At 41.6% G+C, this 139113-nt stretch overlaps 10 protein-coding genes and 1 long non-coding RNA gene across 30 annotated transcripts; 5 read left to right on the forward strand and 6 right to left on the reverse strand.

The window, feature by feature from the left end:
* Positions 1-816: 816 nt before the first annotated feature.
* On the forward strand, positions 817-37811 carry LOC146963448 (DNA (cytosine-5)-methyltransferase 3A-like). Of its 6 annotated transcripts, none has more exons than XM_085767355.1 (23): positions 817-1024; positions 2292-2513; positions 6628-6735; positions 10359-10719; positions 16171-16217; positions 17851-17997; positions 24927-25358; positions 26207-26365; positions 26613-26720; positions 27492-27648; positions 27819-27965; positions 29060-29104; positions 29468-29547; positions 29773-29885; positions 32093-32276; positions 32372-32456; positions 33481-33626; positions 34899-34989; positions 35158-35306; positions 35686-35786; positions 36181-36250; positions 36683-36801; positions 36936-37811. In XM_085767355.1, the coding sequence occupies exons 2-23, from the start codon at positions 2433-2435 to the stop codon at positions 37075-37077; spliced, it is 3072 nt and encodes a 1023-aa protein (XP_085623481.1). In that variant the 5' UTR covers positions 817-1024; positions 2292-2432; the 3' UTR covers positions 37078-37811. The 6 variants fall into 6 exon arrangements, with proteins under 6 accessions (XP_085623481.1, XP_085623483.1, XP_085623485.1 ...); XM_085767357.1 differs by having other exon boundaries at positions 35686-35771; XM_085767356.1 differs by having other exon boundaries at positions 876-997.
* Positions 37812-42881: 5070 nt separating this feature from the next.
* On the forward strand, positions 42882-54450 carry dpysl5a (dihydropyrimidinase like 5a). Of its 2 annotated transcripts, none has more exons than XM_085767363.1 (13): positions 42882-42900; positions 45709-45979; positions 47883-48041; positions 48329-48508; positions 48633-48701; positions 48830-48874; positions 49476-49551; positions 49829-49985; positions 50077-50218; positions 50440-50582; positions 50729-50936; positions 51442-51610; positions 52641-54450. In XM_085767363.1, exons 2-13 carry the CDS (start codon positions 45719-45721, stop codon positions 52724-52726), a joined length of 1695 nt encoding a protein of 564 aa, XP_085623489.1. In that variant the 5' UTR covers positions 42882-42900; positions 45709-45718; the 3' UTR covers positions 52727-54450. The 2 variants fall into 2 exon arrangements, with proteins under 2 accessions (XP_085623489.1, XP_085623488.1); XM_085767362.1 differs by lacking the exon at positions 42882-42900 and adding an exon at positions 45342-45492.
* An 857-nt stretch (positions 54451-55307) lies between these two features.
* Positions 55308-62547, forward strand: mapre3a (microtubule-associated protein, RP/EB family, member 3a). Of its 2 annotated transcripts, none has more exons than XM_085767364.1 (7): positions 55308-55501; positions 57408-57535; positions 57642-57787; positions 57902-58097; positions 59070-59212; positions 59765-59917; positions 61111-62547. In XM_085767364.1, the coding sequence occupies exons 2-7, from the start codon at positions 57415-57417 to the stop codon at positions 61177-61179; spliced, it is 828 nt and encodes a 275-aa protein (XP_085623490.1). In that variant the 5' UTR covers positions 55308-55501; positions 57408-57414; the 3' UTR covers positions 61180-62547. The 2 variants fall into 2 exon arrangements, with proteins under 2 accessions (XP_085623490.1, XP_085623491.1); XM_085767365.1 differs by having other exon boundaries at positions 57902-58058.
* A 4220-nt stretch (positions 62548-66767) lies between these two features.
* Positions 66768-82747, reverse strand: LOC146963451 (otoferlin-like). The gene is made up of 42 exons (XM_085767366.1): positions 82313-82747; positions 81243-81313; positions 80807-80927; positions 80656-80710; positions 80407-80538; positions 80237-80299; positions 80052-80136; positions 79798-79957; positions 79442-79628; positions 79153-79339; positions 78780-79003; positions 78285-78393; positions 77930-78107; positions 77684-77804; positions 77488-77588; positions 77320-77410; positions 77114-77230; positions 76863-77015; positions 76125-76314; positions 75832-75956; positions 75599-75733; positions 74505-74666; positions 74296-74415; positions 74013-74174; positions 73776-73938; positions 73573-73646; positions 73353-73379; positions 73139-73264; positions 72940-73012; positions 71936-72048; positions 71492-71629; positions 71122-71253; positions 70855-70982; positions 70562-70732; positions 70117-70277; positions 69825-69967; positions 69623-69711; positions 69330-69428; positions 68926-69167; positions 68669-68850; positions 68213-68313; positions 66768-67256 (listed from the first exon to the last, which is right to left on the reverse strand). The coding sequence occupies exons 2-42, from the start codon at positions 81286-81288 to the stop codon at positions 67076-67078; spliced, it is 5367 nt and encodes a 1788-aa protein (XP_085623492.1). The 5' UTR covers positions 81289-81313; positions 82313-82747; the 3' UTR covers positions 66768-67075.
* Positions 82748-82989: 242 nt separating this feature from the next.
* Positions 82990-84862, reverse strand: LOC146963452 (uncharacterized). The gene is made up of 3 exons (XR_015034741.1): positions 84575-84862; positions 84208-84307; positions 82990-84060 (listed from the first exon to the last, which is right to left on the reverse strand). It is a non-coding gene; the product is annotated as an uncharacterized LOC146963452 (long non-coding RNA).
* Positions 84863-87003: 2141 nt separating this feature from the next.
* Positions 87004-93240, forward strand: map7a (microtubule-associated protein 7a). Of its 4 annotated transcripts, none has more exons than XM_085767379.1 (15): positions 87004-87365; positions 87952-88082; positions 88227-88275; positions 88393-88556; positions 88648-88747; positions 88921-89037; positions 89319-89479; positions 89611-89747; positions 89841-90079; positions 90167-90344; positions 90427-90595; positions 90735-90839; positions 91703-91753; positions 91907-92135; positions 92599-92838. In XM_085767379.1, exons 1-15 carry the CDS (start codon positions 87200-87202, stop codon positions 92607-92609), a joined length of 2007 nt encoding a protein of 668 aa, XP_085623505.1. In that variant the 5' UTR covers positions 87004-87199; the 3' UTR covers positions 92610-92838. The 4 variants fall into 4 exon arrangements, with proteins under 4 accessions (XP_085623505.1, XP_085623506.1, XP_085623504.1 ...); XM_085767380.1 differs by having other exon boundaries at positions 87006-87365; positions 87952-88056; positions 88198-88275; positions 89343-89479; positions 92599-93240; XM_085767378.1 differs by having other exon boundaries at positions 87006-87365; positions 87952-88056; positions 88198-88275.
* Positions 93241-93389: 149 nt separating this feature from the next.
* Positions 93390-97650, reverse strand: LOC146963454 (uncharacterized). Its single transcript, XM_085767383.1, has 13 exons — positions 97380-97650; positions 96941-97060; positions 96191-96310; positions 95966-96085; positions 95456-95575; positions 95161-95369; positions 95010-95055; positions 94798-94931; positions 94450-94581; positions 94206-94320; positions 93942-94076; positions 93719-93844; positions 93390-93597 (listed from the first exon to the last, which is right to left on the reverse strand). Exons 1-13 carry the CDS (start codon positions 97579-97581, stop codon positions 93464-93466), a joined length of 1713 nt encoding a protein of 570 aa, XP_085623509.1. The 5' UTR covers positions 97582-97650; the 3' UTR covers positions 93390-93463.
* A 745-nt stretch (positions 97651-98395) lies between these two features.
* ahi1 (Abelson helper integration site 1) lies at positions 98396-108030 on the forward strand. Of its 3 annotated transcripts, none has more exons than XM_085767068.1 (26): positions 98396-98499; positions 98916-98995; positions 99413-99534; positions 99735-100303; positions 100426-100514; positions 100631-100817; positions 101070-101262; positions 101349-101444; positions 101536-101721; positions 101866-102018; positions 102342-102474; positions 102624-102747; positions 103069-103298; positions 103729-103835; positions 103922-104040; positions 104704-104834; positions 104934-105074; positions 105192-105385; positions 105493-105576; positions 105856-105973; positions 106301-106359; positions 106478-106543; positions 106626-106788; positions 106875-106945; positions 107535-107623; positions 107796-108030. In XM_085767068.1, the coding sequence occupies exons 2-26, from the start codon at positions 98986-98988 to the stop codon at positions 107974-107976; spliced, it is 3615 nt and encodes a 1204-aa protein (XP_085623194.1). In that variant the 5' UTR covers positions 98396-98499; positions 98916-98985; the 3' UTR covers positions 107977-108030. The 3 variants fall into 3 exon arrangements, with proteins under 3 accessions (XP_085623194.1, XP_085623196.1, XP_085623195.1); XM_085767070.1 differs by having other exon boundaries at positions 99413-99531; XM_085767069.1 differs by lacking the exon at positions 98396-98499 and adding an exon at positions 98688-98711.
* A 46-nt stretch (positions 108031-108076) lies between these two features.
* Positions 108077-116600, reverse strand: slc18b1 (solute carrier family 18 member B1). Its single transcript, XM_085767072.1, has 14 exons — positions 116296-116600; positions 115961-116100; positions 114659-114754; positions 114486-114559; positions 113464-113611; positions 113103-113259; positions 112875-113011; positions 111817-111918; positions 111613-111704; positions 110208-110303; positions 110024-110098; positions 109797-109890; positions 109369-109418; positions 108077-109256 (listed from the first exon to the last, which is right to left on the reverse strand). Exons 1-14 carry the CDS (start codon positions 116324-116326, stop codon positions 109172-109174), a joined length of 1377 nt encoding a protein of 458 aa, XP_085623198.1. The 5' UTR covers positions 116327-116600; the 3' UTR covers positions 108077-109171.
* Positions 116601-117922: 1322 nt separating this feature from the next.
* Positions 117923-133073, reverse strand: tulp4b (TUB like protein 4b). Of its 8 annotated transcripts, XM_085766619.1 has the most exons (17): positions 132982-133073; positions 131923-132215; positions 130355-130450; positions 129971-130240; positions 129092-129220; positions 128789-128950; positions 128418-128598; positions 128209-128316; positions 127937-128103; positions 126445-126669; positions 126051-126285; positions 125032-125155; positions 124743-124887; positions 123973-124066; positions 123734-123877; positions 120158-123606; positions 117923-119922 (listed from the first exon to the last, which is right to left on the reverse strand). In XM_085766619.1, the coding sequence occupies exons 4-17, from the start codon at positions 130220-130222 to the stop codon at positions 119806-119808; spliced, it is 5532 nt and encodes a 1843-aa protein (XP_085622745.1). In that variant the 5' UTR covers positions 130223-130240; positions 130355-130450; positions 131923-132215; positions 132982-133073; the 3' UTR covers positions 117923-119805. The 8 variants fall into 8 exon arrangements, with proteins under 8 accessions (XP_085622745.1, XP_085622743.1, XP_085622746.1 ...); XM_085766617.1 differs by lacking the exon at positions 130355-130450; XM_085766620.1 differs by lacking the exon at positions 132982-133073 and having other exon boundaries at positions 130355-130441; positions 131923-132130.
* Positions 133074-133917: 844 nt separating this feature from the next.
* myct1b (myc target 1b) lies at positions 133918-135989 on the reverse strand. The gene is made up of 2 exons (XM_085766625.1): positions 135772-135989; positions 133918-134690 (listed from the first exon to the last, which is right to left on the reverse strand). Exons 1-2 carry the CDS (start codon positions 135824-135826, stop codon positions 134188-134190), a joined length of 558 nt encoding a protein of 185 aa, XP_085622751.1. The 5' UTR covers positions 135827-135989; the 3' UTR covers positions 133918-134187.
* Positions 135990-139113: the final 3124 nt, after the last annotated feature.

A 139113-nucleotide genomic window follows, 5' to 3' on the forward strand; every position in this document is an offset into this window, starting at 1 on the left:
CAGTGGCTCCTTAGCTATTAAATCAACATAAACAAAATAATTGCACGAGGGTCCATGCAGGGATGCACACACAGACTCAAAATAAATGTAAATTAGACATGGACACCCCCCTTAGCAGAGGGGCACATTTAGGTTAATTAGGAGACATTAAATTGTTCAGTGTGTTAATGATGCATAGGAGTGTCAAAACAGGGTGCAGATTTTTTTTTAAGTGTTTAAATTAAAGCAGAAGTAAGCGATCCGGTCGTTTTGGCTAACTTCTTGTCAGCCGATGCAGTTAGCAGTCCCCGCCCTCGTCCCTACGTCACCACATTCACGCGCATCCCTTGGCTGCACACACAGAGAGGACCGCCCCTTTATACCGTTCTCTCTCCTCATTGGATAAAGGTTGTAGGATACAAGGAAAGTTTTCTCCTCGGCTTACTACAGAGCAGAGTGACCGACAGACCCGTGTTTCAGACCAAACACTCTATATTAAGTGATTGCGGTCGGAAGATATAACTATTTAAGACTTATAATATTAACACAAATATTCCGCTTACTTCTGCTTTAAATAAAGGTTTAGGGCCTAGTAGTAGTGGTGGTTGTTGCATGCCTGCTCACTTTGCTGCCTCCTGTGTTGAATATTATAATCTAAAAAATCAATAGCTAAATGAACAGGTTTCCAGATAAAGACAGATAAATAAAGATTTGCTGAATATAGCTGAGTGTATTTTAGTGTGTGTGTGGCGGTGGTGGAGGGCGCTTGATAATGAGTTATTAATCTGACAAAACCTTCACCAGCCTCGCCTCCCTCCCTCCCTGTCTGTCTGCACACTGCACACTCGCCATGCAGGCTGTAGAGCCGACCGGCTTTAGGACCCAGCGGCGGCCAGCGTCTCCGTCGACAGGCCCCTGCAGTGAGAGCGCCGCATCTGGCGGAGAGCTGGCCGGCCGGGGAGGTGGAGGACGGGGAGAGAAGAGGAAAGAGGCTCCGGGAGCAAGCGAGACAAAAAGGGTCAGGCCTGGGACTTGGGAAAATCGGGTAACGATACACACGGCGACTCACGCATTTAAATCCGTTTAACCCGGCACCAGTAACCGCGCAGGAAGGGTAACCTTTTATGCGAACAAAAAAACGTGAAAGCCCCGAGTAGAGAGCGGAAGGCGCTCGATGGAAATAGGGAAATAGCGATTTGGCTTCTTTTTCTTTTTTTTCTTTTTTTGCAGATGTGCTGATTGGACATAGCGATGTGTACTTGAGCTTGACCGAATTTAAAGCACAGAATCGCGGCACCTTGAAACACTGGCCTCATTAAAATAATCAAAAATAATAATAATAAAAAAGAAATGAACAATATCGGGAGGGGGGTGCTATCCATCAGTGGCCGTGGCCTGTCTAAAGCTACAGCCACAGTCCCCTGGGTCATTTTTGCAGACTTCCCCTGCTGCAAAAAAAAAAGACCACTAAAACTTTGCAATTTGAACGCAGAGCCAATTGAATCATAAATGCCAAGTGAAGTCTGTGGCAGCGATGATGGCAGCGTTTGCACTGGTTGTAGTTTAGCGTGCATGGAAATGCTCTGACTTTAAACGCATGTGTGGCCTTATATTAATTTTTTTCCTTCTTCTTCACGATAACGCGTTCAAGCTGTCGCCTGCAATTATTTTTCAGGAGCTAGGGCTTAATCCCAGCAGCCCATTAGACCCTCTAAATAAATCACAAGCGATTGTCATTAGTCTTGATTTAACCCCTTCGTGGAAACGTCCTGTATGATTGTAGATACATATGGGCCTATGATTTTTTTCTTCTTTTTTTTGGAGCACATTTCCACGAGTTCCACCATGTAAGTGTGGCTCCGCTGTGTGCGCATAGCTGACTGCTGGAGTAACTTTAACCCACAGTCTTGAGGTGGAAATGAAATATTAATCATATCTCTATAAACCTTTAGGATAAACCTATGTTTTCTGCAGCGTTATCTCAGCTCTGTTACGCCATTTAATCTCAAGTAGACCTACTACTGTATCCATTTGCTGTAAGAAGTGGCTCAGGCCCTATAGGCGAGAGCCGGCATACAGTGTCCTATAGGCTGTCTCAGCATGGGAGCTTCCTATATGAGCCACAAAGAGAAAAGCTTGATGCTCAGAAAGCGCCTCTTTTATGGCAGAAAATAGGATTTCACTCAACTGATTTGAAGAAATATGCACTGCATGAAACTATGGTCACTTCTGAATTGAAGCATCACAGCACTGATGCACAGCTAAAGTGTGTGAGAGGCTGATTTTGTTTCCTGTTCTTCCTTATCTTCCAGGTGCACGGAGAGAAGAGGGATCATCTCTCATTTCTTTATTTTATGTTTTTTTTTTCTCCACCCCTTTGAGTTCATCCTCACCCGAAACCTCCCCCTCATCTACATCAGACATTACCCATAATCCCACAAGACCCTCCAACGATGCCGTCCAACACTGTCACCAACACCAACACCACTGCGTTCAAAAGCTCAGACTTCTCAGATTCACCTGGAAACAGAATGGTAAGAAACACGTGGTGTGAAATATTAAAAGTGCGCCTCAGGAGTCTGGCGTAAGGAATTTCGGAGACTCCTCTGAAGCTTGGCATGTCAGTGAATGGCTCGGGATCTCTCAGCTTCGTAGCCCGTGGGTTTAAAGAGTTCATTCAGTCAATGTTGTGAGTTTTTTTCTTTTTTTTTTTTTTGAATGACGTGAGCAAAGCAGTTGTTTAATTGGGATTTGACAGCCTCGCACTCAGCAGACGTGATCTAAGAGGAGATAATTCACTCCAGTGCTGCTGTGGCTTTCAGCATTTTTCAACATGCATCTATAAAAGATCATGTGTGTGCGACACATGTGACAGTTTTAATATAGCTGTTGCTGTGATGGATAAACAGGAGGCAGAATGTGGTTCGTGCAGTTACCTCATGTCAACGCCAATTTAAAATTATCCCACTATTATCAATGGAGTTAACAGTCAGTTAACTAATTCCCCCATTGATTTCTGTAATCCAAAGACTTTGTTGTATTGATTTGTATCGATGGTGTCGTGTATGTGTGCTTTTTTCTTTTTTCCTTGAAGAATCCACCATCATGAGGCGTGCCGTGTCACTCCTCATGATGCAGACAGACTCATTATCACGGTCCTTGTGTGTAACTGCAGCATCACTGATGCTCCACAGCAGCAGCAGCAGCAGCAGCAGCAGCAGCAGCAGCATCACAGAGGGGGCTGGTACCAACATGCAGCTGTATTATGTGACATTTGCTTGTTGTAATGGTGGCTGGTGACGTGGGCGTTGGCTGGTGTAGGTTGAGCTGGAGCTGGAGCTGGAGCTGGAGCTGGAATGGCTCTACGGCTCTTTTTACTGGGGGGGAATCTGTCCTCTCTTCCTCTACGTTCCCATTAGACAGTACTGCCCTTAGTCTTGTTGCCTGGCAACAGACATTGCCTTAAATAACCGGCTACCAGACGGAAATAGTGCAGCGATATTGACAATGTGGTAGGGTTCACTCCAGGCTACAACAAATCATATTTCTTTCACTGTTTTTGAGGAAATATTAGGGTGAAGCTGTGTGTGAAAATGGCGAGTTGTTGTTTTTTTTTTAGCCAGTGTGTCTCCTCCGCTCTCAGGTTGTGGATTGGATGAGCCGTGTTGTGTAGGCTGCTCCTGCAGAGATAGCCAGGCACCACCGAAATGTGTCATCTATGTAAGTGGTTCCCAAATGAGGCTGCACACCAGGCTGCACTCAAAACGTGCTATTATCTATGCAAATTCTGCCGCCTCAGTAAGAGAAAAAAAAAAAAAAAAAACAAAGCACCAGGCTCTGTATTAGTAATCATCACACAATGAACCAGCACCATCTGCAAAACAACACAAAGGCATTGATATCTACATTTAAAATAACCCTTTAAAGGCTCGTTAGCAACCTCTGTGTTGGTAACCAGACGTTCATTGATAAATATTCTATGATGGCGATTTTTCCATTTTCTATCAGTTATAACCGTGCGCTCATTAATCACAGCAGCATGAGCGACTCTGATCACATCCATCTCTTTATGCAAATCCGTTTATCACACTGGGACACTAATGGTTGATGGATTTATTCCACATTAAGAGCAAACACTCCCAGGAAGTAACATGGCCTGACCTTTGAAATTCATGCCTATGTTTATTAACATCCTCCACCTCTTACGTTATTTAACAAATAGAGTCTGTTGGAATCTGTGCATGCTCCAAAACATTAAAAACAATAATATATGCCTCTATTGGTTTGACAGTAGAAAGTATAGAAAGAGTGAGACCTGATATATGTGCAAATACTAACTCCAGGATCTACACAGGTCGCATTTTGGTTTCCACAGGTGTTCATTTCACAGTATAAGATCATAAATTTTGATGGGAGTGATGCATCTCTCCAGCCTGTCGATATTTGAGGAGCTTAATCAATGTGTTTTCACATTATTGACCCATGTTCAGTTTTTTTCTTTTTTTTTCTGCAGCCTCTTAAGGACTCAGTGTCCATGGAGACCTAAAAATGTCAGGGTTCAGAGTTTATTCTCGACCAGCAGCTGAGAAAACATCCTCACCACAAGGCCCATTCAGTAGCTGCTCCACAGCTACTGGTGTCACATGAGTTTGCCAAAGGGTTTTAAATCTAACATGCATAAGATGAGTCCTTTACAACTACAACGTGATGAAGATCATGTGATGGGACCACTTACTAAATGGACCTTGTCGTGTCTTGTGAAGTCAGGATGGCAAAACTAACAAATACGATAGACACTTAGGGAATATGCCTGAAGAAAAAAAGCACAATTATTCACAATTTCCACTTGATATCAGGTAGTTGATGTGATAGTTTTGAAACTTCATGATCCTTCATTACTGTACTTCTATTAGGACACATTGAAGATGCTACACCCGTCTCCGCCTCTGCTCTCCCTGGCTTTTCTCCTGTAATTCAGTCACTTTCTGTGTTTAACTCCATCTATCACACATAGGGTTGTACGGTATACCGGTACTAGAGTGGTACCGGGGTACTGAGGCATTTAAAACGGTACCATACTGCACTTAGATGGGACCGGTACTTTCATTTTGCGCCGCCGGCAGCGGTGACGTCGCCGCGTGAAGTCGCCGCATTGTAATTTGAGCCGCAGCGAGCGAGTCACAAACGAAGCAAGGTGCCTCTTTTTCTTACCGTTACAGCGCGACCTGACCATGTGCCTGTGTTTGTGTGTGTATCTGTGTGTGTGCGCCAGCGCGCGCGTGAGAGAGACGGGCCGCCACAGACTCGTTAATTAATGCAAACACTGCTGGTGGATACGTTTCGTTTCTACCGCGCACCACCACTGGCATGCTCGCTCTCTCTCTCTCTCTCTCTCTCTCTCTCTCTCTCTCTCTCTCTCTCTCTCTCTGTGAGTGAGTGAACACAGCGAAGCAGCTCTACGCAGAGAGGAGGGGGGGGGGGGCAGAATCAATTTGGTCTGGGGAAACAATAGGTGTGTGTTTGAGTAACATGAACGTTTGTGTTTCATTCTATAAACTACTGATAACAATTTCTCCCAAATATTACAACTGGTCAAAATAACAAAAAAGATGCAGTGTTTTCAGACCTCAAATAATGCAATAATAATAATAAAGCCAATAATGACATTTTTTGTGTTCTCTTTTTATTTGGAAAAGTACCGAAAAGTATCGAAAAGTATCGAAAAACATGTTGGTACCGATACCGGTACCAAAATGTTGGTATCGTGACAACACTAATCACACAAAGACAAAGTCATGTAGTATCAGCACAGTAATCTTCTCTCATGTTATTCCAAGTACTTCACAACAAGTCAGCAGAGGGTCCCTGCAGCAGGAGCAGTGCCGACAGCCCATTTATCTTTGAGGGAATCTTTGCATTCAGCACTGAAGGAATTTAATAAGGACCAGACCCCCCCCAACCCCCCACCCCCCATCCCCTCTACCCTGCTGCAGCTGTCAGGAATGGTCTTGCAATCTTATTTGCATTCAGACCTGGTGCTGGTGGTCCTATTCAGTCAATATTGACACTCAAAGCATCTACATTAGGATCATCTTTTCTCCCAGGAGCACTTGGTGCTGGCGGACTTGGGGGCTTTGTTCGTAGGGTTAGATAGTTTTATTAATCAAAAAGAAATTGCAGCGAGGGGAAGGTGGGGGCCGGTCGACGTCTTTGTAACGGTGTCAAGAGGGGATTGTCTGTGGAAGGTCAGCGCTGCGTCCGCAATTCTTTCACTTCAGCCTAGTTCAAAGGAATGTGTCATTCAATTTCTATCTGTCTCATTGTCCACTCAGCCAGAGACACTCAAGGACCCGCTGCAGCCCCCACCTTCCCCTTCCCTAAATGTTCAAGTGTTTTAGCGAGGTGCAGCTCTGTGTATTTCCTGCAGATGTAATATCACTCCTGCTTCATCCCCGGCTGAGGTGAAACTTCCACTTAGTTTACCTGATGCACGAATACAATCTGTCTTAACCTGGACAGATGTAGAGTAGTGTCCTGCGTGCATCAAGGTCTTAAACTCGACATTCCCATAGACACTGCACTGCACTGTTGCTTCAATTATTGCAGGATACTTGTGTTTAATCATGGTGTTGCTCTTTCTGTTCACAGGGTGAGAGCACAATACTGGACATGGACCTGAGGACAGAAGAGAAGTTGGCTAAAAATAGTGCCTCTTGTAAAATTGGCAAGCCTGGAAGAAAGCGCAAGCAGTTTCCAGTGAGTATCCGACACACACACGTTAGAAACTTTACACCTACTCCTATTAATACTTGTTTTTAGAGACTTTCTCTCAACTCAAGATTAAAGATTAGTGAAGATTAGATATCAACTGGAGGGCGGCACAGTGGTGGTGGTGAGCACTGGCGCCTCCCAGCAAGAAGATTTGGGATTTTATTCCTTTGCCTTTTTGGGTGGAAATCGCAAGTTGTGTGTGTGGGTTCTCTCCAGGTACTCAGACTTCCTCCCACAGTCCAAAAAACATTAGCGACTCTAAATTGCTCGTAGTGTGTGAATGTGAGTGTGAGTGTGTTGTTCATCTCTAAATGTTGCCCTTGGATACACTGGAGACCTGTCCAGGGTGATTGGCTCCAGCCTCCCTTCAACCCTATACGGATAAACAGTCTATAGACGATGGATGAATAAATGGATGGATATCAAAAGAAAAAAATCTATAAAACTACATCTTTAAACATGGGCACGAACTGTGTGTGATGTTTAAAAGAAATTTGGAATAACATATTGTTATCACATATGTTATTGTGTACATTGACAGGTATATGACAGTCTAAAAATCCTAGTTGTGAGGCTTTGAATAGTAAAATGTTTGAGTAAAAAAGATATTAGACCAAGGCTGCTGAATCAGCCCTCAGAAACCTGTTTACCTGTTTAGACACCACATGTACCTGTTTGTACTCATGAATAAACATCGCACACAATCTCCACCATGTTTCTAAGATGCATGCAGACCCAACACTAGCACCATTTGTAATCTGTTTGTGATGCCTTTTGTTGTTAAAAGCTCTGATTTAATAATGACTCTTGGGCCGGCATGTATCTGGGTGTTATGTTTTTTTTCTCCCTGAGATGTTATCATTTGCATAAGACTCTGTTTAAAATCATGTTAATTAATTCTCACAGGGTGATTAGACAAACCAAAAAGGGGATTAGAAAAATATTTACACATAATATATGTTGGGGAGATGCCTCAGGGTTTGTGTCACATGAATTGAGAGCAGCCTAGTGGTGGTGCCTAAACAATAATATAACTAAATAAAAATGATAATAAAGTATATCTATAGGTGTATCACTGTTATTGTTCTCACTCAGATATGCACTACTATATTAAAATAAGGTAAAACAGCGCTAGTTATTGAATCTTAGGTAAAAAGAGAGGGTAAAGCTGTTAATGGTTGATAAAGGTGGCGCATCACTAACCTCGAGCTGAGCCTTCTAGAAAAATGCAAAACCTGACAAAGTATTAACTCATTCACCTCATCTCCCAGGGTCTTACATTTTAAACATTAACTCTTGTTAACTGCTCTTCACTATCAGGGGTCCTGTGGCTGTAATAGTCACTGCTGTCGGCTAGTCTGAAGGAGATAACAAGCTGCTCAGCCAGACACATTGTTCAGTCATTGACTGGAAATTCCTAATATAATATAATATTTATATTCTTTGGGATCAGTGAGTGCTTATCTCATCCAAGGCAATGTGGCTGCATGTTGCCATAATTCCTGGTGTATCTATCTAAGAGGAAAGGGAAATTTATTTAATATGAAGCCGTATTAATAGTTTTAATTTGTTCTTATTTTAGCTCTGATTTTGGTCTCCACCAACCTTTGAGGAAAATATCTGGGCTTTTAGCCGCTAAATGCAAAGGTTTTTCACTACAATCAATGCCGTTCTACTTAAACATCTTCTCCAGATCAACTGTTAATGTGATAACAGTGATAAGTGCTAATTCACTGAATTCACTGGGGCAGTAAACACGTTGTGTGCCGCTACATGTTGGTGTGTGAGCTGTAATGCTAGAAGGTGGATTAGTGGATGTCTTGTTTTGACCTCTGTCTGTCTGTCTCATCTGTCTGATTTACTGACTGTGAACTCTGACCTCTGGCAGAGGCCTCATGTAGTTCACTGGGTCACTAATCTGTTGCGTAATTCTATCAGCGACAGTTGTGTGTGCTGTTTGTGTGTGTGTGTGTGTGTGTGTGTGTGAGCGTGTGAGCGTGTGAGCATATTGCCTGAGTTTGTGCATCTGTTTGTTTCCCTGTCTGTCTGCTTTTGCGTGTGTGTGTGTTGGCCTGAACCCACTCACACTCTGTAACCTTTTTCTTGTTATGAATTGATTCAGAATATTAATACTGTTTGAGTTGTGGGTTGTTGTTTTCATTCGTTCTGTCAAATAGATTTACCGGAGTGCCGCTCCAGTGCAAATGTTCAACATTTACAGTTAATTTGTTCTCGGTTGCTACAATGATGAAGTCATTTAGAGTCTTGCGGCCTGCGAGGAATGCTTAAAAACCAACTTTGGCTCCATGTATCTTTGTTTTTACGATACTGTACGACTTTCACTGAAGTTTATTTTGTGCCCTTGTTCCGCATAATTTGAATTGCATTTATTACACAGACGTTTTATAGGTCTCTGGGTCACATTAAAGCGAGTTTACATTGTTTGCCTCTTCAGTCTTTGGGAATCAGATTACGTTTGACCTTTTAGCTTCCAGCGCAGGCTCTGGTGTTTGCTAAATATCTTCTGCTGACAGACAGATGCCTCCCGAGGCGTCGCCGTCGCCTGGCTTCAATGCAAACTGCTGCACCTACATCTACAGGAGTTGAAAGCCTCAGCGCAGCTCTCATCACTGTTGACAGTCTGATCTCACAAGACGTGCTCCACTTTCTGCTCCCGGTGACCCAGTAATGGGATTGTCTGAGAAAGTGTGTTTTTTTTATGGCTATTTTTAGGTGGCAGCAGAGACACTATCACATTTACATAGATTTGAAACAAATCTTTTTCTAGGTCCTCTAAGACAGCCGGCGTGTTTTTAGTCGTAAGATCTGGAATGTGAGCAGCTTCAGATGGGTCAGCTCTCTTTGAATTTACTCCTCTGCATAGAATGAAATAGTTTCACTGGGCGTTGCAAACTGGACGGAGAGGAAAAAAAACCCTCTGCGTTTTCAAACAGCCAACATTTCTCACATATTTCCATGCTGCTGTAATGATGAATGCATGACTACAGGAAGCTCAGTAGTGTACCTGATGAACTGTAAAGTAATCCCTTCCTCTCTTTCCAAGTTAATGGCCGTACAGCAGATTTACTGGCACGGCTTTGAAGTTTACAACTCCAGTTTTACAGAGCTAAATGGGAAATGCCATAATTCACTGACTAATAAGTGTAAAAGTTGGGCTCCATGTTTGATTCTGTGCAGATAGGACCGTAGAGGCATAAGGGATGAAATTAAGCTTATCTAATGTGAAATGGGTGAATGCTTTAATTTCTTTCAAATAGCCCGTTTAGCCAACAAAGACTGAAGAGTGCTTATCGTCACTCTGATAATGCCAGCTGTTTCATTGGTGCTCAGATGACCTTTTTTTTTTTTTATTATTCCTTTTCAACCATTCTGGATGATTTGTTGTAAATGCTCAAGGGTTTTGTTTATTGCGCAGACAGCTGCAGTATTATATCCAGCTTTATGTCATAACTGTTGACAGGCACAACACTGCCACACACCTTCAGAACATCAAACTGTAACGTGCCGCCGCCGCAATAACAGTCTATAAAGCTGATAAACTGCCAGGATGTTAAAGTTTCGCGCCTTCTCTTCCTCTCTGCCTGCAGGTTGAGTGCTTTGGCTCCCTCAAAGATGGTGTGGGTGTGGGCAACAGCTACACTGGGGTGGGTAGGCCGTCCATGGCACAGGTCCACAATGGAGACGTGGGCGGGCACAGAGACAGGACGTCCGACGCCGGCTGCTTCCCCAAACAGGAGAAGAGGGAGGTGGAGAACGGGATCCCGAGAGACCCTTCCTCCTGCCGGGCAGAGGACAGCTCCCATGGTCAGATCCTGAGCCCTTCCCAGGAGAACGGATTCCTGCCCAGCCGGGAAGAGCCGGACTCTGAGAAAGAGAAGGAAGGAGAAGACAGCCTGACGTCGCCGCGCAAGAAAAGAGGGAGGCGGAAACTGGAGCGCCCAACGAAATGTGAGTTTTTTCGGCCCTCTGCTTTGCTCAGCCTCGCTATCTTTTGATCTGCTCTCTGCTCGCAGATCCAGCAGGAAAAAGTCACAGGCACATGACTCGTACAAGAGGTTGAGTAATGAACAGTAAATCAGATTGAGAGGGGTCTGAGCAGCTCCACACACAGCACACAGCATGGCACTGACACTGCCAGGATGAGTAACACAGAGGCTTAAAGTGCTGCAGTCAGGCAGCTGCACAGTGCTGGAGAGAAAGGCACTCGTAAATATTAGCTCTGCAGAGTCCACCAGACATAATTATAATGCTTATACTGTTACTAATTATATCACACTCATTGTACTCGATGCATGAATGCTGTATTTCGCTTCTGCACATTCGTTGTGAATGTTTGAAGATGTGGTTTGCCAAATGCTTTCACTATGCACCACAAGTAGACATTTGAATGTGCAGCGTGCATCATGTGACCAAGACAAAAGCTAAGATGGAGAGACGGAGTGAAAGAGAGACAACAACCCTACAGTAAATGACCCATCTCAACATTGTGAGTCGACCTCCAGTCTGTCTAAATGTCACAGACATGCTAATTCATGACTCAGAGCAGGAAAAAACCTATATGCACCGTTTGCGTCTGGATTGTTGCTGTACATGAACGTATCGAGGTAGTTTTGTGTAGATCTAAAAACACATTCACTAATATTACAACTGTGTAAGTCATTCTTTAAGCAACAATATCAGACGTTATCTGGTTTAAGCCTCTTGAATGTGAATATTTGCCGTTCCTCTTTGTCCTGGGTCAAAGTGAAATTAGTATTCATGGGGTTTGGAGAAAAAAAAAGTAATGAGACAATGTCACCAGGGGATGATATGATGATGGGATTTTTTCCCACAATTTTCTTAATTTTACCAGAAAATGATGAATCAAGACAATAAAAATCAGATAAATCAATTAGGAGAATGATTATTAGTTGGTCTAATGATGTGAGTTTTATTAATAAAGCCAGTAAAGGCAGTAGCATAAAGGTGACATCACCTGTTCTGATGCAATATGCAGCAACATGTTTTTCCTAGTATGATTCTCATATCTAAAATGACTAGTGAGTGAGACTGTACTATTATGTAAAATATAATAACTATCGTCAATGCAAACTGTCCTCATTTTCACTATAATAAACTATTTTATATTGAATTTTCTGTCTGCACCAGCCACAGAGCAGAGGGGCATAAAATTAGCATATAGAGATGATGTAAATCAGGGGGGGGGGGCATTGTTAGGAAAGATTGGTGCTGACAGGTAGTTTTTAGTCTAAGATGGAGATTAACTATATCACTTAGCTCCCCCCCCCCACATACACACTGCTGCTTTCCATTCCTATCTCTCTCTCTGCAGCCACGTGTCTCTGTCGCTCCTCTCTCGGCCGCAGAGACACCGGCTCTGACCTTGATGAGGAGTGCAGCAGTAAATAAAGCCAGGGGAGGAGCGACCCGTCTCCTGGCAACGAGCCTCTGTTGGGAGCTGCTGGCAGGTCTCTGTTGCGGCCGCCTCCCCGTCGGGGGCCCTGCCAGGTGGATGGCGTCGTGCCCAGAACTCTTTACAAACTCGGGTCTGCACTCTGTATTCACCTGGTCTGCGCTACTAGGATCTGTTACTCCCAAACAGAATCCAGGGACCGCCTCTGGGAGCTGGATCCAGATCCTGCTCAGCCTCACAGTGGTCAGCATGATGACAAAATCTATGTACTATATCTCAAATCTACATAATTTATAATTCATCTGTGTAAACTCACACGTTGCACAGTTGTTTAGTTTGGAATGAGGATGCACAATTAAAGCAAAGTGAGGAGGGAGGATGTGTCAGGAGTCAGGACGGCGTTTTAATCTGAACGGTCACTCCTCCACTAATAATGAGAATCACTCAGCCTGTAAAAACATTAATAAAGTCTTGTTTTTTTTAACCCAAGTCAAAGTAAATAACCTTGACGACATCATCAGGCTTTACTAAGCAAAAAGTCAGCTTCATCTCTCCCTCTGGTGCTTCAGTTTTTTCAGTTTTCAGCTGCCTAACTCGATGAAAGTGCGGCATTAGATCACCATCATCAGCATCTATCAACATGTTGATGTTCAGACCCACGAGTACTCAGCAGTCATCACTACTCACTAGTCGGACAAGACTCATATTTGAACCTGACACCACTAGATCTTTCACGGTCGTGAGGCTACCGCGGTGACAAAATCTGTCCACAGACTTCAGCAGCTGCCAGAGGATTTAAACCCACCTCTGTAGTCGTTCCTGCCAGTGCTGGTGACTCCAGGACCACATTTTGCCGTGATGGCACGCACACACATACACACACACAGACTTGCAAGGTGAAATCTATACAGGCCACACATAGTCACAGCCGGTTACAAGTGTCAGATCTCAACAGACAGACAACAGGCAGCAGACTGAAGACAACCGAAAGAGGAACCGAGCAGTCAGCAGGAACAGTGTGAGCCACAAAGTCAAAGAAAAGACTTCCACCTATACAAATATTCAGAGTAGAGGTCTGCACAGACTCCACAGACACTCGAGACATGCAGCAGATGTTAGTGACACTCTTTTTTTTTCTACTCAAAGCGGCAGGCGGGCATCGGCATTCATACCGTCATGTGTGAACCTGTTTTTTTTTTTGTTTGCAGGCTGCTGCATTCACATTGGCCCGCGTTTGTGTTTTGTATTTGATGCCTATAATAGCACATTGAAGGATAGTAAAAAGGTAAACTGTGCAGACTGTGGGTTAGTGGGAAGGTTTGGTATAAAGGACAGTTAGAGGAGGCAACTGCGGCGCAAAAAAAAAAGCAGCACGAGTCTGCACATGCACGGCCACACAGACTTTCTAATTCAGATTACATCAGCAAAAAAGCGCCCACAGTACCCAGTGCCCAGAATTTAATGGCTAAGTGCTGCACCTGCATGATGTATAGATTCCTCTCAGTGTGAGGTAGTAAACATCGAACCAGACTGGGACTGAACTAAGATATACTGCACTGAACAGGCACGGAGGAATCAATGCCATAACTGGACAAGTTTGGATAAAGGGCGGGTGCTGATGTACATAAATGTTAGAGAAGGAAAGTCCTTGGTGGGGGGCAGTGCGGTGGATCGATAGTCAGCTAAACAGGGTTTCTGTTATCCATCTGGAGGGCACAGGAAGGATTTGAGCTCCGGCTGGAGTGGAACTGAGCTCCAGCAATACGAGAGCTGGAACCCGCTCAAACTGGCAAGGTATACTCTCTGTGGGCAACATTAGCCAGCTCCACTCACAAACCCAATGACCTTGGCAGTCCGCGCCGCCTCGCCGATTTGTTATATAGTCACTTATTCCTGATGAGGACGACTAGACCAGGAGAGAGTGATGGAAAAAAAGAGCAAAGAGTTGGGGGAGGGAGGGAACAAGGGGGCTCAGCTACACATGGAACCAACTTGAAGAGGCTGCTAAGAGAGCAGACTATTGTTTGGACAGGTCTGTAGGGTACTTCACCGACAAGCCGGTGTTGACCGTGCAGAAAACATGCCATCAAAAGTTGTCCCGAGCCTCTCAGGGCTCAAGTGTTATGATAGTGTTTGGGCTTCGACTGAGCAGATAGCCATGTTTACTCAGGCTCTGCCATCATGCTAATTTAGGGCACAGCTGCTTGAGTGATGTGTGTGTACTCCCCTGGTGTCAGATCGCCGCCTCGTCTGGGCACTTTTAGAAACACTTGCTTGAATTCAAATTCATCATTGTTAAATTCATACCAGAGGTGTTGGTTTGAGCTTCTGTGATGAAGCTGACTTTGGCTTCCTTGTCTGCTTTTCAGCTGCTGCGGGTGAAAAAGTTTTCATGAATCATGCTGCAGTTGGGTGATATCCATATGCTCTCTGGCTAACCCCTCACTGCTCCGCTGAACACAGGCAAACAATGCTGTTTAAGAATGAATAACATGCCCTTGTTGTTGCAGACCTCCAGATCTTAAATCACAGTCAAGTTAATGGGAAATCCCAACTGCAGCTTTTATTCTGTTTAAGACATTTTTATTAGGCTGTGGTTTCAGAGCACGTTTCACCAAATGTTTGCTGTGCTATTTTCAATCATCTGTGCCCTGCTGCAGCACCTCTCTGTTCTGGTTTTGCAACTTCCTCTCTCTCTCTCTGTGTATGGGCATTTTCTCTCCAGTGTAACTGTTAAACACTCCTTTCTAAGAATCGTGCCAATAGTTTGATTGTCATAAATCAGTGGTGGTTGAAGCCTGCAGATATTTTATGTAATTAAAAGATACATGACAGGTAATTGAACACAAAAGAGTAAACGGTAAAACATCTGCCTGCAACATTATGTCTAATTTAAAATACAAAAGCATAGCAAGGTATCAAAAGTGAAAGTTCATCTCTCGTCATTTGTTTCCTGGAAATTAAGTGTTAACTCATGTTAGGTACAAGTAGCTGACGAAACACGCAAAGAAAAGTTCTGGAGCTTTCTTTCACATCGCATGATCTTCATCAGCAGATGGTGTTTTCTTAGCTGTCACACTTGTGTTAAGGACTTCTTGCCCATGTTTTAAAGTGCTTCAGATGTCTGGGCGAATGCCATCTGTTGATGAAGATCATGCAATGTGATCAAAACACTAAACAGACTTTGAGGTGAGATCGTTTTGTCACGATTAAAACTGAAAAAAAGTGCAATTATTTGCTTAAGCAGTAACTTTTCAACACTATACCCCAAAGATAGGACAGTTGTGTAGTAGTGGTTCAACGTAGCAGCTTTTGAAATGGGCTCTACCACCCTTTTTTCTGTTCAAAATAAGCCAGACAAATAGCAGCTTCACCGCGGCCCACCTCTGCATAACTCCACAGCAGCAGGAGAGACTCATGTCTCGATGCAGCCGGGGCTTTGGAGATTGGCAAGGAGGTTATATACGGCCCCAGAGTCGCAGAAGTGAAGCATTACGTTGTTGCCTTCACGGCTCAGTGTCAGCGGTGTGGGAGGGGTCATGCTAATAGCAACCAGCTGCGTGTCTCATTTAGAGGGGATATAAGGTCAGAAGTGTGACACTTGCCAAAATAAACATGGCCCCTCTCCACACTCATCACAACCTGGGCAGCCAATCCAAACCCTCTGGGTTGCATCAAACCTTCTTATGGCACCTGAGTGCACAAGCTGCGGTGATCCCAGAACCACTCCGAGCATGCATAAGGAGTTTTCCAGAGCCACTATATCTCAGCAGATTTATTCATTTCACTTGACAAATATAGAGTTAATGGGACGATATGGAGGGCAAGTTTAACAATCTGGATTAATAAATGTGTCACATGGGTTATTGATGAATGAAAAGCCACTTAAGTTTAACACAGATGCAGCAGAGATAACCGATGTGGCCAATTTCCACTCTTCCTGTGAATGATTCAGGCCATCCATTGTGTCGCTGTCCTCTTTCTAGATGTGGAGCACAAGGAGGAGGATGGGGGTGATGCAGTCAAGACCGAGGTAAGATTTCTGCTCTGTTTGTGTCTTTGTTCTCTGGCTGATGTAACTCATGAGGTGTCTTTCACACTTGCCAGGGCTGTAGCTTCCTTTTCTGGCGCTGAGTTATCTTTCCTGTCACAAACTGTGAATCCTCTACTTGGCAACGTGATAGACGGTGGTTGGTGCAGGTTGAGCAAAAGTGCTATGATGAGTTTGTGGAGCAGAAATACTATCACTATACTGGTATGTTGTCCAAATGTCAGTCCATCCAGTGTTGTTATAGTAATGTCCTTTTGTTTTATTACTTATTCTGTATTACAGGATGTTGGATTAGTGGAGGTTTGCATGTTGTTTTGCATGACTGAAGCTGAGTAGGTATTGTTTAATATTTTTGGGAAAATTCACTTATTTATTTTCTTGTTAAGAGTTAGATCAGTAAATATGAAGCTACAGCTAATAGTCAGTTATCTTAGCACAAAGACTGGACACAGCTAACCTGGCTTTGTCAAAACATAGTCTAGTTCCCTCAATGAAAAGTTGACATATTTGGAAACTCTGTGATATTATTGGTTTGTTGCAGAGAGTTAAATGAGATGACTGATACCAGTGTCATATCTGTCTGTTAAATATTAAGTTGGAGTCTGTTAGAGTCTGTTAGCTTAGTTAATTAATGAACTTTAAAGGTGCTGGTAGATGGATTTTGCGACCTTAGGTCAGAGCCAGGATAACCTTTGTTCTCACAGTCTTTATGCTAAGCTAGGCTAACTGGCTGCAGGTTCCTGTTAATTACATTACGAATTGATTACGTTTTTTGTCCTCTACCTTTCCGCAAGAAAGCTTGTTTTTAAACTTTGGTTTTGGTCGATGAAAGAAATAAGATATAGTGTTTTAATTAGTGAGATTTAGGTGTAGCGCATTATCTTAAGACAGAGCCAGGCTATCTGTTTGTCACAATTTCCAGCCTTTGTGCTAAGCTAACCAGATCAACTGCTGGCTTCAGGATAATATGCATTAGACAGATATGAGAGTGGTATTGATCTTTTCATCTAACTCTTGGCAAGAAAGTGAATCGATGTCTTAACGTTTCACTTTATTTCTGTGTATCATTAAATCTTTTGCCTCTCCTGCTCTTTCCACAAATGTATGGCGATACCCCTGCACTAGAAGTAAACTGTTCCTGCACCATTGACAGACTAAGAAGATCAGTGTAGCCGCCAATATCCAAGGTCCAGAAAAACAGATTAGTTCTCTTGCCTTTGGACTTGTGAAAGAAATGGTACCTAATGGTGTATAGATCTGAAATATCAAATACACTTGGGGAGCTCCTTGTTTTAGTCGGTGCTGGTGACCTTGAGACTTGTTGCCAGGGAGTTGTGATTAGACACTGTGGCCTCACTTGTTGCTTCCTGACCAATCACAAGCTGATCGCACACAAACAGTGTGAGTCACCATCTTTTCAGAAATTAGACAATCCCATTGCTTCAACTACAAATTACTCACTTGTTAAGTAGAGTCTGTTTCACAGGCTCTAGTGACGGATTGGATGCACAGATTTACAAAAAAGAAAAGAAAAAAAAGAATGAAAATCTGGATGAGTGAAATCAAAAACAAGTAGCTAACTTTTTTTTTTTTTTTTTTTGAACACCTTAAACAGGGAGGTCGAGGCAGGCTGCGAGGGGGAGTTGGTTGGGAGATCAGCCTTCGTCAGAGGCCCATGCCCAGAATAACCTTCCAGGCTGGTGACCCTTATTACATTAGCAAGCGGACCAGAGAGGAGTGGCTGGCCAAGTGGAAGATGGAGGTGAGTACCCCAGCCACCATAGTGAGCAAGGGCGAGTGACAGGCGTGGACTAAAGCTGCCAGGGTCCAAGATGGGGCCTCGTGGTGCATTTAAGGCCAAGTGTATTTGATGGGTCATTTGATATCTCATGACGGTACCATTTATTTCAGTGGATTTCCAGGGCTCCTGCGTATCCTGGCTTTGTTCTGGTCTATTGTATTAGCCGAGGGAGAATCACATGCAGCTGCGGCGAACACATGTGTTTGATGCCTTGACATGATTCATGCTTCCTGGTTGTCGTAAATTTAGATTTTCATAATTCTGAGCGCTTTTGATGTTTTGAAGCTGAGCTGAAATGATTCTACATTAAAGGGTCAGTTCAACAAAATAGAAAAAAAATATATATATTTTTGATATTTGAAGCACAGGCAGAGTGGGGTATGACAGGCAACAAGCGTCGTCAAACTGGGGACATTGCGTTTATATGACATGTGCCTTATTCACTAGGCCACCAGGGGTGTGTCATCATTTCCCTTCTGTTCACAAAAAGAAATGTTATTAATGCAAAGTTTTAGAGAGTTAAACATTTTAAAAATGTAACAGGAACTTTTCTTTCCAAAAAAATCTGGTCCTAATTTACCACAACAACCACTCATGCATTTAAAGTAATTAAGTAAGTTGAAGTTATTTGTTCTCGTTCTCTGGTTCGAAACAAAACGCGATCATAAATTTAAGAGGGATAATTTTACAACTTACAAAATGTATAATTGGCTGCAGTGATTTTGACTTTAATCGTGGTAATTATGATAATTACACCATTCAGATTATGGGTAAGGATTAGTAGTAAGTAATCAATAAGGAATGCATTATAACAAAAGTTAGATCGGGTTAAACTTTTGTTGGATTATTTCTTTGATGGAAAATGAGGCTTTACTTGTAAATGTAAAGCAATAACAAACAGTTAAATCCTGGGAGTTCACAAAATAATCCCACCACAAGCTCTGTTTTGCAGCTGTCTAGAGGCTTTTGATCATTTCACATGGGCTTCCTCAGCAGATGGAGATTGTTTGGAAGTTGCCTACAGAGTTGTAGATGTTATGATTTCCTCCTCTCTGAGCGCTCGTTGATGAGATGTTAATAACGGAGATTGTAAATGTCTCGTTGATCTTGGAAAGGGCAGTTGACAAAACAATCTCATCACTACAAAGGCCTGATGGTTTTTGGAGCCTTTGGGTTGTATCACATGATCAAATGTTGTGGTGAGATTGGTTTCCTGGTAATACACAGGTATTTTTACTGCATCCAGTCAGATCACACAGCGCTCCATCTGTAGAAAACTCATCCAAGCTCCGGTTTCTTTTGCGAAACATTAATTCTGCACTGATTTAATCTCCATGAATGTAAAGTTCCCCATATTGCTCATTATTTAGTCACGTTAAATATGACTTCTGGTCGTAATGTGATGTAGTGCAACTTCATCTGTTACATAATGAGGAGTCTCCGTAGTATCAACATGGGGTCTTCCATTTCTTCAGCCTCCCCGCCCCCCTCTGCTCTCCTCTCGGGGAGCGGCCATAAAAACGTCTCCAGGGAGGAAATATTGCCAAATTAGCGGGACATGCCGGAGTCCCGCAAGTGAAATGTCGTAAAATACGAGGCAAGTAGGCAGTTTACATTTTCCAAACAGAGGTGGATTTTCTTTAACAAGTGGCTCCACTGGGCTAAGATTTAAGGGGATTTGCAAGATGCAAATTGTGACTGTGCCTGTGTTTTCCCCCTTTTTCTCATCTGGTGCACTGCAAGCTTTGATCTAATTTGCACAAAGACTTTCTCTTGGCATCAAAGTGCTTTTTCCTGAGGAGTAATGTGATGCATAGCCTTCAGTTTTGCCTCTGCTCTCCCGCCACAGAGCAGTTTTCTGTTGCTTGCTCCTGCAACAGGGAGGACATGGTGGCTGAAAGGGTTACTGCCATCTTGCACTTTCTCCAGGATTTCTCTCTCTCTTTTTTTTTCATGTGCCTTGTGTTACAGTGGACTTCTCCGTCTCTCCCTCTCCGTTTCCCTCCCCTATTCTTCTCCTGACCCCTCCCCCAGCTATGGAAATGAACTCTGTGCTATGGATATGAGGGTGAAGATGAGGTTTGCAGCAAATTTCCAGCCCTGCTTGCAAGACAGCCTCTTGGCTCGCTGCCAACATTTTGCAAGTCCTCTCTATCCAACCAGAATTCCTGTCGGCAATCACCTGACCCTGAATTCCCAGACAAAGAAATGTTCATGCTTTCTTTTTTTAAGCGATCTCTTCTACCCCGAGAGTGGGGGTGAAAAAAACTGAAGCCCCACACTGGATTATGAGGGTTGCGCGCTGGCGTGTATGGGTATGTGCACTGCATTGTTTGTTTGATAACACAGGGGGATAGTGTGCATGTCTGATTAGCCTGCTTATAGCGAGGGGAATATGCTGACTTCAGGTATTTCCACGAGAGTTGTTGTGGACCATCTGCTCTGCACAGCTTAAAGGGAAACCGTCTCTTTAAAAAAAGGAAGAGTGAGCAGGCTTTAGCCGTGTTTGGGAAAAAAGTTGCTTGCATGAAAAAAGTTTTTCCCGTGGGGTGAATATGCGCTGAAACTATTTCCTGTTCATAGCAGTGCCTAGAAATGTCAGATTAACATCACTCTTTTAGGTCAAACACATGTACTTTAAAACTGTTGCTTGTGTTTTTTCAGAGCCTGCATGAGTTTTTAACCTTACATAACATAGAACTGGGAAAAAGGTGAAGTTGTTGTGTAGGCCTCAGAGCCGTTTCCTTCCTATCATCATGCACTTTGTTCTGTTTGACTCACGACATAGATTTACTACGAGAACAATAATTTGATAAAAGTGTTTGAAGAGCTTTGGAGTAAAGCGAGCAGCCTCCTTAGGGGGTGGGGAAGTGGAGAAGGGGGGGGGGCTTTTTTTTTTTTTTTCCTTTTTTTTCCCTTTTTTTTTTTTACAACTCCACTTGTGGATTCATGGGGAATTCTGTTTATGTATTCATAGCTGACTCTGTAATATTACTAATTATCTCTCAAAAGGACGCAATACAATGAGAACCAGATGGCCTCTTTTGGTGTGACCCCCCCCACACACACCCCACCACTCCCCCCCCAAGGCCACTCGTGAAATAAACTGCCTTTGTAGGGATCTGTGCTAAGAAGAAAAAAAAAATCTGGCTAATGAATGCAGTAGCCACATTGCTGCACAGCACAACCTGCCACTTGTGCGTTTACAAACATTATTTCACTTTAGAAAAAATCAACCTTGGCTTCTTTTTTTTTAGTTTTGTTTTTTTCCTCTCTTGATCTGGAGCAGCTCGAGTTAACTACACCTGTCGTTGCTTAAGGAAGTTTTTACAGTTTGTGCACAGTCCTGCTCAGCAGATAAGCGCAGGAGGTCGGTGCACTGAAGACATATCTCACTGTATAATCCATCAAACAATTACAAAAAGCAGACCCTGCTGTGTCTCTCCTGCCTGTTGCGCATGAGAGACGACTGCATTCAAAGGTCAAACTCTTTTGTGTTGCTTCAAAGGCTCGCTGTCACGTCGTGTGAGGAAGTAATGTACAGTGACAGTTTGTTTCATCTAACTTTGTACCTTTAATCAGTATTTGCACCATGCATGTTTGTGTTGTTTTGGTGACATCTTCTCCTCTGATATGTTTTTTTTTTCAAGCTTTCAGAGCCTTTACAACGGTGTTTCATCTCAACTGCTACACTTTTGACTCCATGACCTCTTAAAACTAAGACGTTTTCCCTGTTAAGTTAACAACCTTATAATAGACAGTTGTTGTCTTACAAATACGCTGTGAACGTGACCTTTTTGTTAACAAGTACAGCCCAGATTGGATCCTAAAAGTATGATCCGCACACCCCGGAGACCAATATCTCTTCTCTTTTTTTCTGCCTCCCAGTGCACTCTGTCACCCCTTGAGCCCTCAGGGTATCATGCTGCACGGCCTCTAAGTCAGATTATCCCTTATTGTGCACCCAACATGTCTCCACACTCTGCCGGCAGCCTGTAGAGTTTCTGGTTTCACTATGTCCATGACAAAGTCCACAATTACTGTAAGTACAGTAACCCAAGTTTGCTTTTCCATGGAATTCACATATAACCTATTTTTTTTCCAAGAGGGGAAAAAAAGAGTTGATGTTTTTCACTGTGAGGTTGTTTAAACACACTTCCTCTCCCGTGTTTATACATCTACAGTATGTCTGCTGTCATTTTTGGCATTTGTCTTCAGCACGGCGTGACAGCGGATATAAGTGGTGGTATTTCTGAGCTGTCAGTGACGGGCAGGCGTGCGTAAATGATAAAGACCGCATTGTGTCTCTGCTACCTCCTTTCCTATTTTCCCCTTTAGACTCAGAGGGCCTGTCTTGCTGGTGGAGCTGCACACACACTGTGAGGCCCCCAAAAGGGGGCATTTACAACTGGGAAGAAGTCCAGAGACAAATATCTGGTTCTTATAGCCACTGTACTTTCTCTCCTCCCCCCACTGGCATTTTCAGCGTCACTTTCTCATTGGCTCTGAGGAGGAGAAGGAGCCCTGGAGACAGTCCGACCCTAAACACAGCAACAAAAAAAAGTGAGCACAGCGACAGTAGCTCAGCTGCTTTATTGGCATTTGCAGATTTCCCAGTATACCTGTGATTCCTGCTCACCAGAGATGAAGAAGCTAGAATGAATTCATAAAAAACACAACAATTCACTCGTTTATTTCCGACTGCACCAGTGACTACTCTCCTCACTTGCCAATATGATCACAGATTGATTCTCCCAGTGCACATTCAGCACTTTAATTGACATTTGTTAGTTTTTGTAGTTTACCATCTGGAACCACACATCCAAGCAGCCTGTCGAACACTAACTCCAGTGTGCTTGTGCCGGAGCCAAGAGGCCTAACGCATATGGCCAAGGGCTTTGAACCATCCATCCAGCACTACAGTACAGATATTTATAAACCACAGCAGAGCCTCTTGATTGAGGAGCACATGTTTCTACTCTTCTGCGCAGATACCCCTCCCCACGCCATCTAGGCACCACCTCCCCTTAAAGGCGCTATTGTTTACGAGTCACACTGGGAGAGAGGACGGAGGATTGTGCTATACACTCGCTCAGTCTCTCTCCCCTACTTCCCTTTTTTTCTCCTCTTCCCACACGCTCGGGTCCAGCTCTGGACATTTACAGTGTGTGTGAGACCTGAGAACCTGAGAAAACGACTCGAGGAAAGTAAGCACAGCTGTGCAGCACTGCTCTCACGTGGAGCCTATAGTATGACTAACACGTGTTTACATATGGGACTGCAGATATATATTCTGTGTGTGTGTGTGTGTGTGTGTGAGTAAAAGAGACAGAGAGCGAGAGAAGAAAGTTAGCATGTGAGTCCTACCGTGTGTGTGTTTGAGAGAAAGAGATCAGAATGAGTGCAGCTGTTGGGGATTTACTGTGAGAGGCTTAAGTCCCGGCTGCGTCTCGTCCTCTCTGATCGACCTAGCGGTTCAGTGTCAGGTACCACAAACCCAGTGAACTCTCCGCTGCAGCTAAGGACACTATAGAGTTACTGTATACACTGCTGCTGATGAATGGACCTTGCAGGCGGAGATAAAGACGTGTTTACAAAGGCGCCCAGGCTCCCACAGTCATGATTCTGCACGTTCACAGCAGAGGTGAAGTGCACCACTTGTTTTGTTCAGCTAAACGGCTAAAAACACTCTCCTTCTAGCTGTAGCTGCCAGTTGTAAAACTTTATTGACACCCCTGCATGGATGTTACCGTACCATTGCAGGATAAATGAAACTTAGTCACTGGCGTATTTGTCTTTTTCTAAGATAAATTACGAGTGGTTTTTTTTTTTGACAGTAGAGAGGCAGACAGGAAACATGGGGGAGAGAAAAGGGGTGTGACAGGCAGCTAATGTCCCCGGCCTCAATCAATGCACGGACGTTGCGGTTATCTGGTGGGCGTTGTAACCATTCAGCTACCAAGGCAGCAGGACATATGTTTACTTAAAGCTGAAGTTGTCAGTATTTTTCTGTAAATAGTGGGTCAGGGTGACTGTGTGGTGGGTGAAACCAGGTTGTAAGAAGTGAAGAAGTCACAGATTTATTAACAGGCTCTGCTGAAAACCTCTGATCTAGCACCTTTCAGCTCCTTGTTTTGGTTCAGCCTCACTGCTCTCATGAGTTTTTTTTCCAGCTGCAACAGTTTTACTTTATCTTTAACCAGATAGTAAATAATATACTGGAGCATTTAGTGGCTAAAGAACACGGGTTTCCTTCAGGGGTTGGTGTAAAGGAAAGAAAAACTAAAAGTGAGTATTGGACATGAGTTTGCCAGGCGGCTAGAGACACAGCAGCTCCAAACAAATGCTAATGTTGCCCCTGTGTCTGTTCAGGGTGTCAATGAGTAACTGTTTGTGAACAGATTTGTGCCAGAACAACTTGATGATGTGATAATTTGTGAGTGTGGTTCCTCTTCCCCACGAAAAGTGGCCCAAAAAATAAATACATGAAAAAAAAAAGAAAAAGTAGCAGCGTGACAATTTGTAAAATACACTTGTTTATTGTCTTTCCACCAGTCACATGAGAGGCTGGGATCAGTTTAATCTCTTTGTGTCCTCTACAAATAAACCTCAGGACGTGTTTAGCCTAGCGAACGGATGCTTGAAGGGCTGGTTAACAAACCTCAACATGTTTGAGGACCAAGTTGCGTCCATAGCACGGAGTAGCAAGCATTCAGTCTGCAGTGCACCCATCTGTTTGTAAGCTTCTTTCTCTCTTATTTCTCTGATGTACTTCCACGGGTATTTTCTTCAACAGTGTCTTCATATGTATTAGGTAGAGAATCATATCCACGTGGATCAAAACTGCAAAGCCCTGTCTTTATCTCCGCTGTCACTGCACTGTGTTTCAGGCAGAGAAAAAGGCCAAACTGATGTCAGCGATGAATGCGATGAAGGATCACGAGGAGAATGAAACAGAGGCCGAGACAGAAGAGGTCTCAATAATAAAGCACCCGCAGCCTTCAAAGCAGCAGCAGCAGCAGCAACAGCAGCCGCCGCCTCCACAGCCTCACTCGCACACTCAGTGTCAGTCTCAGCCTCAGTATCAACAGCAATCACAGCCGTCGCTGCCACAACAACAGCTACAACAACAACAACAACAGCAGCAGCAACATCTGCCACCACCTCAGCAGCAGCAGCAGCAGCAGCAGCCACAGCAGCAGCAGCAGCAGCAGCAGCCCACTGACCCAGCTTCGCCCACTGTGGCCACCACCCCTGAGCCTGGAGCCCCTGGTGGAGACAAGGCGTGCCCCAAGTCTGCAGACACTGAGCCCGAGTACGAGGTAAGATCATCTCGAAACCTCACTCACACTGATTGATATCTGGTTGCGGACTCTTGAGGATTTTACAACAGAGATCTCAGATCTCAGTTCAAAGCCAGGGTGATCCTCGTGGAGCCAGGTAGCTGTTCATGTTTTGAGAAATGATTCCGCTGGGGTCTTATACAGCTGTCAGAGTGTCTAAAGATGCCAAATAGGATGCAGAGTACAGAGTGGAGCTGCTGTAATTTGTTGTAATACAGCAGCATAAAAACCAGGTGGCCTATAGTTGGTTTGTGTACTGTGTGAACGATTATACAGTTTACACCAAATATGGTATACAGTATTCAATTCTATAATTCTAACAATTATAGAGATTCATGGCTCTAAATATGTAAAGGCATGGTCTCTTGGGTAAATTTAAAGTCTTAAATTGTCTCATTCACTGAGTTTGAGATTTTCCTGAAACAATTAGTTGATTAATTACAGGAAATTGATGTGCAATTAACGATTTTCAGCAGTGAGCATGTGCAGCGTTTCTTTATCTTATGTGATAATAAGAGTTGACTGCTGTGTTCTGGGGCTGTTGCTGGACGTTTTACAGACGTAAATGGTTAAGTGATTAATCAAGAAAATAATTGGGTGATTAATAGATGATGAAAATAATTGTTAGGTGCAGCAGCACACATTCATATTATAGGTAATCACCTTTAATTATTGTTATAATATTTCATTTCATGTTGTATGTATGTTTATGCAAGACTTTTAATCAGTGATAAAAAAAACTGAGACAGACGGTGTTTAAAACAGTTTCCCAACTATGGCCAGAAGTGAATACAGAGCGGATGGTTCGTCTTTTATTTTGGCTGCAGGACGGTCGTGGTTTTGGCATCGGCGAGCTGGTTTGGGGGAAGCTGCGAGGGTTCTCATGGTGGCCAGGCCGCATCGTATCCTGGTGGATGACGGGACGGAGCAGAGCTGCTGAGGGAACCAGATGGGTCATGTGGTTTGGAGATGGAAAATTCTCAGTGGTGAGTGTTTAAAGCCAACATTAATATTACTGTGAGGTGATTTTTTTTTTTTTCACGAGGAATTAAGCAAAACAGACTTCCATTTATAGTGACAACCACACACTTCATAATAATCTTTTTTTTTATTGTTTTATTTGCTCAGCCAATTGCTCTTTTCCATCTTTTCATCTTTTGACACATTTTACTCAACAACAATATTAATGACTATACATTTTTGTGTGTGTGTGTGTGTGTGTCTGTGTTTCAGGTCTGTGTAGAGAAACTCATGCCTTTAAGTTCCTTTCACAATGCCTTTCACCAACCAACTTACAACAAGCAGCCCATGTACAAGAAAGCCATCTATGAAGTGCTACAGGTCAGTGCTGGAGCAGTGGAATTTTAAAATGCTTGTTTTCAGTTTGAATTTATTTCCTGGTGCATTTCATCATGAAAATGAGACGTGTATTAAATTCACTCAAGTAATTTTAGTGCGCCCTTGTAATAGGAAATTCTATAGACGCAGTTTTTTCTTACTGTCAGAGGACATTTGGCCGATTAGTGTTGCACAGTTGTTTCCACTGAGACCACTCTAATGTTTGTGCATTAGAAATAAAGCCAGAGCCAACAGACATTTAGTTTAACTTAGCTTGAAGGCTGGAAGCCGGGGGAAACAGCTCACCTAGCTCTCTCCAAAATTCAAGATATGCCTGCCAACAGTATGTCTGAAACTCACTACTTAATATGTTTTACTGTTATACTGCATGTGCAACCCATAAACAGCAATAACAAGAGGTTTTTATTTCTGTTTGTGGATTAATTTCTTTTTAATTCATCCTCCAATTCCAAAGGAATAATGTTGTATATTTCCCAAGTTCCTTCCCTGAACGATCTGGGGGCCTCTCATCAACATGGTACAAACTTTCCTGCAATTAGTATAATTAGCAGAAGACATTCGCTTCATGCACAATACAGCACAGGGAGGCAGAAACAAAATGGGGTTCCTGAAGCGCTGTCCAATGTTTAACAAGGAATAAAAAAATATGTGCAGTAGCTGTGTCCTTGATGAAACACTAAACGAGTAGATGATCGTCTCCACAGGTCAACTGAGGATCAACCCAGAGTCATTAATGTTTTAATGTATTCATAGGTGGCAAGCAGCCGGGCAGGCAAAGCCTTCATGGCCTGCCCCGACAGTGATGAGACAGAAACCTCCAAATCAGTGGAAATGCTGAACAAGCAGATGATTGACTGGGCAATGTCAGGATTTCAACCCACTGGACCCAAGGCCTTAGAGCCACCAGAGGGTAAGAGGAAGTCAATATCATGGAGCTCTAACTCTTGACGTTGTGTCTAACTTTGACAGCCGCTGGGAGTGTGAAAACTTCCAACGTGTCTCTAGATAAACACGTCATTTAATAATTGATCGCGCTTGCCTGCCTGTTATATTAATTGTCTGATGTGATGTGCACCACAGAGGAGCGCAACCCTTACAAAGAGGTCTACCCCGAGATGTGGGTGGAGCCAGAAGCTGCAGCCTACACGCCTCCTCCAGCCAAAAAGCCTCGCAAAAGCACAGCAGAGAAACCCAAGGTCAAGGACATCATTGATGAGAGGACACGAGGTAAGGCGCCTCGTTTATTAGGTTAAACAGGAGTCGTGAACTCTATATTCCCTCCCTTGGGGAGTTGTATATCAGAGTAAGTGGTCGGAGAGAAGTTGTGTATGAACAAAAGCTCCATTAGAGTGACAGGTTTAAGATGAAAGTGAATGATGTGACCGGACAAAAAGACTCAGACTGTTGTTCAACAGGCAATGAATAGATGTTTGTCAAGGTTTATCCCCAGATGTGCTTCATCAGTGTCCTGTAAGATGTTTTGTTCCTGAGTTATTTGTCAGTGCTGAGCGTTACCTGAGAAATAATCCCTAATACAGTAACTGACAGTGTTAGTTTAGCCCATAATTAGATTATCTTAAATGTAATACTTAGAAGCTTCTGTAGTTCTGTTTACAATCTCTGTCATATTCGTAGACATCTGATTATTTAACCAGAACAATTTCACACAATCATTTAGCTGGAAATGTTCTTTATGTGTTTTCTCTCATAATATTAGCTCCTCCTAGAACTAAGTGTTCCACAGAGTTCACTTTTAGGGCCTGTGATTTATTTATATTTTTTTCAAATTTGCATAAATAATCTGTCAAATGTTTGTAAATTGACATCACATTTCATGATTACATGAGTACCTTTTATTGTCACTGAAACATTTAGCCACACACTTTACTCTTCTTCTGACAATCAGTTTTTCTGTTAGTGCTAAATATTAGTTCGATAGTTCTCAAGAACATAATGCACACCGCAAATAACCAATTTTCACCATCTTAGAATCTATAATTTAGTTGTGCATTCACATTTAAAATAATCTATTTGCAGTCTAAAGTCATACATAAACACAAAGTCAAAGACCCTTTACAATGGTACTTAAGTAGGTTTTGGGTGTACGATGAAAATGGCATCACAATTACTTGTCATTACATTGTTTCCGAGATGACCTTGTGATTTTTTAAACTCCTTTATAGGAGTACATACGAATAAAAGCTAAAATTGTCAGTTCAAAGGAAACAGACTTTGAACTGTTGACCTGACAAATATAATATTACATATAGATTGTGTTAACCTACATTTCTCATGACTCCCACTTTGTTTCCTGTTTTCAGAGCGGCTCGTTCATGAAGTGAGACAAAAGTGCCGCAGCATAGAGGGTAAGTGATGTGTCCTCTGTGAGCTGTGGCTGGCAGCAGCCCTGGGGGGCGTCTCAGGGGAAAAACACCTTGGTGCTTTACACTTGGCCTTGTTGTTGACAAGCAAAGCAGCAGAAATGATGCGTCTGTGTTAATAAAACGATAAAAGGTGCTACAAAAGGAGAAATAACATTTCCATGATTTTTGCTGCCTTGCTGGCTCCCTTGTGTGTTCTCTCCAAACATACCAGCTAAGCTCATTAGATCTAGACCTGCGTCACAGCTGTTCAAATAAGTCATTGAAGTTTGTAGCAGCAGAGTGTTCACACATCTCTGACCTGCGCCTGCTAAACACTGACATACGGCACTTGCACTCTTTCTGCAGACATCTGTATCTCCTGTGGAAGTCTGAATGTTAGCCGTGAGCACCCGCTGTTTGCAGGAGGAATGTGCCAGAGCTGTAAGGTAAGCTGTGATTGAGGTCATAAAAAAGTCTTGAGATTCAACTCCCACTACTCGGTCATAAAATAAATAAATACATAAATAAATAAAATCAGAGCTCCTTTCAACGCTAATAATAAACTGAATATATTCCGAGCAGCGCCTGATGTGGCCCTGTAAGATGTAGTTTTCTTTTAAATGTCAAGCCGCTCGCTGAGTTTCCAACACTTTTTTTATTTTTCCTCACAGAACTGCTTCCTAGAATGTGCATATCAATATGACGACGACGGCTACCAGTCATACTGCACTATCTGCTGCGGAGGACGAGAGGTGCTCATGTGTGGAAACAACAACTGCTGTCGGTGAGGTTTCTGCTGCGTTATGGGGGCTAATGGAAATCATGACGGTCTGTTGTTACAGTGAAGTTATAATGTATGTTTTTTCAGAAATTACAGTGGTTAAAAAAAACAATTAGCTGTATAGGAACACAAAAGATGGATAGGACCGGAGGTAGGCCCACTTTATGTAGTTGATTAATGTTTCTATTCACCCCAAATTATCAAAGTGAATGTGTTCATCCTTTGTTTCAGTCGTCGTTGCTGTTATATTTTCCATACAGTCCACATCCCAGAGTCTTTGTTTCCATTGGTCCAGGGTAGGAGGGAGTGGTGTAAGCCAGTTCATTGTAATCACTTTATGGACTATAAACAGAAGAGCCTTTTGTTTTAACCACTCTAAAGCCATATTTCCCAGAGTTACCCACATTGGCTGTAATGGTCTATCAGTCCCAGAAGATGTGAGAAGAGTGCCCAATTAGCTGACATCCCTTCCAGCAGAGGGGGCAAGACTTCCTGTCATGCTTAACAAGACGTCATGGGACAGTAGAAATAAAGAACTGGTTCCGTTTGGCACTTAAATAAATTGCCCTTTCAGAGTTTCTCTTTGAGGAGTTTTTAAGAGTTGTATGATGCTGTTTTAATGTTTCCAGAAACTCCTCTTAGCCTTTAGACCAAATCTTTCCATTGAATCTCCAAATGACATAAATCTACCATCTTTGTGTATATCAGTGGTTGCTCTGTCATTGATAGCAGGATTGTGCACATCGTTGCACAAACTATACGCACAATAGAGGCTTTGTCGCGATGTCACATATCTCATAGCTGCGATGTCAGCCGCCACCGCAGGACGGCCACAGCGGCAGCGGCTGATCACAAATATTGTATAAAGTGTGGTTGTGTGTCGGTTGAATGGAACAGCTATAAAAGAAAATAACCCTCACACATTCAGACTGATATTGAAGAATAGAAAATACCACTGAGAACAGATCCAGCCTTGTCAGATACATGTTGGACCGATCGGTAAACAATGGTTTTCTGTGTGATGGCATTTGACATTTGGATGACATTTTGACAATAACTCACGGCCTCTCAAAACTCCCAAAACTCATTTAACACCATTGGAAAAAAAGGTCCTGTAGGTATAAAACAAAGGCCGACTGACCTCTGATTGATGTGGAAACTAAATTAAGCAGAAGAGAACTGTCAGTCATTTATTAGTCAGCATACATTAAAGTAAAGGGCCGTCAAGAGACAAAAGCACACAGCGCAACAAAGTAGAGTCTTTAAAAAAAAATAAAAATGTATATACGTATATGTATGTGTGTGTGTGTGTGTATATATATATATATATATATATATATATATATATAAACCGGTAACAATTTTAGCACAGTAAATTTAGTGCATTAGTTTGTAACTATTTTAAGATGCGAATGGAGACACATTTGTTGTGCGAGTGAGTATTTCTAGCAGCAAGGTGGTGTCAGGTCAGCTCAAAATAAACACTGATGTGAAACAACAGTAACACACTAACTACACACTGTTAAGCATTAGGCATGATCTAATTCATCATTTATAGACATTTTTCATACATTGATACTAGCAAGTATGTAATCTATAAAGTTATAAATGTTTAAATCTGGATTGATTAACTCATCTATAATGTGTTTGATGATTGTTTTTTCATACTTAATAAATGATGGATTCAGCATTTATAATTCAAGTATAAAATCAATTAGGAGACGTCAGTGGTTCATGAGATTAAGTGGAAGGAAACGATTAACAAATCAGATGTACATTTATGTACGATTTAGACATGTGAGTGTGTAATTTATTAACACGGATTAATTCAGGTAGTTACTACTTCTTAGTTATGTACTTCATAAAACTTCTATTAAAACAATTAAGTCAGTGTAATGCTTTACAGATGATGAATTACGTATCTACAAACACTGGATGTGTGTAGTTATGTGTTTTCAGTCAGATCACTGCACCACTGTTTTTAGTATTAGTAGTACAAGGAAAAAATGCAGCATCACCCAACAAGTATTTATTAACAGGTGTCAAACTAATTCATTCACAGTGTTGCCAGATCAGAGTGAGTGACGCAAAAGGCTTTTATAAGGTAGAACAGAGGTAGATTTGAAACTTCAGTTAGATTATTGTGACTGTACAAACACTAAACCACAGCTTCTAATGAGATTCAACTCTTCTCTTCGTCCCGTGTTCAGGTGTTTCTGTGTAGAATGCGTCGACCTCCTCGTCGGTCAGGGAGCGGCCCACGCTGCCATCAAAGAGGACCCGTGGAACTGCTACATGTGCGGTCAAAAGGGGGCGTTTGGTCTGTTGGAGCGTCGCTCTGACTGGCCGAGCCGTCTGCAGCACTTCTTTGCAAATAATCACGACCAAGATTTCGTGAGTATAACGAGATAAATCCCAACTGAGTGTCTCACTGAGGACGTCTCCTGTGTCTCTCACCTCTGATCTCTGATCTCTGTGTCCCATCTCAGGAGCCACCAAAGGTTTACGCCCCAGTCATGGTGGAGAAGAGGAAGCCCATTCGTGTCCTGTCGCTATTCGACGGCATAGCAACAGGTTAGACAAGAAACCGCATGCTCTAAATAGTGTGTCAGTTTTCACCATATTAGTAATTAATGTAAGAATGATCTGAATCAGCTGATTAAAATGCTCACAAGGCCAATTAAACAAAAACTGTATGAGACACCAGAGTTTGTAGTAAATGTAGCTGTGGAGCTAAATAGTGACACTTCAATGTTTGCTGCTACTCTGCACAATAGTGATATTAATAATACATTTTATTTATAACGTGCTTTTACAAGTGCTCAAAGGCGCTTACAGAACACAATAAAATATAGAACAATGTGGAGTAACAGATACACAAACAATGTGTAAATGTTAAAGAAAAGACATAAAATGAAAAGAGGGTAAAAGAACAGTTTGCAGATTAAAAGCCAGTTTTAAAAGGTGTGTTTTTAGGAGTGATTTGAAGGTGTGGGGGTCTGTACAGTCTCTGATGGGTTGGGGGGAGTGAATATTGCTAATTTTTTTTTTTTTTTTGTGGAGTTTTTGTTTTCTCTTAGTCGCATTAAAACTTCATTTATTTTCAATTTCCTTTCAAGTTTACATGTCGACATTTTAGTTTGCAGTTTTTAATTTAAAATAAGTGCACTGCAGATATTGGCTTTACATATCGGTCACCCTGTTCTCTATATAACGGTACTGGCCATGTAAAAACCCATATTGGTTGATCATAACACCATAGGTCCCTTTTTCTATATCGCATTTACTTTCATGTCATGATCTTAGCCTTCAAATCAAACATCACTTAAATGCAGCAGTGCTATTGCAACACCGTTATAGTCATTGTAAGAATTTCATTCGTCAATTCATGACTGGTATCAAATTATATCACATTGGTAGGGAGAGTGATATAAGCATGTGTGTTTGAGTGGTCATTTTCAGTATTGTTCAACGTTTCTCTTTTAGTCAGAAACGGCTTCAGAGCTTCCTCTATCGTGGGTTTGTTGGTTTTGATTTTGTCCTTGTGGTGTTTTCCCTGTTCTAACCCTTTCACCTCTGTCCTCCGTCCTGTTTTTAGGGCTTCTGGTTCTGAGGGAACTTGGCATCCAAGTGGATCGTTACGTAGCTTCTGAAGTGTGTGAAGACTCCATCACTGTGGGGATTGTCCGGCATCAGGGTCGCATCATGTATGTTGGCGATGTGAGGAACGTCACGCGCAAACATGTGAGTCTAATGTCTTATATAACAGCCGTTTGGTCAGTAAAGCAGGGGTGGTGGGGGTGTCAAACCTGACGAGGCGCTGACACTGACAAAGACCAGTCAAGCTGCACAGAACAGAAATGGATTTTTGAGTCTTAAACGTGGAGGTTGAACACATGTTGAACAACTGAGCAGATTATAGAGACCGAGTGCATCGAGAGGAACACACTGGGTGGTGGTTTGCTATGATTACAGATGTGTCACTGGGCAACCGAAGAAATACTACAAAAACATGAACTCCTCCTGTCCCAGAAAAACAGATCCATCACAAGGAGTTTGCCTTGTTAAGTCTGTCTACATGGATTCTGGAAAATGATAAGCAGGGAGGTTTCTCACATTGAAACCACTTCTAGTGTGTTTTAACAACACCAAAGACTCAATTTCTCTGCCCTAGTAGGAATCTTATACACAAACTTGCTCAGTTAGGTCAGAGACATGGTTCAGTTCGCCTAAAAACTTGAATAGAAGTTCATCTTTGTTGTTACACATTAGTTATGAAGCTACTCTAAGGTCACACTGTCTGCACTGGTTAGCTCCTATCATATCGAACATTATTTCCACAGGTCTATACCGTAGAATCCATTATAAATCTTGGATGCAGCTACTCACATGAAATATTCATTTATCATTTATGGAAAAGGAAATGTCCAGTTGATGCTAATAACTGTGAGAGGAACATAAGTTGAAGTACAGTAGGGGGAAAAAAATCCTGCGACTGAAAGGTTCAAACCAGACTGTTGAGCAGATTATGAATATGAATCTAATGTGCCCTTGAGTGAGCAAGTAGCTATTATTTTATTATCCACTTCAGTTTTAAGGTCAGAGCCGCAGCTCCACTGAAGCTGACCTCACTCTGATGAAGCTCTCTCATCCAGAGGGTTTACAGTTACCGTTTCCACTCCCATCGCACTATAAACCTGATGAGGACGTTATATCTTAAAATTTTCGATTTAATATACAGATGTTTCTGCTCTCAAACAGCAGTGGGTCTCCTTTTTCTAACACTAGTGAACCAGAGAGAACTGGAGCCTCCGTCCAACATAATATCTGTCGTCACTGAAAATCAAGATCTAAATCTGCTGCTAGTTTGCTTCATAGCCAAAGTGCATGGACTCTGCAATGGTAGAAAGAGAAAAGAGACAATAAAGACCTTGAAGTTGGAGGAGCGTTGTGCTGTGTCATTATCTATATAGTCTATATTGTCTTTATCTGACTCTGTCTCTTATCTGTATGCAGATACACGAGTGGGGTCCTTTTGACCTAGTTATTGGTGGAAGCCCATGCAACGACCTCTCTATAGTGAATCCTGCAAGGAAAGGTCTTCACGGTAGGTCCAGATATGTTCACTTTACTTTAATTTTGCAGCATTCATTCAATTCATTGGGGGTGAAATCAAAGGAAGCTCATTATTTGACTCAGGAAATCACTAGAACGTCATTAATTTGTGTCCTTCGCTGTGCCTCATCGTGGTTTAATGGCCGCGTCTGTCCTACAGAGGGCACCGGCCGCCTGTTCTTTGAGTTTTACAGGCTGCTCCACGAGGCTCGGCCGAAGGACGGGGAGGATCGGCCTTTCTTCTGGCTCTTTGAAAACGTGGTCGCCATGGGCGTCAGCGATAAGAGGGACATCTCTCGCTTTTTAGAGGTCAGCCTCCTCACTGGTAGCAGCAGTGGGATGGATCATGAATGCCCCCTTGTGGTACTGACTGACAGACTGATTGATTTGGAAACTGAAGGGAACGTCAACCCCCCTAATCCTGATGTAACACTGTATACTACTGTCTTCTCCCAGAGTGTTGCACTTTATTATCCTAAAGAGACGTCGTCAGCTATTGGTTTGAAAATATTACAGATATATAAATATATTATAATAATTATAAATATTAATATTACATTTGACTGATTGGACACTGTGAAAATGTAATATGGAGGTTCTCGGCTGAAGGATAGAGTTAGGGTTACTTTTCTAATATATATTAGCCATCCTTCATTGTTTTGTCTGATTGATGTGTGTTTTTCCTCAGTGTAACCCGGTGATGATCGATGCTAAGGAGGTGTCTGCCGCCCACCGTGCCCGCTACTTCTGGGGTAACCTTCCTGGCATGAACAGGTTGGTGGGTCAATGGTGAGGGAAGCAGCAGACTTTGACATACACAGTGGGGAAAAACAAGCTGCCCGACAACAGGGGCAAACAATTATTAGAAATACTCTCAACATTATTGTCGATGAAACTGTGATTATTGCAGCTACATACCAACTAAATTAATAAGTTATTTCCTATTTTCACATTGTTGTTTTTTCTCAGTTTTTTCATATACAACAGACATGTCTTATAATTTTGTTTTTCTAAAAGGAAAAAGAAAACACTAGAAAATAAATGATGATACTCCAGCAGTCCCAAATATTAAAGTTATTTGTTATAGATGCAAAATTCAGCATGATCCTACAACTGCAATATCTACTCAAAAGTCCAAAGTTGTAAAGTCTGACCTGTGACTCCTGTTGTTTCTCCTTTTCAGGCCTCTGAGTGCGATGTGCAATGACAGACTGGACCTCCAGGAATGTTTAGAACATGGAAGGACAGCTAAGGTACTTAATGTGATAGTTAAACTAAATGAATCACAGTGAACTTTAACAGGAGTGCATGCGTCACTTGGTTGAGAAACCTTCATGTGGCGTCTGAAACTTAAGATTTGTGTTGCTTTACTTGAAAGAAAAAACAGTGTTGTAGTTTGACTGCTGTGATCAGAGAAATACTAATATTTTCTGCACTATATCTGTGACAGTGGATGCAGTTGTGTTTGATGTATTCAAAAACACAATACCTGATATTAAATGGATATACTGTACACAATTTGCACACTAGTGGCTCCCAGTGGCAGCAAGAAGTCACAGCCAGCACATGAGATCATCAACCGTTATATTTGACCTGTAATTTAGTGATGACCGAGGCAAATGTTTCTGCACCTTCGATGTGCATCAAGACTCATTAAATATCTCTCATTCCCTTTGCTCTTTCAGTTTGAAAAGGTGAGGACCATCACCACCAGGTCTAACTCCATCAAGCAGGGCAAGGACCAGCACTTCCCCGTCTTCATGAACGAGAAGGAGGACATCCTCTGGTGCACTGAGATGGAGAGGTATGTAAACGTTTGAGATCACGCCCTTTTTACATAACGTTTCACAGAGAGATCAGAAATCTCAAGATTATCTCCCTGTGTCTTCCTCCCTGTTTGTCCTCTACCCTGTGGTCTGTCTGGTCGCCCTGTGCCAGAATCTTTGGCTTTCCAGTCCACTATACGGACGTGTCCAACATGAGCCGACTGGCGAGGCAGAGGCTCCTGGGCAGATCATGGAGCGTTCCTGTTATCCGCCACCTGTTTGCACCACTCAAAGATTACTTTGCCTGTGTTTGAGCAGCAAGAAGAACTCGCTCTGAACCATTTAGAAACTACAACTGTATGTTGTTACTAGAAATAAGAGCCTTGATCCTCAAATTATACTCTGGTATAATTTGCAAGCAAAACGTTGACGTAGATTTCACATTATTTCTTGTATTTGAATTGTAATTCTTATTCTATTTAATTTTGATACGTCATTTTACCTTTTAGCAGTGTTATCAAGTATTGTTGATTTGTTTGTGCAAGCTATACTTGAGACTATGCTTTCTTCTCAAGACACTGAGAGAGAAAAGTGCTACATATGTATTTTAAAAGAGACGGGAACGCGACGGGGAAACATCCGAAATTGAGAGAGTGGTTTTGAATTATGTGAAATGTTTCTGCTGTGTGAGCGTACTGCGAGATTCCCACCTGCAGTGCAGCCATGCTTCCAGCTACTGAGCCTCACAGAGATGTGAAGAGAAAGGCGATTTTCTTCAGTGTCAGGAGAGCTGTGTCTCTGAGAATCCAAAACACCAAATCACATATACCTCTTTGTTTACAGTTTCTATACACAACTGAAGGTAATAAAAGGTACTACTGTAATATGGTTACAATACCATGGTGCTCCAAAATGATGAGAAACATCATAGCCCATGTGGCACTACAACTTTAGACAATACGGAGCTCTTTAACCTGTTGCTGGAAAAAAACAAAAACGCAAAAAAAAAAAAAAAACTTGTTTAATGTTTTTACACTTAATGGAAAAATGTTCTGTGCCGTTTTGTTCACTCCAGGAAACATAGGAGTGACAAACAGTAGACTGCAAAATGGAGCGTGTCCGCTTTTCTGCATTTTACAGCTTTTATACAGTTTTTACTGGTGCTCATTTAATCTCTCAGCCTTGTTGCACTCAGGCTCATCGCCTGGACCTGCACAAACAGAAAGTGAAGCTAGCCACATGGGAAATGATGTTTTCTGTCATTCAAAAAAAAAAAAAAAACCTTAAGATCAAAGTCTGTGGTGAGCTACTTTTTACTAGTTTCATCCTGACCAATGACATTACTGTACAACTGTTAGTAAGCGTGGAGGCTGGAGGAAGAGGGGGCGGGTGGGCTGGGTAACAAAAGTTACAAATGTAACTACAGTTCTGTGAATCCTGAATGACCGCCACAGGTGGTGCTTCAAACACTGGATCTTCTGTCTGGGTTGAGGTGTTATTAGGGTGAAGGTACCTTGGGTAGAAACTCTGGAGCTTGTTGACACTTGTGCCGTTCATGGACGTGCTTGGCTCATGTGATGGCGGAGAGAAACGCCGTCTTAACGTATGCCCACCTCAGCTCTGCAAAGAGCATCCAACACTAGGAGCAGGTCCCAGTCTGGAGTCCTTGAGGCACTTGAGGGACATCGTTGTTGGGCTTGTGACAGGACAGGAAGTGCGGTCTGGTTCCTCTGCCCACATCAGCAGGTTCTGGGAGACCCTCAGTAACCATGTTGATGTGGTGTTGTTGTTGTATTACATGATTGTGGTGCTAACTCTTTGACCAAATAAGCACATGCGTGCACAGATCCACCATCCCATCAGACCAGCTACAGTGTGACTGCAATCACATACCTGGTACCTGGTAAAAGCCTATTGGGAGAGAGGGAGAGGGAGACTAAATGAATGAAATGTAAAAACTACCTGTGTTTAGACGCAATGGGGGCATGTCCTTCAAGTTGATGGATGTAAAACAAGTCGCCTGGGGCAACAGATTGCAGCATGTCTGTTTGGTTTCACCATCACTTGTTGAGCCCCCTGTTGAGTCAAAGTCAGACTGAAACCTAACTTGTCTTCCTCAATAGAAAATAAGATGAGTCAATCTACCAGTTCTACTTTGGCTAGAAGGGTTGATAGCTGCTGGTTCAGGGCTTCAGAGCCTTTTAGGTGATCAGACATATACAATACCCTCCACCGGATCACGGGTGGCATTGTTGGTATTAAATACTCAACCTGCAAATTTGTAAGACAGAAGATCCAGTGACAGGCGGTCATGAAGGCGTAAACAGAAAACCTCCTCCTCAACCTCCACCTCTCAAACTGAAAAACTGTCAGGTGCAAATCCTCAACAATATGGTGCGGCTTCACAAAGTTCTTCTACCTTTTTATAGCAATTTTGTGCTGTTTTATCAACATTATAAAGCACTTTTATATGTATACTTTCTTTTTTTCTTGATATTTTTTTAAAAGAAATTGGTTCTTGTGAATTGTTTTTGTTTTGTTTTATGATGTGAACTGATCTACCCTCGTGTAATACTTTTTGTATACAGTAGGGCTGTGCCAATAGAAGTGAAAGAATGGATTTTAATGTGTGAAACCCATGTTATTTGACTCAGTGTACAGTAGATGGATCGACATTTGTAACCCCAGATCCCCTTCCCTTTCTCCCATCATCTATATTGTTTTCCTGTTTTAAAGCAGCGATACAGTATGTTACTACCCAGAGTCAAAGAATGTCTACTTCTATTAAGATTGTACAATGTAAGACAGAGTTAAAAAAAGACTATGTCATGCGCTTTGTGTAATATTTTGTCCCATATGAAGGACAGTTATTGGCCTCTGCCATTTCCCTGATAACTCGTAGTCGTCATGTTGACAGATTTAAGTGCTGATCCAAATTTGGATTACGTTCACATGAACTAAATTCTCTGGATTGTAACCTGTTAAGCTAAACATGGAGGATTTAGGCTGCAGTTTGTCAAAACGAAAAACTGACACAGTGTTTGACGAAGACGTCGGCACTCAAAGAATAAAGAGGATAATAAAAACAGATGCTATCACTTATCTATATCATATTTAAGATTCTAAATTTGAAATTTAATTTCTTAATGTAATTAATTTCTTAAGTGACCTTATTGCTATAATTTTTTTGTCCATGCACACAGGGCTCAAAATGAACTCAAAATGTGTGTTGTGATATTTTAACCAGATGTTATCCCCCCACTCCTTCTATAATACTTAACATCCCCTCATGTTTGTACATTTTGTACATAGTTTTTCCGGTTGCTGTTTTCAACAAAATTTCTCATCTTTTTTTTGGTTTGTTTTTTTATTTTTACGATTGAGATGTACAAATATAATTCTTTGCTAATATATATCATCAAATTAGAAAAAAAACGATTCTTAGGTTAAAAATTAAAATCAAGTGACAAATTTGATTCAAAACTTTGCTTTGAGCATTAGCTATAGGGAGACTCCAAGTCGGCGTTTTTTCGTACTGATCTTGTTTGTGTCAAGTGAATCCAGATTTAATGTCATGTGATCAATGGACAGCTTTAAGATGAACGGTCTCCACTTCACTGCACAGCCCTACATGGTGGTGTTTTATGCTTCGGTTTCTTTTGTAAGGATTAAAAAAAAGAGGGATTGTAGGTGTTTCCGATGGTGCTAAACATTTTATCTAATCAAGAAAAATATATTTGATTGGAAGAGAAATAAACATGTCTTGACAATGACTGTTTTTAAGTTCCTTGTAGTAATGGAAAAGAACTATTATTTCACTCATATAAATATATTAACAAAGGCATTTTAACTTTGTACTTGAAAAAATAAGGATAACAAATAATGAAAGGTTTCCTATATTGTTTTAGACTAGAGATTGCTGTAGTTGGTGCTTATCTGTGGGAAAATCGTGTGAGAAAAAAAAAAACGGTAATAACTTTTACTGTAGCATAATGTACGCTTAATACGCATTGCTTCTTAATCCTACATTCCATGCCGTAATACTCCATGTCTGTTTTCAAGATGTTTTGAATTGATGCTTATTTGTTTTGTTTTTGTTTTTTTTCGTTGGTTTTTGTTTTTGTTTTTAAAAAATCAGAAAAGTTTAATTTTTACTGTTCAAAGCAGGTCAATAAGTCTATATTCAGTGATACTGTTGACACTCTGTGTGACTTTCTTTCTGTCATAACTGTTTTATGGCTTCTGCGCTTTTTCCTCAAGACCAGTTCGTACAGCAAATGTAGCAGTCATTCTCCACTTTGAACCCCCCCATACTTATGTTTAGTGTCCAGAGAGAAGATAAAGGCTCCGTATGCTGGAGAACACTTGAATAAATGTATTGTCTTTGTGCAGAAATCTGCAACCTCCTGTCCTTTTTTTTTTTTTTTTTTTTAATCTATTTAATTTGTTAAAATAATTTGAATTATAGTCCCTGAAAATGTGGTTTTAAAATCTAAAGCATAAATATTCAGAATTACATGTTTTTTGTTAATTAAAAATTAAACTCTCTAAAACTGAAGATATTCTGCTTCATCGGGAATTGTGGGTTGAGTACAATCCAATTTGATTGACAGTGGCCTGGACATACAGTATAAGCAAATATTCCCACAACTCAGTGGATTATGATTCAAATATTAGTAAATTCTGATTGGTGATATACTTTACTTTTCTATCTCAGCCCCACCCAGAAGAGCATGGGATGAAAAAACAAAAAAAAAACACACTGATTCTTAAGTTACATCAAGGTTAAATACAATAGCAGGTATTTTGTAGACTTTTGATTAAAAATACTCCTCCACTGAATGTTGTTCAAGTAAAAAATGTCATCTACATTTTTATTTAAAAATTAATTATCTCCTGAAAATGTGATTTGATCCCTGATTTGATCATTCATCAATAATGAGCTGTAAAGGAAAGCACAGTTTAGATGATACATGTGCAACATTGTTTCACTGAGTATTAGATTTCTATGAAAGAAAAACTGAACGTATGGTCAGTTGACGATGCTTCATTTATCAACAGCATGGAAAGCTTTAATATTAAATTTTATCTTGCAGCAGATAATATTCCTATGCCTCCAGTTCTAAACAACCATTATCTTAATTGTGTCCTCATTGTAGTTCTGAAATCAAACCTATGCCTGTGGTATAGCCTACAGTTTCCATAAACCATATGATTATGATTGCCTACCACATAATTATACAAGGATTAGCTATAATTATGATGAACTATGCTTAATAATGAAATTTTGTAGTGGACAGACACAAAATACTCAAATTCCAATCACACTTTGGCTTTTTGATAAAGTCCCATAATAATAATTTCTGCCCTCATGACTCTGTTGTAGCTTCTAATTATCTGGAGGTTGATAGAGGAGATGTGGAGATTGATTTTCAGCTCCTGTTTCTATGCCATCATGGCCTCCAGGAGGGGATTGTGTGTGTGTGTCTGTCTGTGGGTGTGTGTCTGTCTGTGGGTGTGTGTGTCTCGACACCTGGGTCCTCGCCACCCTCTGTGTGTAAATCTAAAATAAGGGAGTTGCCCTGCAGCTCCTGTTTGATCAGACTTTAACATGTTGCCACTCTAAAACCTTTCATTCAACCATTAGAGTTTATGGGCCTGCACTCACATACCTGCCATATGTTCATAAATATATAATTTATCTTGTTTCATGTTGATTTCTTTCCTTCAGTTACGAACACTTAAGATGTATCCTGGGTCCTTTAAGGTAACGACATAATAGATCATACGCTGCAAATACATGATTAAAGCTCATAGTGACATTTAATCTATTAAATGCAATAAAAATGCTAATAGGGCTGCTGATAATCATTACAATAGTCCATTATGCAGCCCCATTCCTCTGATATTTCCATGCCACCCTCTGCCTCTGATAGTGGTACAGCCTCCTCGTGGTGGACACGCCCTAAGCCCAAAGTAATTGGTTGTTTAGGCGACCAAGCCTTCACTCACCGTCGCTGATTGGAGCGTCGCACCGTCGCACGGCCTGGATGCTGAGAGCCGCGTCAAGTCACCGGCAGACTGGCAGGACGGAACCGGAACAAAGGGGATTTAACTACAAAATAAAAGCACATTTGGTGAGTGAAAATGGAGCACTTCCAAGACTTTTCAGAGATGCGTGATATTTGTATTTATTCAAAGTTTAGCAGTGTCAGCGCAACCTGTAGGCTACATGAAACACTAGGCTATGCGAATAAAATCATAATATACATTAGCATACATACTTTTTGCAACATTTGCAACAGTCTATCTTTCTTACCTTTTATAGATGTTTGTTAGTTAGCCTAATTAATATCAAAGTGTTGATTTTACAAAAAACAAAAAAAAACAAACCATAAATGTAATCTTATAGGTAAACAGATTGCATTATGTGGCAGTGGTTGAACCCTTTTCTAACCCTATGCAACCTTAGGCCACACAAGGTTATTTCCTTATGGGACTGTTGATAAAAACTGTCATAGTTTACATGCACTGTGAAAAAAAAAACAAAAGAACAATAAACTAACATTTTGGTTCCTCCATGAATTAAACGGTTGTCTAAAAAGTGCATGAAAAAGTGTCAATAAAATAGGAACTGTAATGTTGGCTTTTATTTTGAAAGCAAAAAACCGGAACACTCACTTGCATCTCCGTGCTGACTCGACGGTGGTGATGATGCTGCGGTCTGCTGGTCCCGGACCGGCTAGGAAGGCATCCATCTGGTGTGTGTGAGTGTGTATGTGAATGTGTATGTGTGTGTATCTCCTTGGGAAGTGCCATCCACGGATTGTGTTGCATTTTTCTGGTTCCTGTCAGAAAGTGTCCACACAGAGCCGAGTGGAGCAGAGCAGCAGCAGCAGCAGCAGCAGCAGCAGCAGCATCGGGCCTGTAGAGAGGAGGTACGTGGTGCACATCATCAGCTTTATTCTTCTGAGAGGTGGTGGAGGAAAATCCTCTCCTGGAGCCTGGAGACTTTTGTTTCCATGCCCCCCTGGCTTACAACACGTCTGGGTGTCTGCCTGCCCTGGCTGCTCCTCTGCTCTTCCTGTCATCCACCCACCCTCCCTGGACTTAAAACACACACCCTGAGGTGCAGCCACGCCGCTCCACCTGGCAGCAGGGGGGCTCTACTACCTACTATCACACCGCTAAAGCCACTTTGCGCTGTTTATTTAAAGCGAGCAGGTCGCTGTGCAGCAGGCAGCAGGCAGCAGGGCAGAGGAGGGACTATACGGGGACGGACCGGGAGCCGGGAGGCGGTTTCTAGGTCGATAATGAAACGCTGTGCAGCCGCTCGCTCACGCCGGATCTAGACCGGTTTCTTTGTGTCAAGTCGCACAAGTAGAAGTGTCATCTCATTGCGTTTACACTCCACCGGCAGAATCACTGGATTTACCGGCCTGATGGCTGTATGGCTGCTGGTAATTTACCTATATAGGGTATTGCATGGGTTATTAATATTTATGGGCAAATAAAAAAATATAAATATAAAGACATTTCTGCAGGTATTGGGGCCTGCAGTGTAATAATTGCAATTGAAAACACCTGATTTAACTGTAGGCCTACCTTATGCACAGTGGCTTTATTATCGATCTCATAGGATATCTGATCCAGTGAAGCACAGATTTATTTTGTAAGTGTGTAACCAGGTAATAAGAGCTCACCTGTTTATTATTTACTACCCGGCCTCAACTTCTATAGTGGTTACTGAGCTATAGGGCCTGTAATGTAACAGCAACTTTATCACAGCCTGTAGCTTGCTTCCTTGTTGTTATGGTGGGGTAATGTGTCCGCCCTCCGACTTGACTTGCAGCCCGTTTGTATTAATGCATGATCACCATCATCATCATCAGCCTCCCTGCACATTATCATCCATCAGATCTGGATGTGTGAAGGAGTCCATGCCATGCAGTAAAGTTGCCGCACCCTCATACGTACGCACCCTGCACGCACACTTTACACGCAAGCACGCAGGGTGGACACACATAGACACACACACACACACACACACACACACACACACACACTCACACACACAATACATCACATCATTAATAGACTTGTGTAAAAGGGAAGGGAGGAGGCAGATCTTGGAGATTGTGTCTTTGTTGTTGAAGAATAGTTCACTGATTTGGTGTTTTTCGTTTTATCCTGCAGAGGTTAAACTGCCTGGCATGTACAAAGGAACATGAGAGAGTGGGAAATTAGTATGAGATAAGATTTTGTGTATTATGACTTATTTTATTATTATTATTTCTTACCTCAGTAATGCTCTGGAGTTCCCTCTTGCGTCCCGGTTGAGAATCTCTAGAGTACATTAGAGCTTCTTTGCATTTACGTCATGCAAGAGAAACCCACCTCAACTCACTTCATTTCTATTTCTCACTCAGTCACTATGAGTCTTTTGTATTTGGCTTCATGCTGAGTGAACATCATTGTATAGTGGTTTTATGCTGCTTCAGGCTTTTCAAAAATAATGGTCTTATTGACCCTTGTTTGCCTTATTGTGATCCACAACTGGACTCACCACTACATCACGGTCCGCTGGGACGTCAGGCCACAGGCGGTGACTGACACAGCCTCCTCAGTGCTGTAGCTGATGTCAGACACTGCCTGACAGACCAGTCTCAGAGCAGCATCACTGACTCTTATCTCTCGCCTCCAGTCTTTCTACACTGTGTCAAGATGAGGTAAAATGTTGATTTTCTCGAGTTTAGTGTAGAAATGTAAATATTTGTGGATTACAGCGTTGGACTGGAGAACCAAAGAGTTAAAAAGTTGTGTTTGCTGTAACTTTTCTTGCTCTTTTATTGTAGTTTTTTTTGCACAGTCTATCAGATTACAGCTATTATAGGAGCTGCAACTGATGTCTGACAAAAAGTGTTCCATGTATTTTTCTCCTCCAGAGCCATAGCCATGTCTTCCAGCGCAGCGATGGTGAGGATCCTGATAAAGGGTGGCAAGGTGGTGAACGACGACTGCACCCAGGAGGCCGACGTCTACATTGAGAACGGCATCATACAGCAGGTGGGGAAGGAGCTGATGATCCCAGGTGGGGCCAAAGTGATCGACGCCTCGGGCAAACTGGTCATCCCCGGGGGCATCGACACCAGCGTCCACCTGGAGGAGAGCTTCATGAACGCCACCACGGCAGACGACTTCTACAGCGGCACCAAGGTAACGTCCTGCTGGAAAAGGAGAGCAAGTGACACTGTCCTAAAACAACATTTATTCAGGACAGTTTTTCTTTCTAATAACATTGTTCCATTGATGTTAATTTTACCCAAGATGTCAGTGATGCTTGTTGTGTGCGATGAGACTGCTTTCTTGATATTTTGGGATCAAACATGGCAGTTATTTTAGACAGATTTACTTTTCTTCAGACAGTAAGATGCCAAAATAAGAAACAGGATGTTAGAATTTGATTAAAACTAAACTAAAATTACAAATAAAACGTTTAAATACAATGAAAACTGTGTATTAAAACTAAACTAGGCAGCTTGTGGTGACAATTTGAATATTACTGCTGCTCAGACATATGGTCAGCTATTAAGTCATTACATACTTTGCATGATCCTACTCCGATGGCATCTGTCTTGGAAGATGATCCTTCTAAGATGATCCTTGATTAATTGATTAGTCTGTGGACAGAAAATGTGTCTGATCGATTCTCAAACAACCTCATTAACATCCGAAGACGTCAGTTTAGACTCTGGATTTCAAGTGACTGTCCACTGCTTTGTTTAATCCAGAGCGATAGATATAACTGTTATATCTATCGCTCTGGTTTAATCATGTGTGAACCAATGTGAACCACATAAACAATGGACACGTGTGAAATAGCAAAGAGACATTTCAAATTTTAAGAACAAGGTGCGACCTTAAACAAGCAGGCCACCAAGTGCAAGCCAGATGCACCGTGTAAACACAGGGATGATTTGGCATTTTGCTGTTGGCACTGTAGCTCAGTCCAGACTACAAGCTGCCAGAAATACTGAGATGGAGTCATCGAGGTTGCTGTTAGGACTGGGATATCCCGCCTTGCTTCAGGCCACCATGATGACTCATCAACAGTCTGGAGCTCTTTGGGATGATAGGATGGGATGGGATGGGAGCTGAGAAATGACGGGACGCTGGGATTCAGATGTTTCGTGACTGGGCAGACCGGTAGACACTGGTGACAGACACTATTCTCCACTGTTCCCCCTCTCTCTCTCTCTCTCCTCTCTCTCTCCTCGCGGCCCCTCCCAAACCCTCTTCGCTCGCTGCTGCCGTGCTCCCTGAATAATTCCAGAAACAAATGCAGATGAGCATCTGTTTCCATGGTGACCACGGGGCTGCTGCAAAGACTGCCGCAAAGCCTTTTCACTCACGCTATTGTGCTTGGAGACAATGGTTCTCAGACCCACACCCCCCTGGTTTTTCCCTCCCACTGCACACTCCTCCACTCTCCCGGGTCAGCTGACAGATGCTCGGTGAAGCAGGCACTTATACACAAAACACACTGTGTCCTCTCTCTTGTTTGGATTATTAAGGTTTACACTAGTTTAAAACGTAAATCTGTTACTGGAGGATAAAAATTAAAAAGTGCTGATATAGTAGATGATGAATGCCTCTTGATTATACTGTGAGAGGGATCCAATCCCTGGATTTTAACTGCTCTGGATTTATATTTCCCCTCAGCAGTAGTCTGCATATAACCATAAAGATAAGCATTAATGGCAAATGAGGCTTTTACTTTTATGCTCACAGTGAGAGATGCGCTGGTTAGTGGATTATGGTCTCTTTAGTATTTACGGACTTAATGAATCAATATCTCCTGCGTCAGTGTCACTTAATGGCCTGGTTTATTCTTCATCCCAGTTAATTTAAAGGTCTGCTTATCAGTCAACCTCAGGTCACATTGGTTTAACACTGCCTATGAATAAAAACACGGGTGAAATCAGGACAACAGAGCACAAAATGTCATTCTCTCACCAAATGACAGAAGCAATACAACGCAATTACTTCTGGTAATAAGTGACAGAATTACATCTTGCATCTAAGTGATTGGTTGGGTGTTTTTCTGCGTCTCTTCCAGGCAGCTCTGGCTGGTGGTACAACAATGGTGATTGGACACGTCCTGCCTGAGAAGAATGAGTCTTTGCTGGAAGCCTACGATCAGTGCCGCAGCTCGGCCGACTCCAAAGCCTGCTGTGACTACGCTCTGCACGTGGGAGTTACTTGGTGGGGGCCCAAGGTACGGAGCCCACAAGATGGAGCCTTTATTCCTTCATCTTTATGTTTCAAGATAAAATTCATATTCGGTTTCTGTCTAAACTGTTAAACATCAGTCCTACTCAGGAGACAGTTGGTTCCTCTTGTACCTCTGTTAGTGATCTCCTACTAACGCTAACTCGAACAAATAAACCTCAACAAAATCGCACAGACAAGAATTAACTGTGCTCATTTGTTTTGTACAAGGAAACTCCAGGATAAAATTTAAAAAAAAATGCTAGAGCTCATTTACACCCTCTCCTCCTGCAGGTACGAGCTGAGATGGAGAAGCTGGTGAAAGAGCATGGAGTGAACTCCTTTCAGATGTTCATGGCCTACAAGGACATGTTCATGCTGAGGGACAGTGAGCTCTTCCAGGCGCTGCAGCAGTGTAAGGACATCGGAGCTATCGCAAGAGTCCACGCTGAGAACGGGGAGCTGGTGGCAGAGGTGAGGGGAATCATTTCGTTGTACTTTTCCTACAATTTACAAATCTATTTCCAAATGTATCTTGTACTAATGTGTTCTATATGAGCATGATCTGATCCACGGCGTCTCTTTTGTCTCTGTTCAGGGTGCAAAGGAAGCACTGGACCTAGGCATCAGTGGCCCTGAGGGCATTGAAATCAGCAGACCTGAGGAGGTATGATATCCATGCATCCACTTTGTGTCTCTGTTAAACTAAATTAAATAAGTCTATTTAAATAAACCCAGTGTCTCTCTCATGATGATTTCTCATGGGTGTGTGTGTGTGTGTGTGTGTTTTTACAGTTGGAGGCAGAGGCGACCCACAGGGCAATTACCATCGCCAACAGGGTGAGTGAGATCACAAGGCCATTCTAATAGTACGGCTATGGGGATGTCAATGTGCTGGTTGGTCTGTTTTTTTTTTGGATCGGACTGAAATAATTGAACAACTATGGCTTGTGCTGAGTGTTTGGAAAGACGTTCATAGTTCATGTTGACTCTCATTCCCTCACCACCACCATCAAATCGAGGTTTTCGCTTATAAAATAAGCGAAAACCTAAAAGATGTCGCAAAATGTTCATGGTTCTCAGAGGTTGATCTTTTGACTTGAGGTTCATATTTGTGATCCGTTTCCACAACTATTGGATGGATTGAGATGATATTTGTATCAGACGTTCACCTCTCCAGCTGGACTTTTATGAGCCAAACATAACTTGATTTTGATTTTGTCCCATAAAGTGGTCAAAATAAAATGTGTCTAATAAAATGGTTATGACCAAATACTGAAAATTAATGACTTTCCCGTCACCAGACTCAGCTGCACTTTGTGTTGGTTGTAATTTGCATATGCTAGCATGCTAAGATGTCAAACTGCATATGGCCTTGTTTAAAATGATTACATATGTATCTAAAACCTGTGTGTGTGTGTGTGTGTGTGTTTTCTTGTAGGCCCACTGCCCGATCTATCTTGTGAATGTGTCCAGTATGTCTGCAGGAGATGTTGTGGCTACAGCCAAGATGCAAGGTGGGGCCTATTTACATTTTACTAATCAATACTGTATTATTAATCAGTTTTATACACACCTACATCTTACTAAATTTGAAAATAATATCTAAAATGAAATTATAGGACATTCACGTTCATGTTTACTTGGTCAGAGGCATATTTTCCTGAGCATTTTGGAGTCATGGTGGTTAATCTTTTAATCTCTTGATTGTTTAATCCGTGCCCTTTTTCTTGCAGCTCTCCTCTCACTGACGTTTAATCCAGTCTGTGTTAATATTGTGCTGTTTAACTACAGGTAAAGTGGTCCACGGAGAGACCACCACGGCTCACGCTGTGCTGAACGGTATGCAGTACTATCACCAGGACTGGGCCCACGCTGCCGCCCATGTTGTCGTACCGCCTCTCCGCCTCGACCCCAATACTCCAAATTTCCTAATGAGCCTGCTGGGAAAGTAAGTGCTATAAATTTGACTCGTCCTGTTTGTTTCCACTTCTTCACCAAACCTGTGTGTGACCTTCTTTTTAACTCTGTTCCGCCCGCAGCGACTCTCTGAACGTTTTGGCGTCTGACCACCGTCCATTCACCATCAAACAGAGAGCTATGGGCAAGGATGATTTCACAAAGATCCCTCATGGGCTCCCTGGCATTCAGGACCGCATGAGCGTCATCTGGGAGAAAGGAGTGGTATGTGTAGCTCTTTTGTTCTCATCTTGCAGTGGAGAACCTCCACAATCAGGATATCTGTTTTGGTTTTGGGAGGATATTGATTTGAACTTTAAAAAAAAAATACTATATAGACTGGCCGAAGAGGCACAAAGAGCATCTCCTACTTTTAGTGCATCGGCATAAATTCATCACTCAGATTACAAACATATTTTAATCTTTGTGTTTGTCATAATTCACAGATTGGAGGTAAAATGGATGAGAATCGCTTTGTTGCCGTCACAAGCTCAAATGCTGCCAAGATCTACAACCTCTACCCCAGGAAAGGCAGGATCATCGCAGGAGCAGATGCTGATGTGGTTGTCTGGGACCCAGAGGGATCCAAGTATGAAACTGGATACATCCATTCATCGACCAGATTGTCTCACTACGCCTCTCATCCCATAACTCAGAGGCTGATTAGGTTGTTGTTGTTTTGTTTTTTTTGCCTGGTTTAAATGGGTCATTTCTTTCTCTCACCTCCATCTGCAGGACCATTTCTGTGGACAACCAGGTCCAGGGAGGAGATGTAAACCTGTACGAAGGCCTTCGCTGTCATGGTGTTCCCCTGGTCACCGTCAGCCGTGGCCGCCTGGTCTACGAAAACGGGATGTTCACATGCGCCGAAGGCTCTGGAAAGTTCTGCCCCCTGAGAACCTTCCCAGATTATCTTTACAAGAAGATGGTTCAGAGGGAAAAGGTATCGGACACACCAGGATTCATGTATCGGCAGAGTGGAGTGGATTTCCATTAATTAACAGGCCATTTATTAAACATAGTCCTTCATTGATTTCCATGAAAACAACTTAGATATACCGCACAGTTTAAGATGTAATTATATTTTTTGTGCATTTGGTATAAGGAACACTACAATTAATCACTATATCGGTAGAAACATGTTCTCCATCTACTACTAACTGTCCACATTTTTAAAACTGACTATGCTGCATAGTTTTAAACTGTTGCCTGTGTGAATGATGTGATGTGTGAAGTGATATGTATTATTTATTGCATTTTGTATTGTGTATTGTTTGAACGTATCAGCACTTTAAAGGGGCAGCTCTCCTATTTCGTTGTACAGTTATGCATAACGACAAGTAAAGGCTATTCTATTCTATTCTAATGCTGCTATTATTATTGAATTATTATTTTCTAAGTTAACATGTTCATTAATCAGTTTGTTCATGTGTCTCTGATCCTACCAGTGCCAGGCTGTGAAAGCTGTGGAGCGGGAGCCGTACACAGGTGAAGTGGTCGCCGTGGTCAACTCAGGAAAGAGGGACTTTGGGGCTTCAGATCTGGACACTCCGACACGCCCCTGCACCCGGCACGGCAACATGAGGGACCTCCATGAGTCCAGCTTCAGCCTGTCTGGTGAGGACTAACACATTCACACAGGGATATGATGTTATTTGTTTTTCATTTCATGTGTGCATGAAATGATGTATGTGTAAGAGAAAGTGATTTTCAAGCTGTGTCTGTTTATAAACTGAAAACACTGACAGGTGGTGTATGTTTGGTACTGTACAGTCTTGTTTGCTGCATTTTGGCTCTGCTGCTCTGGTCTTAAAAGAAATCTGAATATTGGCCTGGTGAGGGAGCTGTAGTTTAAGTAACTCAGAAAGCTACAGTGACAGTGCATCTTATCAGCCACACACAGGCTGTGCTTGGTCCAGACTGTTACAGCTCCTCAGCTGTGGGACTGACACCTGTATACGGGATTTTAAGCATTTATTATGACAGATTTGTAATTTCATCACACGTTACTTTGCTAAATTAAAAAAGGTATAACAAACTTAAACCGTCCTGTGTTTTAGCTCCATTTTTCACATTTATGTATACTGAGTTTGAAGAGATACCCCAGTACTCTTTTTAATTTTTTGGAGAGTGTTTTAGCTTTAGAAAGACGTGAAACAAAACTCTTTGACCGAACTTGAACCAGGGATGTTGTGGTTTACTGTGGGTGCCTTAAGCCTTAAGGTGGACCTCTGGGGAACAGTAGTGTACTCTTACGTCATTGAAGAATCGTTTTACATAATCTGTACAGTATCTTGGTGCCTGAGGATTAATTTTGCTTAGAATAATAACACAGTTTTCAGAACACAGTTTGAGAAACAGCATTATCCAGACTTATTCTATTCAGATTATACTTAAATAATAACAATAACTTGGCAGTAACAATAAATGGTTTGAGCAGCATCTTAAATGGCATGAGAGGAATTGTTTTGATCTTTTAAAGTATGTTGCAATCCTTAAATCTGATTGGATCTGCTCTGGTTGATTATAAGCCGTTTACAGAACCCTATGCAAGACCATAAGAAAATATGGTTGAGCTGCTCTTAAGTCCTATTAGTAAAATCCAGCTTCTCCACTGTGTAACCTCTGTGCGATCCGGTGTTTGCAGGTGCCCAGATCGATGACAACATTCCAAAGAGATCCTCGGCCAGGATCCTGGCTCCTCCTGGAGGCAGATCCAGCGGGATCTGGTAACTAATCAGGCGGCCGTCACATGAAGCGGAAGAAAGATACCTGAGGGAGACATAATGGCCAAGCAAAGATCACTTGTTTTTCTTTCTGGAAGCTTAGAATACATGTGGGGTAATGGAGTCATGTTGTCATTTTGAACTCAGCACAGTAATTTAGGATTGTAAACTATTAAACCTTATGACATTGCCGTTATAATATTGGAACATGGATCAAAAAAACTTAAAATTAAAAAAAAAAAACTTGTTAAGTGATTATAGCTACCAAATTTCAGTCAAGTGATAACCAAAAACACTCAGCAAATAAAAAATAAAAAATGTTGCCAGTGAATTATTTTGGCTATTGGATCACGTTAGGGGAAAATAGTTTTAGGAATGTGAAGGTGAGTCTTGGTTTTTATGATGCGATTGTTTTACCTCACTGTAAAGTACGATTTTGCACTTGTATCATGTACTATTTAGATGCCTTTCTACATGATTTAATGTCACAAATGTCACAAATGTCTTTTAACTGCGACTCATGGTGAATGCAATGTAATAAATTATTACAAGGGTGTCGGCATGACATTAATATGTCAGCTATTGAAATTAAATGAAAAAAAAATGAAAAAAAGTTGCAATTGACCAAGTGATGAAAAACAAGCTAATGTAAACTGACCTTTTACATGTATTTGTTTGTTTATTTATTTTTTATATTGCGTTATTTGAGCTATTTTCCCTTTGATGCTACTGCACTCGAGTTATTTCCTGATAAAGAATGAGGTCTTTGTTCAGTAGTTCATCATTGTCAGATTAGCATTTCAGATCATGTTTACAGCCTTATAGCAGAATAGACTTCTGTTTCCACCCCTACCAAATGTGAATGATCTATGCTGTGTGTACTGTGCATGGTAGCATAGTTAGAACTACTGTAGTGAGCACTAATATTTCAGCATTCATTGTGAGCATATTCATTTAACCACAGAGAGCAAAAAGTCTCACCCAAACTGCCTTTTTCTCACCCGAGAACACTGACACCCTCAAACACACCCTCCCATACTGACGCTACAGGTCGTGACCTCTGACATGTTGACTACTGTTGTTTGTTTCTTCTTTTTTTTTTTATTAATATGTTCTGGTTTGAACCCATTCCTCCGACTGACACGTCCAATGTAACACAGCACTGTGAAGCTTAGAGAAGGTGAAGTGATCCCCCGCAGCGTTCACGCTGAAGTTTTAACTCAACAGCAGAGATATTAGTGAATGAATGTTATTTCTTCAGGGGATCAAAGCCGTCACATGCCAGTGAAAGCTCGGCTTCATAACTGGAAGGCATGCTTGTTTAGCAACTACAGAAAAGCACTGATACTTTGTCGAATTCTCAACTACTGTATTTTTATCGTTTGTTTTTAGTTACAGTATTTTTCCTTGTGAATAAATGTCTTAGATTATGATTCTGCATCTGTATTTTTTGCAGTGTAAGCAGGGATGCACACAAGATTTAGCTCATGTTTAGACCCAGCTTTGTTCAGAAGGTCATGGTGCTACAGTCAAAGATAGTTTTTTGGACAGATTTCACCTTTGATCTTTCAGAAGCTACAGCAGATCTTGTTGTGTCCTTCTCCTCCCAAATGTACACTGGTGCTGAACAATGTGTTGTCACATTGAATTCCTTTTCATCTCTTCTTTTTTTTTGTCTTGCAGCTCTTTATCACATGATTTGAGTGCAAATAAACCACAATGAATCTACTTCATCGGAGTCTGGTCTCTCATTACTACATTAACTCAAGTACAACTTTAAGATACTTTTGCTTCATTTGGAGTACATACAATTAATTCTACTTTACACATCTACATTCAGGAGAAGATACAGGACCTTTTCACTCCACTATTTTTACTCAGCAGTGGTTACTAATTATTTTTAAACCAGTGGTTTTCAGCCTTTTTGGCTTGTGACCTCTAACAAAACACTTCTCAGATAATTTCGCAGAAAATAACCATTTAAATACCAAAGAGGCACGACTCTCCAGTGTTTCACACACACGATACAAAACAAAATTGTAGCAGAAGCGAGTTGTTCCCTTCAGATTTATCTTGTGACCTGTTGGAGGGAGCCTGATCCCAAGGTGGGGAATCACTGCATGTGGTTAAATCTAGCTCCACCTCCAACAATAACATAGTGTTTTTTTTTTAATCAGAATTAACAATCTAATGATGCATTCAAGTCATTTTAAAAGCAGATTTTTTTACTTGTTATGAAGGGTTTTTGCATAGTCGGCAAAACTACAATGAATTACTTTACACTAAATATCATTGTGTTTTGATCATTTTGTCCACTGTTTCCTCACATTTTGTAAGGTTAATCAGTTAATCCAGGAAGCAGATTAATTGATAATGAAACTAATTGTTTGAATCAGCTCTGGTTGTTGTATTAACACTTGTGTAAGTGAAGTAAAGGATGTAATTACTACATTTCTTATCCAGCAGCAGATGAAACAGCAATATAAGGCATTTTTTTGTGTGGCTTGACCTCACTAAAACCTTAGTCACTAGCAGGCCCTAAAATCCAACCAGACACATCATGTGTCTCTTAGCTGGAACAGGCCAAAGTCCTATTTATAATGAACCTTTAGCAGCATGGAGTCGGGCGCATGCGCAGTGGGAGCTGGATTGTTGCAGCCCCAGACAGGGCGGCCCGTTACCAAGCACTGCACCGCGCAGGGTCTGACAACGACGACAGCAACGGGCATTGACATAAGGAAAGACTGCCAGCGTGATAACAACACAGACACTCCTGAATACAGTGAGTATTTCAACGCACGACGGATCCGCTGAGCCGCTTCGTCCCCGCTCGGTTCTGGGTTTTGTGCGTGTTTTGCGGGGGAGGGGGTGAAGCGGTGTTTTATTCCCAGGCACTGAGGATATTTCCCGTGCACTGACAGTCCTGAGGTATTCGGGGAGGCCTGTAGAGGGGGCCGCTGGAAGACCAGCGTTGCGGGTTTTTCAACCAGGAGGCACCAGGCGAACGGGCTCATTTATTGTTCTCAGCTCAGGCTTGAAATGTCAGACCCCCGCCCATTTCTCCGGGCTCACACTGGAGGGTCTTTGCACTCTGGGTTGCTTTCTGTCTTTTTTTTTGCTGCAGTCATTACCGGAGCTTTCGCTGAGGCCCGGCTCTTTTTTGGGGGGGGAGAGAGAATAGATTGACTTCCCTTTCGTGCGCCACCCTCGATGCAATAGTTCATATTTACTAGGAATTACAGCCATGCAGAAAGGTCTGCGCCTGTTAACGTGGCACAACCTGCGTGTTTTTTGGTCATATAAACGGATTTATTGTTGCCTGTACGGTCGAAGGTTAGAATCATGCAATTGTAGGCTGGCCAAGCCCCATGGGAGAAATGCTGGTGTAATGTGCGCTGCTGAAGGTGCATTCACAGGAGCCAGCAGTGTTATCACTACAAAACCACTGCCGTGCAATTTGCAACTAAGCGTGATTCAGTTGTTGTGAGTGTGAATGTGAGAGACGTGCTGTCAGCTGCAGACACACAGCGACGTGTGACCTTACAGCCATCATTTTTAAAGCCCCTGTCTCGTCTGCGTTGATGTGCATCTCTTTCCTTTTCTCCTATAGCTACTGCAGGGAAAGTCAAGGTGTCACTTTCCTCATTTCTGACACTGGTGATGAACAATCAAAGTGAGCATAGAGGAGGCCGGAGCTGTCAGATGTGTAAAGCAGCTCACAAACATCGGGATATTTCTGTTTAATCTAGGGGGGATTATGCTCACAACACATCTGTAGATTAAAGCTAAAGATGCCTCTCAGTGTGGTCTCTGTGTTTACACTGAGAAATGAAGTGCATGTCCCACAGGCCCATATCACTGGTCTCAGAGGTGTCTGGCCTAGTAGTCTAATAGGAAAAGTCCCCCTTAGGACATATAGGGAAATATATAACCTCTGGGAAGTCATTGTAAACAGAGACCCCCACCATGTCATATTAGAAAAATGTGCGCTCCAACATATTGACAGATTATGGGGTTTAATACTAATGCAGTATGTTCTGTATGAGTCCAGGATGATAAGACCAAGCAGTGGAATCCAACGAAAGTCGGTCAATATATGACTGAAGTCTGGAGCTGAAACAGCTGTAAAGACTAATCATTAATAAGAAGTTGTGTTGATAATCAATGAACTTGAGTCATTCAAAAGCAAACACACCAAACATCTCCTAGATCCAGCTTCTCGGGTGTGTTTTTATTCATCTTATGTGATGCTGGTTAAGTTTTGGGTTTCTGAAGTTATTTGAAAGATTAGTAACAAAGTTTTCCATAGCAGAGGATTGATCAAGAGGATAATAATTAGATGCAGTATCAGGTTTGCATTCTTCTGCCTTCAAGATGTTTGGTAGGTTGGTTAAAGGTTATGGGAAAGATCAGTGGAGGAGGTAGGAGGCAGTCTGGCTGAGGAGGATGGACAGCTCGAAAGTTGGACGAGACTAAGTCTTCAAACACCCCACCTTAACTTGATTATATGATAACAGTCATCAGTTAACTTTAGTTTACATACAGTTGTTGTTAATCAATGACAGGGAAATCAATCAGTTTGAAATGTTTAATGACGACTTTGTTGGTGAATGTCTTTTCTGTTCTTCAGCTCTTTTGAGATCCAGATTCAGTACCTGTCTTCCTTGTCTCTGTCTTGTGTGTTCCAGGTAGGGGATGGCAGTGAATGTGTACGCCACATCTGTGTCTATTGACAACCTCAGCCGACATGACATGCTGGCATGGGTCAACGATTCTTTGCATCTCACCTACACCAAGATCGAACAGCTATGTTCAGGTGAGGCCCGCCGCCCGAGGGGTTTGCGGTGCGTTTGCGGAGGATTTTTTGATTGAACGCTCTTCAAGATAAGAAATTAAATGTCTGTGTCTTCTGTGTTTTCCAGGAGCTGCGTACTGCCAGTTCATGGACATGTTGTTTCCAGGTTGCATCCTTCTGAAGAAGGTCAAATTTCAAGCCAAGCTGGAGCATGAATTTATACACAACTTCAAAGTTCTTCAGGCAGCATTTAAAAGGATGAGTGTTGACAAAGTCAGAGTCCCCTTCATATTTTTCCGTTTTTTACTCTATCACCCCTTGCACTTGCCTTAGATACATGCTGTATCACATGGAGCTATTCAAGCATTTCCTGTTTCCATCCTCCAGATAATTCCTGTAGAGAAGCTTGTAAAAGGGAAGTTCCAGGACAACTTTGAATTCGTGCAGTGGTTCAAGAAGTTCTTCGATGCCAACTATGACGGGAAGGAATATGACCCTTTACTAGCCAGACAGGGGCAGGACGTGGCCCCTGCCCCCAACCCAGGTGATCACTTTATCCACCACAAACCAAAGAGAAACCCAGGTAAACCAAACAGTTTTGCCTTCGCTTGCACGGTCTTGCTGAGCTTTTGGATGGCTCAAGGGCGCTCCCCCCCTGCAAGCAAGTGGTGTGAGCAGCACGATTCACAGAATGACTGCTGTCTTCTTTAGATCCATCTCACTGCCCAGCATTCACAAGCAACATGACACTGTAGGTATGAGTGAGTCACTGGTGGGATTGCACCAGGCGGGCGCCACAGTGAGTAGTGGGATGCAGCAGTTGGTGGGGTTGCAAAATTCACATCACGCAACTTCAGTTTCAACTCGCACCTCCCAATTCTAATTGATCTCGATCGGCAGCACCAGAGGACCTGCAGAAATATCACATGTAATGATTATCTCCAGTGTTGTGCATTACGCCGGTGATGCAGCGCTGTTGCAGCTTCATTTCTCTCAAAGTTGGACTGAAACAAGAAAGTGTCTCATTTTACTAACCTGAGTTAACGTCAGCCTGACCAGCCTTGCTCTGTCTCTGTCAAAGCTTTTTGCTTGAAAATCATGGCGAACAACCTGATTTGATTTTTAGCGTGTCATAAGCCTGCTTTGTGACTTTCTCACTGGCAAGCAGCGTGAGCAGAATGACTGCATTTATTTCAAAACTGTAATAATGCGTGTCGGCATGGTTTGACTTTGAGTTTCTTTAATACACTTCTGCTGAAGCACTTATAGAGGTTTGGCAGATTCTTTTTTTAGTTTTATCTCAAAATTTGGCTTTATATGTTTGGCAACCAAATTTGTATCTTTTACTGTATATCAGCTCTGTTTGTAAAACTTTTTGAAATCCATTCATAAAAATGCCATATCAAAAGACACTAAATTATGATACAAGCTGATAAAATCAGCTCTCTATAATGTGCTACATCCATCGCCACAGTTGCTACAAGGCCAAAATAAATGCAGAGATTCTGTGTGTACTCAAACGCTCAACATCTCTCACCATCTCTGACCAATCCAGGACCACAGAGGACATCTCCAACAGTTCCCAAAAACATGCCAACACCGCAGCGGGTCCAACACAACACTCCAGCCTTGAGGAAGAACCCGTCTTTGTCTAGAAATGGAGGCAGTGATGCTGAGATCATGGAGCTAAATCAACAGGTAGAGTTGCACAGAGAGGAGGGAGAGCTGTGGTCTGAGATCACGTCATCTTTTTTTTTGTCTCATGTATATGGAAGTAGTGTGCTGAATTAATTGGACTCTTACAGAGCAATAATATGACATGTTACAGAAGGACATGAATAAATAATGGAATTAATGAAAACAATGGTTAAATCCATTTAGCTACTTTGGTGTAGGTGGTGTACTTTGCTGCTGTGAGGCTAGCATCACACTGTTGTAGCTTTAGAGTTATAGACACTTGTGCTTTTTCTCTCTATGATGAGTCATATTTTTTCTGATTATTTATTGCTTTCAATGCTTGGGAAATTGTTTGACTTTCCCTACAATTAATATTTTATGTTGTAATCTACACCAGATTTATTATTTACCAAATGCAAAGGCAGTCAATTGTTGTTTACACCTATGAATAGATTTAAAGTGAAAAAGACAGGAGACAGTTTCGCCTGATACCTTTTATTTACAGTGGTTTACAAATACTTTTTTTTTCTGAGACTGCCCGCATCAACATGACGTTTCTTTTTCCGTCCTAAGTTGATGGAGTTGAAGTTGACCGTAGACGGACTAGAGAAGGAGAGAGACTTCTACTTCAGCAAATTACGGGACATCGAGCTGATCTGCCAGGAGCACGAGAGCGAAAACAACCCCATCCTCAGCAAGATAATCGACATTCTCTACGCAACAGAGGTACAGTATCTTTGCATTAACAGCATCAAATCTGCAATGCACCATTGCAATCTGTGTGTTTGTTTCTCACAGTTCATTACTAGAGAGGAGTGAAGTGACTTTGACATTTTTAATAATGACTAAAAGTCCCGCTTTAGACTATCATGATACTCAACAATGCAGAGATGTTGTTCCTACAGTATAGTACTTCTGTTTTCAGTATGTTTCCCATTAAGTGAGTTAAGTGACCTTGGTTCTAAGTTTTTTGACAGCGCAAAAGTTAAGTGGGAGCATCTGATAAATATCAGTGCATTGAAACCAGGCACAGAAACCAGTTTGAATGTCCAAACATAATCCAGTTTAAAAAGAAGTACAAAGAAATAATTTTATATATACAAGAATGAGGGTGTTTGACAAATCACAAGGTGCTTATTATTTATTTAATTATTTGGGTATTTATTTACCTCTTTATTATTTGTTGCTCTCTTGGTGTTACCTTCAGTTTGTCCTTGTATATGTATGTGCCTATATATGGGGATACGTGAGATAAAGTTTATTGATAATATATTTAGAATAAATCCAGCTAAATTAACTTATTGTATAGATTATAATGACAAGAAAGCAAGATAGTTAATTTATGAATAAGGGGGAGTAGGGAGTGGGAGTGGGAGTAGATAAGTTTCACTTCTTCCCGCTCCTTTTCAGATATGAAAAAATCCAATCATTATGTATTATTTTCATTTTTTCATGTGTTGTCTTTTGGAAAGTATTTACTTTTTATGTCTGTCCACTGTATTACAGTATCACTTTCTTATTTCTTTTTTATATGTGCGGAATAAACTGCTAAGGCTATGAAGAAGACATGTTATCTGCATTGGCGCAGTAATAACTTTTCCTTGGAACATTAGTTTCACAGAATTATAAATAGGCTACTTGAATTAATCCCCAATGGAAAATTGTTATGTTAAACAGTTATGTTACAGTCCATTTCACAAATATAAGAATAATATATAATATATACCACTGCCAATAATAAAAAAATAAATGCCATTCACATGCTAACAAATTAACTGCTGTTTAAAGGATTTCAATGCTGTGATGGATTTGTATACGGAAAGTAAACAAACAGGAAGAATGTAATGAGTTGTTGAAGATGGTGAAACAGAGACTTCACATCTCTAATTTGAATATCTTCTCTCTCTTGTGCATCTCAGGAAGGCTTTGCGCCTCCAGAGGATGAAGAACTCGATGAACAAGCTCACCTGGACCAGGATGAATACTGAACCCCTCATCTCCCTCCCCCATAACATCTCCATCCTCCCTTTAGTTTTCTTTTTGCCCTCATTTGTTTTCTACTCTCTCTGCACGCGCTCTATAAATACATTATCCCTACTCTCTGTCCGTCTTTTCCTTTCTTTCTCATATGAATATCTGTTCGTAACCTCCCCCCATCCACCCTCTGGCCATCTACATACTATACACAACTACTCCGCATCATCATTTGCTGCTCCTCTCTGCCTCCACTTTACACAGTAACAATAACAGTAATGTACAACATATCCCAGTTATTTCAGCATGAGAAACACAGAAAATCGAGCCGAGCCTGGCATGGAGGTTGTTATGGCAAACAGTGAATTTAACTCTGTAAATATTACTGACATTTTTTGATTTCTGAGAGAACAATGTATTTGCTCATTATGGAGTTATTTATTTGCCTTTGGTGCGCTGTTAACACTACTATTAGAGCACAGAACAACGCTGCTCCGATGTGCCATCAGGACACTCCCAGAGCTACTAAAAACTGTAACAGAAGTGACTTTTTAATAACAATTTCTTATTTATTTAACTTATATTTCAGTTAGGATAACTCTCTGTAGCAAAATTGGTGCAAATCTACTGTATATGAACTGACAGCTGAAGGCCCTGTGTGTCGTTTGAGAATAAGGATTGCGCTCGAGTCTGCATCAAGCTTTTGTTTTCTGTTACGGCGGTGGGGTCATGGCATGTGGAGACGCTGAAGGAAATTCTTTGGTGCAATGACTCAAGGCATTTGATCAGTGCTATGCGATAACTCATTATTGATCAGCAACATATCTGAGCATGAGAATGTTACACATTGACTGTGAATGAGTGATATTTTGTAAATGTATTTTGTGTGAAGATTTTTGTCTGATGTCGCACGATCCTGGTTAATTGCCATTGTATCTTTTAGGCGGACATGCAGTAGCCTTTGAGTTCAAGGTTTAGCAGTGGAGAGCCACCTACAGACGGACAACATGGTTATAGATTGTAGCAATTCTAATGTCTTACTGTAAACAAGGGAGCCTGACACTGAATTAATACAGACACATATGAACATGACAACCTTTGTCGTGTTTTTACTGCTAATCACATTGTGTTTAAACTTTTGATTTGCTTTTGAGTTGCCCAGGGTGTGCGAGTTGTAGTTTGGAAGAAAGTCAGTATTAAGTGACCAGTTGACTGGTCATAATTAGCATCCAGTTTAACCAAGGAAGTCTCCTAGTCCTTCCCCAGCTATTTTTATTTGCAAACTGGCTGTCGTCTGCTCTGGAACCTGCATTCATCGACCATGTAAACATCTACAGAACACTCATCTTTTGAGTTTTGAATAAATAAACAGTTGTGAAATACATTATGTGTGGTGTATTTTATGCAAAGATAGAAATAATCTGTAATTGTGCGTTTACCCCCTATATTTTTTTTCTGTTGATCCCAGCATCATGTGCTTTTCAGAGTATAGAGATGGGACTAGTATGTGTAACCAGAGTGAATTTGAAGTGTGACTCTTCTATTCCCTTCACAAATAATTAAATCAGGAGACAGTACGCCCCCTTGCGTTTGTTTGCGATATTGAGGCGCGCTCCCGCGAGGGGATGTTTTTGTGTAGAAGTACGTTTTGGCACTTTTTGTATGTGTAACCAGAGTGAATTTCATGCATGTGGCACTTTCCTGGTAAAAGTTAACTGGGGGGGTGCACATACTGGGTCTGCCAACAGCATAGTCAGCGTTGGATATATTTATTATATTTCAAATTAATTATTAAGCAGCGTGAAAAAAAATGTCATATTTTAAACCTTTAATAACACACAGAGGTTATGACTTGTCTAGGCATAATGCACTTTAAATTCTTTCACCGTAGACCACATTACATTTTCATTATAGGTGATTCTGGATCAATATTATTTTCGACCTAAATGAGTAATTTCTAGGCTACACAGGTTAACCCAATTAAAAAACAACCTACTTTTCAACCTATGAATTGCAAGAATAAATAGGATTTAGCCTTGTGAAAAGCCACGCCAAATACATTAAACTTAAAATCAGTTTAATTTTATAGCTGGGGTAGGCCTACATCACACAACATGGCATACAGAAAGGTTTTGGGATTTTGAGTTGAGAAAAACATAGGTTGTTTACACTCTTCAGAAGAGTTTTAAAGAGTATGAGTACCTGTTCTTCTATTCTATTCTATAATGAAATCATGAAACAGTACGCCCCCCCGCGTTTGTGTGAGGGACATATGCGCGCTCCCGCGGGGGGGGGGGGATGCTTTTCATGTAGAAGTAAGATGTGTCACAACCCCCACACGCAGCGCGGGGGATTAGCTCAGATGGTAGAGCGCTCGCTGGACGGTGAAATAGGCTACTTCAAACTTGTCACATTTTTGTTCACATAGATAAGACTACGAACAAACTCGTAACGTCAAAATAGTCAAGTTTCAGCATTTTCAACGTCTTGTTCAACCTGCTCTGACCGTAAATGTATCATAAAACGTATTGTCAACATGTCACTTCACTTCATGAGCAGCAGCAGCAGCAGCAGCGTGTTAAACGCACCGAGGACCAGCAGGTGGCAGCAGAGCATCATACATGTGAGTGGATAAAATTGTTTTTGAAGTAAATTTATCCATAGAGCACTGAAGATGCTGCATTCTGGGAAATTCAAAATGGATAAACCGCTTAAATTATGAGGGGGGTTTGTTCAGATGGTGATAAACTCTCACATTCTCCAATACAAACTTTAAAAACTTTTTTTTACATAATGAGATCCCGAAACCACTCACTTGACATTTGTAGTAGGCTAAGGACGACAGTGGCCACACAAGATCTCACAGAAACTCGGGTGATTAATTGACTTCAGAAGGAAAACGAACCTGGTCAGATGGCTGTGGCTGTCCTGACTTTGTATGCAGCGAAAAACAAATCCGAGAAAAAGTTTGGTTGAAATTCTGACATAGTGGATGAAACACGGTAAATACGTAACATCCGGTTAATGACGTTTCCTTTTCTGCTCGCTCTCATTGGCTATGGCTCGATAGGTAACAGTGGGATAATCAACATACTTCAGTATCATCTGGACAATCATTTTTGCGTCAAATCCGAAAAAAAAAAAAAAAAAACTTTGCTAAAATAATTTTTCCTTTTTATTTTTGTTGTCAATAAAACAAACTATGGAGGAAATACATGAAAGTAGTTGGTGCAGCATAATAAGACAAGAAATGTTTGTTAGTGTCACTTTATTCACAAATTCAAAAGTAAAACAGATGTGCTCAGACTATTCTACCTAATTAGCAAAACACAAATATGACAAGCTTACAACAGCAGCAGCTACAGCAAGTAGAATATAAATACAAATATTAATAGTGATTCAACAAACTAAATAAAACTACTACTAGTGGAAATAAAAAACACTTCTGCACAGTAATGGATTGTAGCAGTTACACTTCACTGAGACCAAGCTAGACTAATTGCATACTGTAGCTACAGTAAACTAATGCAATCATCTTGTTTGACTTGATGGTTAGTTAGTTAGTTAGTTTATTGTCATATACAATATGTTTGTTTCTTGTCAAATTGAATAACACGTTTTCAAGAACAGAAAGGAAACTTACAAATGAAGTGATCTCTTTACAGTGTAAAATAGTGAATTTAATCAGATCTTTCAAACTCCTAACATTTTCTTCACCATGTACCCGGGCGTGCTGTACAGGAAGAGAGCTAGGATGGCCAGCAGCAGGAGAACGGTGAGGATCTTGATGGTCAACCACCTGTACTGGTCACACACCAGGTGTTTCACAGCTTTGAATGGGATGAGGAACCAGAGGAGGGCAATGTCTGGACGGCTGGTGGAGTGGAGATTTAAATACTGAGTTACATACTGTAGAACTATTAGTGAGATCTGACAACCTGAATTTATAACTCTAGTGTATAATTTTGATAATATACTAAAAGACATTCTGACTGCTTTCAGTACATTTTTGATGAAATTGTCTACCTTGTTACTTTGAGCTGGTTGGATAAATGTACATTCATATGGATACAAGGAATGTGTAAGTTTTCCAAATGGTAATTTTATTACATAGGCTGAAATGTATACCATAGACCATGCTCTATAATCATCCCTGTGTAATGTGCTTTTTCCGAATACATACAGCACCAACAAGGGCATAAACACAGAAGACAGGACCAGCAGGAAACTGAATGTTGGAGATCAATTTAATCATAAATTCGAAATATCGTACATAGACATATAATCATATAATCAACATGACAAACATTGTTTAAGCAAGAAAATCTGAACACAAACCAACTATGCTAAAATTCTCACAGTTTTATCAATTTTACCTTTAATATCCAATTAACTGTCATGATCTGTTACCAGCTGTCGACACTGGGTGGATTTAATGGAAATAAAGACAAACACTTTCCAAGAAACAAGGAAAACTGCAGTGATCACACCAACAGGAGCAACAGGCTGAGATTTGTACATGTTAGACTACATTAAAAACCAATGGTGAATGCACTCAAGACGTATTAGTACTACTATTATAATCGTGCTTGTTTAATAAGGCATCAACTATTTCTGTCAAATGGTAAATTGCAAAAAAACATTCACAAAAAAAAAAATACAAATTATTACTGAATGCACACCCTTTGAAAAAGATTATCATCTGCTGGGTTTTACTCAAGCTCCCAGCATTTTCTTCACCATGTACCCGGGCATGTTGTACAGGAAGAGAGCCACGATGGCCAGCAGCAGGAGAACGGTGAGGATCTTGATGGTCAGCCACCTGTACTGGTCACACACCAGGTGTTTCGCAGCTTTGAATGGGATGAGGAACCAGAGGAGGGCAATATCTGGACGGCTGGTGGAGCACAGAGATATAAACCAATGTTAACACAAAAAAAAAAGTCAGTCAAGTTACAACTAAATTATGAATCCATTACTTGTGAGCATGATGTTAAAGAGGAGGTTCCCACATGTTGATACAACCTGACACAAGACCTGCTTACACGTAGGGCTATATTCTTATTGATGTGGAGGGTGGATGAAGAATACAAATATAGCAGACAGGGCCAAATGTTGGATGCAAAATTATATTTAATTCCACACACAGTTGTGTTGGTGAGTTGATGCTTTCCAGTGTTGCTTGTCGTGCTCCAGGTGAGACTGTGTTCACCTGGACATGGTTCTTTCAGCTGTTTCTCTTCATTAACTATCATTATTTTTTGTTTTTAAATGGCAAAATGAAAAGTGGTTTGATAAGACTTTATCAGATTTTTCAAGCCATATTTTATTCTTCAGTCACGGTATCAGATGTTTTTAGTGGCTTTAGCTGAGATTTTTGTATGTTTAGATAAAGCAGTGTGCCTATTGTTGTTACTATCATAATTAGTAGTTTAACTGTTGTCTGTATTTGTCATTATTTTTAGTTTGATTGTTGTTTATTGTCTTTTTAGTTTAATTTACATTATCATCAAGCATTATGATGTAATGAGTGGGCCCCAGTAAGAGTGGCACCTTGGTAGCAGCTAATGGGAACCCAAATTAATAAATACATATTTGATCAATAGACAACAAAGAATATCTCTCAACAGAATTAACCTTTTTGACCTGTTGGCTAAATGTCAATACAGGACCAGTCATTTGAATGAACTCATTTAAAATATGAGGAGGAGAATTAGCTTTCCTGAAAGCATTCTCAAAGCCTGTTGTTTTATACTTGTTTATGTATATTTTATACTTATACAACGACTCGCAGCCTGCTTGAATTGAAGGGAGGCTGCAGATAGAGAGTAAACAGGAAGAGAGAAAGTCAGAGGCCATCTGGTTAAGTGAAACTGCTGGAACCTTCTGCAGACGTGTCTGAGCAACATCTCAAGCTCCCAGCATTTTCTTGACCATGTAACCAGGCATGCTGTAGAGGAAAATAGCCAGCATGGCCAGCAGCAGGAGAGCAGTGACAATCTTGATGGCCAGCCACTTGTACTGGTTGCAGACCAAGTGTTTAATGGCTTTGAAGGGAGTGAGGAACCACAGAAGGCTGGTGTCTGGGCGGCTGGAGGGACACAAACACACATGCTCAGTAATACAGACCTCAAGCACAATGGACCATTTAACTGTTGGCCTTTTCCTAAAGTCAAGTTTAAATGTACATGCAGCTGACACTACTGAAACAAAAAGACAAAGCAAAAGGCAAGACAGAGAAACAATTTACAGTATCTTAAGATTATTTTCAGCAGAAAAACTAAATATATGAGGAAACAGCAACTTACCATGTAAAGAAAGAAGATCTTAGGTAAAAGTCCAGAACTTGGTTGAAGGAAATCCGTATAAAATGTCTTCCCTCATTTCATGGAATTTATTTTGTTTATGTAAATTTATCGTTGTTTATGCTTTTTTATGCATGTTTAAGTTCTCATATTTCATTTTTATGAGAGATTTATCATTTCATTTATGTATCTATTTATTTATTTATTTATCATAATATTTAGTGATTTATTATATTTTACTATTTTCCATCTAGTTAAATTTGGGAGTTAAGCTGGACTTTAGGTTGTTAAAACTGAATGTGTTTGCATATTTGTACACTCACTGGACACTTGATTAGGTACAGCTGTTCAACTGCATGTTAATGCAAATATCTAATGGGCCAATCACATGGCAGCAACTCAATGTGTGCTTAACATGGTTAATACGATCTACTGAAGTTCAAACATCAGATTGGGTGATAGCGGGGATTTAAGAGACTGTGGTTGTTTTAGCCAGACAGGCTGGTCTCAGTAGCTGGTGAACGTAGGTGAGTCCAAGCTGGTACTAGCAGGTGTACCTAATAAAGTTGTTGGTGAGTGTACATGTGTATATGAGCCTTAGCATTTGTGTGTGCAGGAGGGGTAAAATTAGAAGCCAGAGAATAGTGGACAGTGTCACTGAGAAAAATAGATCAAAAGAAGAATGTTCAATGTGTGAGATAACGACGTGGACAGTGGGGCGACAGGAAAACATCCTTCGTACTTTGGTTTCTCTAGCGGCTCTGGTTCATTGCGTCCTTCACCCACTGGGCTTTTCTCAGCCTCCTCTCCTGTCAGAAGGTGCAGCTCTGCTTCCACTTTTCCCTGCAAGGGGGAGGATCTCATTAGATGCAGGCTTAAATTGCAGAAAAGGGACAGTATTTCAGTCAGAGGGACTGAAGTCAAACTACACATTTAGACATTTGAAAGCCAGTCTCTTTGGTGCATGAATTTATCTTATTTACATGAGATTCTGCCTACAGAGGATGAATCATACTGATGTTGATGGGTTTTACCTCTAACACCACTGTGATGTTTGCTCTTGCGGTTTTAAATGAAATCTCTAAACAGCTTCTGGACTGATTGCTGTGAAATGTGTCACCCTCAGGATGAACTGTAATAAATGATGATCCCACTTGCACAGCTGCAGCCTCTTAGTGTTTTTGTACCGTTGACTTACCGTGAGCTCAAACTCATCATCATCTTCATTCCTGGCCACGAACGGCCACCAGCCTTTGATCCTCTTCTGTTTGAAGATGGAAACCATGGGCATCTCTGCCTCATTTGTCACCATCTCAATGGTGCACTGCTTCGGAGTCTTTGCACCACGTGGGAAACGGTTCAGGTCCAGCTCAATTGCACCTATAAAGAGATATTATTTAAGAAAGGCTGATTGATATGGTGGAATAAACCAGAAGTAGTTCCTGCCCACTGTACCTAAGAAGTCATCTGCAGAGAAATGGTCGGCGTCCCACACTTGCAGATTAAGACGTGCAGGAATCTTGTACTCGGTCTCATCCCAGGCAAACATGGACTCCTTCTTTGAGATGACGATTTTCTCTTCAGCCATGAGGTAGTCGAAGGGGTAGACGAAGCGCCAGTTGAAGTTGCCCTCCCCAGTGATGGAGTGGTAATGGACATCAGTGTCCTGCTTGTCCTCCTGCTGCCCTTTCAACCAACTGGGGGACGATGTGGGATAAATTCATTAAAGTATTGTTTTCCATCAGAATGACAGTAGATTTCTGTTTCATTTTTAATTTCAGCTGTGCACATTAAACAGCTGAGACAGAGAGCAAAAACAGCAACAGCAAAAAAAAGCAGCTTATCAAGCCCATAATTACCCTCGCACGAATATGTCACTTGACTTCTCGCCTGTAAAGATGTCATCATCCTCTAGAACGACTTCATCAGTATTCCAGACGATCACCCTCAGTTCAAATCTGGACACAAGTAAAACACACAAGATACAGTACATAATGAAAATATGATCAATAACTGATGATAAGTGAAAGCCAGTTCTGTATCCATTTATTTAGATAAAAGCTGAGGCAGTGCGCTGCCTCTTGGCAGTTTTTAAAGTGTGTATGAGTGCCACAGGCTAATTATGTGACCTCGTTCAGAAAAGAGGACATACTTCTTTGGTTTCCTTGGTGAAATGTCAAGTGCAGGGCCTGGGGCAGTCATGTCCTTAGGGAACATATCCACCCACATCTCAATCCTTCCCTAATCACAATTGAACACAAGAAAACACAGTCTTAATGTAAATGGAAACAAAACAAAAACATAATAAAAAACTTAAAATGTGTATTTGGTGTGAATTCAATCTATTGTCATACTTGTTCAATTCCTGGCTTGTCAGGGTGGAGCAGTGGTCTTGTTTCCACGTGTTCTGGGACGAGTTTGCATCCAGCCTTTGGGATTTCCTCCCAGTGATTCAACACAGTCAGAGCCAGGTGCTCATCTGTCTGCTTCTTCAAACCTGAGAATCACAACCAAATAAAGCCATGTTGTTAAATACTACTTATATTTAGCTTAGAATATAGCTCAATTTAAAATATTACAACGGTTCAGAGAACACGCTGCTAGTGCACATCATTGGTTTATCAGGTGGGAGAAATCCACAGATACCATTTTCATCCTCGATCTCAGTCTGCGCCATGAAGACACGGTTCTCCACCTTCACTCTTCCCGCCGGGCCGTAGTGAGGCCCATCCAGTTTGCCCTCCTTGCACAGCTTGCCCAGGATCTGTGTGGGTTTCATTGGATCCCTCCAAACATTGTAACCATGGCTACAGAAAAGACCAGCAGTTTAGGAGTTACATGAATACAGGCACATGCACACAGTAAAGCAATAAGACAAAAGCCACGTATGGCAAATATGTGGAGTTTTCCACCTATTTATATAGTTGCAACTATATAAATATAGAAATTAAGTATTTAAAAGTCAATGTCATACGCTATGGAATGACATGTCAGCTAATGCTACCCGAGTCCCTATGTGACACTATAATTTGCCACCATTATCCCTAATCTTCCACTCTCTGCTGCAGAGAGGCGGCTCTTTGACTCTTACATGGCGTAGTTGCATGAGACACCACACGTGGCTCTGTGTTTGCTGTAGAAACGGTTCTCAAGGTCAAGTTTGGTTTCTCCAATCAGGTCATCAGTTCCCACCAGGTCCCAGTCATAGATTGACACAGTGAGTGTGGAATCCATTGGGAACGTGGCCTCCACATCAAAGGATCTGAGCAGATAGAAAAACATTTGGCATTTGTTCAGCTTTCCTGCATAAATTGAACACATGCATTACATGGTAAAAACTTTTTTCTTTTTAAAACATTTTTGAAATATAGCCGGTTGACTTACTTGCCAAACAGAGGATTCAGCTGTTTAGAGATGTAGTTTTCTTTATCTTTGATTTCTGTCTTTCCAAGTCTGATTGCAATGTATGGATCTGCTTTCCCATTAATGTCAGCTGGATGCAGATCAGTGGCCTGACACAAAAGAACAGACAGTATGAAATCCGATCATCAAAATAAAATGCTTTTGGTAGAATCTGGCCCTCTTTGTATATGTGCAATAGTATTCACATGAACATGTGTACAAGAGTAGAGTACAGAATATATATCTCACCCTGATGACGTAGATGCGGACGAGGATATTGATGGGATCGTTGTGAGGGATGTTTTGAAACATTCCCATGTTGGAGTCAAAGCTCATGTCTCTGGACATATCGTCCGACACTTTGTACATGCACATTGAGCCCTGAAGGGACACAAAAACAAATTAATGGCTATATAGAAAAAAAATTTGGGGGAAAAAACGGCTGTGTCTGCAGGTGTTAAATGTCAAATCATTCATCTGTGAATAACTTTTCTTTTTCTTTTTAGATAGGCAAAATATAATCAAGACATTGACATTGATGTAACTGAGTACACTAAATTGAAATTAAACTCATCAGGGACTGTGTATTTTGTAAATTATGTTAACATAATGGTCTCACTTTGAATTTCCCAACAATCCTGTCCTCGTCCGTCACGTTTTGGTCGTCATCATCGCCACCCTTTCCTCTAAACAGGTTGAAACTGTGCAGCCAGTCCTCAAAGTTGTCAAAGTAACTCTCCAGCTCCTTAGGATACACCTTTTTGTGAAGACAAATAACAAGATAAAATAGGAATATGCACCAACAACTTATTTTAAACATGGATTCTTAATATGACGTACAATCATGTTGCTCTTATTCATTCATGCCTGACAAAGGGTTTTTATTTACCACTCCAAGCTTCTATTTTACACTGACAACATTAATTCTTATATAAAAAAAAGAAAAATAAACCTCCCTCTTTGTTACATTTTACGCATCACATCTCGTCACGCACAACAAACAACTTTTTTGTCATCTAGTTTGAACTGGCATATGCAGCATGTGACAGCTCCAATTTGGTACCTTCAGCTCATCCAGCTTCGGCTTTTTCTTTTCAAACGGATCAGCTGCCGCCTTCTTCTTCTTTCCTTTTCCTTTCTTGGTGCCTTTTACAGGAGAATCATCAGGTTTGATATCTGAGTACAGGTTAGCAGTGAGGACGGAGTGAGGGGGACACGGGGTGGGGGTTGGGGTTGGGGTGGGGTGAAGGAGCAGAGCACTCGAGACATGAATTCTACATGAAAGTTGCCAAAACCAGCTGTTATTGTGTACAGCAAGCATGTCATTGAACTGTATACTGTTGAAGTATACAGTTCAGTGGGGATACTGTGGCAGGATCCTCCCAGCAGGCAGCTGTGGGAACTCTGCAAAGCTCATTAATAAAGACAAGCTCACAACTTGACGGCCTCTTATCATAACAGTGAACTGTCCGAGTATATGTACAGCAACATGCACAACATACAACAGTGTACATTTGCATTATATACTACATATTGTCATATAATAACCAGTTGATTCTGTGCAGCCTCATCGGCAAAACACAGGATCGAACATGTTTCATATTAATTTTATATCACAGAAATACAGGTTGATTATGTCATCAAACTGCATTGTCTTGTGTTTTTATTCACTGCAATTCTTTTCTTTGACAACTTTCATGGCAGGCATACAACTAATATGCACATATGGGGGAGAGAAAAGCAGTTGTCCCACGCATAGATATTTGGATTCATGTCAGCATCTACATGGAGCAGCATCTACATTCTCGGGCTACGAGGTTCACTACCGCACTCACTGTAGAAGAAAACAGCACAGTTAGTGAGCTCATAACAGACAAACATGTAAACACTGGCAACTCTCCACTCATTGAAGGACACTAAACATCCCATACAAATGTTAAGAATAACCTGAAGATACTTTTCAGCACAGGGCTGACACTGAGCCACATGAAAGTATGGTGGATAGATTTTGAAACTGAATTTAAAAAAAAGTCCAAGCCACTTTTATCTAAGGTCGTCTGCTTTTACCTCCTCCATCTGAAATATCCATGTCCTCTTTGTCTTCTGAATCTGAGAGAGCTGCTTCTTGAGCCTTGAGTGCCTGTAAGACCAGAAAGTCACTGCAAATATTTCCCCAACACAACTAAAACGCTAGTTGATTAACTTTCTTCAAAAATGTGACCAGTTCTGATGAATCAAAATGTGTTTCGCTTATCCTCTTTCTCACCTCTGTCAAAGTTTCAATGGAGGCAAAATATTTGGACCACCAGTCCAACATGCTCTCGTCCAGTTCCTCTTCTTCAGCATCATCACCCTTCTTCCTCTTCTTCTTTTTCCCCTTTCCGTCATCATCCTTTTGGTACAAAGAGCACCACTCAACTACATCAAATCTTTCAGTTTTGATTCATAAAAAGTTAAGCAGCCACAGAACTTCAGCTCACCTCAACTTTGACCACAGCATCGGAGCACTAGATAAAAAAGCAGATTGATTAACATAAAATTCCGTGAATATTTTCAGTACAATTACAAATTACTGCAGCTTCACTCATCACTGTCTGATTTGCTGTTTACTATTTCTTATTTTGCCTCTGTATACTTGCAGTTTCAATAGCTGTCTGTCTGTCTTAACAATATCCTTTCTGTAGAATGGATTAAACTTACCGAGTCTAGTTTGACCACCGTGTCCTTCGTCTTATAAGAAGGCTCAGATTCCATGTTGACAACAATAATTTCCTCTGAAAGGTAAGAGAGGGACAAGAATGATATTTCTCAAATGTAAACCTTAAGGACATGATAAGGACCATCTTTCACCTTTATCACTTGTTGTTCCTGAGATTAAAAAAAAAAAAGCTTTCAGTTTTCACCTGTTGTGGACCAGTTGTTGGCCTGCTTGTCTGACGGCCTGTAGATGAACTTCCGCAGGCTGGTGACAGCGTTCGACCCAACCAGGGTGTAGCGACCAAAGGCCCTGCAGTCCACCACTCGGATGTTCAGCGGCGGGTGAAGCAACTCGTTCTCAGGCAAATCCTGACACACAGGATTCAGGAGTTAGATGACTTAAAAATACAAGTTTACAGGAACTTCAGGAACTGATGACGTACCACTTCAAACCACTTGACCAGGGTGCTGAAGTTGGGGTTTTTCTTGTAGTTGGGGATCAGAGCCGACTGTACTCCCTTTCCAGCACATTCAACGTCAACACGAGGCCGATCCACCTGGGCCAGATTCACCCTCTTCAGGTCTCTCAAGCCCCAGAACAAAACCTGGAGCACAGGGAAGGTCACCAATGTTTTTTTTTAATTGTCATTTTTGGTCAATAAATTGATTGAAAATTGATTCCCCTTCGAAATAAAATGAGTCATAAGTTGAATCAGTTTATTTTACCTCGATCCTGTACTTGCTGAGCACGGGTCTGATCCCCAGTGGTACGGGCAGGATTGGACCACGGTCCATGTCTGTTGGTCCGTCTATGGGAGGCAGGTCAGCTTTCCCATTGGGACCAATCTAAGACACAACACAAGAGAGCATGATGTTGATTTGTTTGATAGGACGTGACAACTGCAGCCATGCAAGCTCACAGCTGGATGACTGACCTGCAGCAGTTCAAAGGCTGCCAGCATTTCTCCAGCAGTGCAGTTACCGCGGTAGATCTGATAGTACTCCAGCTGTGGAGGGAAGCGTGGGGGGCCGTAGTGCTCGTCGGCCATCTTGACCACAGGCTTAGCAAAGGTTCTGCCCATGAAGTCAGCTTTGCCCTGGAAGCATATGACAGTAAAATCCTTAAATGTCCACAACATAAAACATCTGGTTTGAATATTTGAAAGAGTGTTCTTCTTAGTCTAGTCTTTTCAGTGTTTTAATTCCAGTGGCTTTATCAAAAACATTAATTAAAAAAGGGTTGTGTCATTATTTCGTCCAGTTAGCAGGAAGAAACATGGCTTGGGATGCACATGTTTCTAGATGCAAAGACATATAGATTAAAAAAACAAAAAAACACTGAAGATAAAAGAGCCCAAAAGAAAAATGAATAACAAAAGCAAGAGCCCTAAAATAACCAGTGAACTGCAAAACAGACACATTTGCTACTAAATCTCTCTTGCAGTTAGTGGTTACAAAGAGTTCAAATTCTCTGTTTGCCACATACAAAAAGCACATACAAGTTTCACTTAAAGGAATGCAACAGGTACAAGACCATCATCCTCATGGACTGTTGGGAATTAGCAACAAGTCCACTGACGTATATCTTGTTCCTCCTGCATGCCTTTTGATACTATCTTCTCTACACACATTACAGTGTCTCTACAGTACATCAAGCCATCAGAAGCCACACTCTACTTATCCAAAGGGTCCAAAACAATGGTGATATTGACAGGAGCAAATATGAAATCATCAGTCAGCAAAAGCATTCTTTCAAATATCAATCATATCAGGTTGACACAAACAGAAGTGGTACATTTTAGTGGAACATTATTAAGGACGGCTCACACACTAGTTTTAGACTCATTAGTATTTAAGTGATATCTTTAGTCTCACATTTCAAGTGAAAGACAGACAGACTGTTAAATTATTAGGTGATAAAGATGGATGAGTATGATAAGGCTGTGACTATCTGGAAATTCAAGCCGTGTGGACACAGATTCTTTGCTCACGTTAGATCAAATGGAAACGACTTCACAACAACCCTCACCACTGTGTCTTGGTCATAGAGTTCGATAACGATGATCGGAGGGTCGTCCCTCAGTTCGCAGGCTTCCCCAAACAGCTCCACATTCTCAAAGACCAGCAGCTGATCCCATGTGGGGCAGAGAGTCTCAGCCAACACCTGGCAACAAAGCACAACATTTAATGTGAACCTATATGCTATAAATCATATTGTAGAGTGACAGGTGAGTTCCTGAGAAGTCTTTTGTTTTTTTTTACCTCAGTGACTTGACTTTGTGTTGAGAAGAAAACTCTTGCGAAGGGATCAGACAGGCCTGTGCTGTCAGCAGCAAACAGGCTGCGAGCTTGGTACATGTGGACTCTCAGCTGGAAGATCTGTTTCACTGTGGAGAGGTGCCGACATTCATGAGTCATTTTACAAAATCAAAACACTGGCAGCTTAAAATTTGTACTGTAAATGACAAAGACAATGTCAGTTATCTCATTTTAGAAAGACAGTCTTCAGTTGAGACCGTTAATAAGAGGAATACTGAATTGGTTGATGGTCTTACTCATGTAGGTGAGGCTGATGGGAGGTGAGGAGGGGAAGCCAGGGCCTCTGGTCAACTTATTCTCCTCAAATCCATTGGGGAGACCGTTCAGGTAGTCTTTGCGCTGCTTATTCAGACCCAGCCACAGATAAATCTCTATCTTGGACTGCACAGTCCAGCCAGCAGGACCAAAGCCTTTCTTTCCAGGGATCTGAATTTATCAGGCAAATTAAATAATTATTTTTGTGATGGCAGCAGCTTGGTTACAGATGGTAAAAGGCGTTGATAGAAAATCTTTAATTGGACAGTTCAACATTTTGGCAAATTGGCCCATTGCCATAATCCCTATAGTTTTAGGAGTAGGTTTGTTACCTTTAAACAACTCTGTCTCATAACGTTACATTATTATCTCAGCGTGGTGAATGTGCAGGTCACAACTTGTCCACAAGAGCATTTTGGAGTTGTTGCATTGTGTATTTGATGAGTTTGATAAGGGAAACCAAGAAATCCCATTCGCCTCTGTAACGTAGCTCTGAGCAGCTCGCGGCTCTGCTCTGCCATTTTAAAAATAGCTTGCACCGACAATTAAAGGTAACAAACCTACTCCTAAAATTATAGGGATTATGGCAATGGGCCAATTTGGCAAAATGCTGAACTATCCCTTTAAGGAAATATCAGATCATGTTATCTATGATGTAATATCACATACTGTATGATGATACTTTCTGATTATTTTTACAATGTGGAGTGTAAACTCACCCTGAGGAAGATTGTCTTGACTTTGCCACAATCCTTTCCCCTCTCCTCATCTATGCTGGAATAAAGAATGTCTTTGGATGAGACACGTGCATAAGCAATACGCTTCCCATTACTTATCATCCAGATGAAAATATCAGGAACGCTGTGTTGAGGCTGCAGGAAGACAGAATACACAAATAGATTACAACAAAATAATAATGTAAAACAACCGATGCGTGTACAAGAGGTTGACATGACACTGCAGATCTTACTTCGTCAGCCAGGAAGCGCAGCTTAGAGAGGAAGTTCTGAACCAGCTTGATTTTATCTCTCACTGTGCTTTTCTTCACCTGTGACCTCATGGCTTTAGCTTGCTGGCCAATGTTCTCCTAAAGTCAGAAACAGTCCAGCATTCAGCAAGAATATTTACAATCAACATGAAGGAGAAAAGCGCCACGTATCTCTTTTATCTACGTACCACTTCTGACATGCACAGCTTCACTCGCTCCCTGTCAAGTTTGGTTCTGCCAGACTGATTCTGATCCGTGTTTGCCAGAGAAAGAAATTGACTGAAAGAAGAGGAGCCCTGTCAGTGCCCATTCTATAGCATGAAAAATACAGCATATTGTCACAATGTTTGTAGTACCTGCATCCTTGACTGAGATCCTCAAGGACGCCCCTCAGTCTGCGTTCAGGATAGGCTTTCTCTGTCTTGATGATTTCTTGCACATCATTGAGTCCATCCTCCTATAGAAGTAAAGGGAGATGGAGGTTTGCATTATAATTGATTGTTTTGTTTGTTTCTCAAGGCTTCAACTGCCAACAGGCCAGCTGTGACTTGCCAGTTTATCTGCAAGGTTGTCTATGATGTTGGCATTGTACAGCCTCCTTCTCTGATCCTGCCACCAACTCTTGATGTAGATACATGGCTTCCTCTCAAAGTAGGGCAAATGGAAGTAGTTCCTGTGAATTAAAACAAGAAATAGAAAGCTTAAATGAGACAGCTGATGATAACGAACAGCAACAGCAAGCCATGTTTATGTGGGAAAAGTCTTATTGCTTTGTAACAATAATATTTCTGCCCTGACCGATCAGTGATGACGGGTTTCATGGGAGGTGTAGTTGCGACTGAAGTCAGGTCTCCGTCATCGTCCATCTCCTCCTCGCTGGAGTTGTGAATCAGTTCAGTTTCGTCTTCGTCGCCATCACCCTTCCTTCCCTTTGATTTCGGTTTGGCAACGCCATCAATCTCGTTTCCGTAGTAACCTGGCAAACAGCAGCGTTAACAGTTACATTGTTGTTATCGTAAGCAGGCACATCATTTGGCCTCCAAAACACAAAGCACAGTAACGACACTGTCAATATAAATTCTGGTAACTCCGACCTCACAAGTCAACAGGACACAAATTCAAACTTTGCTGATGAGTAGGTAATGGAAAATACCTATGGTAACCTCAAAGTTGATGGGCTTATCACCAATCTTTCTGTCAACCATCGTGGCCTCGAGGAACGACCCAAACAGGAAAAACTCCTCGACCTTCCCAGTTGCAGTCTGTGAAACAAACACACGTGAATATCTGATTGTGAGCAAACATTGTCCCACTCTATTCACTTTTAAAATTTAGAGACCAAAACCAGACACTTCAATTCATTAAATGTTGACAGCTGTTCTGACAATCCTGTAATACAAGCTGTTGGACAGTGAGAACCTGAGGGCCCGTGGATATGGTCCCACTGTGCTCAATTGAATTTGCTGTGTGACTTACATTGCCCAGCAACAAAAAGAAGCCACATTAATCCAAACTGCATTTTAATAATGCACCAGGTGGGCTAAATTAAGACAATAAATAATTCACAATAACTGCAGCACAATGACCTGTCAGCAGGGAGGAACAATTAACTTCCTCTGCATGGCTGCTCATCCGGGGAGGGACCCACCTCTGAAATGTTGGGTATTCCCTCCAGCTGCACCTCTGTGGAGCTGGTAATTTCAGGGGAGGAGGGGTCCAGGATCTCTACGCCCAGGCTGATAAGCAGCCGGGCCCTGAAGGACACCCCCTCTCCGAGTCCTTCATTTAACTCCTGGTACTCGTCCATGAGGGTGTAGGTCCGGGTGGAGCCATACATGTTGACCCAGGCAGGTCCCAGCGTAGGAAGGAAGCCTTTGAGATATAGGACAGATCAAATGTGAATCAGATGGAAAAGTTCTGTTATGAGTAGATATAAATAAAAACGTCCATGCTTATCAATATCTAAATCTAATCTTCCAAGATTCTAATATTTCTAAAAAAAAATGCAAATGATAAACCACCTTTGTCCCCATCGTTGGAAATCTTTCGCAGATCTAAGAAGTGTGTTCCTATGGCAACATCATTCACTTTATCAGAGTCGCGGATTTGGAGCTTCATGCGTTTGCACAATGGAGGAAACATCTCAGTGAAAACAATTTGCTCATTCCAGATGGGTTCGTAGCAGCTCTTCTGAACTGATGTTTTCCCCTGTAATCACATATTTAAAATCATAATTTTTACCTTCATTATTATGGGATTTTTGCAATAGTGTAATGGGATAATGATTCTTTTAGATAATCTATAAATCACCTTCTGCCCAGCAAACAGTACTTGGACATAAGGATCAACCAGGTCCTTATTTTCTCCTATGAAGGCCTTTTTGACATTAGCCATGATGCTGGTGTTCATTCGGGGAAGTCCCTCTGCTCTGTAGATCTTCAGGTAATAGCGAGCCCACTGTCGCTCTGCAGGTACCCCCTCGGGTATTAAGAGATTGCTGAGACAGAAATGAACAATGATGACATTGGATAAGAAACAACAAAGACACAGACGCTCCCCTGTGGTTCTGAGAAAGATTCATGCCAGCAGTGGGTTTAACTGAGAGTCCATCCTCAAAATAGCTTTTGTAAATGACATCATCATATAGGCACTGAAAATGTATTCACCCCTCTATGTCATCGTCTTCAGACTCATTGGTCTTGTGTGGAGTCTTTATAGTGTCGCCTTTGGCCACAACTGCAATATCACACTTAACATAGCCTTTACATCCAGCTGTGATGTCGTCAGGGTCAGACAACAAAGCCCATTTGTGGTAAAACTGATGTTCTGAAAGAGAAAAGAGGACAAAAAAAGATCCAAACACTGAAAGTTTGTATTTATTATTTGTAATAATGAGGCTGATTTTGTGTGGATCCTTTACCTGGCTGGGAGTAGATGGTGCCAACATCCAGTTTAAAGGTCCCAACCAGTGTTCCACTGCGCAGGAGATTTTTAGAGTGGATCACCTGAGTGACATTGAAACGTTAAATACACTTGTTTTATAGAAAACAAGGAATTCTATGGATCAGTGTTACGTTAAACTGCTGAATTAATTAAATGACTTACAGACAACTTCAGGATTTTGTCAAACATCACATCTGGAGGGACGTGGAAGTCGAACACAAAATACTGAAAGAGAAGAGTTTTTTTTTGTATAAATTCCCCATTAAGATACTGTAGTATGTAGTCAATACATATTGAAATGAATACAGATACAGCATGTTCTAATGACTAACTTCGTTATAGTATGGGCAGTTGGTTGATTCCTTCATTGAAGTGTACTTCTTATCTTCTCCGATCTCCACACAGACCATAGGATCCATGTTCAGTCCCACCAGCTGCCTGGCCTCAATCACTGTCACGCTGACCTGGAATCAAAAGATCAGGTGACACTGACTCACTGACTGATTGATGGATTGGCTGATTGATTAACAGTCTTGACAGGTAAGTAAAAATAGAAATAAAATGCATTGTCTTTGTCTTACTTGGTAATCTACTGGTCTTCCAGAACTGGGCTCCATCTTGATGTCTGGCTTAGATCTATGAGACAATTACACGTCAGAAATCAGTATCAATCTTCAGGAAGATGTGTATGATTAACAATGGCAGCAATATACTCAGCAGAACAATGCTTGCCTCTTGTTTGATACATTGGTGGTGACAGCCGTGACGGAGGCCAGTGAAATGGTGTCTGGGTCTGGTCCTCCCATGAACGCACTCCGATCCAGATTTTCTGTCTCCAGAATCGCTGGCTCATCTGGAGTTTAAATGAAGGACACCCAGTATGGACAAGTTGTACTAAAAAAAAAGTACTCTGACATTGAAAGTGTAGCATATTTTATTCTGAAACTCAGTGAGCCAATTGAGTCAACTATGGGACTGATGAACAGACCCTGAAAACCTACTAGAAATATGGGAAATCCATTTACACTGCATTTGCATGTTTCAGGATTAGAATTAGTGTACTGTGGAAATGTACTGTGACAGACAGCTTTGAGCGAGTTTGGAAATTAAGATAGGATTTCCTTTGTCTCCAACCTAATCCTCTGTCATCCATCTTAGCTACTGATACCTCCGTTTCTGTCCTCCTTGTGTCCACGGTGCTTGCTGCGTTTCATGGTGCAAAACAGTTGTTGGTGTTCTCTATGGAAAAAAACTCAAAGTCATTAAACTGACCTTAGGTATGCACATTTATGAAGAAGGCAGATTTTGTCGATGCAATTACTTTCAGTAGATATCTATTCTGTCAACTACATTTGCTCATTTTCATGCATCTTTCACAGCCCAAACCACCAGAACAAGTGAACCACAGATGAAACCCTGACACTGAACTCTAACATCATGCTGTCAGAAGAGTCTAATAATTACAAGCTACAAAAAAGAGCTATTGGAAAGGCTTTAATTATTAACATTTAAAACTTTTGTGTGTCGTTATGGAACTGAAGTACTGCATGTACACTGACATTTTCAGAGGGGTGTCTGTGCACTGGCACACCCTGCTTTAGCCTTCAAAAGGAGCTTTCAATTATTCAAATCAGCTGACCTTAATACATCCATTAAAGAGGATACATTTCACATGTATTGTGGGGAAAAAAACACTCAAAATAATTAATTTGCCATAATCAATCAGCAAAATGCAACTGACATTGTCAGATAATGTATATCTAAAAAGTTTGCAATCTTTTGACATGATGAGTGTGTTAATAAATTCCAAGCTACATCAATGACCTTAAATGCCTCATAAGAGGTCGCCACTTTAGATTTTCAGAGCTGTGTGTAAATTGAAAAACAGACGATAAAGTAGGATCTAAACATCACAATACACTTTCAACAAACGTCACAAAGCTAAAAACCAAGTCAAAATCAAGAGGTTAGAAAAACAATGATACACCCTGACCCTCATGCTGCATTTTGCAGTATCAACAAAACGTATGTTTAACCAAAAAGCAGTAAATTATGACTGCACCAGACCTAGAATGCAAGTATGCAAACAAAACAAAACAGTTCAACAACTTGACTGAAAAAATACAACAAACAACAAAAATTCCTCCTCAAAGAAGTTCCTTACACTGTTGAGTAAATGTTGGACTTCCACATTTGATCTTTACTTATCACAGTGATGCTAAAAAAAATTATACATACCATACAAGAAAATAGTGCTCTTGTCCACTTCCCTCAAAGTAGCTCCAAAGATATTTTCCTGTGGGGGAAACAGCCCCTGAACTTCTTCTTTTTTCCTGTTTTTCTGGAATGGAGGCGACACTACATCAACATTTTAGACAGTAAGAATACAGCAACATAGTTAAGTTGAACAGAAAAGAATTGGGTTTGTGCAAGTCTGAAGTTGGGCAGGTGTGATGTGATACACCAATGAATAGTGCATGAGTGTTGAACCCGAGACTGGTAACTATAACTAGGGCCTGCTGAGGGACGTCACTGTGAACAGAGTCTGCCAATCCACAGAGACTCTGAAGACAACAAAACTTAAAATACATACATATAGAGATATATAGGAAGTATTTTCTGTTAAATGTTAAAGCTCTTTTGTGATGGTGTTAAAAAGCCAGGCAGCCATCAACATTTGTAAATGGTTAGTGTCATAAACCCACTTGTTTTGTTGTGTTGTTTTGTTACAGAATGTCAGTTCACACTGTGCACAGGGACACGTTGAAAACTAGCTACTTAGCTAATACTGGCACATTAACAGGAATGTCAATTAATGTGCACTGTGAAAATAAACAATAAAAGTAAAAGTTCAGTATGTTGATGCTAAAAAATAATCATCCAAACTAAAGCAATTAATATTCCCATTTTTCTACATGATGTATTTTATGCATTTTATATCTAGATCTTACATGCTATAAGGTGAAGATAAAGACATAAATAAAAACCACTCATTGTGCTAAAAGAGACTTTGACAAATGGCACCTTTCTGGAATAGTTGCATGCATCAAAACAAAACTACTAGGAAACTTCAAAATAAGTGAGTATGAGGTAATAAATATATTGCTGTGTCAAAAGTGATCGGATTTCATGGAGGTAAACAAAACATCAACCCAGCCCAGTTGGAAGAAAGCTCCCTTCAATCTTTAATAGGGCGCAGCTCTAAACTGGAGCTTGGTGCAGTCACATTGTCTTTTGTCATGGAATCCACATGGGATGTTAAGTCCTATTTGCAATGTCTTGGGTTTCAAATTCATTCACGTTTGAGACTTAAGGTTCAAGACCTGAGTCATGGTAGAATAATGTAGGTAATTTTCTGCATGACACTGTTTAATTGAACAAACAAGGATCAAATAATGCACACGTGGAATGCGTGGTATGTTAAAGCACTGATTATGTTGTATTATTTTGCTGAGTTAAGGCATGCTTTAGCAACTCCCATTCAACACGACTTCTATTGAATGTTGAAGTACAACTCATCATCTCATCAATTACACATAAAGTCAGTCTGTAAGCCATACGTCAAAGTCTAAAGTTGCTGGTGTCCGATGAAACAAGGCTCTGAATTATTTAAGCAGTCCAGTCAGTGTTGCATGTGGCATCCTCATTATGTCGAGGTATCGGTGTTCACAACAAAAGAAATGGATTTTGCTTGGAGGGAATAACAGTGAAACATGTTATCATTGTTGCCACATTGGGTTAGGGTTGTGTCTTTATGTTGTACCCACTTAACAAAAATGATTGAGGGTTGTATGTGCATTTGTGTAAGGTTGCATATTCAGGATACACTAATATTTAACATGTGTTTATAAACCAAAACACCATGCTTAACCTTATGCACCTGATTTCCTAATCTTTACCTTTATCTGTAACAAATCCGTTGTATCCTTTTCCTACTTCCTCAGCCGGATGTGTGTGATACTCCCAGTGACACCAACCTGGCATCTCTGTTGAGGGATTCTGCCCTTAATTACATGACTCAATACCAGCTAAGAGGGGTTGAGGAGACGTCCCAGTTCCTACATGATGGCCGCCGCTAACCATGTCACCAATAGTGCACAGTTACAGTTCCCACTGTACTCTAATATACTAACCTCATTCTCTGATGGCTCTTGTCATCAGATGCAACTTTAAACACTTTGAAGTTGACATCAGCCACCAAACAAGTGTGCCATGATGGTGGACTTTTCTGGTCTGATGAAGTAAGAAGAACATTTAATTAGTTTAAACACAAGTATACCAACCTCCTTTACACTGTAGTCTCTCAGCAGAGCTTTAAAAAAACAACATATAAACAACATATCAACAATAAAAAAGAGTGTTAGCCTATTATGTTTTTGGATTTTGGATGAATATTTAAGTAAAACTTATGAATATGCATGAGAAAGCAACCAAGCCCTTAAATTGACACCTTTGACAATGCCGTCTAGGGTGAACCACACAGAATGACTTGATACCAACCATGCAATCTTATCCCATGTAGGTCCAGTGACCAAAGGCCTTGTTTGGCTGTTGGTTGTGGGCTGGTTATCACCATCTTGTCTGTGCTCCACTGACTCTGTGGGCACACCACCTGACCAAGGTGTAGTGTATCCCTATGACACATTTCAGACTCTTGGATAAGGGACTTTGGCAAGCTTCATCTCTGAAACACAGCCAGAGGGCACTGTTATTGCTAGTGTCCTGGCTGGGGAGGAGGGGCATTGCACAACACAAGCCCGTAAGCACGTAGGGCCCAGGTGGATCTGACCTCGCGTGAACCTCGGATCGGCCTGAAAAATAATTCAAATCTGAATGATTGCTTTGTTCGTTTGAGTCATTGCATCCAATGTTAACACAAACATTTTAGATACTATAGTAAAGTAAAGCAGCATAACTTACCATGTCTGACTCCATGATGTTGAGATCAGGGCTCTGTGGAGGTCAGATAGTTATTAATGACTATGGTGGTTAAGAGTTTGAGGTCATTGTCCAACAGCAGAGTGAATTGAAGATTTATCAAGTGTTTTGAATTTAATGTGGATCTACTCTGTCTTTCTCTTTCATTGACTACAGGGTGGACATTGTTAGGTCACTGTATTCACATAAAGACAAATGTGGAGACATTATTTCTTACATTTGACCCCTTTGGTCTACATAATCATGAGATAAGTCACACATAGGAAATGCACATTGTTCTCCCATAGGCCAAAGCTGTCCTACAGTGGACACTACACCCACTATCGGCCAAACCTTTGTACTTACCATAGTGACTGACAGGTTAGTATCTCACATGTTTTCCTCAAACAGGGCTTGTATTTTTGTGCACGGTGTGCAAACAGGTAGCCAACTTTAGCGAGCCTTGGTGTTGGTAAAGCTAACGTTACACCACGATGCTAATGCTACTTAGCAGCAGTCGCTCCATCAGTTACAACTGTTGTAATGTCAAACGTGTCTCAAACCTGAGTAGAAGCTGGTTGTTTTTTTGTTGATAACCTTAACCTGACAACCTTTAGGAAACCATAGGAAACCTAAATTGCGCAAATACTCGCGTTTACTTGATGACTACCACGCCAAGGCATTAAGCTCATTAGCTCCTCCACGACCACTCGTTAGCATCATAAGAAAGCGACTCTTTACTGTAAATTCAGTTCGTCAACAGTTATTAAAGTCAAGTCATGTCTGTGAGCTTGTACATTTTGCACAAAGCTTTTCAGTTGAGAATGGTGAAGATTTGTGTGGTACACATCAATAGTAAAGAGTAAAAGGCCTCAGCCTCACAGACGCTATTTGGGATGCAGCCAGTCACACCAGATCCCAGTTTTCATTGACAGTAATATAGCTTCTTCTTTTTTTTTGTCACCCAGCCTTCCTAATTTCAAAAGCAGTATTCTATTTACTTTATTTTAAATCGATTAAAAGGCATGAAACAGCATGCATGTGACATGAAATTGCACAATCTCTAAACTAGGTATTTCTTTTATTTGGCATTATGGTTAAAGCACAACAAAATATCTATAGGTACAAAAATGATTATGTATCATCATCCAAATGTTACAAACTAATTTTGCAACTAATTAATTCAGCAGTGCCTGCAAGATATAAAATTATGCCACTGTTTTGTTCCAAACCTGAGTGCGAAGATATTTAGTGCATAAACTAAAACTTATGTTCATTAGTAGGGTAAAACTTAAGATTTTGCAATGTTAAATATACCGTACTGGCCATGTTGGCCATTTTAGTCAAAAACTAGGGCACTGGGACAACTGAAAGTGCTGGGTGGTTGACGTCAGATCAGTCGGAGAAGTTAATAAGTGCATTTAGGAGCAGAGGAAGAGATAACAATATTTTTGGATGACCTTATTTTGGTGAGGCTTTTAGACATTTGGCCCATGTAGATTTAGTTGAATGTAGCTGTTTTCATTAAGGGCCAGGCTGACTTCAGATTTCTAGTCTAGATAGAAAGACCTCCATCTAGTGGTCAGACCACTTCATTCAAAGGAACAATCACGGGGGTGAAAATAAATCAAATTTTACCATGTCTACCAGGAACACTAATTACATCAGAGCAAGTTGATGTCCAAGCGTCACTGAATATTACGGCACTGTTGTCATGGTAATAATTCATGAAGACAGGCTTTCAGCTCTGCTTCCATTTTTTCCCCCTGTCTCCTGGAAACGCTGCATCCCTTCGGCCACTTCCATCTAGGAAGCTGGCGGTGTGGTGGGGGCGAGTTAAAGTGACACAGCTATATTATGCGAAAGTAAAGCAGAGCAGCTCACAAGGGTGAGATCTTTAAAGGGGGAGTCGCCTTTTATAGACGAGACTCATTGAGGATCAGAATCTCTCCAGACCTCCACAACCTTAAAGGAGACTGGGGTAAATTTCCTTTGTGGATAGCTGCACTGCCTTAAATTATCTCCAGCCCACTGGACAAGAGAATAACTGGATGCCTCTTGCTTTTCACTCTCCTGGCTTGTAAAGCACAGATGGACAAGCAGCTGATGCAGGAGGCAGTCCCCTGCACAGCTCTCTGACAGCAAGAACCCGAAGGCATCTTGAAATAGAAATTCAAAAGAGGAGGAGGAAGAAGGAGGAGGAGAGGGATGGGAGAAAGGAGGGGGGTTTTGAGTGTGAGCATTGGCATGCCAGGCTCAATAGCTACGATGGCTGTGCAGAAGAAACAGAGTGTCATCCCTCCATCACTGGGACCACTGTCTTCACGTACGGTCGACAGCCAAAAGAAGAGAAGCCAATTTGAAGCAGCATCAGGTTGGTAGCAATTTGCTTTTGCTTAAAAAGGTTTTGAATTGTAGCTGATCTGATCTAGGCAAGCCGTTCCTCAAAGCAAAGCCAGGATGGCTATAGATCACAAACACAGGACCATCTGATCACACTGATGACGCATGAAAGCAGAAAATACATATTATATATTCCCTGTTTGAATTAATGTTGTAGCTGAGAAGACAAAGGGTCATATGTGGACACAGATTACATAATATCCATAAGATAATGAGCATCCTGACATTTTTACCCAAAAGAAATGCACTCAGATTCATGTGATTTTTTTTTTCTTCCCTTGTGCATTTATAGTAATGCTCTTCAGTCTTGTGTTTAGGACTTGACTTTTTTTTGTTTGCTGATTATAATGGCTCTTTTATCTGTAACTGACCCTAAGGCCATCGTATCAGGCCACAGCAGATTGGAAATGTTTCTTAGAGATGTTTTTGTTTATATATAACAGCTGCCTTATATCATTTGTTGTGCCAAAAGATACATTCAGGTGTTCAGAATACATAAGATTGTGTCTTTTTTTTCCCTCACTGAATAATATGCAAATATTTCCCCTCACTTTCAGAGTATGGCTCTTTTATCAAACCAAATACGCAGGCAAAGAAAGCAGCCTGTCCCGTTCAAAAGCCTGCCCAAATCTGCAACGCAGTTCCTCTCCGGCCCGCTCCAGGTTTGATACAGCACTCTGTTAAACCTGTGGTCACACTCACTCTTTTAACACGTGATGTAATTAGGATACCAGCTTGACGTCCTTTTACAGACTGCCTTAATATCAAAGTGCAAACCAGTGACTGTTATTTGGGCTTTCTAGTGGTTAATGGACAAAATAATGTTGAAGAGAGGCTGAAAGCAGCACGAGAGAGAAGAGAGGAGCAGGAGAAGTTGCTTGGTAAGTGAGCTCCTAGGGTGCAACACTTCATACTGCTCTGTTAATGCACCGTCCTCAATTTCTAAAAAAGATAAATCTATTTATACTGGTTCACTTCTTTCTTTTTTTTCGCCCCAGCCTCTCGGGAGCTGAGCAGGTTGGAGCGGGAGCAGCGGGCCAGGCAGTACTATGAACAACAGCTGCAGCAGCGCAAGAGGAAACTCCTGGAACACCGGCACAGAGAGGAGACGAGGCGTGCTGCTGTGGAGGAGAAGCGTAAGCAGAGACTGAAGGAGGAGAAGGTGAGTTATGACGGGGGAAATAAGAAAGTTTTTATGACTCATTTCACAGCTCAGGATCAACACAGACGCTTGTTTTTCTTCCTGAACGAAGGAGCGGCATGAATCTGCTGTACGTAAGACCATAGAGAAGAGCCAGAAGGCCACACAGAGCCTCGGTCAAAACACAAGAGGAAGGAAAACCACCAAGAATAGTAAGCAGACGTGAAGATGCTTTCTTTTTTTTCTGCTGCTTTTAACATAATCTTTCTGGACTCATAACACCATATTCCACAGCATCTGTACTGTATCTTAACACAACGATTCTTGGCGTGCCTTATCTTCTGTTTTTGCTGCACTGAAAACTTTATACTGATCAATATGTTAGCTCCACGTCGCTTGCCACTGTCACCATGGGAGAAGAACTTGGTCAGTCGCCTCCTTACCCCCACTTGCTCTTATCTGGCCAGGAGCAAGAGTGCTGGCTACCAGTCAGGAGAAGAAGGTACTGCCCCCCCCCCCCCTTCCTGATATTAACAATCTACTCATTTGATTTTAGAATATGGCAAAGCGATGCTAATGGATTGTAGTGCATTTGTAAGATACTACAGCTACAGCTTTACTGCTACAACAGCTAACGTTTCCAGGCCCTTTTGGTGACTAACGCTGCTTGTTTTCCTCTCTGTTGACGCTCTGCTCCACACTTCCATCACTTTTCACTGTTCCCACACATTTGTGCACAATTTCTCCAATTTCCCATATTTATGGCACGAAACACTGGCTCAGTTGTCCATGTTTGTCGCCGTGCAGTTTCATTCCACTCCATGAATACCACCACCACCACCACCACCCCTCTCAAACCACAGCAGCAGTCTGGTTTTGTCCAAAAGAGGCCATCCGCCTCTGTCTCTCCAAGCCCCAACAACAGAAACATCCATCCAGTGCAGGTAAATCTAGCTGTTCCTTTGGCTTCTCAATAATATATGATTTTTTATTATTTTTAGGCTCACCCAGCTGCCGGTATTTTCAATCTTTACTGTGATGTAATATCTTTTTGCTTTCTTTCTTTCTGGTTTAGATCAAAGCTACAAAACAGCAAGATGCCAATAAGAGGAAATCAAACAGCGTCTCAGCTATCAGATCACCTGCTGCCAAAACCAACGTGAAGCCAGCCACGGTTACACAGAGCAGAACACCCTCCCCCTCACCGGAGAGGTAGGTAACACTTGTGTGCACCTGCGCGTCGAAACATAGTCACAGTAAAGTGAACAAAGTGGGACATGTGCTCTCTTCTGCTGCGTCTTCAAGGACCTCCCGTAGATCAATTAGCAGACATTCAACCCCGCTGCAGCTCGAGCTCCCATCAGTCCCTGAGGAAGATGTTGCTGTTTGTAGCTCTGCCCTTGCTCCTGGTAACTCACGGCCTGTCAGATCATCAGCTGGAGGTCAGAAGGAGAAAACGAGGGATAGAAATCCACCAGAGACTCCTCGTTTGAACCTGCCCAGCACAAAGACACAGGCTGCAACCAGAACAAACAGAGATGAAAGTAAGCCACGGGAAAATGCTTGAAACTAAAAATGCATGTATCTAAATTGCTTCAGATATACCATATGTTGATGTTATTTCTCATCAGGTCCATCCCACATGCCTCCTAATCCAGCTCCAAAGCCTCCTGAAGTTGTGAGCAGGCCCTCGGCCGGTACCACAGACCGAGAGGAGGCCTCCCGACTCTTGGCTGAAAAGAGGAGAGAGGCCCGACTACAACGGGAGAGAGAGGAGCAGCAGCGCCTGGAGAGAGAGGAGGCTGAACGGTAAAAAAAACATGTCAAACTACAAGACAGAAGCACTGCAGAGGCAGGCGGCTGATACTGGTGCAATTTATGTTCTGCCCAGGCGCAGTCAGGAGGAACTGGAGCGCAGGAGGGCAGAGGAGCGAGAGCGACAGCAGGCCGAGGCTCAGCGTCTCATAGAGGAGAAGAGGAGACGGGAGGAGGAGGAGCAGAGACAAGCCGAGGAAGAGAGAGCTCAGGCCATGAGGGAAGCCGCCCTGCTGCAGAAACAGGTCAGTGCAAACATTTGCTCTGCCAACGTGCTATTTTAATGGATGGCTTTTGCTTGTAATTTGCAGCTATTTGTATTAGAAGGTGCACCCTCCCATTTTGTGCTGATTCCCAGTGTATCTGCTCTGTGTTTTTATGCAGAGAGAAGAGGAGCAAGCCAAAGAGAGGGAGAAGGCAGAGCAGATGAAAAAAGAGCGAGAAATCCTTGCACAAAAAGAAGATGCTGATCGGCTTGCACGCAAAAAGGTGACGAGATAAAAAGATAATACAATGTATTTTTAAAGCATATACAACATAAATATTTTTAATCAACCTCAGCCCCTTATAAGAACAGTTGAGCTGGACAAAACCAGACAAACTACAGCAAATATATACAAAGTTATAGATGAATTGCAAGTAGAAGGGAAAAAACAACAATGGATCAAAAGGTAAGTAAATTAATAATAGATTCAATTTATCTGCCAAGATGTTGAACACTAAATTGAATAAATATTTTCTAAGTGAATCTAATGTAATCTCATGACCTCTGCTGTTTAACTTAATGCCCACTGATGGCCATGTGTCTCTCCACTCAAACACAATTCTTTTCTTCCATACCACCTGGAGACCAATTGAAATGAACCACCCCAAAGAATGCACACAATGGGGGATGGTTCTAGTGATTTTTCACAGATTTTTATTGCGTGTCAAAGATATATTTCTAAAAGTTGTGTAGTTTTGGAAATTTCCAATAATTAGTCACAGCGAACCTGGTGCCTATCTGCATCAGTCCCGTGGGATCCTCTAATCTTGCACAGTCTTGCTTCACCGAGGCTGATTTACAAATTTGGGCTGAGTTTAGTGTTTCAGACAAATAGAGGATGACTATACTTATTATTTTTCATTTATTTTAATTTAAACAAATTAATTTTATGTCATATTTGTAATGTTTTATGACATCTGGGGATTGTTTGTTTCTTCCAAGTGATCAGATTACTATACACCCACACACCTATGTGTTGTCTTTCACCTTCAGATCAATAGTATCAAATGTTTAGTTTTATTCAAGAGACTGAGTTTTCTTACAAAGGCTTCTGTGACAGCGTTAATGAAAGCTGTGCTTTTTCCAGCGACTTGAGGAGATCATGCGGAGGACCAGAAGGACAGATTCTCCAGATACGGTGAGATTTACTGTGCAGTTTCTTAAAAGTACATCGCTCCAGGGCTCTTATGACGCACATCAGGCATCAACTAACAACTAACCAACTCCACTTCTGAAAGCCACATACTGTAGCCTGTCCTTGACTAAATTAGTTAATCCTTTTCAAACACAGAAGTCTGCACCAGTGAGGATCTTGCCAAAGGAAGCCCAACCAAAGGAAAACACAGAGCCTGTGCCCAATGGCACTATAGAGCATGCCGTCAAGCTGCCAGTGGGAACTAAGTCCTCAGCGCTGCGGCTGGAGAACGAGGAGGACATGGTCCCGGTTGTGGCCTTCAAAGAGCGCAGGTCTCTCAGGACGCTCACAGGCCTCGAGGAAATCCAGACCCACCAACGAGCAGGTGAGACGCAGCAGCATGACTCGCCCTCGGGGTGGGACGTAAACACCAACAACCAGGCAGATTCTGATGTTTGGTATCAGCTAGTGAGTTTATAGAAGTCAGGCTCCTAGAAACTCACAGATATACCTCATTGTTCACCCTGCTAGTTCCTAATCAAGCTGAAAAAAGCCATGACAGTGTCTACAAACCATACAATCAGTATCATTCATTTATTCTGAAGTGTGATCACGGTGCCTTACATGAGTCTGGAAACCAATGCCTGAAAACAAATCAAACAAGGCTGATAAAATGATGAAAGCGGTATTCAAGCTGGTGGATTAAAAGGAAAAAAAAAAACTACCCTGAAGACGCATCATTGAACAAAGATCAGACACATCACAGTTGCTGTAAGCTGCTCTGAAACTGAAATTTCATTTGATATCTTCTTTTTACTCTTTTTGTCTCTCTATTGTGTGTTTTGCAGAGGTCATCTGAGCACCTACAAAGTGGGCAAGGACTTTGATGGAGAGCTGCGATTTCTCTGTGAAAGACGGGAATTCCTGCAGTACAGCCAGTTCGCCACCCTCCTTTAGCACTTTGAATGAGCGTATAAAATCCCAGCCTCGCCTCACTGAGGTCGTCGTGCATTTAGTCACTTTGCTGTGTGTGATTATATAGTAATTATACCTGATATTTCTTGCTGCCTAAGCACTTTTTCCTTCCTCAGTTTCGTGACTGTGGAATTAGACGGGCTGAAGTCGCTGTTTTGTGCGTGAGAACACAAGAGTTCAGGGTGTTAGTGAAAAGTTTTTTTTCTATATCAATTCCTATGCTTCCCTTTGATTTTGTGAGGTAAAGCAATCACATATTTCAAAGCTGCTATGGAACTTAGTTTTCCAAAGACTTTGCTTCAGTTTTGTGAGTGCCGTTTTAGATAATACAATGCACAAAGCCTTTATTGCACTGCCAGTTGCTGTCTTTATTGAGTTTATTATAATAAAAGCATATAAAAAAAAACGATCATCAGTATTTGATCCTATAATTTAAGCACTGCTTAGAACTATCACTTGTTAACCTGTTGGAGTTAAAATATGCCATATTTGATTAAAGTTGATACTATGCTGCATCTCTGTCTTGTTTTTTCAGTTGACATGTTGACCGTGATTCACATAAAAAAGTAAAGAAATAAAAAATAACACAACTACTTTGTGATCAACATGTATACATGTCTGAAATATCCAAATAAAAATATTTGAAATTAAAATAATACATAAAAACAGTGATATAAAAAAACAAAAATGCTGTTTGGCAACAGTGCATGAATGTATCTGTCTCAGAGTTTGGGAAAGTCAAGGGTTAACAGAGGAAGGAGAAAGAGGCTGAATCATTTGCAGCAGACGTCTGGTCTCCTCCGTCTGCGCATGCACCTTCCTGAGCTGGACCTCCAGCTCACTGTTCGCCAGCAGGGAGGAAAAGTCTCCATCTGCAGAGGAAGACAGAGCAGAGCAGTCTAAGAGCTTCAGATAATCGGCTAAAATCTGAATATGAAAATGGCTGTAGTAACCTCGACTGCTACACAAATTTAATGTACAACAAATACAAACCTTTCTTGAGGTTGAATATTGTAACTATGCCGAGCTGCTGGAATTTAACATCTTTCTTCTTGAGAAATACCAGCAGGTACTCCGACATGGTGGCGTAGTGTGGTCTCAGCAATCTGATGACCTCATCTAAGGGAGCAGGAGCATGAAAATGAAACATGAAATTTAATAAAATACACAACAGAAACTAGTGAATTTGGCATTTTATATTCTATTTGAACATTACCGGTCATTTCCAGTTTGCTCATGATGGCTGCACAGTTGTATGACAACAGAGGATTTTGTATTTGTCCTGACAGCTTCACCAGTCCTGAAACCTGCTCTGCTGTTATTACCGCTGACACTTTGAACCTGAGTGGATCTGAATCAGAGGGAAATTGTTAGAATGATAACAATTACATACAATACAATGATATACAATGATAAGTAAATATTAAGGTGAGAGATATAATGCAGGGGATCAATCTTTATCGAGCCCCAGGTCACTCACCACACGTTATCGAGCGGTGTAAGCATGATGTCACATGGAGCAAGGTCTCGTCTAACAGTGTGGGAGACACAAGAGCCAGGAGGAGGCCTGACAAACACGGACTTTCCATCACAGCCTGGATAACAAAGATGGGATTCAACAAGACCTGATCGAGCGCTTATGTAACTCAGGCACCCATGTGTTTTTACTACAGACATGTGACATGAAATCATGAGTGGTAACCTTGCTCTGTACAGTACAGTACCTGCTGACCCATGGGAGAGCTACCCAGGTTAGTGATGATCACACAGCTGTGGGTGAGTATCGTGGAGCTGGACGTGTGATGATGAAGCAGCTGACCGATCTCATCCAGCAGTCCTTCACTCACGAGGTATTCCTGGAATCAAACCGAGGAAATACTATCAACATGTGGATTTTAAACATGTTACCAAGTAGAAAGTGTGCTGTCAACAAGTCTTTTTTGATGATAAAGCATGTCTGTGTTATATAAATACTGTGAAAGTATCAGTGTGTAATCCACAAACTAACAGATGTAACATACAGATAGTGACTAACTTCCTCATAACTGTGTGTGTGTGTTTAGAAATCCTACATTGTTTGGTGGGTGAGCCGACAGTGCAGACAGGAGTGTGACTGCTGGCTCTGCACACACTGCGGTAGAGGATCTCAGGAGTGTCTTCAGAGGAAACACGCAGTCCAGCTCCATCAGCTGATCCTGGATCCGAACTGCACATAAAAATGGACAAACACTGTCTGCTGGACCTATATCATGTCAATCTCAGGTGGATCATTGTGTTTCATTACCATTCTTTGAGAGTGTTTGTAGGCATCTGCAGGCTTGAGCTGAATTCTACAAATGCAAGAATTTTTTATTATTATTAATGATATCAAACATTGTTTTCCTAAAAAAAAAAAAAAGCAGCTACTGCCTCATTGAAGTTCACAGTTACTGTACCTTCTGTACAGACGACGACATTAGAGTCAAAAGAGACTTTAACAGATAATGACCCCCGATGCTGAGCAGCTTGGGGTGATGCTCCTGATTGGCAGCGATGTTGCGCAGAGCAGTGCAGCTGCAAAACTGAACCTCTGAATCTGAAGACTGCAGCAGGAGAACCATGACAGGAATCGCTCCTGCTTGACACAAGATCCTCGTTGACCAATCTGAGGAGACAAAAAGAGGAGAAACGTTTTTTTTTTAGCAAGGTGCAAACTCTGAAAAACATGACATTTGAAGGAGACTATCCCACCTGACTGTGTGAGATGTAACAAAGCCCAGGTTGCGCTCTGCTGCACCTGTGGGTCGTAGGATTTTGCTAAAGCAAGCAGTGGCATGACTCCATCCACCATGAGAGCATCTCTGTTTGATTCTGTATGAAAAAGAAAAAATATATATCCAGTCACACACACATACACATATATAGACAGAACTACACAAGCGTTAGTATTTTTAAAGCTTGTGGAACATAAGAAGCTTTTTATGAAACACATTTTGTTTTTCATGCTGAACCTTTATCACCATCTCCATCATTTGTTGCCATGTAACACTCAGTTAGTGCCATCCTCCCGGGTGAATTTAAGTAAAGCAAATTACTCCCACTATCAAAGTCTACTGTGGCCCCCGCATGGTAGCTTGGAGAATTAACAATACGCAGCACATTTTCTACAGTTTATCTCTTCGTTTATGTTTCTCTCTCTTTCCTTAAAGGTTTCACAAAAACAAAAAAGGATATTTATTCTGTAGTAAGCTCTGCACAGACCTGAGGAGGCCAGCATGGCAACACAGGCACACGAGTGACACTGAGCGCTCGCATCACCAGACTGGAACAACTCCAGTAAGGGCACCAGCATCCCCATCTCAATCACCAACTCTTTACACACTGAAATCAGATTTGATGGGACACCATTTATAATCATATGAAGAGGGGACATTCAGGATCATGAATAACACAATTGTGTAGTATTAAATGAGTCCGATCTCTTACCATTGTTCTTTGCTAACAGTTTGACCAAGGCGAGAGAGGTGCTCTTTTGCACGTCCAGGTCAGTGGATAAGAGTAACGTCATGACCGGCTCCATGAAGGCGTCTGGTAAGGGAGATTTCACTGACACAGAACAAAAACATCTGGACATGAGATAGTTCACCATACACTGCTATCTGTTTTTTCTTTTAATATATTTTTGGGGCTTTTTATTGCCTTTAATTGATAGTACAGTGGAGAGAGAGACAGGAAATGGGGAGGCAGAGAGGGGGAATGACATGCAGGAAAGGGCTGCCCGATGCGGGATTCGAACCGGGGCCGCCTGCAGTGAGGACTGTAGCCTCAACATGGGGCAGCAGCTCTACCAAGTGAGCTAAACTGCTATCTGTTTTGACTGTTTTTAATATTAAGGCAATGATCTGACAAAAAAGAAAACTGAAATGCAAATAGTAAAGTGAAACATATGAGCATATTGTGGGATATCAACATAAAATCATTGTATTTCTCCCTCTTAGTAGTACTGAAACCCACACATTGGCGTTATCTGCCAACTGTAAAGAAATAAAATACAGTTGAAAATTTGCATAATACTGGTCATACCCGTTAGAGCTTATCTAGAGCAGCCAGTGACTGTGATGAGAAACCTGAGACGGAAACAATGGTCTCCTTTAATGTGTCTCTGATCCACCAGTCCGGTCTATCATTGCAGCTTGTCAGAGGAAACATAAAAATCAGTTTGTTTTCTTTACTCACACTGATGACTGAGATGTAGATAGTACATGGCTGCAGTCATTTGGTGATCAGGGTTTTCTGAGGCTGCAAGTCTGCTAAGTGTTTGCAGACCTTCCTGGCTGAGAAGCTGGGCCTCATCATCTAAAGGAAGAAATAGAAGGAAAGGAAAGGTTAAAACTATTATAACTAACCTTTATTTTGATTTGATAGGCTAGGCTACCTGATTTCTGAAAGTCCCTAACAGATTTTGCATGTGTGACACAACAGGAAGACACCTAAAGTACAACTGTCAGTTAATATGCTCAATTTGAATGGCAGATCTGCAGCATATCAATTGCATAAAGTTCATCTCTTACATAAAAAAGCAGGTTATGTGCATAAAAGTGTGTTTCCCCCAAGGGTATCCCCACACAACAGTGCTATCTACAAACACAGGTAAACATGTCTGCAGTGTTCTTACCGTACAGGAGGTGGAGAGAGGGCAACTCTCGAGTCGTCCTCCTCAGGAAAGTGCTCTCAGGTGGACTCCTGAAGCAGAGACACTCAGACAGCTCTATGAAAACCTCCCTTATTCTTCGTTCAAGATTTCTCCAGGCTTTCCGTAAAATAGCTGCGAATTCTTTGAGGAGCCGCGAGCAGTTCTCACAAAGACCGGAAGCCATGGTCGCATCTGCGGCAGGTGGCAGCTGCCTGTCTGACAAACACCTGCACGTGGACACGCCCCCCGAGGACGACACGCGACTTGCACCTACATAGTTCTTCTCACATAACAATAAACTTTTTAAATATTTGCTACAGCACATAAACTACTTCTACTACCCTACTAATAATAATTATACTAATAATAATGAAAATAGTAATAAGACATATTTCTATAGTAATGAAAAAAATCATAATGTGATAAAACAAACAAAACAAACTAACAAAAAATCCAAGGTAGAATTTAAAGATGAATGAAGGAATGGTGTTAAACTGCTTCCTAACCTGTGAGTAGCTTCTTTTATTTGCAAAGGTTAATAAGGAGTACCATTCCTAAGTCATCTCTTTGTCATATACCTCATACCACCCATACCTCTCATCGGTGACATACCTCTGTATGAAGGAAGTGTGCCAGATTAAAATGTACACACATTATGTACATACTGTACGAAATTAGTTCATTTGATCTGGACCTGGTCATGCACAAGAGCTAACCTACATAATAGCCTATGCCGATGTGTGTGGCTAAGGCTACTGTGCTGAGCTTCCCGTTGGAAAAGCCTAGTCCTCACATAGAGACATTTACCTTGGATAAATACGGTATTATGTCAATTGTAACTGCACTCTACAGCCGTCCAGTTTTCTGTCACTTATGACATCCCATACAGTTGTCAGTAAGCCACAAGCTATGGCCACAAGCCCAAACCACTGAACCACGGCATCACACTCCGGCATCAAGTCACCGCATATACTGGCACTATTCACACCCCATACACTATGACACTAATCACACGTCATAGACATTCACCCTTGGCTGTTGTTGACTTGGAAACCGTCGCAGCGTCGTTGTTGGAGTTGGAGGACGACACAATCAGTGCAGGGTAGATACACGCAGTTATTCCTAAATAACTCATCTCCTGCTCTTTGAATACGTTCATGTGAAGTATGTTTTATTACAGGCTCTCACTGTTTGGTGAATTATCTAAATCCCGCTTTACCAAACGCAACAAGTTAAAAATGCCACTTAGCTAAAGTTAGCATTTAGCAGGCTAGCTTAAAGTAGCTAACGGTATTTAGCGGTTGGTTCGCACAGGTTTGTTTTCCTGACATGTTTATATGAGCAAATACCACAGAAAATATAACCTGATTTTATTCTAATGTTTTCGTTCAAATTAAACGTGCAGGAAAAAAGTGTTAACCCAGCCGAACAAAGCGAATTAGTTGGACGCGTTACAAACCATTGTAGGATCATCCAACAGAGATTTTGTTATGCTACGTTAACGTTTTTTATTTTTAGGATGAAAGCCTTCCTCCCCGGATTAGTCTTCTTTTTGCACTCACAATGAGAGACCTTACAGTGCCCGAGGATGCCAGCAGGTCTGTAAAAGTTGTAAATGTTCTGTTTGAAGTGGAAGTATTACCAGCAATATGTACACAGGATATAAAATGCATCATCATCAGTATTTGAATACTCTAGTAGGTTGAATCTGGGGGAATTATAAATGTTTTATTGTGTTGTCCCCCTTATAATTAAAAAAAAAAAAGCAACACAGTGTTACACTTTATATTTTTTAATAATGTGTATGGATGTAAATAAATTAATTGAAGTCAAAAGCACACAATTTTAATCTGAAATGGTGCAGCAGAAATGAAATGCTAACCCAAACAGTACTTATGTGGCCTTCACTACAGCAACACATAAGTATGCTTTGACCATGATCTTATCTTTAACTGTCCAATGCCCACTTTTCTTACTAATGATAAAGTGACCTCTTTTTTTAAATTTTTCTACAGGTGAGAGAGAGGACCGGGCAAAGACCCGGGAAAGATTCAATGAAGTGTTCAAGAAATACACTGATACAGAGAAGAAAAAGTTGAAAAAGAAAACCACTGAAACTCCATCCGAGACCATCGTGGTATGTGTTCTAATATTGTGCATCCAGTGGTGGAAACATCACACCAGATTTCCAAGATTTGATCATTGAGTGTTGAAATGCTTATGTACACCACCTTTGTCTAAACATACTGAGGACATACAAATACACTGATTGAAATCTTATTAAATGGAAAGAAAACAACAGTACTGACATTTCCCTTGTCTGCGATATCCTTCTAGCTTCAGAATCTGAAAAAGAATTTGAACCTTGAGAAGGACACAGAAGACGATGAGACCATCCTCCAGAATACATATCACCCTGAAGAGGGAAGCCCTCGCTACACAAAGAATCAAAGGAGAGAGAAAGAGATTGCAGATAAAGTTAATATCAACAACAGTAGAAACCAAGAGGAGATTCAAACATCAAAAGCCAAGAGGAAGAGTAAGAGGGAGCTCCCCTCTCTCCCTGTGTCCGAAGACACCACAAGTTACATTGAGAAGGATTCAGATGCTGCCAAGTCTGAGGTTGCCCTAGAAGCAGATGATGTTAGCCGTGGTAAGGAACCGAAGCGGAAAATCAAGAAGGGGAAAGGCAAAAGTGGAGATGAGAGCCAGGTGGAGGATGCAGAGGACAAGCTCCTGCATGAATACCAGCAGCAGATTGCACAGGAGGAGGAGAGGACTCCAAAGAAGACAAGAGTCAAGACAGAAGAAGAAAGTGTTGTCTCCCAAAGTGTTGTGCTGAATAACGATGTTGGAAAGAAGAAAAAGAAGAAGCTAAAATCTGTGGTCACAGAGTCAGATTATTGGTGTGTATACTTTTAATAGTCTGTATTTAGATCTGATGTATTTTTTAATTTAGCCTAAAGGCAACAGTGTTTTTGCCGATTTAGATATTTAAGCTATGTACTAATGACTCTCACTCCACCAGTGATCAAGATGAAGTTGCAGACCAGGATGCTGATGTAGAAAATGAATCAGAATCCAAAGGAAAGAAGAAAAAGAAGAAGAAAAAACATGGTAAATGGATGTTAAATAGCAGGAAATCGTTTACAAAGTTCCATTACTATGTCAGTAAAATATATGATAATGATGAATTTCATGTTTTGTTTTGTTTTTAATTTTCCCATTTTCAGTTGTGAAAGATGAGAGTGAAACCGAGGCAGAGGCACCACAGAAACTAACATTTGATGACAGCCTTGTGCTGGGAGTGTACCTTCACAGAACGGACCGCCTCAAAACAGACCTACTGATCTCACACCCAATGGTGAAGATCCACGTTGTTGATGAAATCACTGGAAATTATGTGAAGAAAGAAGACAGGTGAGAACTGACACTCTCAGCCTATGCTTTACTGCATTTATGTTTCTATTGCCTACTATCTGCATTCTTTCGATAAATTATCATAACTTGAAACATCAGTGGTCCGGTTTTATGTGTGTCGTAAAGTCTATAAGTAAAGTTATTTTAAAGTCTTAATAAACATCATGAACAATAAACAATGTAAATGTATGTCTTCGGTTTTCTTTTTGTTTGCTCATAATGCATTAATATGTCTTTGTCTTCTTTTCATAGCCATCGGCCTGTGTCCTCATTTTATGAGCAAGAGAACGTCGGCCACATTCTCCCCATCATGACTCAACCGTATGATTTCAAGAAGAACAAATCAATCATCCCCGAGTGGCAGGAGCAGATCATCTTCAATGAACGTTTTGGTTACTTTGTTGAACAAAATGAAGAAAGCCCCAGAGTCATGCTTTTCTTTGAGGTAAGAGGCGTTTCATTCAGAAATATTTGTACTACATCAGTATCACTGTTACTATCAATAACTGTGCTTCATTTGACACTGTAAAGATTCTGGACTTCATAACCATGGAAGAAGCAAGAGCCAACGTAGATGCTGACAAGCATGAACGAGGATTCAGAAAGATTGCATGGGCATTTCTAAAGGTACAGTCCTGTATTTGACGTAGACAAAAAACAGCTTCCTGGCTCAATTTAATTTTATTCATGTATTTTTTTAAATTTGCCCCCTGTTTAGCTTGTTGGCACAAATGGCGTGCTGAACATCGACAGTAAACTCCGTCTCCAGCTCTTTTGTCCCCCGCCTCGGTCAAAGAAGCAGTGTAAAGGTATAGAGGTGGTGGAGTGGTGGAGGAAGTACCCGCGAAACAAATACACATCCACGCTGTATGTCACAGTGAAAGGCATTAAGCTCCCTGAACATGTAAGTCTTTTGGGTGTCCTTATAATGTCTCACATTTCTAGTATATGTTATGTTTGAAATGCTATGCATTAGTCATATAATAGGTGCTGTTTTAGTTGAAGTAAAGCCTCCAGTGTTGAAACTGAGCTGGATTTTGTCCTGCAGGTGGATCCTAGTATCCGCTCCATGATGGCACTGCAGGAGGAGAGAGGCAGCACCTCCTACAGTGAACTGCAGAACGAGGTCACTAAGAGGAGCTTGATGCAGCCTCTGGACAGCAAGCCGACAATCTTGAGATGGAGCAGGCTGCCTGGTCAGGTCGGTAGAGTTAACTGGCCCTGAAAAATACGATTTTTACTCTTGTAGCAGAAGCATTTTAGCAGTCACAGTTAGGATTTGGTTATTTTCTAAGGGAAATAAAACCACTATGATGAAATATTATAAATCATTCTTGGAAACAGATCCAACCTGTATTCATCACAAGACACATAAAGAGTGGATCGGTGCAACAGCAGACTGGATATTAGAGGGAAAACTCTTTGCAGACACATTGGATTGTCTCAGCTTTTAATTGTCTCTGGCCTGGTCGTTGCTCTAACACGGTTGACTGCACATGCCTTATAGGAGTTTTTCTGTTACAGGTCTGTCGGATTCCTAACAAGCCCATGCTGGCTTTTCGTGGCGGTCAGATGGGCTGTTTCACAGTGCTCTTCTCTCATGCTGGGACAATACTGGCTGCAGCTTGTGCTGACAGAGATGCTTTCCCTGTTGTAGGTAAGCAACACTCTGTCTGTGCAAAACACCTCCCTCCCCTGCTGATACTCCTCTGGACTCCTCAGCATAAATTACCAGCTAATTAACTTGAGAGGCGTGGGTGTCTTTTATGTCAGTAATATAAACACAAATCGTGTTTTTTGTTCCAGTGTATGAGATTCCCTCGGGTAAGGTTTTGGCTGCCTTCAGTGGTCACCTCAAAATAGTTTACGATCTCTGCTGGTCCAGAGACGACCAGAGACTTTTGTCTGCCTCCTCCGATGGAACTGTCAGGTAACTTTCTGTTTATCAAATAAAGTAATACATATCACTGATCATGACTGGTTGTGAATAAAACAGTGGTGAATGAGACGTCACTGCTGCTGCTTGAATTGTTATTTTATTTAGGTGCCTCTAGGGGGAGTAAGTGTTCCTCTTATGAGCAGCAGACAGTACGTTGTTACACCAGTGACACAGCATGTTTTGAGCTGCAGCCTATGGCCAGTAGTTACTGTCTGGGCCAATAGTGTCATTTAAATATTATTAAATATTAAATAAATATTTTTTTCTACAAAATAACATTTCTGACTGTCAGTTCTTGCTCCTTTCCTTCAGAGAGTGGAACGTAGACAGGCTTCTGGGAACAGCCCAGAAGGTGCTCCCTCATCCATCCTTTGTGTACTGCGCTCAGTACCACCCCACGGCCCAGAACCTGGTGGTGACCGGGGGCTACGACAGTCTTGTGCGGGTGTGGAAGCTTGATGTGAATGACGTGAATGGCCAGCTGCTGCAGGAGTTTGAGGGTCACAGCAGTTTTATCAACACAGTTTGCTTTGACTCTGAAGGTATGACGATCACAGTGTTTTGTCTGTATATGAAGTTAAGTACAATTACAACCCCCTATAAAATGTTTGCCCCTTCACACTTGTAGGTTAAAGTGGTTTCTTTTTTTGATAAATGGTGCACACATTGTTATACACCTGATCAAGTACACGTGACACAGACTGAATAATTTAAAGTTTGTATGGTTTCAATATTTTAGGCATGAACTAATTAATTTATGCATGAAGCTTTTATTTAGCCAGTCTCAGCTGTTAAACTCGCAATTTACCATGACAACAAGTCCTTTTGGAAAAGTAGATCAGAACATCAGCTACTTTCTATATAAAGCAAATTGTCTCTTTGCTCTGTGTAATGAATGTGAGCCTTGGCTTTCTTTGTAACGCACCTTCATATTCCTGATGTCACTTCTGCTTTATGCCATGAAATTATTAGGCAGAAGGATGTTCTCTGCAGACAACACAGGCCTCATCATCGTGTGGAGGACTTCAGTAAATGAGAGCAGGCAGCATCAGTCATGTCATCGCTGGTGTATAGAGAAGGTACAGGAACCGTAATATTTGAGATGTGGTACATGAAATAGACAAAAATGTTCTGCTGTAACCTGAAGTGTGTTGTCTCTGGGCAGAAAATTGATGAGAGTGACCTCAGCGGTATCCCCATCAACATGCTGCAGCTCCATCCAAACGGGCGGTGCCTGCTCATCCACGCCAAAGACAGCGTCCTGAGGATGATGGACCTCAGAATGTAAATAAGGCAAAATCAGCACCAGCTGAAGTTACAGGAAACTCCTGTTTCATTAAAGGGATAGTTCAACATTTTGGCAAATTGGCCCATATATAACAGCAGTAGGTTTGTTACCTTTAATTGTCGTTGCAAGTTATTTTTAGAACCGCGGTGCAGAGTCGAGAGCTGCTCAGAGCTAAGCTACGGAGGCTAATGGGATTTCTTGGTTTCCCTCATCAAACTCATCAAATACACAATCCAACAACTCCAAAACGCTCTGGTGGACAAGTTGTGACCTGCACATTCACCACGCTATGGGGTAATAACGGAACGTTACGGGACAGAGTTGTTTTCTAGGCAAATGCAGAGACTGCTTGCCGAAAAACTGCTCCCGATGGGAACGCGCATCAGCGGTTTCGCATTAATTTACCTCAAAAACAACTCTGTAGCGTAGCTCTGAGCAGCTCGCGGCTCTGCTCTGCCGTTCTAAAAATAGCTTGCACTGACAATTAAAGGTAACAAACCTACTCCTAAAACTATAGGAATTATGGCAATGGGCCAATTTGCCAAAATGTTGAACTATCCATTTAAGCACAGAAAAATACTATAAACAGACAAAAGTTATGTTTTTATATATATTATTGTATATTTTCATTACCTTTATTTATATTCGCCCTCTTCCAGTCTGGCTGTGAAGAAGTACACTGGAGCCACAAACTACAGAGAGAGGATTTATAGCACTTTCACACCATGCGGGAACTTCATCTTTTCTGGCAGTGAGGATGGGATGGCGTATGTCTGGAATACAGACACAGGTCAGGATCTTGTTTGTTTGTTTTGTCCTGTAAAAAAGGAGATAGTCGGTTCAGCATTGTATGAGATGGTATCAACTGTGTGGTGTTTTGCCTTCCCAGGTGACCAAGTTGCAGTGTACTCTGAGCTTTGCTACCCCACCGCCCTCCACGCGGTGTCCTTCCACCCCCATGAGAACATGGTGGCTTTCTGCGCCTTCGGCCGGAGCCAGCCAGTCCACGTGTACCTGTACGACCGCAAAGGTCTGTGAACGCACCTGACAAATCCCACCTTTTTTCCGTTGATCCAGCCCCTGAATATTTTATGAGCAGTCTGTGTAATTACATTGAGTTACAACTACGTCTCACTGTTCCACACAGTGTCCCAGCTGGAAGCGCACAGCATCAAGGCAATGAGCAGATCCACGTCTGCAGACACCAAAACCATCATCAACACACCCGATCCCGCAGGGTTACAGGACAGATCTGCTGCCTCAGCCATGGATCAGTTCGCCCAAACAGCAAGACTCGCGCTGAAAATGCAGTCTGTGAAAGAACAGCTGGATTCAGTTCTTGTAAATATTTTCTTACTTTGAAATATACTTTAAAACAAGCAGACTGTGAATGTTTAAAATAGAATATGTGCAAACACTCATCATACACCATTTCAATACATTTGTAGGAACCACATCAAAGGTCGTCCACTCCTCGATACGAAATGAGCCTTACACACACAGGGAGGAGCCTGACCTCAGATTCTGGCACAGTGAGTATTGAAGTCCATAAACACACCTTTGATTACTAAGTCTTTATAAAGGCTATAGGTGATCTTTAGATAATGAACTCAAATCTTATCACTGCATATTACATTTCTACTACCAAGTCATTATGCATACTGTTCATTAAAGCTTTGACATTCACGTCTCTGAATTGACCTCTCAACCACTGACCAGGAAAATTTCATCAAGAGGCCTAATCATACCAGCTGCCGTTTTGAAATTGAATACATTTCTGCGCCACTGAAGTCCGGCCCTTTTCTTTTCAGACGGGATTAAATGCCTCATTACCACCTCCGTCTCTCCTGTCGCCACACTCCAAGCTGCAGCTCTCCGGTTCTCTGGCGGAGCAGCTTATCCCCCAGGCAGCGCTGAGCACCCAGAGTCGTGAGTGGCTTGTTTTGTTAATCACACAGTGATTTGTCTTTAACCAATGAATAGCTTTTACTGCAGCCCCCCCGACACGTGAGGTAAAAATATTTTCCAAGGAGGATTATAGCTGTACAAAATATAGCATAAGGTGAACAAGACCCAGTGTTGTGGTTAAGAGTTTCCTGAGGCATGTACACCACACACAGAGAAAGAGACGGACCTCTTGTAATGTTTACATGTATCCGTAAGTGATCTCTGCAAATACAACTCACTGGATTGTTTTGAGATATTCTGTATTCATGTTTGCTCCTTGTTGTTGTTGTTGTTGTTTTGTATTTGCAGGCAGATTCAGTCCAGTTGGTCAGCGTCTAAAAGCAACTTCATCTTTAAGGCTTCAGACGGTAAGACTGTTTACAGTGCATTTTTCTTAATTTCCAATTTTTAAAATGTTCTGCATGAACAGGAACTGAACCGAACTAGCCTCCCTAAGATTAAATGTTATCTTTCTTTCTCTATCAGACGCTTCCTGACCACTTTTCTTCAGGCGCACATTCAGAAACAGACTCTGCCATTGTTCAACAAGTGGTAAGTAATTATTGTAGCTATGAGCTCAGTTACACGTTGCAGCCTTTTTCACCCAATCATGGTCGCCGTGTTCTTCTTCTAGGTCGTCTCGCTTTACGACTACAGGGCGAATCGATCTGATGAACTGACCATACAACGCGGTGATGTCATCCAAGTGCTGTACAAAGACAACGACAACTGGTGGTTTGGGCGCCTGGCCAATGGGCAGCAGGGATATTTTCTAGCTTCTTATGTAGAGGATCAGAGTAAGTAGATTTTATTTTCTTGTACACACACACTTTTTGGATAATATAAACCAACAGTCTCCATCTGAATTACTTTATTGTTGCAGGAGATTACAGAGAAGATGTTACTCACACAGCCGTGTCTGAGGGGACTATTGACAGGTCAACACCAACCAGGGTATGTAGATACAAATGATACAGTGATTTTTTTTTGTTATAACCACCTTATTGAAGTAAAAGCTGAAACAGTTTGTGGTTGTAAGAGGAGGTATACTGTAATTTGCTGCACACCAGATACAGGTAATCTTACTTCCAGTGCCTCTGTTTCTGTTTTGTAAAATGATAACTTCACTCAGTCTGTCTTCTGACCATCAAACACCAGCTGCAGCCCTGGAAGTTTTCTTCTAAAAGCCTGATGTTGATTATTAGAGGAATTGTAGCTGTCTATGTGAATTCATATCACCCACAGTGGGATTAAAAGACAAGTAATGTACACAGTGTTTTAACCACAAATGGTTTTCCTCAGTTTACTTTTTATTTTTACATATTTCCTCGGGTTACATTTATGTTTATGTATGTCTCACCTCGGGAAGATCATTTTTTGTGGTTGAAATGTTGTGAAGTCCATGTAGATAAGACTTAACCAAGGTGGCAATAGACTGGTATTTTAAAAAAAAAATCTTTTTATGCATTTTATTGTTACCCTTGGATGTGAGTGTATATGTTTTACTGTCCTGTCCTGATCGTCATGTTATGTTTTCCTCAAGGTCTCTGCTGCGATCAGTACTTCTGGGGAACTCCGGTATCTCTCTGAACCGGCCCTTACTGACACCGAACCTGAGTTGACTGATGACAGGTAAGTGGCTTCCTTCATTTAACTGTTCTTGATTTTATTAACAAGGGCACTGGTGCTAAGCTCTGTATGAGGCTCCAAGCCAGCCTGCATGTTACACAAGTTTTATGACAGATATGTTATATTATAGTTAATAAATAACACATGTTGGTTGCAAACTATGGTTTCTCCACAGAGCAAGAAGGAAAAAGAAGATGAAAAAGCCAGGAGCTTCTTCACTGTCGTCTCAGGCCACGTTTTCAGATGCCGATGCTTCGGGGTCAGCCAGCATCAGGAGGAGAGGAAGATCAACAGAGAGACCGCTCCCAAAGAGACCGACAGGCCGGACTAACGGTGCCTTCGTGCCTGATACATAAACTCAATGACACGATTGTTTGAACTTGAGTGCTTTGATTTTTATTCTTTTTCACAGAAAACACATTTTTGTAATGAAAAGTACTGATGCAGTGTGCTGTATTTTTAATGTTTGACCTTTTTTTTTTTTTACTATTTACTGTCAAAAGTGTTTATATTATGCATTGTACTTACATACACCAAGAATTCAACAATTCTTTTTGTATGTTTTACATTTTTTAAATTATTTATCAGTGAAAACGAATTGACAATTGTGTCAATAATTTATAATATAATAATATGTAATTTTTTTTATGGACAACATAGAAAATTAAGATCCTGTTTTAATATAGTATTTTCTAGACCGTAAGAGATTAACAGTTTACAGATTATATTTCCGCACAACTATATAAACAGAGAAAGTTCCAAATGTTTTGTTCTTTCCTTTCTGTTTAGAATATGAAAAGTCACAGTGTTCATATTACACACACACACACACACACACATTATTGTATTATGAAAAGTAGTATACTACTAGCCAACTTTTACCTGTAAACTTAAAAATGATTTCCTGAGCCATTCAAGTTATGCTACTTCTAAATTAACATTAATATATGGTGTTGATTAGCATTGACAGTATTTAGTCTTATATTTAATAAAAGTCTTTATATCAAAAACAATAATCCATATCATCATAAAACATCACTAGCCGCACTGGTGTTTATATTAAATTATACTTTATCTAGCATCACATTATATTACTATGAATGTAATTTAGTAATACAACTCAGCAGCTCTGGATCCAATCATGTGACGTAGAAAAGTTAAGATGATTAATACAACAAAAGGCACATTTAGTTGGACAGAATGTTGTATGATTTCCAGTGGTTCACTATATTCATTCATGAAACATTCATCCAAAGTGCAACTTAAAAATACTGAAAAGAATGAAATGATAATCTGACAATGTGTTTTCTAATGTACCAACTCAAGTCAGTAGTGTACAATTCTTTGTTTCACAGCTACTATAGATATATTTTAAAGCATTTCATGAGAACAAATTATAACATGAAAACGTACCCAAAAAAAAAAAAAATCATTACAATCTCTGCAACACAACAAATTATAATTTAAAAAAGTTACAAAGCAATTCAATGACAATAAAAAAAAAACTATTTTTGAGTAACTAATGCCCTTAAGTAGGCAAAACATTAAGATCTAGTTTTGGTTAATGTGGCGTCCGTCCACGTCGTTCAGTAGTGGAGTGCTCTCATCTGTTTGTCTCCTCACGTCTTCTCGAACGCTTTAAGTCAAAGATAAAAAAATAACTATTACATCCTGTAAACTGCACAAAGGCCAAACATCCCTTCATGTATTTATAAATACACATGGCATTTAAATATAATTTCATTTACCTTTGTTGTTGCGGCCGTTGAAAAATATAATACAGAGCGAGGAGGATGGCCTGGGGGACAGAGTGGTCATTAAATTTCATGTGATTATCTGCTGAGAAACAAGCATTGCACGCTTCTTTATCAATCTTCTACATGAAATCTTAAACTTTCTGAAGGATGACCAGACTTGGAATCAGATTTATCTATCCTCATAACGAATGACATGCAAGTAGAGCAACACATTTCACAATTTTATGCTGCCTCTGCCCCACGAGACCACGAGTCCACTGTGCTCTCTAGCATGAGAGCAATCATTTGTTCTTGATGGCGTAGTAATAAATCATAAATTGGGAAGTAATAAAACAGGAAGTAATAATCTGTCTTTTTTTGTCCTTTTCTCACATGAATCTTCATGCAAATATTGGAACACTGCACAAACTCGTACTTACAGCCAAAAACGCCAATCCTCCTTGGACTGCGGCTGCCCACTCAAAGCTCAGGTGTTGCGTGATAAGGCCACCCACTGTTGGGCCGTAAAACATCCTAAAAACCACAACAGCAACAACAACAAATTCCCACTTTAAAATCCAAATCACAACATTTTTTTAGATTCAGATATGGTTACTTCAGTGTAGAAAATTGCTTTTCAGGGTCAGTAAAAGTCACTGAGACTCACCCGAGGGACCAAACTGCCCCAAACAGCCCTGACACCATTCCAAGAGTACTTAGTCCTTCATCAAATCCTTGCTCACTGAAAAGAGGAGAAGAATGTAGAGTATGTGTTTGGCCCAGCATGTATGAAGAAAAAAAAATGGAGGTCAGGTCATGAATGTAGGTGCAGAACATGTGAAGCCACTCACTATGCACATGTGATGATCTCAGGGAACGTAGGGATTGCTGTCATGCCCAGAGAAAACCCAATTACGCCAAGCATGAAGATCACCAACCACAGCTGACTGCACACATACGAAAGCACAACAACACCAAGACGGAAACAAAATACAAGTTAATATCAGAACATCGTGTTTTTTTCTTTTGCTGAATGCAAAGTTTGGAAACGGGCAAACAGGACAGGACAAATGCAAAGTAGAACAGCAGAAAGTGAATTGACCAGATTGTGCAAAATGAATTGAATGAACAGTGTAATGTGGAAGTGAACAGTAAACTGAAGAGTGGTAGAGCTGATGGAGCTGTGCAGGAAGGGGAGGAACTATATCACTGGATGACCCCCCCAGGATAGAAAGACCTCTGTGGCTGGACGTGCTCCTCTGTCTGACTTGACAGCAGGGGACCAGAGGGTGAGAGATCTTTATCTTTAATGGATGTTTCCCATGATGGTTTTTACAACATCATCTCCCTCTACACCCTAGGGGATCTGGCCCCACCCCACCCCACCCCCCAGGACTGAACCAGCTTTCTGAATGAGTTGAGTCTGTTGTTGGTGTCGGTCAGCCCCCCCCCCCCTCAGGCTATTGCTCCAGTCCATCACAGGCCTCCACTGTCTCATAAAACATCAACACAGGGTTCCTACGCAAGTATGGGAAGTATGAAAAAGTATGGAATTTGATTTTATACATTTCAAATGTATGGAAAATGGAAACTATTGTATGGAAATATATTTATTTATTTGGGTTAATTATTTTGTATGCGCTATTATACCAGCTACAATCTCCACATAATGGCATACACATTCAGAATAATGAAAACAAATGATTAATTGCATGCTTTTTTTATATTATGCACATCTATTTACTCAAATATCACAAATAATTTGATTTTTTTTTACCGAGAAATCTGGAAATTAGGGTCTGGAAAAAGTATGGAATCTGGACATTTCAAATGTGTAGGAACCCTGTCAACAGCACTGTGAAGGACCAGAACCTCTGCAAGAAAAAGAGGCAACAAATGTGGCCGAGCTCCTGGTCCAGATGGACTCTCAGGTGTTTACAGTCCTAAACATCATCTCCACCATCTCCCCCGTAATGTAAGGAGGAGCAGCAGAAGTCCTGGACCTCCTGAAATCCACCACCAGCTCCTTTTGTCCAGTCCACAGAATTACCCAACCCCCCTCTGCTGCTCTGAGACTTCCTTCCCCTTGTCCTCATATGTCCACAAAACTGCAGCGTCATCTGAGAACTTCAGTACATTGAAGGTTTCTTTATGTGCTTCTGTGCCAACCTTCCTTATTTGAGTGGTCAGACATGAAAGTGGATCTGGTCTTTGCATTGAAAGGACAGTTAGTGTCCACCGGCGTTACATGCTGACCTTTGGAATTGAAAGATAGGAATCGGACCGAGTAGACAGAAGCCGACTGCTGTTAGAAGACCTCCTGTCACCATGAACCAACTCCTGGTGGCCTGATGAACACCAACACACACACACACACACACACACATACAGGGGTTCAAAATGATGCATAACAATAAAAAAACATGTATTCCTAATTAATCATGTTGAATTCACACTCACAGGATATTTGTCGGTAATATAACCCATCAGCGGCGAGGCGAGACAGTAAGGTAACGACAATCCGAGCATGATGAGTCCCACGTAGCCAGTTGAGAGATTAAACTACAGGCACAGCAGAGGGAGAAAAACACTCATTCACATGATGCACAAAACATTTGTTAGGATGATTTTCTTCCCTAAAATGTTGGTTTGTCCCCAGTTTGACCTCTGTGTTTGTGTGTGTGTGTGTGTGTGTGTGTGTGTGTGTGTATGTGTGTGTCAGCTGGGTGCGTCTCCACAACCTGATGCAATGCAAAGGAGCGACTCAACCATTTTTCAGCAGATGGTTGTGACACTCCTAATGGTCTTAACATTAAAGCCTGGCTTAACTTGGACTTTGTTAATGTTCACCTCACCAGTTTACCCAGTTCAAGACAGTCCTGTTCCAGCTCTGTGCTGCCCTACAAAGGCAAGGTGCAGTATCTGTAAAACAGCTTTTTGTGTTTTTCATTGTCAGGTTTAAGCATCAAATTATGAATAATTACCAAGTCTGTAATTTATTTAGTCTTTCTGACCAATTTTGACCATTTTATGGTATATTTTGTGACCAATTTTGACCGTTTTATGGCCGATACTGCACTTTTGCCTTAGTTTTGGTGCAGGTACTGCACTTTGGCTTGGTATTAGCTACAGATACGGCACTTTGCCTTGGTTTTACTGCAATTGAATTATAGAGTAGATTATAGAAGTAGGGAGTACAGTACTCTTTGCAGATACTGCACTTTGCCTTGGTTTCACAGTGCTCTTTTGGATGGACAGCAAAATAAAAAGCCCAATAACTCTGGAAATTTTTGCTGTACCAATATCATATTCTACCAGATTGAAGAGAATATGCCACACTTTTGATTGGTCAAAAAAAAATAAAAAATTTGAAAAAATGCAGATACTGCACTTCGCCTTTGTAGGGTAGTGTGGATCTCTGTCTGTGAGCCCATCCCCATTCACCCACCCCATCCTCCAACATTACAATAAAATACTTTTTTTTTTCTTGCAGATATCACGAAAAGGTTGGAAATCACCGTCTCAATAGCAAAGAGGGACAACGTGGCATCCAAGAAGCCAAGTCCCGCGCTGAGGGTAAATATCACATAGCAGACCAGGACGATTTTCACGTGGCTGAGAAGCTTTAAGAACGAATCCTTGGAGGGGTCTGCATCTGCGTGGGGAGGAGGACAAAATTCAAATTATAAACAGAGGAGAAAAAAATGAATAAAAATGTGAAAATAATATCTCCACACCATTACTACCTATAGTAGGCAAAATGTAAATGTTGAAAGGAACCATAATCATCAGCAAACATCCAAGAAGCATAAAAGGGACTTCATATCCAAATGACTGATAGAACCAGCCTCCTACTGGTGGACCCATGATGAGACCAAGTCCTGTGAAAATCTCCAGACTGCCCTAAACAGAGAGAGAGAGGAAGGAGGCACATTTAAATAAGGACTCATGGTGCACATAACTGTTATTGCGTACTGTGTTCATATTTTTCTCTTCCCATGACACCGGGGAAACGGGATACCCAAAACAAACCCTCGCAATAATGCGTTTTCTGTTTTCTTGTGTCTAAACAACATGCCTGGGAGACAAGGCTTGGTCTGCACTCACCAGAACAGTCGCCACATTGTTTGGGAATATTTTTGCTGTGATGGCAAAAGAGGAGGTCATCGCAGCCGCAAAGCCCACGGCGTCGATGGACCTCACAACAAAGCACAGACTAATGAAGGCAGGTCCCTCAGGAACCCGATCAAGTAATCTGCAGGAAGACAAGAAAGAGAGGAGACGATCAGCTGATGTCCAACAGGAAGGTACGATCATTGAACTGAAGAAACATTAAACTGCTAATTCAGAAGAACAGTGTGTGATTCACAAAAAAGGTCACTAATCGCATCAACAAGTAAAAATCACATTTTTTTTACACCAAAAAAAATAAAATCACAAATTCTCAATTATCCATATTAAAAACAACAACGCAATGGTCTGTCTTTTAATACTCTCCAGCTTCCCCACCCAACATATTTAGAAAAATCGGTCACAAATATATAATTACATTATTTTTTTTAAAGGCTCCTTCGTTTCATTCAACAGCTGGATAGTGTTTTTATTTTTATTTTTTTTACTTTAATTCAATCAATTCAATCAGTCTTTGTTATCCCCAAGGGGGCAATTATCTGCGCAGCAGTGGCCAACACTTACACAACACACAAGTCAAACACATAAAGACTAAACAGCAGGACACTACAAATGATCCAATGTTACCATGAATAAATAAAAACTCATACAGTGGATATGTCAGGAAGAATTCTAAAGAGAGTTTTTATGGCGATTTGTTTTTTAGATTTCAGCAAATGTTACTCAGACTTAAGTATTTATATCTGCAGATACACATGTAGTCCACATGAGTGAGTACTTACTGCACCATGACAGTTCGCTTTAATATCATCCAGATTAGAACTGCTATGTAGCTCACTGATGTGTTTTTAATATTTTTTGGGTTAAGAGTGTAGGTCGATAACCCAGCATTAACCTAGCAGGTAGTGTATAAATATCATATCTATCTTTTCAAGACTCAAAACCTCAAAAGTCTGCATATCCGCCTGAGAAAATGAGTTATGCTTCATCACACTCACCCGAACAGAATTGTGCAGCATGACGACACAAAAAGTCCCGTAACCAGCAAAAACTTTGCTCCTATTTGGACAATCTGACACAACCACAGAAGGAGAAAGTTGGTTACTCTTGTGCAGTACATCACACATGATCAAACAATATGATTAGATAAGAAATTATGGCAAGTACTTACATACTTTCCTAGTACCAATGAACCAATTAAATTGCAGACAGCATAGCTGCCAAATATGAGCCCAATGACAGTCTGACTGGCTCCTTTCTTCACCGCCTGAGTGGAAATATTAATGTAATGTATTAATGGGGCTTCACTGAACTGATTATCTCACTATGACTATGAATTCATACATGAAGGGAAGGGAATCAGCCAGAAAATGGAAAATGAAGAGAAGTGAAAATGCAGTTTCAGTAAAGTTTTTCAACAAATTGATTCGACAAACAGTTGACCAGTACCAACTGTTACGTCACGTGATGTGTTTCATTAGTTAATCAGTTGTTACTCATCATCTCAGCTGATTTTACCTGAGACCATCTCCCCATTCAGTGAAACAGAGTGATTCACCAGGCCTCAGGGAAACTTTCTCATGTCTAAACACATGATCCCACTCGCTGCACTGAGGAGAAACTGGTGGGAATTACTGACCTCTGTCTGGTTGGTTGGTTGGTTGGCCAGTTTTACGACAACATGACAAACAATGCGCTCGAACCTGCAGCCTTGTTCCCCCATTAACTTTATAGTTGTAACAATCTGAGAAAAGCATCTGTCTATAGGCTAATGCACCATGCTTTGACTCAAATGGTGTATAAATATACACACAACAATCCATACAAAAAAGCTATGTATGTTTATTTTTCAGCCTCTTTGTTTGCAGGGTATCTCAATTTTTGTTAAAGCATATTAATGTATTATTGTTGGTCTTGACTCTACATGGCTTCTTTTTGACTTTGTCTCACTTCTGCTGTTTTACGTCACACATCACTTCACATCTCATTTTCATTTACTCTCACTCTCCAGAAACAGAAACAGACTCAGGTCCACATCAAAAAGGACAGTTACATGTCCATGTCACACTGCTGTTAGAAATCAGGGCAGTAAAAACACATAAGTAGTTCAAAAGAGCAATATTTTTGGCATGAGCTGATTTGTAGAAAACAACCAAAATTAAGAGCTAAGTAAAAGCACAATAATAAATCTGAGTTAAAACCCTATGTTTCAAAATGTAGGTCCACAAAGGGTATCAGGATCAATGTTAGTCATCATCTGCATTGTTCTACTATCTAAAGATTATAAGTATCAAATCCCAGTGTGACCAACTAGGCCACAAGGAACCCTTTATGATAAAGTTGTGACTTGTTTTTAGCTCTATAAGTTAGTTGTAAGTCACTAATAACAAAAGCTTTTAAGTTATGAAAATCCCTTTGTGATTTGAATCCTGTGATGGGGGTTTTCTGTGTCTTTTCTTTTTCTTTAGCTTACCTCAGTGGGGAAGAATGGGCCTAATATTGAATAGCAAATCATTGAGCTGAAGTTGACGGATGCCATTGATATCAAGGTGAAAATCTGTCGCCTTGTCATCCTCGTGGGAGGGTCTGTTGATTCAGCAGTGCTGTTGCTTTCTGACATTTAAAAAAAGGGAAATGAATGCACAGCAAAAAACAAACAAAAAAAACAGTAGGATAATGAGATGCGATAGTGTTGAATGAAAATTGCATGAATAGAAAATGTAGCAACAGGTTACCAAAACGTATACACTCTTGTGTTATAGTGTTATAAGGCTGTACTTATACTTAACTCACAAAAGGGCTACCAACCTGTTTGCTGGGGGTCAGTCTGCGCCTCCATTCTTAATTTCCACAGTTTCTCACCAAGTTATTCAGGTCAGAGATTCAGACAGTGACATAACGACGCAGCGCGAGCGCATGAATCCGGACAACAGACCGTCACTCGGAGCCCGCGAGTCTGTTCAGCGACATTAACCCACGTCCACACACAAGGAAGCCCTCGCTCACGCTGTGTTAGTTCCTCAACCAAGTCAAGTGTCAAAAGTTAGGCTAAATTTGGAAGTAAAACCACTTTCCCGTCCCCGCCTTCAAAATAAAGGCATGGCTTCCGGTCCGGTAGCCATGTGACTATCAAAATCCCACTTTTCATTATATTCAATTAAGCCAAATCATAAGTTATGTTTTATTTATATATAATTGACACAAATATAACCCTGTAACGAAATTTATCGGTGAGTTATTTTCAGAATTAATAGAATCAAATTACAGTAGCCTATCTCTTGATTCATTTCAATTTATTTCTTGATTCATTGCTTAATTACTAATTTTGGTTATTTTGTTTTAAATTTGTTTTTTTTCTCTCTCATTAATTCATTTGTTATTTTATTCTGATAAGATACATTTAATTTTACTTATTTATTTTAATAGTGAGGTTCTCGATAAGCCCTCCCAGGGTTTCTAACCTCTCCAGCACTGATTCATTGTAGTTTATCATATTATCTATTGTATATTTTCTTTCTTTTATGTGATATACTATTTGTTTGTAATGTTTTATTAAAGTGCAAACAATAAACAAACAGTATCTTGAATCTCTAGAGGCTTGCCCTGGATTCAGGCTGGAAGGCAGCCCATCCCCCAGTCACATCTGATCCTATTGTACTTAAATCACAGTACCTACATGTGGGTACATAGGTGAGTTTTTCCCTAGGGTTTCATGGTTGAAATTACACTTGTTCACAACTAGGCTATGGCACAGTTTGAACACAATAATAACAAATGTGAGGTTGCCAGGTTTTAGAAAATCCAGCATGAAACTTATCGGGGTGTGTAACTTCTACAGTTTGTCTGAGCCACACATTACTTGTTTCTAATTTTGAATTTAACACTTAGAAATTCAATGTCAATCACCACCAGTAATGTTGATAATCGATCTGGTGTGTCTTTTAAAGGATTTTGGTCTGGTTGGGTCTGTGTTTTTCCAGAACATATGTCAAATAGTTAATTGGAGAAGTCTCCCTTATGAATTAAAAAACAAGCTATCAGGTGTCATGCCTGCTGGACGTGGTTGACCTGCATTCAAGTCGAAGAGGTGTGGTCTGTACAACAGCCAAACCTCTCTGTGTAATGCAAAACAGTTCAACAGCAGGTGAAATGTATACCCCTTTAACACTTTCAGCAAAAAAAAAGAGTAAAAATGCACCTTTAACGCTGACATTTTTCTTTAAAAAAAAAAGAAGAAAGAAATGATGCTCTGCAAGTCTGTATTCATCTCATCCTTTTTTTGGATGACTTCACCAAAATCCATTCATATATTGCAAAACACAATCCATTCTTTAATTGCAAAACCAGCAGAAGGAGTGAACCCTGCAGTGTGGGCCTCTGGGATATTGCATCAGAGTGAATAATACAGACAGGAAATGAAACATTAACAACAAAAAACATTTGGAACAATAGAGTTTTTATTACATTTTGTCCAGCCTATAGGTCCATGTAAACCTATGGTCTTATCATTTTTGTTTTCCTTCACAAAATAAGAGATAAGAGAAAAAAAGAAATCAGGCAATCAACTATTCATTAGGCAGTATTGCTGATAACTGACACATACTGTCGCTGAAGTCTCTGAAGCTGCACTGGATGAAAAGCTCTGAAACAAAAACTCTATACGCTAATTCTCCTGTAGTCTCTCTCTTTCTCTCAAAATACTTTCTTTAGAGTATAACTTCCAATAACAAATGACAAATATCCTGAATTTCCACATTTGTTTCTTTATACATTAGCACCAAATCTACATGACTCTCACTCCTACAACGAACAGTTTATCTTAACAACTTTATGAATATGTTGTTTTTGCAAGTTTATTGTTCTCGTTCTTTTTTGTAGTGTTACATCAAAAAAACTCTTGGTACCATGTTAAAGCAAAAGATGATGTACAAAATTACTTAAATTAGCAACATATAAGCACATTTTTCTAAGCATATAATGACGGTAGGTCATTTGCTAAATACACAGTGCAAGCAGCGTTATATTTTCTTTTGCAAGTACAACATCAGTTCTATGTAGGTAGCATTACTGCACACAAGCTCTATCTATCTAAAGCAGCACTGATTTTTCCAAGGAGGCAAACTACTGTACTTCACATTCAAATGCAGTTTTCAAGTAGCATCATAAACACCCAATGGAAACAACACAGAGCCAGCCAAGTGAGACCGACTGAGGAGATCTCAATCTTTACTGCACACAGATTATTCTGTTTTGGGGATGGGAGCATCACGAGATCACTTATCACTATTTTCCCTACTCACCGACACTTTCAGCCAAACACATTCGGCTGTATCTGGCACACATAGACTTACTCTAGACCATTACTGACATATTCAGCCATTGTGAAATCAAATGTGATAAAAAATTAAATTGCGTTTAACTTTACACATGATAAAAATGAACATATCATCAGATTATAATGGCTGAGAATAAGGATTTGCAGTATTATGGCCAAAAGAATATGATTTATTATGTTCATCGCACCACTTCATAGAAGTAACATGGATTAGAAAATATACAAACTATGGTAAAGTGCACTCAGCGCTTCACAATGCACTTATAAAATTAATATATGTAATCATTATTTACTCTTCTAATGCATGTTCAGCAGAAATAAATGGGATTTGAATGAACAATAGAGATACAATGTTACACAGCACTGACAATAATATTTGATATTCATAACAAAACCGCAGTCTTAATTTAATTCATCACTTGAAATTTTAATTGAAATAGTGCAGTGTTTGTATCTGATGTGGTATGGCTTAGTGAAATTTTATTTGCAATTTTTGAATGCTGCTGCAAGATATTGGCTGCGTCTATTTTTTTTTATAAACACCAAAAATGTTAAATTCATTTATATAGCTTTACTAATCAGCATTTAAAGAGTGGGAAATTGTCTTTGGCACTCAATCTCCAGGCTGCTTTTAAAATAAATTCACTCCAACCTGTAATTTACCTTTTATTTTTCAGTATATGTGTATTCCAATAAATAACATTTGAATAATGAATAAAATTAGCGATACATTCAATATATAAACTAGAAATGATAGATTAACTGATATATTTTTCATCATCTCTGACCTTAACTGACTTTCCCTTCAACAGGCCTCTGTAAATTATCTGCATGTGCAAAACTGCCCTGTATCTTAATCTCCACAACAAACCAGTGCCTTCGCTGCCACAGCCTGCACGCTCCGGGTGCACAGTGACACCACAGTGGCTTCTTTTGAACTAGTCGTCTTTGACAACAACACAAAATAAACCTTTGTTTCTCTTTCATTTCAGCCTTTGAGTGACATTGGCCAAGGCGACAGCAAATGCCTGCACTGCTGAGAAAGGATACTGGAAATCCAGGATATAGGCATTGCCATCTATTCGCCCGAACTGCATGACCTACACAAGACAGAGAGGAAGCATACAAATTAAAAATCACTGAATAATGACCAACACATAAACAATGTGAATTGATTTTTCTGTCTACAAACCCAAGGACAGTCTGAATACTATCTCATTAAAGAAAGAAATGCAACACATTGTCTGATATTTCTGATAACTGAATTATTTCCTGCCAAACTGCTTATACTGTAGATTCATTTACAGTTTCAGTTTAGTGGTATCATCATAATACCTGTCTGCCGTCCAGCTCTATCTGGAAATTCTTTGCCGACTCCTGGGTGACTCGTCCTCCAAAGTCCAGCTGGTAGACCTGCGTGGCTTCGTTCCACAACGGCTGTTTATTGGCCATAACATAGACAAATCCCTGGCTGCCTAAACTGCGGTCCTCCCTCTCGTTTGCCTTCCGGCATTTAATCTCCTCCAGCTCACTGGCCATACGTAGGCTGCGCTTGTTCTTCCAGCTCTTCTTACTGCTCTGGTTCTGGTTCATGAGCTCATCGCCGCTAATAAACAGCTCCGGCTCGCTCTCTGAACTATCCTGGAACTCGTTGGTGGTCCTGCTCATCTTCTTGGTTTTATTGAGCTGCTCTCTCGGCCCCTTCGGCTTCTTCTTCTCTCTACTGCTGAGCCTTGGGCTGGAAATGAGTGTGTTGAAGTCAGAGAGCGCTCGCCCTTCCTTTCTGGACTTGCCCTCGGAGACGGTGGTCATGTTGGCCTCCTCGGCTCTGCTGTCCAGCCTCTTGCGGCTCTTCTTGTTGAAGCGCTCCGATTCCTGCGGCACGGGGCTCTCGTTCAGGGACGACGGCTCTGGGAAGTTGTTTGCAGACTCTGTTAGATCCTCTGTGGCACTTTTGGATGGCGGTAGCTCAGTAGGAGGCGGAGGAGGCGGGAGAGGGGGCGGCGGCGGCGGTCCCGTCGGGGGAGGTGGGGAGAGAATCGGCTTCTCTAAAATCTGATGAGTTTTGGTTGGGAGGGGAGGCGCGGGAGGGTCCTGCATGGGCGGCGGGGGGCAGGGGTAAGGGTTCCAGGGGTGGAGGTTGACCGGGTGCAGCTGCAGTCCGGCACACGAGCTGGCTCCGGGGTACATCGGCGGGAGGGGGCAGCAGGCCAAGTTGGCGAGATTCGGAGGGTAACCGGGCGGCAGGACCAAGTTGGCATCCTGCTGAGCGAAGGGGACCGCACCGACCACATCGTTGGGAGAGCATTGGGGCGGAGGGTTCTGTAAGGTCTGGAGTGGGGGTCCGCCGTGACCCACACCCGGAGGGAAAGGTGAGAGCGATATTTGGTAACCTGATGGGAAAGTCAGGGTGCTCGTGCTCGGACTGGACGGCGGTTTAGTCGTGAGGACGAAAGGAAGCCGGGTCATGTCCAAGTGCTGAGCCTGACTGATGATCAGCGGAGGGGGTTTATGAGGCCCCGGCGGGGGGGCCAGCATCGTCTGCTCCGGGGTGAGCCAGAACTCCTCCGTGGTGGAGGGGTCCCACTGGTAAGGCGGAGGGCGTTTCACCGTCAAACTGACGTCGCCGAGAGTCAGCTGACGTACCGATTTTTCGAGGTGACACTGCTGACTGAGGGTCTCGTCTTCGGTGAAGGCGGAGTTGACGTACACCGTCCTGTCCCGGCTGTTGTCGACGGCGCCCAGCAGGCTGTAGGACGACTGCGAGGCCAGGGGCGAGGTACTTTTGGAGTGCACGATAATCGTACTGTGATGCGCGCCTTTTCCTGGTGGGAAGTCCTGCCTCACCACCGTGCCGCCTGCGATGCCGCTACTGGTGGTTCCACCCCCGGAGACGCTGACGCTGGTGCTGTTGCTGCTGCTGCTGCACTGTGTGCACGTGTACAACGCAGTGGGCACCCTCTGCTGGTAGGTCAGCGCCAATGCACTGTTCATTTTAGCCTTGGTGGGAAGGGTCCTCGAGTTCTCCATCATCGTCGGCACTTTGAGTCCGACGTCCCTTCGGTCGCGACGTAGCGTGGCATGGATCAGACTATTATCGATCCTCTGGGGAGGGGGGAGTGTGGCAGTTACCTGATTGGCTGGATCAGGGTAAGGAGGAGGGTCTCCACTTGGTATGGAGTACCGAGGGACGGAGAGGCGACTCAGTGTTGCCGAGCTGTATGGAAGTTGAATTTTTTTATTCTCAGAGGACGTGACTTTGAGTGTGGCCGAGCCGCCTATGCCGTGCACGGTGTACGTGTTCTGGTTGCGTATGAGGCGCCTGCGTGGCCGACAAACCTCCTCCACGTTGCCGCTGCTGTCGAAGGTTGTGATCCTTTCGTACCCCAGAGGTGTCGGGTACTGTAAGGTCATAGGGTGAAGCAGGAAGTCATCCTTCTTCAGACAGGGGTCGGGTGCCAGGACGCTCGGGCTGTCGCAGTTCGTGACAAGAGTCTGAGGCGTAGCCGCGGCCGTGGCTGCTGCTGCTGCCGCGGCTGCAGACACCACGGTGCCTGGATACGGAGGAGGAGGATTCACCTTCCTCATCTGAATCTCCACAGACACATCGGTGTCATTGAAGGATGGGGGCAAAGTCCTCGGCAGACTTGGCTTCAGAGTGTGTCCGTGCTCGCCCCTGTCCAGCCCGGGCTCGGCGGAGGGAGGAGGCATTTGAGGCAGGAGATGAATCTGCTGTAAGGAAATGGTCGGATAGCCGGTCGGAGGAGGAGGCAGCGTCATCTGCATCTTCAGCTGCTGCTGCATTTGCTGGTGCTGCCTCTGCATCTGCTGATGCTGCTGCTGGATCTGTTGGTGCTGCTGCTGGAGCTGCTGCTGCTGCTGCCTCATCTCCAGGATCTGTTGGCGGATCTGCTGCTGCTGCTGCTGCATCTGCTGCTGCTGCTGCTGCATCTGCTCGTGCTGCAGCTGCATCTGCTGCTGCTGGTGCTGGATCTGCTGTTGGTGCTGGAACTGTTGGCTCGACGACACCGCTTGTTGAGACTGTTGCATTTGTTGAACCTGGTGTTGATGCTGTTGCTGCTGTTGATGGAGCGTCTGCTGCTGCTGGTGCAGTTGCTGTAGCTGTTGTTGATGTTGCTGCTGTAATTGTTGCTGCTGCTGCTGTAATTGTTGATGTTGCTGCTGCTGCTGCTGTTGTTGTTGTTGATGATGCTGTTGCTGCTGCTGCTGCTGCTGCTGCTGCTGCTGTGATTGGGACTGATGATGGTGCTGCTGCTGCTGCTGCTGCTGCTGTTGTTGATGAAGATGCATTTTCTGCTGCTGCTGTTGCTGCTGCTGCTGCGTCTGCATCTGTTGTGACTGTTTGGATTGTTGTTGGCGAGCCTGCTGGGAATGAGAGCGCTGTGGGTGAGGCTGCGGTGGGAGATGATGAGGTGGAGGCGGGGGCGGGAGAGTGCCAGGTAGAAGAGGACCCATCTCCAGCCCGTTTAAGATCACCTGACCGGGGTTGGAGTATCTAGTCGGCACTGGGTAGGGTGTCGCAACCGCATCCTGGCTGTGATCGTTGACGGGGACGGACGCTGCGGCTGCTGCAGCCGCTGCCGCTGCAGTGGCTGTGGGGTTGGTCAGGACATCCAGCTGAATATTCTGATTGGCCAGAAGAGACTGAACCAGGCCGATACTCTGAGTCGGGGACATAGCCTGAGCCGGGCTGTGGATGGGAGCGATGGGAATGTTGACCGTGCAGGGAGGATTGTCTCCTGCCACTCCAGATGGCCCCATCACTTAACATAAAAAAAAAAAAACAGAGGAGAACTGTGAAGGTGGTTTCAGCATATCAAATATGTAGAATACAGTGAGTCAGTAAAAAATACATGTAAAGCAATGTCCTTTAATTTTATTCATCCAAACCTGGTAAGTCGTCCTCATCCTCACTGAACACATTAGGGTTGAACACAGGCAGGCTCATAAAGTCATGAGAGATCTTCCGCACTTCTGGAAGGTAGATTGTCATCTGCCTCGGCTGCAGGTGAAGTAAACTGGTCTTATAGATAACTGCATTATAGAGAAGAGTTATGATGAGTGTTGTATTTGCCATAATTGTCACTATGATGATACTGTATGTGTGTGTAAATTTGTTTGACATCTACCTGCACCGAGATTAGCAGGGAGGAACGAAGCAAGTCCAACGATTTTGAACTTTGTTCCCCAAATGTTGGATGTGACTTGAGCAAGATAGTTGTGCTGTGAGACAGAGAAAATGGTGAATAAGACCTGAAGACAAAATTTCAAAATGTGAATAATCAGCATGATCTTAGATGGGACAACGAGGAGTTTTGGAAAGTGAAGTGTTTTCACATTACATTTCCTATGAGCCTCCGCACGCACGGTGAAATTCTTGGACTGGCGCAAGATGGACGAAAGCGAAAACATTTGCCAAGACTGTTTTCATTCAAAAGTCGGAGGTTCGAAGACGATCAGATACCATCGTAGTTCCGACCATAAATGATGCCAACTAGCGGCGATTTGGCGGCGTTATTCCCATGACCCGCTGGGCAGCGTCTGGCTGTCCGCGAAACCGAAACTAGGAAATGCCGACCACTAATAATAATATTAAAATAACTATAAAGAAAAAACAATATGTTTATCAAAATTTGACCTATTAACAAGTGTGGGTAACGTAGATTCATCCACATTAATATGAGACTCTTTTATAACCAAAAAATAACTCCTCGTTTTAACAGAGATAACTGTATACACATAAAATTATCAGTTTTTTGTTAGAACATCAAAGAAATAAAATATAGAAAAACATTTTAAGGGAATAGTGTTTTTAGCACATATCACTTTCCTTACTTATTATCATTTTGATAGATACGACAAAAAAAAAAAACTAGGTATAATGTGCAGTGTTTCACACCTCTGTGATCCCATCCATAGAAAACTCTCGACGTGTCAAACTGGGAGACCGAATTGGAGGCTTCTTTGTTGGTAACCGTGGCGACCGTTGGCCTTCCTGATTGGCGCGGGATAGTTTGGGAGATTTCCTCAAATCCATGTTCATCCTTTAAAACACAATAGGTGATTATTTATTTAATTTAAATGAACCAAACGGAAGCAATAAAACATCTGCAGACAGCTCTGTGGCTCTGGACTCTGTAGTGTGGTGTGTAACTGTAGTTTCGGACATGCAGCAGAGTTTAGGTGACCTGTTTCCTCGGGACAACTTTGGTGACTTCTTCCCGACCCACTCATCACTTAACTCAATGTCACTGGAGTCAGAACAGTTGCAGCTGTCAGTGTAGGAGATCATGGGATTCACACACACCTCCTCTGGACAGAAAACACAACACAGCAAAAGGTGAGGCTTCCTCCATCCTAACATGTATGAACGTGGCAGTGAACATCAACACGGGGAAAAGAACATTGTAGTCAGTGTTTGGTTGGACCACAGGCCTGATGCGAAACCCAGTACAGCCAGGTCGTGACCCGGACTATTCCTGCACCAGGCCTGAAACCATGTTACATCAGAGATGAGCAGTCATCACCAGAGTCTGTTTTTTGTTCTTACTCAAGGTGAATGACGTGCACACAGCATGAATATGCTATTTTAGTAAGGAACACAAGTTCAAAGAGACAAACCAGGCGCCGATTTTATTTCGAGAAAGCGCAGAACATGATATCGACTGGTGCTCTCTTTCTGCTTCACGTGTGCACACTATCACGGTTTCAGAGGCTCATAATCCAACTTGCCTTTCTTAAAGAGGCTTTTGGAAAATATACATCCTCATTATCTTGTTCATGGATAGATGGAAAGATTGATCCCACTCTAATTTCTGTGCTTTAGCTCTATGGAGATGCCCAAGCTGCCTTAAGTTAAAAACACATTATAAAAAACACATTTTCGCACTTTTAATCCTGCGCCCCTGTGTTACTGTAAGTGCTCTGTTTTCTCAGTTCCTGTCACAACTCAAAAATCCTAAAGTTTTTAATATATTGAAATCCATGTCATCGTCACTGGCCCAGGCAGGAAATAGCTACAGCTGAAGCTCAAAACTCTTCCTAAAAATGACAATTAATTTAAATGTCAACGTTAAATATGATATTAGTAGCATTTCTGGGTTCTGGTGGGTGGAAACTGGAACGACACCGAGTCCCTGGATAGATATAGGATACTATATGCTCTGCTCTTAAAATGTGTTGTGTTCTAATTTAAGTAACAGCCCACCTGCTTTGCTGTCTGTTTTTGGATCCATAATAACAAACTCTGGCCGCAGTTTGCTGATGCGCCTTCCCTTGAGAATAGGAACCAGCCCTCCTAAGTATTCTAGGTAGAGAGTGTAGCAGGGTCCGCCTGCCTCCGGGCTGTCCTCGGCTCTCTTCATGGTGCAGTGGAGCCTCTCATTCCCAGCTGTGGGATAGCTGACAAAGTCGCGGATGTTGTTGGGGTCAGGGATTGGGGGCTAGAACAAAGAGAGGAAAAGGCTGTAAGACTTCTGGACTCTCGAATGAAAACAAGTCACCGTCAGCAGTTTCACTTTATCGCAATGCAGCAAAAAAGTTGGTAAGAAGTTGACTTGTGATTGTCTGTGTCCAGTCATTTGAGCGGGCGATCAATGCACCTTGATGGTGGGTATGAAAGCAGTGGTGACGTAAGAGCAGAGCAGCGAGGGCATGTTGAGTTTCCCCACATCCTTCTCCTCTCGCAGGGCGCTGGCGATGCCCTGCTGGCACAGGAGCTGGAGGCTGGCCACCCTGTGCTCCACACGCACCACGTAGAGCGCCGGCCCGCAAGCGAGGAACAGACGAGAGTCTCTGTGACCCCAACAGATGGTGGTGATGGGCCTCTGAAAAACAGACATTCACAATAAAAGAGTTCCTACAGTTACCAACACTGGGCTCTCAATTCTCAGGAAGGAGTTACACTCATTCCTTCAATTCTTTGTTCATCTGTTTTGCTATTTTATTCAAACACTTTTTCAGTAGAAATAAATGTTATTGAAGACAAAAAAAGGGCTCGTTAGGGGCTCAAACTTCCACCAATGACAATGTTAAAGCTGCACAATACAGTAGATCAGGGGTGTCAAACTCATTTTAGTTCAGGGGCCACAAACAGCACAATTGGATCTCAAGTGAGCCAGACCAGTAAAATAATAGCATGATAAGCTATTCCCTTTGTATTATACGATGTTTACAGTTAATGAACTATTCTTTTACAAAACATATTATGAACAATCTGAAATTTCTTGATAAAAATACATGTGCAATTTCAACAATATTATGCCTCTTCTGCCTTCTATGTAATTTTCACACTTGGCAAATTCATTCTGAGCACCAGATTGGACTCCCTGCCGGGCCAGTTTTAGCCCGCGGGCCACATGTTTGACACCCCTGCAGTAGATAATAAACAAGATTTTTTATCATTTATACCATATTTTTCTATTTTTATAATCCATTTTATGCAAAAAAAAAAGAGTTAGGTTTCCAAAAATAAACACTGACTTTCAGGCGTTTGATGGAAGACAAACACCATCATGTTACCCAGAGAAACATCTACTGGACCCTTAAAGCAGAAGTAAGCGATCCGGTCGTTTTGGCTAATGCTGCGTTCCAGGCAGGCTTTTGAAACCGTAAATTACAGCTTCAAGTCACGACTTAGTAGCGTTCCAGGCAACCCACTCGTGTTTTTCCGACCTGTTTTACCTGTGAAAGTCACTGTAACGGCCACTCGTAACTTCCGACCTGTAAACTCGTACCAGATCAAACTGGTACGACTTCACAGGTCGGAAAAACACGAGTTACGAGTTGCCTTGAACGCACCATGACCGCCCTCGTCCCTACGTCACCACATTCAGGCGCATCCCTTGGCTGCACCAGACTGGCTCTGGCTGCACACACAGCCCTTCATGCCGTTCTCTCTCCTCATTGGATAAAACTTGTAGGATACGAGAAAAGTTTTCTCGGAGGCTCAGAGCAGAGTGACTGAGAGACCCGTGTTTCGGTCCAAACACTCTATGTAAGTGATTGCTGTCGGAAGATATAATTATTTAAGACTTACTGTATATTAACACAAAAATATTGCTTACTTCTGCTTTAAGTTTACATAGGACCAACCTGTGCCGGTGTTTCCAAAGTGTAGATGTGCTCCCCTTGGACGTTGTAGAATTTAACGAGGGCGTTCCTCATCATGGACACACATGCAGAGTCTGCAGGGAGCCCGTGTCTCTCCATGCCAGCCACAGCCAGCAGATCTCCCTGGGAGCACCACTGGGCCTCAACATCTGTGTGGAGTGACGTAGGGGAAAAAAAGTATGTGTCACACAATTCATGCACTCAACAACAACAACAAACGATGAACACTTGTAAATGACACTATTGTTTTTTACCTTTCAGCCCTGAGCGAATGACAGCAGGAGAAAGGTCATCATAGTTGTTCATTAAACTAATATCTCCTGACAAGAAGGTGACGGTCAACAAAGGCTTAACTCTTCGCACTTGGAAGTTTTAAAAAAAAAAGAAAGAAAAAAGAAGTCAAAGTTTTATCTCCACAGTCAACAAAAGGTTTCAAGCTGCAAGGGGGTGGGGGTGTTGGTACCTAAAGGGAGAATATTGTCATCGGAGTCGGTGTCGCTCTCCGTACTGTCCTCCACCAGGAAATCGGGGCAGTTCCAGGACATGCTCACGATCCCGTCGGACTCGTGTAACAGAACATGGGCGAGCATCCGTCCGTGACAGTCCATCACTATCACCTGACCATCTGCTGTACCGAACAAGACCTGAGGGGACATTGTACATTAAAGTTTAACAGACGACACGGTGAATGAGCTCAGGAGCTTGGCCTAGAACAGCTGCGAAAAAAAAAGAAAAAAGTCCATTATATAAGTTTAAAATCTTGTGTTTAGGGGAAACTGGGGGAAAATACAGTAATCTCAGTGCCGATGCAGTTTGGTGCAAGACGATCGGTACCTGCTGATCATCAGGAGTCCAGATGCCACAGGTGATTTGACTCTCCAGGTTGATCTCGGAGGACCAGTGTCTTTGTCCGCTCACTGATCCAACCAACACAAAGCCATCCCTGTATGCGATGAGGGCCTGAGTGCCATCATGTGACCAAGTGAAGTCACTCACCTGGACGAAAAGTTTATACAAATTTGTATATGTGAAAAAACTGTCTTTGTTCTATATTGTCTGTTTTTTCGCAGACGCATAACATGTATTTTGCATTTGTTTGTTTTTTAAATCTACACTCCCAGGGCTCTCCTTACTCACCTGGGCTCCTCTGTCATTGACCAGCTCCACCGACCATCTTCCCTCATATTGGATCCACACAAAAATACCTCCCTCCATATCACAGGTGGCGAGCTTCTGAAAGGGCTCATTCCAACGCACCAAGACAACCTGCAAAGGCCCAAAACACTGACTGTTACTATTTTTCACCAGCACAGGTAGCTGTCTGCACAGACCAGCATCCATGATTAATATCCAGCATGAGCATAATGCTAAAAAAGCATTTTAGGCCGAAAGTGGTTTAAAAAAAGGAAGTGCAATGCAGCAGGAAAGACAGTCTGCATAGAGAGACAGAAATGAATCATTTCAACCCAGTACATATGCTCTAATAATAACAACAATAGCGCACACTGTCACCTTTTCTGTACATATATAACACTTTGATGCACAGATGCAAACATGAACATAAGGTTCCTGAATGTATTTCATGATGTACAGATAACATATTGTTGCATACAACATATTATTTATTTATTTTGCACAGCGTATGCGTGAGATTTTCATTCTACACTTTAACGCTGTACATTTTTTTGTTACATTTTAATTTCCAATCTCATTTCTACTTTCATATCAAGATTTAATTATCGTAATGAATGGCTACATTTAACTTCTTTCACTAATTTATACTGTATCACATGCTGCTGCAGCTCTTCACTTTCCCTACAGAGATCATTTAAGTCTTATCTCATTTTGTTCATTATTCTTATCGTCGAGGATAGTGAATATTAGAAATGTGTGTCAGTTTTGTTTCAAAGTTTTCTGTGTGGGAAGGAAATGACTTAAGAGCAAGAAAAATTATGTTTTTCTTTGTGGATTTGCTTTTCATGTATTTAAGTCTTTCGATAAAAAACAAAACCACACCTCGCTGTTGTGTCCTCGCAGGTTAAAATTGATTCTCTGAGGTGTACTCCTGTCCCTCCTGCAGTGACTCGATGTAAACGTCACCCCAACGACTCCTCTCCCGTTCCCCGTGGCGAGCCAGCCCTCCTCATAGTACCGTCTCCGACACACCGGCTTGTCCTTCTCGCTCTTGGGGACCCGGCCTTTCCACGAGAGGCAGAGGATGTTGGAGTCGCTGCAGAGGATGGGACCATGTTCCACGGCAGCCAACATCCCTACTGAGTGACCAGGCTGCTGGGTAGAGCAGAGGAAGAGGCGTATTGAAACCGCTGTATACACCGTAATTGACCTTATAATAAAACTGGATAATGTACATTTACAGTTTGTGTCAGTCTGCGACCCTACTTTTACTTAAAACTGGCTTTTCAGTGATGCTCAGGACATTTTGGGACGTACATCGCTGGCTGTTGTCATGGTCAGCAGGAAGCTGGGCTGTGGTTACTCAGGTAGGGCATCCATTAGCAACAACGGGGAATAACATCATGAGAAGAAGTACAGTGAAGCAAAACATGAAATAGTCGAGACTGAAAGTTCATTCTTCACATGGGATCATCACACCATCTCCCTCAACAGAGGAAGCTGGTGTGATATGATTGAAAGCTCCAAAATGGCTACTAAATGGATCTTGATCTGATTTTTTTGTTTTTGTTTCCCCCAAAGGTTAAGAATGAACTTTAATCTCATGTTTCAAGCCAGTATGGATGAGAAATCAGAGCTCAGAAAAACTCTTTCTGCTGATGAAGATCATGTGATAGGGGCCAAAAGCTCCAGAACAGCTACTATAACAAACAAAACACGTAGCTTTGTGCAATGGTAGTTCATATTTAAGGCGTGCCAGGATTGATATATTCCAGATAAAAATACCTTCACTTTAAAATACAAATTCTTCGATTTGTCTTCTTGACATTTTCTGTTTAAATGATAAAAAAGTCCAGAATAGCTACTAAACTGACCTTATGGAGAGGTTGTTCTGACTACAAATTACTGGTTAACTTGACCTGAACATGGCCATTTGAGTTGGATGGGTCCAATATTCAAATTTTAGGCCCAAATGTAAGAGAGAGAGAAAAAAACAGCCTGATAAAATACTTACCAATGACTTTTGGACATGCCAAAACACACAATACCTATCTGGGCTTTTTCTGGATGTCACTGGCTAACATCTTCCACAGCTAGTGTCTCAAACCTTTAGAAGATCCACCCTTTTGAATTTCATTTAAGTGAACAGACTGTAGGCTACATGAGTATGAGTGAATCACTGAACGTGCCCTTAACACCAGTGAAATCACCATGGCTGCAGCTCATAGTGATGTAGCTGTTGTTCAATGGATCAGCTCCAGGATTTGTCTGTACTGTAGCCTACATGACTTCACCGCTACAGTCTGCCTCTCATTTATTCACATTCACAAAATAAAATAAAAAAGCTCAAAGTATTTATCTATTGAAATATCAATTTTAGGCCAAACGCTTTTTCACATTTGCCGTGAAGTGTAAGAATAACCTTTCCCCAGTGCTGGCTTTGTTCATTTAGATGAGTTACATATCGGATTTAGTGTATTATTTCCAGGCTTGTGCTTCCATGTCAGAGCATTGACACAGAGTGACAAGAAATAGTCTAAAAGGTCTCATACGTAAGTAGAGTCAGCTCGATTTTTCCATTTTATTGATTAACAAAGGCTGAATCCTTTTACAAGCCGAACCATTTAAACCTTAATAATGTACAATTTTGCTTTTTTAGTCACCCTGTTAAAATAATGCTCTGCTGTCTGAGGGTGTTACACATTCCGTATCTTCTAAAAAATCTAATGATCTGAGTCCAAATACTGAGTTTTTAGCCTGTAACCATTTTTGATTTGAGTAACCTGGAAAATTGTAATAACATTAGTCTCTGACATGAGAAAAATACAACATACCTCATAGTTCCTGGGCATGTTGAGTCAAAATTCCTCCATTGAAGGTGTCCATATTTCCATTCAGATGCTGCACCGAAGGCTAATGGCTGCTCTGCTCTTGGTACTTACTATATAATCTCTATGGGGAAGTAAAATGCATCATACAGCCAGATGTTGTCCAGCTCTACTTTCAAGCATTTAAATCAAGCAGCTGTTAACTTCAGAGTTTGCCATGAAATGATGTGAGGCTCCTTTGATGCCAGTGGTGGCCCATCCCATGTCTCCCTGGTGTGCTTTTGGAGAGTTGTGCAATCCTGTTGCAAAGAAAATGGAAATGGGGGAGAGAGAAAAAAACAAACAAACAAACAAACAAAGACGCATAAAAAGACACCGTTATTCAACAAGTAAAGCAATCTAAAGGAGAGATGGAGAGAAAGAGAAAGGGAGAGAGAGAGAAGAGGGCTCTTGCTTAAAATAGCAGCGTTGTCATTCAGTGCATCAACCTTGAAATTCACAGTTTTTCTCAGTCTCTATGCAACAGCAACACTGCATTGGAGAGATCAGGGCACTCGCAGTCTCCATGGGTACTGATACTGTCCGCTCTTCCTATTTTACGTCAAACACCAGAGCAGCGCTGGCGAGGATGTCAACTCACATCTTACAACGTTTTGTTATACAGCCTACACTACACGAAACACACCTTTAACACATCCCAATGCAGCTGAAAATGACTCAAATGTAAAAAGAAATTATGGAAATAATAATAATCGGAATAAAAAAGGGCGATTATATAGCCTATAGAAAATGTCCTCTTGACGCGAATGCAGGCTGACAGCGTTCGTTTAAAGTCGAGGTAAAAGAGCCATCATCTCGCCTGTGAAGCCCTCTCACTACATTATACTACATCACATCAACTGAAGCTCTCATTCAAAGGCGTCTTACGTCTGACCGCATGCAGCAATCTGAATGAGCCCGAGCAGACGAGACCAGCGAGCTACGGTGGGAAATGAAAAAAAAAGAAAAAAGTGCCCTAATCAAAGAGGCTTTCTGGAAAGACAAACATTAAGCAGCTGTACGTACCTGACCAGTGTTATATGAACGTGTTAATCCAGAGGCGGTCGGCGCACAGTGCGGTCGTGTTGCCAGGCGCTTTTTCCGCTGGCGCACTTCGGGGTTGTGGCTTTAAAGCGGGTTGCCATGAGGCAGGTAGCACGGAAAATAGACCCCGAACTTCAGGTCTGGATTATATGAGCACACTTACACAATTAACAACCCTGCCAACAGTCACTGTAGGTAAGTATGGACAGTTTAACCAAATATTTTACGCGTTTTAATATGAAGTCTGGTGGATTTCCGTGTATAATCAATTACTAGATTTATTGCTTCACCTCAAAAAGGGGGTTTCTTTCCAAATGGCAACCTCACAGGACTCACCCCATCTTTGTAATGTAAGTACAAGTGACATTCTTGACACAAGACCTTGGTGTGATGAATGTGCCATAACCGACTGTCCCACCCTCCTGCCACAGTGTTAAATATCATTAATAAGGAAACTGATTTCATCATAATTCTCCTCCAGCTCACCTTCTCAAGTTCCCTGCACTTGCTTTAAATAAATGAACTGATTTATGTTGCACAAAAGCACAAGCACCAGAATTAAATCATGATCAAATCTTTATTGTTATATTATATCAATATAAATCTCTTGCTCACACAATCAGAGAAATGTGTATCCTTAAATCTTTACCACCGACATCTGCATTTGTCTTATGATTAGTTGATTAACTATAGTTGATCATTTTCTACCTATAAGGTCAAACATTTGCTTCTCAAAGTCTTCTACAGTAGTGTGAGGATTTGCTATTTTATAACATTGTAAACTGGATATTTTTGAGTTTGGGACAAAATTAGACATTTGAAGTCATCACATTAGGCCCAAGGAAACTGCAGAGGCTTTTTGTTTTGTTTTTGTTATTTTGTGATAGAGAAAGCAACCAACAGATTAACTGAGAAAACAAAATGCAAATATTTGAATAGGTAGTTTCATCCCTAGTCATTCCTGTCTCGCAATATGACACTGAGCTGACTCTACAGTACATGGTTGCGTAAGAGTCTTATTCAGACACACTGTTATAAAGACACACTGCCTTGGACTGAAAAGTGACAGAAATGGTCTGATCACACAATATGCAGCGATAATTGTTCCTTATAGAGAGTAGAGCACAGTCACAGTGTCAGTAATCCCAGAATTATATCCTTTTTTTCAGTTTGTGTTGCAGAACAGTTTCAAGTGCAAGTTTCTTCAAATGCATGGATGACACTGTCGTACGCAGGAGGGGGAGTCTGTGAGGGGAGGAATCCTTTAAGCCCGTTGTTCCCCAACCAGAAGGAGTGTCTCTTGTTGGGCACGAGTGAGGCTGAATCTGACGAGGTCGACGTCGCTATGTCCTCTGACATGCTGATCTGGGTGTCCTCTCCCATCTCCAGGGCAGCCCTGCTCCTCTTGGGCACTGGCCGAAAGGTGGAAGTATCGGGGCCGGGCTTGCTCCCCAGAGGGCCCACGGGCTCCAGAGAGGGCTGCCTGTAGACGCTTAGAAAAGTGCTCCTGTAAAGGCCCAGCTGGCCACTCGTGGGGTTGTTTGATCGTGAAGAGCCAGATTTCTTTTTAGAGCGCCTGGTGATCCTGGCGGTGGCCCTGCGCCTGGATGCCCAGGTCAACAGAACATATACCAAAGCACCCAGCAGCAGGCCCACAAGCACAGATAAACAGAAGGCGAGAATCATATCGCCTGCAAAGGGAAAAAAAAAAAAAAATCAATGGAGAGAGTCAGCTAAGGGAAATAATGAGGGAGGAAATAATCATTGGAAATGGTGAGGCTGGGTGCATTGTGTTCTAAAAATGGGGGAGATTATTTCCCCAGATGGTGGATTCAGCTACGTTTCAACTTTGAAAAAACACCTTATTGGGCATATACAAGGTGAACAAAGTGGATCTCACATGTACCATATTTCTTTTAGGAATCTGTGCTCTGCTGTATTGATTTATTATTGCTGGGTGCTGCTATACTGAGATCTTTGTTACATAAAAATCTTACATCATACCTGCTGTGTGGGTTCACGGTCTATTTAGTATCGTTGTGCTGAAGCACAAACTGACCATATCATCACTGTGACACATTAAACACAACCCTGGGTATTATCATTCCATTGTTCATGTTTTTCTACACTTCAGGGCAAGTTTATGTGTCTATAAAGCTCCTTTCCACAACAAGGCAATTTCACACACTTCAAAGAAACAAAGATAATACATAAAAGAAAAACTATTTGAATAGGATTTGTAAAGAATAAAATTAAATCAGAGCAAAACATACAGTACAGGGTGAAATTGCAGGTATGACTCTTACATCTGTGATATAAAATAGGGGGTTATTTGCTCAGAAATTTGTTCCAAATATCTGGTGCATGCTGACTGTTTTGAGCCTGGGGACTTTAAAGTTTAACAAGCCCATCTTAGACAACCTGAGTGGACTGGGTGGTTCAAAACATTGCAGCAGATATACAGTTGAGTATAGCAGAAATATATTTTGGCCCAAACCTCCAAACCTATTGAATGCTTCACTCAGAGCTCATTTCCTGATTTCCCAATGCACCGAAACTCACTTTATTTTCTGTCTGAGTGTAATGTGTCTGTCAATTGTAACCTAGAAAGTCAGTTTTATGTGGAAATATCATTTGTTGTATCGACTGAACAACTCTGTACATCTGTATTTTACAATGCAACATGCTAAACCGACACATTAAAGGCTATGGTTTTGTGAAAAGTGAAAAGGTCCCTTGATCTTCACAATAAACAAATGCAGATACACTCACCAAGATTAAATGTTTTTAGTATTTCCAAAAGGGGATGTGTTTCATTATGTGCCATTATTCCACCAAAACCTGGAGTTAGATTCCCACACTGACTCCGAGCAGACGGATGAACACTAAGCTTTTTCCAAGACAAGCTTTAGGCTTTTCTTCCTTTCCTCCCCTTCAATGTTTGCTATGGCGGAAACTTTGCTGTCATGCTTCCTTCCCTTTCTGGCTTTAAAATTAGCAAGTGTACTGCTTATCTGTGTGGGACACAACACTGGGAAACAGGGTTGTTTCCTTTTGCATCACTTCCTAGGGATCAATACATTGAAACAATTGCCATATTGGGCACCTCCTTTGTAATGAAAGGCATGTTATACATCATTACGCAACAGTTATGATGACAAAACATGTACTTTATGCTTTACTCAGTTTGAATGTGAGGTTGAATTAAAAGAAACTAGATCCACTGAAAATACAACACTTCCTCTGACGTAAAAAGGCTGAGCAGTGTGCCCAAGTGTCCTGACAGGGTTCTGGATAAACTAACCCTTGAAAATCTAACTATCCACCAGAGAGTCTGCAGATTATCAAGCTCTCAGTCTCAACGGGGATTTCCTCCAATTGTTGCTGTTCCCACTTCTCTCCTGACCTCAGGAGTTTTCAGGCTGATAACAACACAGAACAGACTTCTGCAGCTCAGCTGACTATTCCTCTTCTTTAATGTGACGTAAACATTGATTTTAATAAGGCTGCATGGAAAAAACTGAGGGTTTAAATGAGGTAACCTCCCTATTGTAGATGTTTAGTTGGGACGTTACTATCACACAGATGTCCAGCAGATGGCGTTCAAGTACTGCAGGTTTGTAGGCTATACTCAGTCAGCAGCTTTCATGATGTGCATGAAAGAGTAAATCTTTTGATGTCCCAGAAACATATTACAGCCTGTAAAGTTGATTAAGGTTGCATTAGAATTGGTTGTTGAGATTCTCCTGTTAATTATGGGGTAGCATTTTAGCTCTGTGAAGGGGCATCTTGATCAGAAAATTGCAGTGACTTTAGCTTTAACATTATTTAGGACTGTATCCACTGTTAGCTATTACATATTTTATTATGTTTTGAAGTGATGACTCATTTCATTCCCAAAACTTTATTCCCAGAACTCTTAAAAGTTTTCGAGAATAAATTCATATGGCCCAAATTCTCCTCTGCACACATAATATTCTTTAAGGATATGATGTGTATAATTTATGGTTGAGTGAAAACACAGTCTTGTAAGTACAGTAATAGTCCCATTAGCTGTAATCCTGAAAATCCTGGCTGCTCTTGTATCCTACTCTACATGTTTTCCAGCTCAAACAGGAGGTGCATAAACCTCTCTAATAATAAGAAATGTCCTTATTCGCATAGAAAACAGGGGTTTACAAAGGGCTTTGACATAAAAGAGCCCCACATCTGTGACATATAAACCATAAAATCTAACTATAAATATATTACTGTCTACTATCTGTACTTCTATAGACTCAGCTGAAATATATTACCTCTGTTAAACTCTATTATTTCTGATTTTCCCCACTCCATCAGTGCCATTACCCACTGAGGTATAAGGTTGGATGTTTTGAGTCCTCAGGTACTTTATCATCTTACACTTCCTGATGATAGTTAGTAAATGAGACAAAACATAATTGATTCTGACATATCAAATACTTTTCAGACCTCTTCATTATAAGAGAACACCGGCAACCTCTGCAGATATTGTTAACCAAGGAAACATACATACCACAGTTTGGATTTGAACCCCAGCCTCCTTCTCCATAGTCACTGGGACTACCCACTCCCCTATTGACACAAGTGCTTTATGGACAATGTCAAATTTTCTGCAAGGAAAGTTACTTTTCAGTCTTACATTATGGGATGAAAACACAAGGCTAGTATGATTTAAACCTACAGTCTCTGTGTTTATTTTTTAAAACTTCGATAAAATCTATCAACATTTTCGACCAGCCTACCACGCATTGGTTTGGGTTGTCCCACACACATAAAAAAAAATCACTTTTTTTTGCTATCTGGTCACCCTGACTGTGTCCCCCATCATCATTTGGCCTGACAGAGAGTGAATGAAACATACCGGGGGGATTCCTCTCTGCTGAAATGAACCGGGGAATGAATGAAGCCTTTTGTCTGTAAATACTGTATTAACAGGACAGGAACTAGTCCATTTCCGACCCCTACTCCTCCTCCTCCTGCAGCTGCAGTGCGTGCCGCCGCCGCCGCGCGCCGCACCGCTCTGCCTCTCGTGCTCACCAGTCACCAACCTCACTTCACTTCACTTCTCCGTGTTTCATTTTCACAGTTACCATTAGCAACGAGGAAACACAGTCACACACACAACAGACACTTCCTCTGAAAAGTTATCATGCATCGAGCCGGGCTCACAGTGGTAAGAGATGACACACCAGATGCAACGTTGTGTTTCACCGGTATTGTAATGTTTGTGTGGAGGTTGATGGTTGTCAAGTTCTTGTTTACTTTAGCGTTAACTCATCTTAGTTCTTGTGCAGCTTCTTCTCTGGTTTTGCGGTATTTTAGTAACTTCCTCTCGTGTTGAAGTGGCGCTAATTAGCTACACACACACACACAAACACACACAGACACACACCACCTCACCACCATTCTAACCTAACCAAACTACTCGTTCACTTCAGTATCTGATTACTTTGTCGACATTATAATGTGTGCACCTGCACTGCAACGCAAAGTTAAATCCTAATGGAGTCGATGGAGGGAAATCATTTTGACCAACTTTGACCAACGACATTTCTTCGATTTAACTTCCCTTTTAATTCCCAGTGCGTAAGTAAGTTTGAACATATTGTAGGCTACACTTACCCTGTGCTTTGACATTTTACTTTGCATGTGTTTATATTTGCTAAGGCCTGCATTAATATTTCTGTAAATTCACTGACATTCAAATTTAAATGCCTTGCATGTATCGAAAGTCATACTGAAGAAACTGACCATTAATCATTGATTCACTTCGTTTATTTTTGCAGTAAATGTAACAATATAGGCCTGTAGTTTTAAATAATGTAAATGAACTATTGTCTAAGGTAGGATACTTTAATTGTCTAAAGTAGGATGCATACAGTGAAGATGACGTTTGCATACATGGAGAGGCTGATACTACCTGTGAGAAACCACAGGTGTCATTAATAGCCATAACAGTAGCTCTATTTTAGAGCAAGACTAAAGTGTGATGATTTCTTCATTTCATTATTTGCACCCGTGCTTTTCCTGCTGTTATTTGTCAGAACTAAACCCTAACTACAGACCACCTCATTTGGCATTGTACTGTAGTTG

This window comes from Trachurus japonicus, chromosome 22, assembly GCF_045865225.1.
Source record: "Trachurus japonicus isolate A0001 chromosome 22, Traja_1.0".
Lineage (NCBI taxonomy): Eukaryota > Metazoa > Chordata > Actinopteri > Carangiformes > Carangidae > Trachurus > Trachurus japonicus.

What these genes read in the sequence shown, in the direction of transcription:
- LOC146963448 (XM_085767355.1), top strand. Translation starts at nt 2,433, where the DNA reads ATGCCGTCCAACACTGTCACCAACACCAACACCACTGCGTTCAAAAGC. An exon ending in AAAGTGCCGCAGCATAGAGG is followed by an intron (nt 29,105 to 29,467) that starts GTAAGTGATGTG and finishes CTCTTTCTGCAG; the next exon opens with ACATCTGTATCTCCTGTGGA. An exon ending in TGGTGCACTGAGATGGAGAG is followed by an intron (nt 36,802 to 36,935) that starts GTATGTAAACGT and finishes GCCCTGTGCCAG; the next exon opens with AATCTTTGGCTTTCCAGTCC.
- dpysl5a (XM_085767362.1), top strand. An exon ending in ACGGGGAGCTGGTGGCAGAG is followed by an intron (nt 48,509 to 48,632) that starts GTGAGGGGAATC and finishes GTCTCTGTTCAG; the next exon opens with GGTGCAAAGGAAGCACTGGA. An exon ending in CTAATGAGCCTGCTGGGAAA is followed by an intron (nt 49,986 to 50,076) that starts GTAAGTGCTATA and finishes TTCCGCCCGCAG; the next exon opens with CGACTCTCTGAACGTTTTGG.
- mapre3a (XM_085767364.1), top strand. Translation starts at nt 57,415, where the DNA reads ATGGCAGTGAATGTGTACGCCACATCTGTGTCTATTGACAACCTCAGC. An exon ending in CAAACCAAAGAGAAACCCAG is followed by an intron (nt 58,098 to 59,069) that starts GTAAACCAAACA and finishes TGACCAATCCAG; the next exon opens with GACCACAGAGGACATCTCCA. An exon ending in TCATGGAGCTAAATCAACAG is followed by an intron (nt 59,213 to 59,764) that starts GTAGAGTTGCAC and finishes TTCCGTCCTAAG; the next exon opens with TTGATGGAGTTGAAGTTGAC.
- LOC146963451 (XM_085767366.1), bottom strand. Translation starts at nt 81,288, where the DNA reads ATGAAACGCAGCAAGCACCGTGGACACAAGGAGGACAGAAACGGAG. An exon ending in AAACCCGTCATCACTGATCG is followed by an intron (nt 77,805 to 77,929) that starts GTCAGGGCAGAA and finishes TTTAATTCACAG; the next exon opens with GAACTACTTCCATTTGCCCT. An exon ending in AGCTGTGCATGTCAGAAGTG is followed by an intron (nt 77,231 to 77,319) that starts GTACGTAGATAA and finishes TTCTGACTTTAG; the next exon opens with GAGAACATTGGCCAGCAAGC.
- map7a (XM_085767378.1), top strand. Translation starts at nt 87,200, where the DNA reads ATGGGAGAAAGGAGGGGGGTTTTGAGTGTGAGCATTGGCATGCCAGGC. An exon ending in CCCTCCCCCTCACCGGAGAG is followed by an intron (nt 89,748 to 89,840) that starts GTAGGTAACACT and finishes TGCGTCTTCAAG; the next exon opens with GACCTCCCGTAGATCAATTA. An exon ending in CAGAACAAACAGAGATGAAA is followed by an intron (nt 90,080 to 90,166) that starts GTAAGCCACGGG and finishes ATTTCTCATCAG; the next exon opens with GTCCATCCCACATGCCTCCT.
- LOC146963454 (XM_085767383.1), bottom strand. Translation starts at nt 97,581, where the DNA reads ATGGCTTCCGGTCTTTGTGAGAACTGCTCGCGGCTCCTCAAAGAATTC. An exon ending in TGCCATGCTGGCCTCCTCAG is followed by an intron (nt 95,576 to 95,965) that starts GTCTGTGCAGAG and finishes TTTTTCATACAG; the next exon opens with AATCAAACAGAGATGCTCTC. An exon ending in AATATTCAACCTCAAGAAAG is followed by an intron (nt 93,598 to 93,718) that starts GTTTGTATTTGT and finishes CTTCCTCTGCAG; the next exon opens with ATGGAGACTTTTCCTCCCTG.
- ahi1 (XM_085767068.1), top strand. An exon ending in GCATTAAGCTCCCTGAACAT is followed by an intron (nt 101,722 to 101,865) that starts GTAAGTCTTTTG and finishes TTTGTCCTGCAG; the next exon opens with GTGGATCCTAGTATCCGCTC. An exon ending in CCTGAGTTGACTGATGACAG is followed by an intron (nt 107,624 to 107,795) that starts GTAAGTGGCTTC and finishes GTTTCTCCACAG; the next exon opens with AGCAAGAAGGAAAAAGAAGA.
- slc18b1 (XM_085767072.1), bottom strand. Translation starts at nt 116,326, where the DNA reads ATGGAGGCGCAGACTGACCCCCAGCAAACAG. An exon ending in GCCCATTCTTCCCCACTGAG is followed by an intron (nt 114,755 to 115,960) that starts GTAAGCTAAAGA and finishes ATTTCCACTCAG; the next exon opens with GCGGTGAAGAAAGGAGCCAG. An exon ending in GAGATCATCACATGTGCATA is followed by an intron (nt 110,099 to 110,207) that starts GTGAGTGGCTTC and finishes TCCTCTTTTCAG; the next exon opens with TGAGCAAGGATTTGATGAAG.
- tulp4b (XM_085766616.1), bottom strand. An exon ending in CATTCGCTCAGGGCTGAAAG is followed by an intron (nt 128,104 to 128,208) that starts GTAAAAAACAAT and finishes CACTCCACACAG; the next exon opens with ATGTTGAGGCCCAGTGGTGC. An exon ending in CCCTGCTAATCTCGGTGCAG is followed by an intron (nt 123,878 to 123,972) that starts GTAGATGTCAAA and finishes TCTATAATGCAG; the next exon opens with TTATCTATAAGACCAGTTTA.
- myct1b (XM_085766625.1), bottom strand. Translation starts at nt 135,826, where the DNA reads ATGGCACATAATGAAACACATCCCCTTTTGGAAATACTAAAAACATTT. An exon ending in ACTAAAAACATTTAATCTTG is followed by an intron (nt 134,691 to 135,771) that starts GTGAGTGTATCT and finishes TTCCCTTTGCAG; the next exon opens with GCGATATGATTCTCGCCTTC.